At 35.8% G+C, this 144,179-nt stretch overlaps 3 protein-coding genes and 1 pseudogene across 3 annotated transcripts; 2 read left to right on the forward strand and 2 right to left on the reverse strand.

Moving 5' to 3' along the window:
- Positions 1–36,098: 36,098 nt before the first annotated feature.
- On the reverse strand, positions 36,099–78,790 carry LOC131856867 (ADP,ATP carrier protein 1, chloroplastic-like; annotated as a pseudogene).
- A 17,620-nt stretch (positions 78,791–96,410) lies between these two features.
- On the forward strand, positions 96,411–98,619 carry LOC131060633 (G-type lectin S-receptor-like serine/threonine-protein kinase SD2-5). Its single transcript, XM_057993944.2, has 2 exons — positions 96,411–96,534; positions 96,668–98,619. The coding sequence occupies exons 1-2, from the start codon at positions 96,411–96,413 to the stop codon at positions 98,617–98,619; spliced, it is 2,076 nt and encodes a 691-aa protein (XP_057849927.2).
- Positions 98,620–103,801: 5,182 nt separating this feature from the next.
- Positions 103,802–105,760, reverse strand: LOC131060632 (G-type lectin S-receptor-like serine/threonine-protein kinase At2g19130). The gene has a single exon (XM_057993943.2). It carries the CDS (start codon positions 105,758–105,760, stop codon positions 103,802–103,804), a length of 1,959 nt encoding a protein of 652 aa, XP_057849926.2.
- A 26,929-nt stretch (positions 105,761–132,689) lies between these two features.
- Positions 132,690–133,322, forward strand: LOC131060630 (G-type lectin S-receptor-like serine/threonine-protein kinase At2g19130). Its single transcript, XM_057993942.1, has one exon. It carries the CDS (start codon positions 132,690–132,692, stop codon positions 133,320–133,322), a length of 633 nt encoding a protein of 210 aa, XP_057849925.1.
- Positions 133,323–144,179: the final 10,857 nt, after the last annotated feature.

Raw genomic sequence — 144,179 nt, forward strand, 5'->3', positions numbered from 1 at the left:
GTGTTACTTTACCATCTACCACATTAAATGCATGTCGGTTAAGTATTCACTTAACATTGTCTACCGGTAAGGAGTAATTTCCAACTTCTCATCTCTAACCGAGGGAATAATAGCACATGTGTCATTAGATTGCCAAACCCTCAAGGAAACTTTCTTCAATTTGATGAAGAACTTCCTGTTGATGGAGAATGGCTTTGTCCTGCCGATGAAGCATCACTTTGTCCTGCCAGTAAAGCATTGAATGGTTCTACCGGTGGAGGAGTATTCCCAATATTTACATCAGCTTTTCTAATCCATTGTTTTGAGAATTCTTGCTTAACCTCTTCAACTTTTTCTTTACCTTTCAAGTTAGAACTTTTGTTGTCTATCGGTGATCCTTTACTTCTATAGAATTTTGCAATATGCCCAATCTTGTTACATGCATAACAAGTTACATTATTCTTCTTAATAGCTTTCCCATAAACTATGCCGGTTTGTGTTCTGCATTGATTAGATAAATGTCCAAATCTTCCACAAACATAGCATCTCACATTCATTCTGCAATTTTCAGAGTTGTGACCAACTTTGTTGCATTTTGAACATTGACCGGTGGGTGTGTTGATATTCTGATAATTTCTAGATCTACATTCATTTGCTCTATGACCATACTTATTACAGTTAAAGCATTTTCCATTGAATTTATAAGTATTAGGTTGTCTTACTAGTTTGTTGTGATCCTGAGTATTTGTAGTACCAGAGCTTTCACCAACTTCAAAGCCAATTCCAGAAGTGTCACCTTTAGGTTTTTGATTCTTCAGCAAGGTGCCAAGTTCCTCTGAGCTTTTATTGAATTTTTCTTTATGTTGATTTGCAATTTCTAGTTCTCTTTCTAATACTTCTTTCTGCCTCATCAGTTCATTTGAGTCATTCTGAGTGTGCATTAGATCTGTCTTCAATAAATCATTTTCATAGCTAAGTCTTGTGTTCTCATTTACTGCATCACTTAGTCTTCTGGTCAATTCTTCTTCATTCTTCTTCCTATCCTCTATTTCTTTACAATATCTCATAGTCATATCTTGCATCTCATTCTTTGTTGTCATGTTCTCTAGTTTTAACTTGCTTATCTGATCATTAAGTGATTCCTTTTCATCATTCTCATTTTGCATTTTTTCACAAACACTAATACATTTGGGGTCAAATTCCGATGGAGGTTTTCGACGAACAAGGAGCATTGTGTGAAAATTTGAATTTTTTTTTTAAAAATGCTCATGTTCGTCGGAATTCCGATGATAATCCAATGACATTAGGGTTTTTTTGAAAAAGTGCTCGTGTTCGTCAGAATTTCGACGAACGCATGCATTACTTAAAAAAAAAAAGAGACCAAAATCCCACCTCTTTACAAAATCCCACCTATCTCATTCGTCCCGTCTCTATAGCAATCATTGGTGACAAACACGACCATAGCGGGGGAACAGGGGAACGAAGTGCCACGGGCACAAAGTGCCAAGGGCTGGCACATAACCAGCAAGGACGACCGCAAGGGAGCCCAAAATGGGCTGTGTAAATGGAGACGCCCGGGCCTCCGTCAACAGCAATGATAAAGATTTTTGGATGCGAGCGCTTGAGGACTGGTATTTTTGCGGTGATAAATTTTCTTGAACTTGTGCTACAGTTGTATCAACAAAATTCCTTGCTAGTTAGGGTATTAGAACAGATTAATCAAGATAATTTTCAATTCATTTTCATTACATTAATATGGTCGGAAAATAAATCTACATCTTGATACAAGATTGTAATCTCCTCCCCCATCACCCCCATTTCTCCCCATGTAATACAGAGAATCCAGACAGAGGAATTATAGGCACAAATTCAACTACTTCACTGATCACTCATTCGATCCATCCATCTATTAATGATGAAACCGTAACATATTTAATTCCTAGATAATCTTGTTTATTCTTTGCACATTAGAATAATAATAAATTTAATATCAAGTAGGTAGAGTTTTTTACAATTTTAATTATGTAATACTTTATCATTATATATCAGTGAGTCATATGAACTCACACTTCATGATTAGTATGTAATATCTCCAGTTAGAATATTAAGTAATATTTCACTAAATTTCTCACCTCAAAAATTTCTCCACCTTAATGATAGTTAATGTTAAGGATTGAATGAAACAAACTCTTGCTCATGGATCACCTTCTTAGCCTCCTATGGAAGTCATTCTTTGTGTGGTCTACCATGACCATAATCAGGGTCTTAATAAATGCATTAGATACTCTCTATTATCAATAAGAGAGTTATCATAATATAGTCGTGGCGAGTGGTTACAAATTAGATTAGTGGGTCTATAGTTCCCACTTGGTTTGTACTTAGAAACGTTATCATTTCTTAGTTGTATGGAAACTACAAATTCATGCTTCTAGCCAACAAAACACACTAGCTATTATATGATTCGACTAATGAGAAAAGCCTAGTCAATCTTATAGTTTGTGGAATTAGTCATGTCCCTCATATAGAATATCTATATATGGAGTATTCTTGCCTATAGATTACCTATTATTTTGCTTAATAATGTGATTATTTCACATACATCATAAAAGTGCCCTTCTAATATGTTTGTGCATCAATCTTGAAACCATATTTTTATTAACCAACCAATGATAAGAATTATCTTAAACACGCCTCTATATATTTGAATCCCACTAGTTTTGATATTCAACCATAATAACCTTAACAATGCATCGACGACAACAATGCCTAATAAATCATCAATTGTCTTAGGTGAATCTAGCCAAAGCCAACCCATCAAATCCACTAATCTCCCTTGCATCCCAATCATAAAATTTTATGGTTGTTGGAACAAGCTTGGGAGATTTAGCTCTTCCTTTGCAAATCAACATACCCTATTTTGGTTTCCCAAATATTTACTAAATAACTTTGAAGATAAATTGGGAAGAGAATCCATCATATAGATATTTCTTTTCAACATCCTTAGAGGAAATTGTTTTGTCTATCATTTATTATAATAGCTGTAGACACTCAAAATTGTCATGTCTAATTAAATAAATATTTTATTTATTTAATTACCTAAGCCTAATTCTTCTATTAATTAAATAAATCTTTATTTATTTAATTAATTAATTTATCCTCTTCTAGCCTTATTTCTCATTTAAATAAATACATTTATTTATTTAAATTATCCTTTTCCTAAATTAAATAAATATTTTATTTATTTAATTATCCTACTTCTTCTATTAATTAAATAAATCTTTATTTATTTAATTAATTCATTAGCTTTTTCTACACGACACATGTCATTCATCTCTTAATTCCTACACTACCTACCCCTTTCATTATTTTGGTATTTCTTTTACCTACCCTCTAATCTTAGCCGACCTCTCTTTTTACACCTCTCAATCTTATCCCTCTATTTCATATTGTGTCTTCTATTTAAGAAGATGCTTTCTTCATTGTCAAACCCTAATCACTCACGCTAATGACTAATCTTGAAGACTTGGCTACACTACGATCCTACTTGAAACCACATTCCGTTCTTTGTTGAGCTTTTGTGCATATAAAATCTGAGAGCAAATATATCAAGCAAGATCAATGGAGATAGGAAGAATGGAGATCAAAACCCTATTGGACATGTGATGGTATAATCTTTGTGATTTCATGTGATTTGCATTGTCTTAGGTAATCTTCATATGTTATGGTGGATCTTTGTTGATTGTTAGGCTAGGGTTTGGTGGTTGGATTCATTTAGCCTTTCAATATTGTTATTATTATTATCCATTTTCACCATAAACATTTTGGCACGCCCGGTGGGACTCTTGTCCCTTTGCATTTAACATTTTTGTTGCAGATTTTGCGTTTTTGAAGTTGCAGATCGGACACTTTTCGACAACATTTTAGGTATTTCCGCGTCTGCGAGCGTTCGGATCGCGTCTCTGAATTTCAGAAGCATCTGCGGGATCGGGAATCGCGCCTGTGTTTTTGCCAAATTTTATTTTGCAGGTTTCTGGAACCGCGTCTGTGTGTCCGAAACGCGTCTATATTACATCTGATCGCGTCTGTGTCCTGGAAGGGCGTCTGTGAGTTCTGAGCGCGTCTGTGAATCATAGAACCGCGTCTGTGTCATACAGACGCGTCTGTGTCTGGTATAACAGCGTCTGTGTTTTACTATTTCAGAATTTTAAATTTTTCTTTGGTTCAATTTTTCGGATTTCGCGCTTAGGGTTTCAGATCTGGTTTATTTTTGGACTAACCCCTGCAGATCTAGCTAACTAAGTTTGTGCAGCTTGTTTTGGGAGCAAAAACGTTTTTGTTGAAGGCCCCTTTTTCACAAAGTCTTTTTGGGTTTTTCTAAAATTTACCTAACTTGTGTGCTTGCAGGAAGGGGTGATCATTTCAAACAAGCCAAACTACTAACAAATTTTGTTGCAGGGCCTTGGCTAGGGTTTTATAATTTTGTTGTGTGCCTTGTTTTCATAGACTAGCAAACACTTCCATTGGTGCACTAAAATTGAATCATTGTCTTTTGTGTCTTTAGCAATAGGCTCTTTTTGTTTAATCTTTAGAGGGCATGTCTTCCCGTGTGGTCATTAGGACTACTAGTGAGAAGAGAACAACCCAAGTGGTAGCGAGGAAAACCCACCTCATCCGAACCACTATAATCAAATGTATTCATGGTGAAAACTATGAATAACGTGTGCTGATTAGTTTATACCGACACTATGTCTCCCCATAAACCCGTTTGATCAAATTTATTTGATCATTTGTAGGGCGTAACCCCTACCGGCTGGGAGCCTTCTGTATTTACAGAGCTGAAAGTGCCGCATGTATGGCCACACGAGCGGATGCCCTTACTAGCACCATTTTGTTTTAGAGGCCCAAATCCTTCTAGTTGTTGGGGCAGGAGGTCAGACCTCTGGTAGCGACCCACACACATACGGTTCTTAGTAGAGATACAAAGTTTGCCATGGGGAGTTTTCATGGGGACTGATGCTTGGCTGACCCGAGAAGTGAGTGCCGAGGGTGGAGCCAGTGAGGTCAAGCATCTAAGTATCCGCTCTGAATAGCGTAGCCTCGGGGGTAAAACCCTATGTGGGATCAACAACTATTGTCTTGGCCAGCCATAAGAATTGTGCTTGTCTTATGTTAAACATTCAAAACAATCAAGACCAAACAACAAAACATTGTGTCTTTTGTGTCTTCAAGTGTATGCAAAACATTTTACATCAAACAACACACTTTTCTTGGAGTCATTTTGGAGTCTAAACACTTGCAAACATTGAGTCCTCATCAACATTGTGTGCTCTTGTCACGAAAAATAGTCAAACAGTCAGATTTGGTCACAACAAAACAACTTCACAGATTGGCAAAATTGCACGAAATTTACAGAAACGCGTCTGTCTGTTTTAACCGCGTCTGTGTCATCTAAGCACGTCTATGAAGGGCAGAACAGCGTATGTGTTTTTAGAAGCGTCTGTGTCGAACAGAGACACGTTTGTGTCTGGGAATCGCGTCTGTGCAGTATACAGTCGCGTCTGTGTTAGAAATTGCAAGAAAAATTTCACAGTCCGGCAAACACAAGAAATCAGTTTCGGAATACTTGAGCTTCCTAGGTTGTTTCTTCAGGTTTCATCTAGCATTCAACCTGTCCTTGGGTCTCATACAGTCCATCATTGCTTCACATCTCATTTTACATTCATACTTGTCTAAACTTGAGTCAAAAAGGTCACTTGCTTGTCCTCATCATACTTTTCCAACACACTACGTACAACACTTTGCTAAGTGGTCCCTCATCAAGGTTTCTTACCTTTGGGTCTCATTTGGTCTTACTTAGAGTCAAGGTCAACTTACCTCATCAAGAGAAACTATCCTCTCTTTGGAAGTCACACCTACTCTACTACATACATACTTGGTCTTACTCTTTGGACATTGCAAGTACACTTCAGACTCATTTACATTTCATCCAACTCTTGGTCTTCCATACTCTTTCCATTTTTCATCTAGCCTCACACATCTTGGTCAATACCTAGTTCATGGTTGAAACCCGTCTTCACAAATCTAGGAGAGAAACTAAAGAGGCTCAAGAGTCCGCAAACATGAGTTCTTATGAGTATGACAATGATATCTTTTTCAATTCTGATCATACTACATTACCTGACATGGATGTCTATAGAAACATTCCAAATGTTGAGAACATGGACACTATAAACAACAATGCTACACAAAATGACAATGTGGACAACTTTTCAGTACATTCAGCAGATGTGGAAGAATCCATTATGAATCCCCATTTCAATCGATTGGTTGAGGAAATAATGAGGAGAGATCGACAATACTTCTTACACATGATGGCACAAAGTGGAGCTAAAATACCTCATGACTTTGACATGTCTCAACTTATGGAAAATCGACCCTCGCAACAAACTCAATCCAACATGGATCAAAGGAGACCCAATAGTGGGGGAAATAGAGGACCGAATATGATGCCTGAGTCACCATCAGTTTTGCTTCAAAAACCAGAAATCCCACATACACAAGCTCAAACATATGATACTTACTTTCGAAGACCATTATGGAAGCCTTATGCAGATAAATATGCTCAATCACATGCTCCAGCTATGGATCAATCAAAACAAGTGGATACTCAAAGGCATCCTCAAAATTTGGACATAAGGAAACCTCATGTCAAATTTGGGGGCAACACAATGGAAAATGAAATGCCTATTGAATATGGTATATATGCACAAGATAGATATGGGGTTCCTCAACATGAAGCTATGCCAAGTGCTCCCTATATGCCGCATCAATATAGACCTCCATATGGACATGTCTACGATCAGTATCATCCATACATGCAACAAGCTCCTCCTCAAATGGGTGTTTCAAACAAGGGGTATGTTACAAGAAATAGATCTCCTCCCAAGAGCAATTTGGAGCAACAAATAAGAGATTTACAAAAGAAAATGGAGGACATGAGTACACCAAAACCAACATACACTATGAGAGATATATGTCCTTATCCATTTGATAAGAGCATCCCAATGCCTCCATTTCCTGCACACTTTATGACACCAAAATTTGATAAGTATAGAGGAAAAGGAGACCCCAAGGCACACATAAGACAATTTTTCACAGCTTGCATTGAGGTAGCGGCAAAAGAAACATATTTGATGTGGTTGTTCCCGCAGAGCTTAGGAGATCAAGCTATGGAATGGTTTTCTCAATTACCTCCCGGTATTAAGTCATGGGGCGACTTAGCAGAGGCATTCATTCAGCATTTCTCCTACCATATAGAAACAGATATCTCAGTCACTACTCTATGCAATACTAAGCAAAAGGAAGGAGAATCTTTTGCGTCATTTTTACAAAGATGGAGAAATCTAGCTAGCAGATGCTCTTGCGAAATCCCACAGAAACAAATGGTAGAAATGTTCACTCAAAACGTTAACAAGGATATTGGCTATGATCTCAGGAAAGCTTGTTTGTCCACATTCAAGGATGTTATTGAAAAGGGCCTAGCAACAGAAAAGGTCTTAATTGAACAAGGAGTCATTAAGATATTCAAAGAAAACAAAGATGACTTTAGAGGAAAAGACAAGCCAAGATTTTGGAATAAGAACAAGAATACAGTTAATGATGGTGTTGTTGATGCCAATGCAGTAAGACCCAAGTTCATCTTTTCTGGATCAAGTTCTACCAACAATCAAGTGAATACTCAAACAACTTCTAAACCACGAAGGAAGTACACTCCATTGGGAGAACCACTTGAATCAGTATTCAAAAAGCTTGTGGCGAACAAAGTGATTACAGTTCCAGATTTTCCTCCATATGAACCAAAGGTCAAACCAAATTGGTGGAATGATGATGAGTATTGTGAATTTCATAAAAGCAAGGGCCATAAGACAGGAAATTGCCATCGATTGAAGAACATTGTGCAAGATCTCATTGATAGAGGTGACATTGAGATTGAGGGACATTCATCTAATCAAGAACATGAGATGTTTAAGGAACCATTCCCAAAACATGACAAAGGAAAAGGCAAAGTCACAGATGATCAAGCCAATTATACTAGAGCACCTTATAATTATGATTCTACTATCAATCACATCTCAATGGACAATCATATCTCTACTATTACCATCAAGAACAAAAATCCTGAGAATCCTCCTCAGCGACCCAAGATTGTCCTAAAAGGTGTTGGATCTTCTTCCGAATCTACCTCTGAATGTCATGTTACAACCCGTCAAGGTAAAATCACGTTGCCAGGTGCCTCCACTAAGAATACCACTTCTTTGTCAACCAAACCTGAGTACGACCTTGTAGAACAGTTAGGGAAGACACCCACACTCATCTCCATCCTTGAGCTCTTACGCATATCCCCTGCTCATAAGGCTATCCTTGATAAAATCTTGAGAGATACTGCCGTTCCTACTGATCTGAACGTGGACCAGTTTCAAGCCATGGTGGGATACCTTTCCATTCCACATTCCCTTACATTCACAGAAGCCGATGACGCCTCCGTAAGTCAGCCACATAATGCACCTTTACACGTTGAAGCCTTTATACACAAACATCGAATAAAGCGAGTCCTGATAGATGGAGGAGCAGGTCTAAACATTTGTACATTGAGCACCATTAAACAATTGGGATATTCTGACAAAGATGTGAATTCTACAAATCAAATCACCATCAAGGCCTATGATGATGAAGAGCGCTCATCCAAGGGCACAGTCACCTTACCTCTAAGAATTGGGCCAGTCACAAAGGATGTGGTTTGTCAAGTCCTAGATCTAGATCTCACATATAACATATTGCTAGGACGTCCTTGGATTCATGAAATGAGGGCAGTCCCATCAACATATCATCAATGCATTAAGTTTCCTCATAATGAAGTCGAGGTAACAGTCAACGGTGATCCAAATCCGTTCATATATTGCAATAACTTGAGATCACATACTGAGACTATCATTCCTAGTAATCGTGAGGCTACTCCTTCTTCGGCATACATTGATCCTGAGTCATTAAAACCTTCGACATCAAAACAAGGTGAACTTAAAGGCAAATTTCAAGACAAAGGCATGGGAGAATACACTCTAAATCAGACAATGTATTTACGACAAGTCATGAGCTCTCCAAAAGAATATGGAAGGCCACATCCTAACAAGCAAATATCCATCATGATACTTAAATGGGATCCTACTACCTTTCAAAGATGGGGTGAACTAGAAGAGGAAAATTTATACAAAATGCTTTACAAAGACATTGAAGAGGACACACATGATCAGATTAATATACCCTGTGAGAACTATGGCAAAGGCTTCAAGATTCTACAAAGATTCGGGTATGATGGAAAAAGCCCTCTTGGGTTACGCAAAGAAGGCGTCATGGAACCCTTACAACCTAAATTGACTGTAAGAAGGGAACGCTCAAAGGGACTTGGTTTTTTGACTTCCAAAATACACACTAAAAGGACAGAAGAGGCATCGTAAAGCAAAGTTGCCAAAGTTCAACAAGAAGATTACTATTCCACAGATTCCAACGAATGGGAATGGGGTTCAGACAAATCCTTCAGTGACTATGAGCTCACCGAGACATTCAGAGAGCCAGATGAACCCACAGAAGAAGAGGAATTTTACAAAAAATTCAGAGTTGGTCAAGAAACAACTCATAAGGATTTCCCACAGTCTTCGTTTCAAGGTCTTAGGTCGAAATCACATAGGATGAGGACACCTATCCCGGAAAGCGCTACTAGTGATGACAATTTGGATTCGCTTGCGATCGAAACTGATGAGGAGAGTGCCATCGATGACCTCGACGATTGCCTCGATATACCCGAATATAACCACATCTTCACTCTTAGCCCTGCAAACTCTGAAAACATTAAAGACCTTCCCCTTGTTCATCCCCAACTCATTGATTGGGATTATGAAGGATCAGCACAATTTGATACATTTCAAAATGACAAAGCTATTATCGACTATCTTAGCATACGAGATGATCTTCCCCCTGGAGACCACAAAGCAGGATACACCATAGAACTCAACAACATGGCATACTTTGGAGAGGGTGTCGGACCTTCCAGTCGCAAAAATGTGAAAATAAGAATAAAACAAGGGTCTTGTGGTGAAAACCACATTGTGGCGCTATCTGACTCCAAAAAAGTAAAAAGAAAGGACGTATTTGAGGGCGAAAACCTCTCTGAGGCACCCGAAGATGGAAGGCTCGACATTCTCCCAGCATCATATGAGGAAAAGTCATCCATGTTGGTAGAGGAGACTATCAAGACAAACATTGGTACAGAAGAAGTTCCACACAACATATTCCTGGCTCAATCCTTGACAGAGTCCGAAAGGGGAAAATTCATAAGCTTCTTCAAGGAACGACAAGTCAACTTTGCATGGTCATACGCTGATATGCTTGGACTAGATCCGGATTTGGTAATGCACCATTTGACAGTCAAACCGGGGGCAAAGCCAGTGAAACAAAAATTAAGGAAAATGCATCCACAAGTGGCATTACTAGTCAAAGAAGAGCTGGAGAAATTATTGGATGTCAGATTCATATTCCCAATTGATTATCCCGAATGGATCTCTAATTTAGTACCTGTCAGCAAACCAGATCGCAGCATCAGAATATGTACAGATTTCAGAGACATCAACAAAGCTTGCCCAAAGGATGACTTCCCATTACCAAACATTGACTTGATCGTGGATCTCACAGCAGGTCACGAAATGTTATCTTTAATGGACAGATTTTCTGGATATAATCAAATCAGGATTGCACCCAAGGATCAACACAAAACATCATTCACTTGTCTGTGGGGAACTTTCTATTGGAATGTCATGCCCTTTGGGCTAAAAAATGCAGGTGCTACATATCAAAGAGCAATGACCACTATCTTTCATGATCTCATGCACATAACCGTGGAAGATTATGTTGATGATCTCTTACGTAAATCAATAGATAGAGATACACATTTGGACATACTTTCAGTCGTCTTTGATCGGTTGGAAAAATACAAGGTAAGATTAAACCCCAAGAAATGTGTCTTTGGAGTAACCTCCGGGAAGCTCCTAGGATTCATTGTGTCCAAAAGAGGAATCGAAGCCGATCCAGTAAAAGTCAAGGCTATCTTGGACATGCCACCACTTAGAAATATCAATCAACTTCGATCCTTACAAGGGAGAATCCAGTCTATACGAAGATTCATAGCACAACTTGCAGATAAGTGTAATCCTTTCCAGCACCTGCTACATAAAAACATCAAGTTCAAATGGGATGATAACTGTCAACAAGCTTTTCAGATGCTCAAAGATTATCTTTTAAATCTGCCAGTTTTGATGCCACCAGTTCCAGATCAGCCTTTGTTATTATACATATCAGCTACTCCAACAGCACTAGGGGCACTCCTAGCACAACAAATTGCTGACGGCAAGGAAAAAGTAGTATATTATATCAGTCGCACATTGGTGGGATATGAGCTAAACTACACACCGATCGAGCGTGCATGTCTCGTTGTGGTCTTTGCTTCGCAAAAATTATGCCATTATATGCTCACTCATAAGACGAAGTTGATTGCAAGAATTTATCCACTAAAATATCTTCTCAACAAAGCTACACTTACTGGGTGACTGGCCAAATGGGTAATGATCCTGAGTGAATTTGACATTGAGTATGTGGATAGAAAAGCAATAAAAAGACAAGCAATCGCGGATCAATTAGCAGATGCTCCCATGATAGATGATGCTCCTCTAAATTCAGAATTTCCAGATGAATCCATTCTAACAAAATCACATGCAAAGCCATGGCAATTATACTTTGACGGCTCATACACACAGCATGGGGCAGGCGCTGGTATCCTCTTCATAACTCCTCAAGGCGACTCTATACCAAAATCATACGGCTTATCATTTCCTTGCACTAACAATATAGCGGAATATGAGGCATTAACAACTGGATTACGAATTGCAGTTCAATGGAAGATCCAGGAACTTCGTGTTTTTGGGGATTCCCAACTTGTCATCCGTCAAGCAACTGATGATTACCAAACAAAAGATGAAAAATTAATGCCTTACAAACAAATGGTGGATGATTTGAAACAACATTTCACAAAGATAGATTTTGAGCAGATACCAAGAGAGCAGAATCGTGCTGCAGATGCCATGGCTACAATCGCTTCACTAATTGACCTGCCTCAAAATGAAACCTGCTATGAATTTCTGGTAGACAACCTGTTGGTTCCTTCATATGAGATCACTCCTACTGAAATGATATGCGTTGTTGGTCCCGAATCCCATTTATATGGTTCCATATTCACATATCTCCATGACAATATCCTACCTCCTAATCTATCAAACAACCAACGCCGCACTTTCATTCGCCAATCCTCTCGATACATCATTCTAGCTGATATCCTATACCGACGAGGTCTAGATGGCACTCTTCTTAGATGTTTAGAAAGCGATGAAGCTCAGATTGCGTTACGTGAAGTGCATGAGGGGATATGTGGTCCGCATACTAGTGGTCCTACCTTGGCCAAGAAACTCATCAGGATTGGATATTATTGGCCCAATATGGAAAAAGACTCATATCAGTTTGTCAAGAAATGTAAGCAATGTCAAATTCATGGAGACCTCATACATGCACCAGCACAAGAACTACAACCACTTGTGTCTCCTTGGCCCTTTTGTCAGTGGGGACTCGATCTCATAGGCAAGATTCACCCTCCTTCTTCCAATGGTCATAAATTCATTATCACAGCCACAGAGTATTTCACAAAATGGATTGAAGCCGTGCCTCTTACACAAGTCACTGGTAAACAAATTGCTACCTTCATCCTGAACTACATCATTTGCCGATATGGTATTCCCAATTCCATTATCACTGATAACGGGCGTCCCTTCAAAAATCAGGATGTTCGTGAACTCTGTGACTGCTTCCATATTTCCCATCGTTTCTCCACACCATATTACCCCCAAGGTAATGGCCAAGCTGAGGCGTCTAATAAAACAATTCTTAAAATCCTTAAAAAGACAGTCGACGACGCTGGCCGTAACTGGCATATTCAACTCAATCCTGCACTTTGGGCCTACCGCACAAGTGTCCGCACACCTACAGGAGCTACACCCTACTCACTTGTCTACGGCGCTGAAGCCATCTTGCCTATTGAGGTTGAGTTACCTTCTTTATGGGTCTCTTTGCAAAACATCATCAACGATGAAGATTACAGGGTCTCTCGCTTACAAGAACTAGAACTGCTGGATGAACGGAGACAAACTGCTTTTAATCATCTTAAGGCTTACCAACAACGAATGAGTCGCAGCTACAATCACAAAGTCAAGCCTCGCACATTTGAGGTAGGAGACTTAGTCCTCAGAGAAAACCCCAAGAATCAGCAAGACAGAGAGAAGAAGGGCAAGTTTGAACCAAATTGGCTTGGTCCTTACATCATCACAGTGGTATATGGATCTGGGGCATATCAGCTCTCAACTACAGAAGGTGAACCTTTGGAGGATCCTATCAACAGCATGGACCTTCGCCGGTTCTACACATAGCTCATCAGAGTATCCTAATTCAAAAAATACAAAAAAAAATTATAGAACAAAAAAATCGTTACTTGGTGAAAACCTGGCAAACAGGCGCCTTGTGACACAAAAAAATTGAAAAATCGAAAAAAGTAAAGAGAAATAATTTCATCCAATGGTGAAAACCACTTCGGTGGCACCCTGGGCAAGTATCATGGTGAAAACTGGGTCACCAGCGCCATGCGTAGAGACTTTGCTCCTCTCTCCTTCAGGATTCTCTTTCATCCTTCACTTTGCACACACTCACGGCCTATTCCTCCATAATAAACTTACCCATTCCCATCATGGCTTGTTATTGATCTACCTAGGATTGGTTAGCCATCCATAATAAATCAGATCCTATCTGTGGCTAAGGAAATTCCTATGTCTAGTGATGGGTGTGGAACTGAGGACATCACATGTTTCGAGGAGTACAGTTTCTTCCAGCTTCCTTCAAGTCTATCCGTGCACAATCCGCAATAAATCAACATTTGCATCACAGATCCGCAATAAAGTTTCATCTTCTCCGCAATAAAGTATCAGTTTCATGGATTCAATCAGTTTTAGATGAGACACAGCAGCAACAATGGGCTTCAACAAATCAAATCTTTCAACAGACTCAGACAACATATGGTTCAGTGCTATCTATCCTTTTTGTGAAAGTAAACATTGTGACCACAATAAAACATGACTTATACAAGTGACAAGAGACACTAAACTTGAGGACTACAGTGGATGTTGGTGTCGAGTCTTGGTTTTCTTTTGATTTTATCTTTTGGTGACATGTCTTTTAGCTTTTCCAGGATGTCTTTGACTAGAGATTCTATCTCCAGGATGTCTTTGACTAGAAAGGCGAGGATGGGGTATCGTCACCTATTTGTATTTGCTGTCTGTGGATTGTCTCTTAGTAATGCTATGACTTGTCCAAGGATATGAGGACACTGAGAGTCTAGTATGAACTGGGGCATTCCTTGTTTGTGACTGTCTTATCTCCATGCAAACAGGTACAATGACTTTCTGGGTCAAACATATGCCTCGATTGTCATAACCTACTTGCCATAATAAAGCTCAATGATGATAACGCACAAGAAGCTCTTTCACTTTCATATCTTTTGTCTTTCATCCCCCCTTTCTTGATTGACTTCCATCATCCTTCTTGAGTCCGCGTAGCCTGCTATCACACGACTGAGTATAATGACACACCAAAAACATTTGCATTTCATGTAGCTGCACCGGCATTACCACATATAAGCATTTCACACATACATATAGATATCACAATTGCATCACATCCTGCACACAACACTTGTTAGCACAATTATCATTTGCATTATCATATTCATCTGCATGACATACATTCACATTTGCATCATGCATCACATATAAAACATAAAAGAACAAAAATATTGCATTGTGTCATATACATATTTGCATCCATATCATAAGCATCACATAAGAACATCTCATCACATAGGTACACATGCATATAGCTACCGCAAAAATGAATCATCTCTCATATATAATCAAATGTGTCATGATACAATGATGTCAAAAGAATCATATGGCTACAAAATCACCCGCAGGTGTCTACAATACAAAAAAAATGGTACAAATACGGATACAAGGGAGCCCTCTATGGATATGATGAACTCCCTCCCTCAGAGCCGCCTGGCCTCGACAGAATCTGAGCTCTAGATGGACCCGCTCCAGGATCACCCTGCCTGTCTGGTGGTGGTGGAGGACCCATGACCCCACCACTCAATGCCTATCTCCTCCGGCTCCCTCCCGTAGCCGTCGCTGTCAGCGATGGTCTGTGGAAGCTCCTCACCCGCTGATCTGCTGGCATGGCACCATAGTATAGGTCCCTCCAGTAGCCTATCTCCTCTTCGGCTCACAAGACATATGCGTAGCCTGCCCCTACGTCCTCTGCCACCTGTCTCCCCGCCCTCAGAGATGTCTCGGCCTCCGTATAACGCTGGATAGCCTAGTCTCTCTCCCGCTCAGTATCTCTAAGCCTGATCCTGAGTCGATCCCTCTCCCTCTCCAACTCCTGGATTTTGTCTACCTAGCCCTGGCAAATCTCCCTCAGCTCTAGCAGCTCATCCTCCTCTGGATCCCCACCCTCAGCCTCTGCCTGTGGCTCTCCCTCTGCGGGTGCCTGCCCCTGTATCTGCCCCTGTACCTGTCTCAGTGCCTGAACAGGTACCTGTCTCTGTGCATGCCTGGGTACCTGCACCTGTCTTTGTCCCTGTGCCTGTATTGGCACCTGTCCCTGTCTCGGTCCCTGTGCTCTAGGACCCTGTGCTGCTGGTACCTGCAGGGGCAATCCACCGCGACCCCTCACCACCTGGGCTGGTCCCTCCTGTCCCCCCTCCCTCTGAGGTGCTACCCTCCTCTCCCCCACTACTCCCCTCCGCCTCCGTCGGCCTCTGCCTCCATCGCCTCCACCATCCTCATCATCATCTCCTCCAACCTCTCCCTCCAGCAACTCTCCCGGATCTGTCAACTGTGGAAATGGATGCTCTGCCCAGTAAGCTGTATACTCTGCATCCATGCCTGCATCCTCAATCTCCGGCCACATATCCCAGGGTAGGGGCATCATCTCTGCCAGCTATGTAACGGCTTGATCATAGGACAACAGCGGTCCGAACTGCGCTTGATCCCTGACTGTACGGGCATACATACCCGAGCCTCGTGGCATCCTCTGGATCCTGCCAAACTGTCTGCCTACCCTGTCCACAAGCTGTCTCTCCAGTATGTAAGGCATCCGCCCAATCAGATATCTACTCCTGAATGTATACGGCAGCTCCACTGCGTCATCCTCCCACTCCTCACACCCCAGGTACGGCCTCCAGATGACCACATCAATGTTATCTATCACACGCCTCCAGTGCTCTAACCTGCCAATCCGAGGCTGTGAAGTGATCATATCATATAAATGAACAAAACTCCATCCGTGACCCCTACCTCTGAAGTGTATCAGCCGTGTGATAGGTAGATGCTCATATGCCCACACCTGTAGCAGTGTCACTCCGCAACCCAGTCCCACTGATCCATGGTAGACGAACTGATGAAGCTCATAATACAGATGTGCTAGGACACAGGGACCCCATGCATATCTGGTGTGCTCAGTCACCAATATCTCCAGTGCTCCTCCCCAACCAACTGCCAACCCCCGTGTAGCCCTATCTGGACATAGGAACCCACTGATGGCTCCTCCGATCACAGCTAGCAAGGCTAACCCTGTCGCAGTCATGGTATCCCATGCCACATGCCCTGCTCTCATCTCTAGCCCGGGATCCTGGAACACCCGTCTCAGCGCCTCTCTGTCTCCATCTCGATCGTATGGAATCAGCTCTCCATCGATTGGTATATGCAATATCCTGTAGACATCCTCGAGGGTCACTGTCATCTCCCCCATCGGCAAATGAAAAGTGCAAGTCTCGGAGTCCCATCTCTCCGCCAGCGCAGTCAGCAAACCCATGTTTGCCCGAAACTCAGGCACATACAATACGTGTCTCAACCCCATCTCCTCGATAGCAGCTCTGTCCTGAAATGATAACTCTGGTCGCAACCTCTGTGTGGACGGGAATCTCTCTCGTGACTCTAGCATAGGCAGATACTCCTGCAGTCAAACAATCGAATCATGTCAGTTATCGTGGCATTCACTGTTTATCACAAAATTCTACTCGCTATCTAAATGCATATGGCTATCTACCCTAGTGACACTCACTGTTCATCACAAAGTGTTGCTGATTATCCTAGTGGTACTCCCTGTTCATCACAAAGTACTACGTGTGTGACATTCTCTGTTCATCACAAAGTGTTACTCACATTTGCACTCCCTGTTCATCACAAAGTGCTGCTCATACTTTGGGTACTCCCTGTTCATCACAAAGTACTCTATCCTGGTACTCACTGTTCATCACAAAGTGCCTTGATCTATCCTAGTCTTCCTAGAGGACCTGCTTGAGCGTATCCTCTCAGCAGCTTATCCAATCGACAGTGTATGTTCATCACAGAACTGCCGATTTGACCTAGAAGACCAAAACCATGCATTTTCAAACACAAACGCACTTTAAACTCACAAACGTGCCTATTGACTGCACAAGCGCGCCTACAAAACACAGACGCACCTTCTGAACAGAAACGTGCCTACATTATGCACAAACGCGACTTTGGAACCTAAACGCCCCTACAGGGCATAAACGTGTCTGAAATGCACAGACGCGGCTGCATTCAACGCAAATGCGGTCCCAGACGTAAACGCGCCTGGAACTGACACAGACGTGCCTGGCGGACATAGATGCGCCTGGCACCAACACAGACGCGGTTGTACGTTTTTGCATTTTTTTATGCCCTATTCCTAAGTGCATTTATTGCTACCTACTGTGCATTAATGACAAAAAATTAAAAGCGTCAAAGTATGAGGAGGTTTGGTGGTACTTACCGGCTCTCCTGCCTCTGCTGGCCTCTGAAATCGGCGAACGCGGTCGAATCTGTGTACGAAGGCCATCGCTGCTGACTACTGCTGCTCTTTTCTCGCTCTGCACTGTGATCTCGTGAGGGTGTGGATGACAATGAGGATGTCTTTTGCCCGTGGTCTATCTTATAGCCTACCCTAGCCCTTGCCTTCATTTCCTGAGTTAGTATTTCTTCATCCTGTGACCTTGTCACTTTATTCGGTCAGTTCATTCTAGCCTTTCTTTCTTATCGAGAGATTGTCTGCAATCTTTTCAGACATTTTCATCCAATCTCTCGAGGGGGCATATTATTCCCATTCTGGGGCAACTCTGTATCAGTTCATCTTATCTTCTTTGAAACAACGCGACAAGCCGCATTGTCTCAAAGAGGGGCAAAATGTAGACACTCAAAATTGTCATGTCTAATTAAATAAATATTTTATTTATTTAATTACCTAAGCCTAATTCTTCTATTAATTAAATAAATCTTTATTTATTTAATTAATTCATTTATCCTCTTCTAGCCTTATTTCTCATTTAAATAAATACATTTATTTATTTAAATTATCCTTTTCCTAAATTAAATAAATATTTTATTTATTTAATTATCCTACTTCTTCTATTAATTAAATAAATCTTTATTTATTTAATTAATTCATTAGCTTTTTCTACACATGACACATGTCATTCATCTCTTAATTCCTACACTACCTACCCCTTTCATTATTTTGGTATTTCTTTCACCTACCCTCTAATCTTAGCCGACCTCTCTTTTTACACCTCTCAATCTTATCCCTCTATTTCATATTGTGTCTTCTATTTAAGAAGATGCTTTCTTCATTGTCAAACCCTAATCACTCACGCTAATGACTAATCTTGAAGACTTGGCTACACTACGATCCTACTTGCAACCACATTCCGTTCTTTGTTGAGCTTTTGTGCATATAAAATCTGAGAGCAAATAGATCAAGCAAGATCAATGGAGATAGGAAGAATGGAGATCAAAACCCTATTGGACATGTGATGGTATAATCTTTGTGATTTCATGTGATTTGCATTGTCTTAGGTAATCTTCATATGTTATGGTGGATCTTTGTTGATTGTTAGGCTAGGGTTTGGTGGTTGGATTTATTTAGCCTTTCAATATTGTTATTATTGTTATCCATTTTCACCATAAACAATAGCTAATACCCAATTTTTTTATAAGATAACAAGAAAAACCTCCTCTTCACAAACTATGTTTTCCTTAATAATCCAAGAATGAAAAAAGGAACCCACATAAAAATTACTTACTCCCTACCATGAAGGCAAAAGAACATCCAATTTAAAGATAGATGTACCAAAAGGAAAGAAATATCACCTCAAAATCTGTCTTGAACTTATACATTGAATCTATACACACGAGAATCCCCTTAATAACTCTCTCACAACTTTCAATGCTAGAAGAATGAGTGTTTTCACAAGAATTTCATACTATGATATTTATATCAAGATTCACTAGTTTTAGAGTCAAGCTGACCCATTCTCATGAGTAGTTCTTATGAACCCCTCATAAGAATGGATCACTTAGTACTCATTTCATCAAAGTGATGCTCATAGTATTATTGAAAAATTGTATTATTGTTCCAAATTTTGTGGATATTTAGGAGACACAAATAAAATATAAATGTAATCATTCCATATTTTTGTAGGAGATATTGGAATGGGACTAATAAGAAGAGTAGTAAACATGAGTCAGAATGAGCACTTTAGAATAAATCTAAACATTATAAGGAAGAGTAGCTTGGAAAAATAGAAGCATAATTTATTTTCCAATATGCAAGATTATTACTTGGGAAAGAATCTTGAAAGAGGATTGAAAAGATTCCTTGAGCTAACATTGTCTCACTTATCCAAAATTATGAGGAAGGATTCATTAATGAAATGGTCATTAACAAGATGGAGAGAATAATAATTTAGCTTGGCCATGACACAAAGTCTTAGAATAGATGCCAACCTTGGTGAATGGAATGAAAATCCCAAACAATTAATGAGTGGTGAGACAAGTAGAGGCATCTATAAATTTTGTTTTGAATATATATAAAATAAAGAAAAAATGGGACTAAAACCAAGGGAAATGCACATGGAAAGGATATGATGAAAATCAAAATAAATAGTTTGAAGATAATATTAGTTACCTAAAGGATATTCCACTTGATTATTTGGTATATCATAACTATTTTGACAAATTTTGAAACTATTAGAGGTACCTTTTACTTTTGTAGATGAGGCATTCATTAATGTTGATGAGGTAACCTCCATCCTATTTCACTCTTCTTCCTTTGTGTGCCTCTTTTATTCTTCCATTACCTCTTCGCTTACCTAAATTCAATCCAAAACATAGTGTATATAGCATCAAAAAAATTCCATATTTGATTAATATTATCCACAACATATCGAAAAGACAAATACCACACTTACTGTGTCATCAACCAAAAATAATTTACTTACATATTCAAAGAGTTCAATAATGGAGAAACATCCATGCGGTGCTCTACACATGTCCTTGAAGGTTCAAGAAATACTTATCCTCTATTGGTCCAAACTTTAAATCACTTTTCATGCATGAAAATAATTGCAACCATACACAATTTCCCACCCAATAGATTCTGTCAAACTAGTTTACTATCTTAACATAGGGTCAAGGAAAAGCGGGCCAAAATAGGAATCCAAGTGTCTTAAAAGCCTTCAAGACCATAGTGGCGAGGATTGAATTTCTTTCTTTAGTGGTATCTTTCTGTAGATTAATTAGTTGGGGTAAATGTTTCAAATTTTGTGGATATTTAGGAGACACAAATAAAATATAAATGTAATCATTCCATATAAATGTATTAGGACCTTTTCCTAACTAAACAAAAAGATAAAGATTACATCCCTAAATATTGCATTCATAATAGGATAAATTTCTGCAATATTGAGACTATATTCATAATAGATTTATAGTGATGAATAAAGAAATATTTAAGATTATCAAAAAATTGATGTTTTCTTTCTCCCAACCATCATTGGATATTGGGTAATCTTTGAGGCATTATGTCAAATAGTTCATATGCCTTATCTAAGCTTACATATTTTGCATGCATGTGTACCTAGGCAGTTGTACTACAACATCTATACTCACTAATCACATTTGGTTGGAAGTTTCTAAATCCATTTCAAACACATTTTGTGCATATCCTGCAATCTATGCTAACAGTGATTGTCTTTAATGGCTTCATTGTGTGCATAATTGATTGGCTCTTCACTCCTAAGACCTTCAAAAGTCTTTAATGGCTTCATTGAGTCCTTTTGTCTTCCAAATTCACCTGCACCAACTTGAATTCTCCTTCAATGCTTGATTGCCTATTCACTTGGAATTGAATTGATTTTATAACTAAGAGATCACTTGATTTTATATGTCTTGGAAGCATTTTATCCCGATGGCTTTAAATTAAAGTACTTTCTCTTCTATCTAGTATTGGTGGAGTAGATCCTTTTATGATATGTAAGTTGAGAATATTTTATGAAAGGTCCCTAAATGAATACACTTTAAACTGATTTTAATATACCTTGAAGTGTGCAATATGGAAGGTTTGTATTCTTAACCTCCTGCCCATTTCTTAATTTAAAAGATGATATCTTTATTAAATATCTTTATTAACTTGATTTCTCCTTCAATTCTTGATGAATGCTTGATTGCACGTTCACTTGGAATTGAATTGATTTTATAATTAAGAGATCACTTGAATTGTAGGTAAACCCCTTCAAATGACAGTGTAGGCTTCCTTTTATACCTAATATATGTCTTGAAAGAATTTTATTGTGATGGCTTTAAATTAAAGTACTTTCTCTTCTATCTGGTATTGGTGGAGCAGGGGTTGCATTGCATCGTCCTAGGATACATATTTCCGTAGATAGAACACAAGTTAAATGTATCACAGGTCGATGCAAAGCAACCTCTACTCTAGAGATCACCAAAAAATAGAGAAAGAACTTTAATTTAATGCCATCAGGATAAAAGTCTTTAATCAAGATAGATAAAATTTGAGTTTGATTGTCATCATTTACTTTGCCAAATTCTTCACACGTAACTCCTGAATCAATTTCCTACTCTCAAGAATTTTATTATGTCTCAAATATAGGGAAATAGAAGGCTTCAAATAGTAAACTTGAACATGCAACTAAATCCATTGACTAACCAGAAGAACAAAATTAAGAAATGGTTTGATCATTTGAGAGATGTTGTAGACTTGCAACTCACCAACTAAGTTTTTGCGGGTAAGAATTTTTTTTGTTTTGGTTATGGTTGTGGTGTTTATAGGGAGACATTTACAAATTTATATCTATTTTCACTATTTAATGGTTTATGGGTTTGTAATGGTAACTTAATCTTCTTTCATATTTTTGTATATATTCTTTATAATAGCCTATTATATTGATTTGTTCTATTATGCATAATGGTGTGGGTCAGACGGCTTTGCCGTCGGTACATGAAAGCATTGAACGAGTTCTACTTTTAAAAATTACATGAAAATTTTTTAATTTATTTGATTCAGTGTTATTTGCAAAAAATGATTATCAATGATGTTTCCTTTCTCCAAGAATTGTCTAGGACCTTTCTATCAGATAATATGTAACATCAAATGACTAAATCTTTTCATTACAAATGCTTATTTTATTTAATTATTATCTGAGCGTGAATTAAAATTTATATCTGTACGGAAGCATAACATACAAGTTCAAGAGTCATGTGCAAGCAAATTTCCTAAAAGAAAGCAAGAAGGCATTATCTTGAATGACATGGAAACAAACTCATTAGCTGCCTAGAAGAGAGCAATTGGAGAATGGCAGAGGAAAGTGTTTAAGGGTGATAAATAGATAGATAGTATGCAATACAAACAAACAATGTCTGGAGTGTCTGTAGAGACGTCTCTAATTTATGTCTGGAGGGTCTAACTAGTTTTGGAGTTCCTGCAAAACCTATTAGGCCATGATTGGAGGAAATCACTGTGTTCATGCAAGGAGCACCTTTTTTATATTATGAGAATGATACTTTTGCACCTACGGATATTTGGAAGTCAATATCCAAAAATTTCTATAGTGTGGAAGAAGAGTTGGCAGACTCGAAGTATAATTGTCAGCTTTCAGAAGACCAAGAGGTTATGTACACAATCTCCCAATAGAAGAGCAATTTCAAGAATTACCTCTCCCCCCCATGACTATTCAGGAAGCACTTCCTCAAACAGACGACTATTGGCCTCCATGGGATCAAAGAAAAAAATTAAAGCATAGACTCTAGACGATGTGGCAGTGTCCTCCGTGAAGAACTCTACACTATAATTGAAAATTCATGAGGGAAACTGCAAGATAGTGAAGAGAAATACAATCTTGAAAAGTGGGAAGAATGGATCTTGGTTTGGGTGGGACCAAGTCAGGTGGCTCCTCTAGAGGTTGACGAGATAGAAATCATATTAGGATTTGAAAAAGATCACACTCGTGGAACTTCATGTGCGAGTGATTGATTGCGGTGTTTGGGTAATGCATTCCAAATAGATACAATTGCATTCCAAATGGGTAATGTCTTGATGGCATGCAACTGTATCTATTTGGAATGCAACTGTATCTATTTGGAATGCATTACCCAAACACCGCAATCGATCACTCGCACACGAAGTTCCACGAGTGTGATCTTTTTCAAATCCTAATATGATTTCTATCTCGTCAACCTCTAGAGGAGCCACCTGACTTGGCCCCAACCAAACCAAGATCCATTCTTCCCACTTTTCAAGATTGTATTTCTCTTCACTATCTTGCAGTTTCCCTCATGAATTTTCAATTATAGTGTAGAGTTCTTCACGGAGGACACCACCACATCGTCTAGAGTCTATGCTTTAATTTTTTTCTTTGATCCTATGGAGGCCAATAGTCCTTTGTTTGAGGAAGTGCTTCCTGAATAGTCATGGGGGGGAGAGGTAATTCTTGTGGTCGCTCTTCTATTGGGAGATTGTGTACATAACCTCTTGGTCTTCTGAAAGCAGACAATTATACTTCGAGTTCGCCAACTCTTGTTCCACACTATAGAAATTTTTGGATATTGACTTCCAAATATTCGTAGGTGCAAAAGTATCATTCTCATAATAGAAAAAAGGTGCTCCTTGCATGAACACATTGATTTCCTCCAAGCATGGCCCAATAGGTTTCCCAGGAACTCCAAAACCAGTTAGACCCTACGAACATAAATTAGAGACATCACATCAGACACTCCAGACATTGTTTGTTTGTATTGCATACTATCTATCTATTTATCACCCTTAAACACTTTCCTTTGCCATTCTCCAATTGCTCTCTTCTAGGCAGCAGATGAGCTTGTTTCCATGTCATTCAAGATAATGCCTACTTGCTTTCTTTTAGGAAATTTGCATGCAAGAGACTCTTCAACTTGTATGTTATGCTTCCGTATAGATATAAATTTTAATTCACGCTGAGATAATACTTAAATTAAATAAGCAATTGTAAAGAAAACATTTAGTCATTTGATGTTACATATTATCTGACGGAAAGGTCCTAGACAATTCTTGGAGAAAGGAAACATCATTGATAATCATTTTTTGCAAATAACACTGAATCAAATAAATTAAAAATGTTTCATGTAATTTTTAAAAGTAGAACTCGTTCAATGCTTTCATGCACTGAAGGCAAAGCCATTCGACCCACATCATCTCTCGTCGTCAGAATTCCGACGACCACTAATGAAATGCCCGACAGGGATGCTGTGCATTCGACGAAACTTCTCTGTCAGAATTTTATACTTTTGTGTCAGAATTTCGATGACAGCCCGAGATGGCGATGGTATTCGTTCGCAGATTGAGCATGCATGGTGGCCGTCGGAAAGGTTGGGTTAATGTCAAAATTGCGACGACCATGAGGATAGTCGGAACTTCCGACACAAAGTTTTCGACGGCCATTTTTGTTAGTAGTGCGATGAAATGTGGTCGGAAATCCGACGATTGGCCTTCAAAATCTTGACCCAAATATACTAGTGAAAGTTCTCTTCTCTTATTTCTTGCAATAGTAAGATTCGCTTGAATTGCCTAAATGATATCCTGAGCTACCTTTAGATCATCTTCTAGTTTGATATGTTTCAATTTTTCTGTCTCATAGTCTGAGAGAGCTCCTTCAAGTTGCTTCATCAGATTTTCCATCTTTACCAGTGTCAAGATCTTCCTCAAGCTGTTAGGAATCTCAAAATAGAGGACCAAGCTCTGATACCAATTGTTAGGATTCCCACAGATACTGAGAGAGGGGGGTGATTCAGTATCTAACTGGTGAGTAGAATTTCTTATCTTAAAACATGCAGAACATATTATAATAGTGTACTAGTATGCAAGAAATAATGCAATAAATAGAATTAAAAACATCCACATGAAAAGCACACCATAACACAAGGATTTAACGAGGAAACTTGGTGTGGGAAAAACCTCGGTGGGATTTGTAACCCACAATATCCACTTACTGTCCAATAAGAGAATATTACTTACAAGAGGGGCCTGCACATGTAGGAAGGCCAATTGCCTAGAGCTCACTGCTCAATGGGAAGTCTCACTGACTTACAATGTGGATTATACAAATCCAATATCTTGTATTGCTCTACAATAGTATCTATAATGCCTGATCTAGTACCGGTTGCTGCTCTGCTTTTTACATAAACCCTTTAACCTATATTTCGCATAATAGGTTTGACTTAATATTTTTTCCTTTCACTTACATCACTTTCTTAACTTACAAAATGTCTACAATGATCTATCTTATATATAAGAGTCATTTTACAATATGCCAAGTCGGCTTACAAAGGTTTTACAATAATAAACAAAATATAATATAACAAAATCCTGTCGGCCTCTGTGTCGGTATACTTCCTTTCTTTGTGCCAGTGTCGATGGTCTGAGTGCCAGTTTAGAGTCTGATCATTGATGCTAGTGAACTATCTTGCTGGTGTAATGCCTTGCCGATGTCATAGGATTGTAAGGTTGCCATCAATGAAAAAACCTTCAATCACCTACAATGTCTCATTGGAGTGTGCATATGCCAACACAATCTGTAGTTTGGTAATAAATAAAAATTCATTTATTCATAGGTTAAAAACAATTAGTTCATTCAGTCAATCTACACTTGTAGTGAACAACAATTATTCTACTATCTACACTTGCAGTAAAAATTAATCACTTTAATCTCTCAGCCTGTCAAATTGCATTTGGAGTAGGTGGGTGAAGTGAAAGACTAAACTTATTGTCAATACTCAAGATCTGAGAAACTGTTTAGCATGCAAGTGGATACAAAGCCTTCTCATAATTGATAGCAATAGGCCTCTGGCTGAAAACATTTGTTAGAAACGGGCGTCCGCAATGGAAAACATGTTTCACTCGTCGAAACACGCAACGTTGTCCTCCTGTTGTGTTTATGGCAACTTAGTTTCAAATTATAGAATCATTATCATCCATCCATGAAAAGTAAATACTCAATCATTTCAAACTGATATTTGATTCATGTAAATCAATGGACCATGGTTAGATTCCCTTTGTGCTCTTATATTCTTAGCACGAGTCCTTTATAGGAACATGTGAAATAGAGAGAAATAAGCACAATTGACAAGTTGTTTCGAATAATTATATATATGAAAAATGAGAAAATGGGAAGAGAGAAATCTTAAAAATTATGCATACATACAAAAGTGATACAAAAATAATTCTATTGATTGTAGCAATACAATGTGTCACATTTGATATAACCATCTAATACAATTCCACTGAATTGTGGATAAATATTATTTATTCATTTGCAATAATGTTGTATATTTCTACTTATTTATGAGCATTTAATGTGACTAAGAGGTATCTATATATGGTAACGAGTTTCTATGTACCATAAATCACTCCTTAAAATATCAATCATAGAACAACTAGTAGAATATATCCATCCAATTGGCTGCATACACATTATGCAAGGAATTGGAAGAGAAGAGAAATGAAACATGATAATATAAATGCCATAATTAAATATAGGTTTAAGCCATGTAAGAACTATTGTAGCTAACACTTTGTGATAAGAAAATAAGTAATATCAAAATGATAATCATATGACTACATAGATCATGTAAGCATATAACCATATAGGCAACAAATGATAATCAAGTTGAAATTTCCCCTAGTATGGGAAAATCGTAGAGAAAAATATCTCATTAAGAGATAAATTTATAAAACATTTAGAATTATAAGAATATTGAGTCAACTCTAAAGATAGCCATGCAAATACAAATAGATAAGATATATGAAAATATATACATGTAAGTACAAATTTGTATGTGACATGCATGAAATAATGTGTAATGATAATTATTTTCAATATAAGAAATACCAGAAGATAACTTTAAATGGTTGTAAGAAAGTTTAATAGATTGTCCAATGATAAGATAATGAAATCGGATAAAGGCTCATTTGTATAAAGATATATACTTAATATACTGATAATCATGAAGTAAAATTTTTATGAATTTATAAGAATATAGGAATGATAACTAAATATAGATCATAATAACATATAATGGACATTATTAGTTTGTAGTATGAGGAACATAGATCATGAAAGCATATGTCAGTTAATAATCTAAAATTTAAAATATGAAAAATGAAGCATGAGAAAAATAGAGTAAAGAACAAAAGTTAAAAAATAAAAATATGAGAGTAAACTTGTGGACACACAAGATAAGCATAAGTGTTAGAATAAAATACAAAATAAAAAAAATGCTTTCTAATTAGGAGAAGGTAAATTATGAGTCAAAATGGGAGCACAAAAAATAAGAAATAGTTAAAAAATAAAAATAAATAAATTATATGGAAAATGAGCCAAAGAGAAAGTAAAATATTGTGTCTTTGTCCATGTTTGTGTTTGTGTATATGTGTGTGTTTCTATGTATATATGCATGTGTATGAACATATATACATATATACACACACATGTGTATGTGTATGTGTATGTGTATGTGTATGTGTATGTGTATGTGTATGTGTATGTGTACGTGTGTATGTATATGTATATGTATATGTATTTGTATATGTATGTATGTATGTGTGTCTATTTTTAATATGTAAAGAGATCTCTTGGAGAAAAATCTCTATATAAATAAAATAATAAAATATTTATATCATCATCTCATTTATATGGTGCTCAAATGTAAGGATTTGTATGTCTCAAATTTATGTAAATTTGTATGATTTAATAGTACATCCTTAAAATATATTAAGTATTTAAGTGTAGAGAACTAATAAAATACATCTTAAAAGAAAAATTATAATAGATGTTTTAAGTGGAGAAATATTATATAAATCAGCTATGTAATATAATTTATAAAGTTAATTATTGATCAATATAATGAAAAATAGAATATTTATCAATGTATTTTAGGACTCTTAAAATCAATAATATATTTTTGTATTTTAAAATATACTAGTTTTCTTATGAAGAAAATTATTATTTTAATGTACTTGTTAGGATGTTATATTTTATTGCCTTTTTTTTCTTAATGTATCAATACATTTAATAATGAACAAAATCAAATTAAATATATTAAAAATAGATAGTTTAGGTTAGTCTTTTTAGTAAAGTTTTAACTCTTTTTTTTAGCTGCTCGTAATCTCAAACCCTTACATATATTTGTTGAACTATATGTTACACAATTACATGTTGTGTGCACATTAAATTTCATATTCATTGCGATGTAATCTATTGTGCTCCCTCTCTTAATGATTTACAAATGTTAAGGAAAACCTCAGTTTTCCTCTAAACAAAAATATCATCTCCCTCATAGATATCAACAAAAGAAGGTGAAGTATTTTATAAGATCTTTGTGATCAAAACCTTCATAGATATCAATAAAGAAAGTAAAGTGTTTCCAAAGATCTTTTCAATCAAAACCTTCACAAATATCAACAAAAGAAGGTAAAGTATTTCATAAGATTTTTCCATTCAAAGCCTTCACATATATCAATAAAGAGGGTGAAGCATTCCAAAAAAAATTGTGATCAATTTTTTTTTAATGATCTTTGTGTGGTTGCTCATAATATTGAGCTCTTTCCTTGTGCTAAATGCTTCTTTATTGCTTCATTTACTTCTTCGAATGATGGGGATTTGGTTTTAGGAAATTTGTGGGCTTGGGAATCTCTCCCTCTCTATTAAGCCTTGGACAACTTCCTTAAAACCTCTTACTAAACCACTTAATGTGCATCTGATTTGGGTTCGCCTTCCAAATCTTCCACTCCACTTCTGGGAAGAATCTTGCTACGAGGCCATTTGAAACTCTATTGGCCACTTTTTAAAGGTAGATGAGGCCAAATCTTCTATGTTCACTCCACCTTCGCTCACATCTTAGTTGACATTGAAATCTTTTTGCCTCTCCCGAGGGATGTGATCCTCATGGTTGGGGATAGGCCTTGGTCGCAACTGTTAGATTATGAGGGTCTCCCCTTCCAATATTGGAAATGATTCTCTATGAGCCATTTAGCCTCAGACTACCCTATTTTGCATCATAGAGGTGCTACTACATGCAGGTTGAAAGACATTATAGCGGAACATTTAACTATCTTTTCTTCTGATTTAGACTCTATTGAAGATAAAGTGCTAGCTATTGTTGTTGTAGATGATGCGATCGTTCCTGGGGATGCAACTCTAGTTGTCCCCGTTTCATCATTTTAAACTCCTAATGTCATTTATCTGCAATAGCCCGATGTTGTTCTATAGCAACCTCAACCTACTGCTCTACAACAACACTCTGTTGGCACTTCAGATTGTAACCCTGCAGACTCCCTCTCACTCTCTCTATTGATGGTCTAAATGATTGTATTGCCTAGGTGGTGGTTTGCCACAAGCGGATGGGGAATTCTTCCCCCCTCTCCCAAACCCCTCCTTGTCAAGGCTTGGTTACTTTTTCCCCTCCTTCAGTCAAGTTTGGGTTGTTGGTTTGGCAGGTTATTCTTTTTGCTTGTATTTGTTAAGTTTTTATGACAGTATGTTTGTATGTTGTGGAAGTGCTGCCTTGGGTAGTTTCTCTTTGTATTTTGGGGACAACACCCTTGTTTTGCTACTTTTAATTTCAAAAACACTTTAAGTAAATAAAATAACTAGAGAGAAATATATCTAAATATTTTTTAGTGTTTTAGATTGATATATTTAAGAACAAGGATTCCTCATGTCATGACCATATACATAAAACCCCTTAACTAGAATTTGAGAACCATTTACAATCAAATAATTAATATTTAGTAATTAACATATTATTAATCATGTTACCTAATTAAGAAAAAAACAATTGAAAAATTAGCATGATAAAGTATATTGAATTATGTGTTTGAATTTTTTTCCTTTAAATATTTTATAATTGTTTTCATGTGTTGTATTATTTTATTATTATAGAAAAATCATGAAATAAAAGTTGAAGTAAAGGAGTCACGAAAATTAAAATAATTCTTGAGTATATGTTAAAATACAATATCCATGTCTTTTTTTTATCTTTCTACTTACTATTAACATACTTGTGAATCTATTTACTAGTTTTTGATTAAAGGATAAATAGGTTTTGAAGGGACCTAAAATCCTATATACAAAATGCTACGACAGAAAGAAACACAACCAACCAACAACAACAAAAAAAACCAACAAATTGCCGAAAACTAGCAAAAAAAATAGACCACTAAAACATCTAATGCTTATTCTTTTTTTTTTTATCAGTAGTGGGAAATTTTTAAGGTGCCGCACACTATTCTTGTTCAATTTCATGAGCATTCCAGCCCAGTGAAAGTTCCAAGCCTATGAGCATAGCAACCCAATGGGGATTTGAACCTTGGTGGCAATTTCACCAAGCAAGTGTTTTAACTGTTGAACTAATTCTTTAAAATACTAGTGCAACTTCCATTTCCTCATCAAGAAAGCTTTTTTTGCATATTAGAAAAGTTTATTAATTCCTTTTCTATTTCGAGAGATAAGAGGCCCAAGTTCCTCACTAAGGGCAACCTTTTTACCCTTGCCTTTCTTACTACAACCTTCATCTTGCATCTCTATTACGAAGCTATCCACCAATTGATCTTCTTTGAGCTCGTGAAATTTATTGGTTAGAATCCTTAGCCCCTCCGCACTATTCTAAATAGAACATTGACTAATCTTGCAGATAGTATCATGGTTCTTATTGACCTATTGCAACTTCTCTTCAAAACTAGTGACTTTTTCAACATAATCAATCTTCAACTGAAAAATATCATTAGCCATTGCATTCTTTGAGGATTGGATCTTTTTTAACTCACTCAAGGGAAGAGAAATTCTCACATTCCCATTTAAGCATTGTTCATAATATTCATATTCAAGATTCTAAGCCTAACATTAATATGATTGATTTCATGAAAGAACCATTTAGCAAGTTTAAATTCCCTAGAATACCTTCCCGAGATAAACCATTAATATCACTAACTTCCTCCCTATTGGCAGGAAGAAAAGAAAACTCTCCAAGAACACTAGGTTCCACATTCCCCTACATCTTTGGCACATGATCAGGGGTTTGCATATTATTGGCCAAACCATAAATAGAGCCTTTCCCTCTCCTTAGTTCACCAAAATGTGAAGATTCAACCCTATGATCATCCATTTTAGACTTACCTTTGGATATATCAAGTTGGTGAACCTCCCTAGTTTTAACTTTTTTCACTTGATCAACCATAGGGGAATCATTGTCTACAACCTACTCCTTGCTTGTATACAAATCCTTAGTCCAACAAGAACGTGACTGCACCCTCCTCTTAGAAGAGATCTTCTTCTTACCCTTCTTAGCCTTAGGATGGGGGAACAACACCATGCTCACTAAAGAACCCTCCTTAGTCTTGAATCTATTTACTAGTTATATAGATGCTACAAATGATATTTATATGAAAGATAAAATAATTATTTAAATAAAAGTTAAAGCATAATTTTTTTTTCATTTAGATTATTAGAAATTTGGATATAGTTTATGTGATTTATTGCATTACTATTAACAAATAAAATAACTTTTCAATAAAAGTATTTTTTTTAATCAAATAGTTTAAATTAAAGTTAAAATAATCAATATGTAGATATATTTTCTTATATATCTTACATAACAAATTCAATATATAAATATTAAGAATGATATTCCTAAAATTCTTGAGGCTAATGTATTTAAGATATTTAAACTATTTTAACAAATATATTAATTTATATTTTTTAAATTAATATATTCTTATTATTTTAATTTCCTTTCTGTGAAATATAATTTTCGTAATATTAATACTTTTTGTTAATAAATTTTCTCTGTTACATTTTAATAGGCATGCTGAAAATAGATTCATACTTTCATGAAGTAGGTTGTTGTACTTCAAAAATTCTCATTAGAGAATCCACTAATATTTGTAGTGGCAACTTGATAGTCATAGTTAGATATGGCCATAGAAACGTCCCATACATTTTAATGAACTTCCCATACATTTTACTCTTTGTACTGTCAATGAAATTCATGTCAAATTCTTCCAAGATTGTAATATTGTGAACATGGTCATTGAATAAGTTCTTTTTTATCATCAATAAAATGTCCCTTCCCATAGTGGTACAAAATGTTGAATAGTCGAGTAATCTACATTAAAAAATCTTTGTATTCTCACCATTTCTCTAAAATGTCAACTCTACACTCCATCTTTACATAAGCTTAGCCATGTTTGAAGAAAATATGTAAGCCATATATTTAAATATATGTTTGTTATATTTTGAATACACAATAATTAATTGTATATTTAAAAAAAAATTATTTACTAGCTACCTTATCTTAAAAATATATATCTATCTAAAAAAGTCAAGAGGCATCCTTTCCTAGGTGCCCATTCAACTCATATATGAGGCCATTTGATAAGATTATCTTTCAGCTATTTTATGCAAATTATTCTAAATATGGATATGGTAGTAATTATAATCATTTATTTTCATTAATTTCATACATATTTTTATCATTTTGATTTCTTTTTTTCATAATGTATTTTTTTTTTTTAATCCTTACAATTTTTATTAATAAATCTCTTTAAGAAAAAATTTTGTACACAAAAAATTATTATACTAATAAACTTGTTTTATTTTCATTTAACTTTTTGAAAAGAGAACACACAAATATTTAAATAAATAAATTATGTTGTTTTTTATTGAAATTTATTAAAATGAAATTTTTTTTTTTTTTTTTTGATCGGTAATGGGCACTTTTTTAAGGTGCCGAAACATGAGCACACCAACCCAGCGAAAATATCAAACTTGCAAGCCTAGTGGCCCAATGAGGATTTGAAACTTGGTGGTGGTTTCACCAAGCAAGTGTTTTAACCACTATACTACATGGGTCACCCCCCAAAAATATAAATTTTAAAAACTATAAAAGTTAATAAAATAAAATAAAAAGGTACAAAATCAATAAAATTAAAAAAAATATTAAGAAAAACTAATTTGGTGAAGATTATACCTTAAACTTGAAACCTTGGTATCCCTCCTTTTATCTTTTTAAAGAATCCTCTTCCACTCTTCTTTGAATCCATCTTTAATATTGGTCATTACAATACTAGTTTCATCTTGATATAAGGCTATTGGGAATTATTTTGGTAAGCTCTAGGATGTTAGCCAAGAAATCATAGACTCCTTGCATATTGCTTATCCAAATCTACATTGTTTGAATAAATCATTGTGGAAAAATGGATTATGTAAGTATAACTTTTTGGTGTTGCTTCTATTATATATATGGTCTTATGGATTCTCACTACTATAAGAAGGTCTTGTATTCTCCCTAGGTTATAATGAGGAAAGGTTATTAGAATTGGATCGTTTTTTTTTTTTAATATGAGTTGAAGCAATATAAATAATGTTTTGTTTGATGGTGGTTTCCTTTCAACAAGAAAATCACATTATATGGATCCTCAAGGAGTTCTATCGACAATGTAATAATAAAGAAGTAATTATTCAGTTCAATAGTGCTTGGAATTCATATGACGAAAGGAGACATAAATTTTGCCAATTTGATTGCAAACACGAATTGGATTACTCTTCTCAAAAAATACTCCACAAATTTTTCCTCTCTATGTACTTGGTAAAATGGAGTTGAATCTCATCACCTTACTATTTTCCCACAATAATTGAAGGAGACTTCTAAGATTGCTATACTAGATTTAGATAGCCATACATTTTAGAGAATGTTTTAGGCAAAGAGGTAGATTAGGAGATTTCTTTGTACTAGCAAGAGATATGCTAAATTAGAAGGGTGTACCCAGGTCCCTTCTAACTCTATGTGGATCTATTCTCCTATTAATATTGTAGCTAATACAAAGGTACCTATAGTTATAAAGAATTAAAAGGAATGGATGATCCTTTTGATGAAGTTCTCTTTGGTTGATGAATTTTAATCTATTCACTCCCTTGAGCACAAAGGGACAAAGTTGGAAATGAAGGACATTCACTGATAGTGGAAGATTAAACATAAGATGATTATAAGACCTCAAATTTTACAAAAAAATATTTAGGTGATAAAAGGAATCAATTTGATAATGCCATATGAGGTCTGTTAAGTAAGGCATCTTGGGATATATAGTTGTATACTTTAAGAATCTTTTATACATAGATGATTTAATTTTTTTTTTCAGAATTTTTAAAAATACATAAGTACATTATAAGATCTGGTGGGCCTGTTGACAACCAAAATTTATGCTACACTCTCTCTCTCTCTCTCTCTCTCTCTCTCTCTCTCTCTCTCTCTCTCTCTCTCTCTCTCTCTCTCACTCACACACACACACACACACACACACACACAATATTATAAAAATAGTAAAATTAAATTTATAAATAAAACAATTTTATTTTAATTTATAAATTTAAACAAACATAAATTTATAAAATATTAATATTAAGAAAAAAAATAAAAAATAACAATATAGATATTCTAAATTCATTTATCTAAAAAAATTAATAAATATCAATCTCAAAATTATATTAAATTTAAAACACATCAACATTGGATATCTTTTAAATAAATACATTTAAGATATTCATCTTAGCATAAACAATAAGAGTTGCAAGAAGCGAAGTTCCTGCCAAAGGCTGGAAAAATAGTTCTGGTTGTTGTTGCATGATGTGTTTATGTATACATGAAAATAGACATCCTTGTAAGTGAAAGGACTGCTAGCTGAGTCTGGAGTATTGGTGTTGTGTGATTTGTTTGTGTATTTGGCACATAATTTTTAACATTGACCTATGTGACTTTGTATAATAGCAATACCATACTGTATTATTCTGCTTGCTAATGAATAGCAAGCTAACATTAAATAACTCACAACATAATCGTGCATTGTAAAAGTGCCTTTTATATCTAATATTTCACAACATTTAAGACAATGAATGAAATACACCAAAGCATTTTTTTTTCCATGCAATATAGAATACATAAAACTAAACACCTCATTCACAGAAATAAAATATCACTATATTTCTTAATATCTGTAGGTACAAATAATACATATTATTGAGGGCTACAATGATAACAATCCTGACTGGAATCTACACCATATCGAACCTAACAAAATGAATTATTTTGCAACTATATGAAATAGAGGCTCTCATATCCTATCCAATGTCCCTATAGTGAGTAGTCACCATAGTTTTGCCCCACACTCATGAAAAGGAAAGGAGTGTTGATACTAGCCCTACTATTCATCATGGAAGAACGACACCAACATAAGTATAGTAGAGGAGAAAACTCTATCGAAAACAAGAGTAGAAGAAGTAAACAAGGAAGAAAGAAACATATTTATATTTTGAAACTCTTAGATGTCTATTAAGATCAGCTCTAACTTTACCCCTACAATTATGTATACAAGACCAAATAGGATGAAAGATCAAAACATATCTATGTATCTGTACAAAACCCTTTTTGCAATATTGCATTTTAGGCATCGACCTCTCAACTCTTGACCAATGGAGTGAACTAATTGTCCAATGATCTTGTAACTGCTAACCATGACAACACTATGACTAGCAATATGCCACCAAGGTAGGGAGTAGAGTTGGCAAGGGAACCAAAGGTTAAAATAAAAAATTGTTCAATCAGCATACCTCCAGATTTTCCAAGGGGATTGTGCAGACAACATCTATTGTAGTCTTGCCCTTTATCTATAAGCAGAGGATTGATATAGTAATAAAAGTCATCAGATAAGGCACAAAAATTAACGGATTCTAGAGGCCAATATTTCAAATAATTGGTGCTATTGTTATTTTAATACATGCTATTGTATGATTGTATACTTCATTGTAAACCCAGAAAAATGAAAATGCAAATAGTAAGCACACAAAGCTCTGTAATTTGAAGACAACTAATTTAACGTGGTATCCTCATCAAAAGGAATATATTCCATCTCTTTGCAAGGATCAAACAAAATGTGCTTAGCACTCTTGCTGAGAATATTTTGGAGTGCCCCAACATACACTGCTACCAAAAGAGGTGTCAAAGCTACTTTACCCATTATAGGAGCAAGTGGCTCCCCACAGAGTATAAGACCAAAGAAGGCTACTCATGTGGCAAGTAGCACCATTGGTGTAATGGTAGCTACTACTCCCCACACATACTTGCAAAATATAACTCTCCTTAACAACATCATTGAGAAGGTGGTTATTCCTGTACATGTTGAAAAGTCTCCTATGAAGGCAGAGTACTCATTTGGACTTGGAAACTATTGGAAACAAAAAATATCTAAAATCATATTTGCCAAAAAATGTCCCAAAAATCAAGCAGACAATCTTTGCGTAAAAAGTATTTATGAGATAATGGCTTGATGTTGTGGTCCTCAAGTAATCAGAGATAGGGTTCTATTCTACTGTATAAATTAGAAAGCAAAGAGCATGAGAAATTTTATGAAAATAGTTTTTGATGTTTATTTTTCACACAAATTTTCAATGAAGTTTATTTTAGATTTATATGGAAAAACCAAAATGCTAGTACAAGTAGAGTAGTTGGGTTGTGCAAGGCCATGAGTAACTAAGGACCGTAAAGGGTGTGAGCACAAGTGTAAGCATGGTTCAAGGAACTAAAAATTTCAAGGTAGGTAGGTAGGTAGATTAACTTTCTACACTACCTGACATTAGAAAGAATAAAACCCAGAATGCATTGGAAGATAGTATTAGAGGATTAAACAGTGGTTTCTAGTCATTATAGAATATGCAAATGAAAAAGAGAAGAAAAATGCAATAAAATTTAGCATGTTATTAATGAATATATCAGTAATTAGATAATAAGAATAAGGATGAGCTTGTACAACCCCTATACCAATCTAAGTCATTAGCTGTAGTAAAGCTTTAACATGTTGAACTTATAATGGCTTTATCAAGATGTTGTTCAGTGAGGGAAATCAATCGCAACTACATTCAAACTGAGGCAGACATAGCTCGATCCTTATCAAGGCTTTGAATACTCTGCTCTCACATAAGTATTTGTCAGATGTTGTAACTGCAAGTGCCAGATTAGACATGTGTGCAAAATGTGTAATCATAGACTAAACACCTAAATTGTTTGACAAAATCCCTCAGAAATGCAAAAGGGGTTGTGCCATACTGTGGAGTATAGACAAGTCAAGCGATCTGTTTGACAAAATTCACAAAGAGATGTAAACAAATTGTTTGACAAAATCCCTCAGAAATGCAAATGGGGTTGTGCCATACTATTTGACAAAATGTCTCAAAGAGATGTAAATAAATTGTTTACACAATTCTTCAAAGCAATGTGCGAGTGGATGCAGAAGCTTACATGTGGCATGTGAACTATATAACAAGAAGAGAAACCTTGGAGAGGCATCTCTCATGGAATGTAATGATTTCTCGATATGCACAAAATGGATTTTTTAAAAAATCTTTAGCAGCTTTTAAATAAATGCAGTTGGCAGACGTAAAGCTAAAATTAACAATCTTTGCCAATATCCTCTGCTATGCATATGCAGGTTGGAAGAATTGGCATAGTAAATGAAGGGTGCAGGGCATTTCCAGGCTCAAGACATTTTGGAAGAGAAGAAATAAAAATTATTTACCTGTCATCATAGTGAAAATGAGGCCCCAGTTTGAACCATGTGAGCAATCCATCAGGTGCACTCAAATTAAAGGGGAAGTGTGATTGTAATGTGGTTTCTCTTGTTGTATAATTTATTATACCAAAAACATTGTAAATACCAGATCCAGACATTCAACACAATGAATGCACAAGAAAAACCCGACCAACTATTAAAATTCAACAAAAACACAAAAATTAACAAAGAACGATACAAAGAAAATGTTAAATCTTCATTATTTTTGAATGCTTGAAACTTAGATAAAATAAAATGGCAAAAACGTGAGCTGAATTTACCTTGAATTTTAGGTTTTAGTGGGGGAGACAATGTAATATTTGGCATTGTAGAGTGACAGAGAAAAAGACTTGGGTTAGCATATTTGAATGAATTAATGGGCGATGAATGAGTGAGGTACATTACTCCCTATTTATTCGGTGTTCACCACATCGAGATGAGTATGCAAAATATGGAAGCACACTCAAGACATGTGGCTAGGTGAACGGATGCCATCTTGTTCTTGAAAATCCTCGTTATTCCATTGTTGCTAGCCATACTAATAATGACCTGCAAGGCATTGACATAGACATAGTTTTATGTGTGTTCTCTTCCATTGGTATCTGGGAACCCTTCTGGCAACCATCTTCTATGCCAATGAAACACTACCAAATCAATAATTTGCATAAAACATATGCAACTTGTACCTAACAAATATTCAGAAACAAATTTATGCAAATAATTCTGAATGTAAACAAATTAATAACAATTTAAGCATCGTTGCCTCCCCTATAGTTTCCTACAGGAAGGAACTAATATAATGTAATAAATAAAATAAATTCATATATAATAGGAAATGACTATCCACTTCTTAAGATGCACTAATGCATAAATTATGCATAAATCATGGTGTATTAAAATAACTTAATTGATACATCCCAGCATCTTAATACATGATAGAAAAAATATTGCAAATTCTTAAATAAATATATTTAAGATATTTATCTTAACATAAAGAATATAATATAATAAATAAAATAAACCCATATAAAGTGCCTTAATGCATGACCCAAAACTTGAAAACTGTTTTGGATCCTTTTTCAAATTAAGTCTGTTTTATACAAGACTAATTTACCTTTGCACATGGCTCATGCATCTTCCTCAACACTCGAGGAAAGAAGAATAAAATATGCTAGCTTCCACATGGCTAAATAGTTCAATAAATCTCTTACAATACAACTATCTCAAAACATATTAAAATAATAAAGGAAAAGAAATAATTAAATGTATAAAAATTAATCTAGTTTAGGTGAGACAAGGGAAAAGCATGCGTATAGAATATTACATCTAAATATGAATCATTCACCAACAAAAATCTTTCCAAAGGCAGTCCAAAAAATGTCAGTAAACCATAAGACATAAACCCTAAGTTTATATATTGAATTATTTATTAAATTCAAAATAAGACATAATTTATATTGGCGGAAAGATGAAAATTTCCTTAATAAACCCTAAGTTTCGTTTCATCAATTTTAGGTAAAGGAACAAGTCTTAAACCACATCGTCTGGAAAACTACAAAGTACTTCTAAACACATTTTTGTGTTGAATTTTTAGGTTTGGCATGCCCAAGCCAAATCCCAAAGCAATCTTGCTTGGGAAAATTGGAGGGAAAAAATTATGTCATAAAAAAGGGCATCTATTACTAATAGATATCCATTATTAATGATTATATGTTTCCTGACATCATTATTGCGATGTCATGTTTTCCAAAATGGATATCCATTTAAAATAGATATCTAGTTTGAAAGATCTAGAAGAACACATTTTAGTAAAATGGGCATAACTTTTACATTTCTTATCAAAATCTTGATTTTTTATAGGCGTTGGAAAGTTGATTTAGAGTTATATGCAATGGAAAAAGAAATGTTTCTATATTATTGATTAAAAAATAATTATAATTAATTTAAATTCATCCTTCATTTTTGAAACTTAAAAATCTCACAACTTCTACATATGAATTCCCTCTTTCATGAATTTTTGTAACAATCATCTCAAAAAGTACTTAAAACATTAAATGAGTAATTAATAATAAAAATTTAGGCATTCTGTTGGAATCCAAGAACACTGAGAGGGGGGGGGGGTGAATCAGTGTTTTGTCGATATGATTCTTATTAACACAACAACTCAACAGTCGATATGCATAAAAGCAGATGACAATAAGTAATGACGCAACCACAAAGATGAACACCATAACACCACATATTTATACGTGGAAAACCTCAAAGAGGAAAAACCACAGTGGGATTGGAGACCCACAATATCTATCCACTAATCAGATGAATAAATATTACATATAGGGGGCATGCACATGCAGGAAGGCCAACAACCTAGAGCGCACTACTCATCACAAAAGGAACCTCACTGACTACAAAAATCTTCGGACTACAATCTGAAAAGAAGATTGAACTGCAAGAATAACATCTCCTATGCTTGAGTATAGTTCCGGTTAAGCTCAATGTCAGAGGTCTTAAAAACCTCTTACACAAACTCAATTCGATCACCTATGATCGACCAAATCCTCTACATATGATTATAACTTTATTTGCAGATAGATAATCCCATAACCACACTCACATGATCTACAAAGAGATCGTACATCAGGGTATGTGTAGGATCATGGTGTGCCAAAACAGGCCCTTAAGTGGCAATGAAATTTCAGAAAATCAGAGTTATGCAACTTGACATAAAAATTTGAATAAGTTGTGAACATTATTTTTAAAATATGTAACAAGAGAATCTATAGAAATTTGAATTTAGTTTCTAGGCTACTAATTGTTTTTTGAAAAAAAAAAATCCTATTTGATGAAAATTTCAAATTTCAATGCAGTGGTACTAAAATTTTAGGAAAAAGATAAGAAGTAGATGTATGTCTGACCACCCTGATCACAATCAAATCATAAATTTTTTTAATAATATTTATAATATAATTATTAGACTCATGTCCGGATGTGACACATATTTTTTTTATAATTTTTAATAAAGTAAATAATTATTTATGAATTTGTTACTAGAGCTTTTCAGAAATTCAGGAACTCCTACGTATGACCACCTTAACTTGGTCAAAACCTTATGAAATTCAATTTTTTTTAATTTTTCCCTATAGTAGACAAAGCATAGGATGTGATGCATGTTTTGGATTCAAAAAATGTTATGCTGTTTGAAAGTTATGAGTGTTTTTCAATCAGTCTATCAATCAGGACTATTGTTAGAATTAAATTAGAAAATAAATAATAATTATTTATTAAAGTCAAAATAAGACAAGCCTTATATTGTTGGAAAGCTAAGAATGTCCTTATAAAACCATTTTCATTTTATCAATTTTGGCTACAAAAAAGTCGTTAGCCACTAGTGTAAAGTCTGGAAAATCAAAGAATACTGAAAAACACATTTCTTTAGTTGACTTTCTAAGCTTGTCACTTCCAAGCCAAATCCCAAAGCATTCCCAACCCAAAATTTGAAATTTGAAAATTGTACAACAAAAATCAGATATCTGAATTTAATAAGTAAATTCACTAACTAAATTTGCACATAATTAATCTATTTTTATTAATATATTAATATATAATATTTTAATATATTAATTTATAAATAAATTAGTATTTGATATTAGGAAGAGGGAGAGAGAGAGAGAGAGAGAGAGAGAGAGAGAGAGAGAGAGAGTGGCGAAGGGAGAGAGAGGGGGGAGGGAGAGAGAGAGAGAGAGAGAGAGAGCAAGAGAGAGAGAGGGGGGAAGGGAGGGAGAGAGAGAGAGAGAGAAAGAGAGAGAGAGAGAGAGAGAGAGAGAGAGAGAGAGAGAGAGAGAGAGAGAGAGAGAAGGGAGAGAGAGAGAGGGAGATTCGGGGAGAGAGACAGGGGGATAGAGAGATAGGGGGGAAGGGAGAGAGAGATAGAGAGATTAGGGGAGAGGGAGAGAGAGATTATGGGTCCTATCATGTCCTAAGGGGTCATATTGTGTCCTACAACCCCTTAGCATGCCATATAACCCCTTAAGACACTAAATTATGTTGTTATGGGTCATATTGTATTCTAAGAGGTTATATTATGTCATATAACCACTTTAAGACACCATATGACCCCTTAGGATACAATGTGACCCTTTACAACTCTATACGGTGTCGTTATGGGTCATATGACCCCTTATGACACCATATGGTGTCATTAGGGGTCATATGGTGTCCTAAGGGGTCATATTATGTCCTACGACCCCTTAGGACACCATATGACCCATTAAGACATGATATTTGGTTGTTATGGGTCCTATGGTGTCCTAAGGGGTCATATTGTGTCCTACAACCCCTTAGGACACCATATGACCCCTTAAGACACAAAATTGTGTTGTTATGGGTCATATTGTGTCCTAAGGGGTCATGGGACACCATATGACACCTAAGGACAACATACGACCCCTTATAAAACCATATTGGGTCGTTATGGGTCCTATGGTGTCCTAAGGGGTCATATTGTGTCCTACGACCCCTAAGCACACCATATGAACCCTTAAGACACCAAATTGTGTTGTTAGGGGTCATATGGTGTCCTAATGGGTCATGGGACAACATATGACCCCTAAGGACAACATTCGACCCCTTATGACACCATATTGATTTTTTATGAGTCATATGGTGTCCATAGGGGTCATAGTGTGTCCTACGGCCCCTTAGGACACCATACGACTCCTTAAGACACCAAATTGTGTCGTTAGGGGTCATATGGTGTTCTAATGGGTCATGGGACACCATATGACCCCTAAGGACAACATACAACCCCTTATGACACCATATTGGGTCGTTATGGGTCCTATGGTGTCCTAAGGGGTCATATTGTGGCCTACAACCCCTTAGGACACCATATGACCCCTTAAGACACCAAATTGTGTTGTTATGGGTCATATGGTGTCCTAATGGGTCATGGGACACCATATGAGCTGTAAGGACAACATACAACCCTTTATGACACTATATTGGGTCGTTATGAGTCATATGGTGTCCATAAGGGTCATATTGTGTCCTACGACCCCTTAGGACACCATATGACCCCTTAAGACACCAAATTGTGTCATTAGGGGTCATATGGTATCCGAATGCATTATGGGACACCATATGACCCCTTAAGACACCAAATTGTGTCATTAGGGGTCATATGGTGTCCTAATGGGTCATGGGACACCATATGACCCCTAACGACAACATATGACCCCTTATCACACCATATTGGGTCATTATGGGTCCTACGGTGTCCTAAGGGGTCATATTGTGTCCTATGACCCCTTAGGACACCATATGACCCCTTAAGACATGATATTTGGTTGTTATGGGTCCTATGGTGTCCTAAGGGGTCATATTGTGTCCTACAACCCCTTAGGACACCATATGACCCCTTAAGATACCAAATTGTGTTGTTATGGCTCATATTGTGTCATATGACCCCTTTAAGACACCATATGACCCCTTAGGACACAATATGACACTTTACAACTATATATGGTGTCGTTATGGGTCATATGACCCCTTATGACACCATATGGTGTCGTTAGGGGTCCTATGGTGTCCTAAGGGGTCATATTGTGTCTTACAACCCCTTAGGACACCATATGCCCCTTAAGACACCATATTGGGTCGTTATGGGTCCTATGGTGTCCTAAGGGGTCATATTGTGTCCTACGACCCCTTAGGACACCATATGACCCCTTAAGACACCAAATTATGTCGTTATGGGTCATATTGTGTACTAAGGGGTCATGGGACACCATATGGCACCTAAGGAAAACATACGACCCCTTATGACACCATATTGGGTTGTTATGGGTTCTATGGTGTCTTAAGGGGTCATATTGTGTCCTACAACCCCTTAGCATACCATATGACCCCTTAAGACACCAAATTGTGTTGTTAGGGGTCATATGGTGTCCTAATGGGTCATGGGACACCATATGACCCCTAAGGACAACATACGACCCCTTATGACACCATATTGGGTCATTATGGGTCCTATGGTGTCCATAGGGGTCATATTGTGTCCTACGACCCCTTAGGACATCATATGCCCCCTTAAGACACCAAGATTACAAAATTGGCAAATTTGCTCAAGATTGCTCAAAAGTTGTAAGAAGTTGTCAATGGGGGATTCATGTGTCAAAATGATTCATCTCGAGTTTTCAAGATTTTCTATGGTTTTATTAGGGCGGCATTTTTTCAGTTGGCAAAAACATCGTCAGTCTCATTCAATCAAATGTTATCACATGGCCGATTTCTCATTTTGCTCATCGTGATCATGAACCGTCGGTTTCAAAATGTCCAGTTAGGAATTCTTACCCTATGCATGCTCCTATTTTTACCCCCCTCCCACTCGATTGAACACTCGGGGTTATAACCTATTAGCGTCGTCCCTTGAGTTCCCTAAGTGCTAAAAATTATCAAAATTTGATAGGCCCTAACTCAAAATTTGTGGCACTTGCAAACAATCTGTTTAAACCTATGGGGTCATGAGAGGGGTCCCTACAAAATCCTATCTTGTTTTTTCAAGTTTCCCTACGGTTTTATTAGGGTAACATTTTTTCAATTGGCAAAAAAATCGTCAGTCTCATTCAATCAAATGTTGTCATGTGGCCAATTTCTCGTTTTTCTTGTTGGGATCACAAACCATCGGTTCCAAGATGTATAGTTAGGCATTCTTACCCTATGCATGCTCCTATTCCCCCCCCCCCCACTCGTTCGAACGCTCGGGGTCATACCCTACCGACGTCATCCCTTGAGTGCCCTAAGTGCTAAAAATTGTCAAAATTTGACGGGCCCTAACTCAAAATCTATGGCATCTGTGAATGATCCATTTGAACCTACGGGGCCACGAGAGGGATCCTTACAAAAGCCTATGTCAATTTTTCAAGATTCCCTACGGTTTTATTAGGGCAACTTTTTTTTAGTTGGCAAAAAAATCATCAGTCTCATTCAATCAAATGTTGTCATGTGGCCAATTTCTCATTATCAATACAACTACACCAATGTACTCATGTATAGATACATTGACATAGGCATAGATCCCTTAACATAGGTGCAGATCTCTCCTATATAGGCACAGAACTGCCCAGAAAGCCCTGAATTACCTTGTTTCTTGAGTTTTTCACCTGCAAATCAGCTCACAAGGCACTCAAAACATGGTTAAATGGTTAGATTCATGCCGGGTTCACCAATTAATGTAGATAGGAATTTGGAAATCATCAAAGCAATGTAAACACTAAACTAGCTCAATCACAAAACCAGAATGCAATGACAAGAAAACCTACAAACATTCAATAGAGATATGGAAATGAAACATTCAATTCAAATGCAAACCATCGCAAATGCGGATGTCTCCTCCATGATTCTCCATTGTCCTTCTTTCTCCTTCAAATTGCTTTGTTTTGTGGATCTCACCTTCAAGTGCATAAGCATAATGTGAAAGCAAGATTGACAAGACGGTAGCACAAGAATACTAGAAGCATGATTGATTCGGGGATCGATTCGAAAAAGTGATTAATTGGGATTCAAGAAATTAATCCAATTTATAGATAAATTGGATAAAAGACAAGATTATCATGAAATTGATTCGAATGGAAATTCAAATCAAGAATAGCAAAATTATGACAAGTGTATGACAAATTGCTATGCAAGGATTTATGACAATTTATGACAATTTATGACAAATTGCTATGCAAGAATTTATGACAAGATTTTGAAATAGAAATAGACATTAGAAGAAATTAGAAAATTAGGTTAGAAATGATGACTTGGAAATTAGGAAATTGATGAAAATTAGGTAAATTAATTAATAATTTTTCATTCATTAATTAATTTACAAAAAGAGGAGGAATTGATTAACCAATTAAATAAACATTTAATTGTGACAAGAAGACTTAGGATAAATAAATAAATCATTTAAACTATAGAGAAAATGGTGAGAAAATGACAATCAAGATTAAATGAATAAATCATAAAATCCTTGAAGATGAATTCGAAATGCAAGGATGACAATTAGGTCTTGATGTAGGATCGACTTGATCATGATTCTGACTTGATAAAAGACCAATGCTGATAAGTGATTTGATTGATAAATGTGCCAATTGACGAGGAACAATGACAAATTGATCCAAATTGACATGATTGAGAAAGATGACGATCGATGACAAATCGATTGCCAAAATGACAAGATTGAAAAGAGAACAATGATCGATGACAAATCGATCGCAAAAAGACAAGATTGAAAATGACAACAATCGATGACAAATCTATCGCAAGATTGAAAATGACAACAATTGACGAGATTGACAAGGATTGATGGCGAATCGATTGCAAAATGACAAGATTGACAAGAGGACAAAACCCTAATTCTATCATCAATTAGGATTGACGATGTCCAGAATGATGACAAATAAACACGCACATTGATACGACAGGATAAGATCGACCAAAATAATGACTGAAGATTGTTATCGACAAGACCAAATTTGAAAGCGAGATAGATGAAGAATGTAGAAGAAGGACTCGATGCTCGCAAATGATAAAGACCAAGTGTGCAACATAGGAGAAATGTTAATGCGACGCAAAAACCCTAAAATAAGGCAATGTGTCAATGTTAAAGTATGACTCCACAAGCATTGACCAGTTTTAGACGTCTACATAGACAATCCACATTCCATAAATAAACACAAAGTTCAAAAAATGTCAAATGTATCATCATAAACATGTAATCCATCACATATGTATTTTAAATCACCATCCATCACATAGCTAATAAATAGTCCAAATTCCATAAATAAACACAAAGTTCAAAAAATATTAATGGTACATGATTCACCCTTTATTAACTATAATGGCATATACAACATACCTTAACATACATGAGATTGTCATGTTGGATAAACCATTCATAACCTTGAAGATCACCAACAACAATACAACAGAGAGAATAGTTGTTTGGGAGCCTTCATAAAGGGGCTCGTATGCCTTCTTAAGTACAAGTAAATCATGAACAACATCAAAGTCATCTTAATCATCATGATCGACTGCGCCAGTACTAAATGTGTCATGGATCAATGTATTTATACCATCATCTTCAATTGTGTTTTCTGGCACATGATCATCATCTTCCATGGGATCATTATCTTCAACTTTGATATTCACACCTCCATGTTCCTCCACTTCAAAAAATATATTCTCTGGGTTGTGTTGGTCCATATCATGTGCCCTAGGGAGCTCGACCTATATAAAAATGATCAACATAAATAAACCATGATCATGATCTCATCATGAAGTTATTTCTTATGTATATAAATTGTTAAAACAATATAATGAACAACTTACCAATGGATGATAATCATATCCCCCTTCAATGTGACCAAGCTACCTACAATATTTCTTAGTTGTTTTTTATTAGAAGTCTTCTAGTCTGTAAGCCCTTACAAATTTTCTAGGGACAATAACATTTTCCATCACATTTTATTTTCAAGTTAGACCACAATCTAGCAATTGTCTCTTGATTTTGTTCTTTGCTGATATTTTCTGACATGGTCTTTCTTCACACACAAAAAAGTCGGGCTATCGAAACTTTGGTGTGTAACCTTCACAAACTACACAAAAGGATATCGCAAGTACGAAAGTCTTCTTAGAACTATTTATATAGAAGTTGAAATGTTACTTAAACTTATAATCTCTTCAATTATGAAGACTATTTTATTTAGATGGTTTTCTTGGCTAAAAAAGAAGCTTGATTTTGGCAAGTTGATGAAAAATATTTTAGTTTTAAAAAAGAGAAACCTTTTTGTTGTGTCATCTAATAGAATCAACTTAGGAATGATGAATTTACAAAGAAGTCAACATGAAACCAACTTCATATGAAAGAGAATTGAATTGACTATTAGAATCCAAAATATGAAGAAACTTGAGCAGTTACATTAAGAGTTATAATCAATTCTTTTGTTGCAACCCTGTCAACAAGGGTTTTATGACAATTTTGACAAAAACCATTAGAACTTTCTTTATAATCCATGGATGAGCTTCAAACATGTCTTGAATTAAATATAAATCTTCATTCTACAACCTCAAATAGGTTATTAGGGGCCGGATTCAATCCAAATCCTATTAGGAAAAACATCTAAAGCAGCAAATAATCATGACTGTCAAAAACTGTTACTACTTATCAAGTTGCCATTAGTTATTATATTCAAAGTCATACTATATACTCTAGTCGGTTAACACTACCGAATTAGGTAGTCTGTATACACAGAGAAGTTGGTATGCATAGTCTAGTCGGTTATAGAAGAATGCAGTCACAGAACGTAGTATACACCGAGCTGTCTACCGAGTATCTTTTTATGTCTATCGAGCAGTAAAGATGACACACTGAGTTGATATACATCGAGTGAAATGTGTTACTAGATACATTGAACCTAGACATGCATATGAAAATGTGTTACAAGATCGAGGTACATTTAACCGTTATCACATTGGAAATTGCACTAGAAGATTGTGTATGATTTTGAGATCAATCTAACCAATGAAATATTTTGTTTAGTTATTCATTCGAGGAATCTTGTTTGTAAGATTGAAGCAATGAATTGGATCATTGTCTTAAGAGATCTATTTATACAGCATGAGTTAAGGGTTTATGAATGAGTATAAGAAGATTGTTACAGAGACACAGAGGTCATCGAGAAGGTTTTCAGAGAACAGTCGAAGAACAGAGTAAACATAAGGGTTTCCCAAGTTACTATATGGGTTACCAAGGTATGCTATAAGCAAGGTAATCTATTCTGAGCACATAGAATCTGCTATAACATTTTAAATGTAAAGTTGTAGATATTTGTAATGATTTTATTGTAATATTGTGAAGTTGTAAGAGAAACCTTTAACAGGGTAAAAGACTGTAATCAAGTCTATAAATTGTAAAGCCTCTAACCAGGTGCAACATTTAGATTAAATGTTGTAAAATCCTTTAGCAAGGTAGATCTAACAGATCTTGTTACTCCTAACAGGGTAAGCTATCAGAAATAGCTAATATGTAGCTCTAACTGAGCACTCTTTATTATTGCAGTAGTGAAGTTGTGGGTGCCATGCCCACCGCAGTTTTTCTCTCTAACCAAGAGTTTCTGCGTAACCAAAATATATGTGTTATGGAGTGAATCATGTATGATTGTTATCTATTTGTTTTAACTTTACTTTATGTTACTGCACTATTCTATTTATGCATAACAGTAAAGTTATTATTCAAGAAAAGTTTTGGAGTACTGATTCACCCCTCCCCTCTCAGTACATTAGCTTTCCATATTGGGCCTAACAATTGGTATCAGAGTTTGAATCTTGGAAAAGGGTTTAACTACCTAAAGAGAAAGATCTTATCAATGGAAGGCTATAAACAATCTTGGAGGATTGTGTATCTACAAGAAGAGCTAGATCATGCTAATCAAGTGATTGTAGACATGCAAAGGCAAATGCAAAAATCTTTGAAAGTAAGAAGAAGATTATCTGATGATTTGTAGGATTCTCAAGAGTTAGTGGAACAAATTGAGACATCATCTGAGAACAATATATCTGAAGAGACTGAAGAAATGATTGGAGTATTGAAAGAAAAGAACAAAGCACTGGCTGATCAACTAAAAGCAATGAAAAGAGAACATGAACATTTTAGCACACAAATGACTAAAAATCTAGATGCATTAAGGACAACTAAGGATAAAGCAAGAGATCTAGAAAGAGAGAAACAACAACTTGAAGTCTTAGTATCTGATAAAATGATGAAATCATAAGGTTGACTGGGATTCAACAAAATATGACAGATCAACTAGGTTATGCACATCATGAAGCAATTCTGAAGAATAATGAGAATCAAGCATTGAAACTTGAAGTATTAAGGTTGACCGATGAACTTGAAACAGAGAAGAAATCCAAAGAAACACTAAAGAAGAGTTATGAAGCATCAAAGATGTTGGATGAGCAACTGAATATAAGAAGACCCAACAAAGATGCAGGACTTGGCTACAAAGGAAAAGACATAAAGTAAAGTTTATTTCTCGATGGAGCCAAGGGGGTAATTCATCGGGAAAGCATCTCATGATGAGTATGTAGCTTCTTAATCTCATGATGAGTATTTACTAAGATTAAGAAGCTACATACTCATCATGAGATGAGAAATAAACAAGCCTTAAGGAATGAAATATTCTCGATGGAGCCAAGGGGGTAATTCATTAGGAAAGCATATACCAATGAGCCATTACAAATACAATTCAAAACTGAAACCAAAGTAACCTGTATTTAATGTATGCAATTGAGTAGATTGATGGCTCACACGAGGCAAATTAAGAACCAAATGCAGGTTGTGTCTTAGTAAAAAATACACAAGGTGAGAATTATTGCTCACAATTCATCACACATCATGGAGGCTGCAAGTTCATCAGGAAGAATTTGGAGTGCTAAGGGCTCCGAATCCACGTCTAAAAAATCCAAAACAACGGAAGTCCCTCCTGCATGGAAACTGAATCAAGATATCATTGATCAATTGTAGTCCCCAATCCCAAAATCAAGGAGCTCGAAACATGATTTGCCCAGGAAACACTAGCTTGAGGATAGGTTTAAAGGGGTTGGAGATGTGTGGACAAAGGTGAGAGGTTATGAACTCTTCCTGTTTCATTTTCTGAGAAAGGATAGAGAAGTGCCAATTTGTAACCCGTGGATAACCAACTTAGGTAAACTAGTTGTTCTAAATGTTTTCGTAAATATCAGATTGATGGAATTCTTGGTCAAAAATTACAATTTTATGAAGAGATGCATTTAGTTTCCAAATGGTGAAGTGTTTATTAGATTTAGACATGGCACCATAGATGAAGCTTTTTAGCTTAGACCCTAACCCTGATGCACCCTTGTCATTTGAAGAACCAGACGAAGAATTTGTTAAAATGGATACTACTTATAAAGTGTGGAACTTATATTTCCATAGGGTTGAGAAGGGCATTCTAACCAAAGAGGATGGTCCCCCATTCAACATGGACATTTTCAGACACTACTTACTGTATACACCTAAAAATGGTCTGAAGATAGTTAATTAAATACGTAGTTATTTGATTAATTCCCCTTCCCAATTAATTGAATTCACCAGCAATTTAATTAATTTCTCTATTCATCTACTAATAAATAAATCTAAATGATTTATTTATATAGTTCATCTCACATCCCCCTTTGATTAATTAATTCTCAATTAATTAATGTCTCTCCATACTAATCAATTCTTCTAATCCCTAATTAAGATTAACAAACTCAAGTTTGTTGAGATTAATTACCATTTTTCAACTATTTGAATTTCTAAATTCAAATGAGCACATGGCTCCTAACATTAACCACCCAACCTAACCATCCCTTAACTTAACCCATTCAATCTAATCTTGGGTCTAACTAAACCTATCCTATCTTGCACATTCTAACCTCCTTATCCTAACCTCTCATGGTGTGGATATTCTCTCCTTGAGACACATGGCACTTTTACCACATGTCTCCTCCCTTGGACACTTGCCCTCTCATGAGCAAGGCTCCTTGACACTTGTCACCACAGAGATGGCAAGTGTCTCTTCCTCCATCCTCTTCTCCAACTTCCTCAATCTTGGCCCTTGATATCTTCAGATCAAATCTGGAACGTCGATTCTTGCCACCTCAGCTTTGGCCTTGGAATTCTTATAAATATCCCCCATTTTGGAGCAATATGGATCTGATCTCATATCAATTTAGGCATCATTACTATAGGCAATTTGCATTTCAATTATCTAGTAATTAGATTTTGGATTAATCATAGCATGTTAATCTAGGTTCTCAAATCATGCATTTCATATCATCTCCATAGTCAATCATGATCAATTAGCTACTCAACTCTCGAGTTGTCACTTTGGAGGTCATTGCTCTGCTGAGAGCCTATCAATCCAACACCTTCAAGGTCCTCAAGAATAGAGGAAAATGGGACATTTCAAGGAAGGCTTATGGTTTGCATCTTTGATTTAGTTTTGAAATTAAGCTTTTCGATTATACTTTATTGTCTCATTATATGTGTATGTCTATCTTATACCACATTTTTAGCATCACACTTACAGTACACCTATATGTCATGCAGACAGGTTGGAGGTATAGAGGTCCCTGATGTAGCTAATATTGGGCCATTGGTGTTAGCAGCAAATGTACAAATGTATGAGCCAAGACCCTTTGATTATGCTACTTATGTTGTAGAAAAATTACATGAAGTTTTCTTGAACCTCAGAGATAATAGGGAGCCCACTTTCAAGTTTTACTCGTTGTCAATGCATTTGATTTTATTTTATGGAAGATTTAGGGGTATGTGGCCAATGAATTTAAAATTGAACACAATGGACAGAGCAGGTAAAGAACAACTAGTATAGATGTGGACATTAGTTTGGGATTCACGATATGTGAAATCAAATTACATCAAGTTTGAAGATCTAATAGTAAAGCCATTATACCAGATGTATGGTGTCCCATGTGAAGGATCTATTTACACTAAAGTTAAAATATTTCTTAGACCTATTATTTTTTATGAAAGAGGTATTGTCAATCACAACAGGGGTGATTGGTTTGTTCACATGGATTTTATTTGCTTCAGGATTTATGGTTTCAAAGGAACCCCATATCTGTTGCCAAAACGTGTACCAAACATGATTGCTTATCTGGAGATTGTGAGACAGTTAAGTGTTTCAAATGCCAAACATTTTGGAGGTATTCATAAGTAGATTTTTCCTGCCTAGGACTCTTAGTTTTAGGGATTTTACCATTGTATCAACAAAGGCTTATGAAGCCATTGATAGGAAACTGATTGAAGAATACAATTTGTTCAAATATGCTACTAGGGTCAATTATGACCCTGAGGGATATATTCACAATTGCAAGAAAAGTCAAAATCTGGGAGATTATATTCATGTTTACTTGGAAGCAAAGTTCATGTTTAGAAACATGGAGGGGGAAGAGGCCCAGATGACAATTGATGAATTAAACAGGAAATTGGAAGAAAAGAAAAAGAGATTGCAAGAAATGGAAATTGAAGAAGAAGAAGAGAGTGAAGGCGAGTTCGAAGAAGTTGAGGTGGTATCTAGGCATCAAGCACCATACACCGTAGAAGAGCTAGACTTGCAAGAGCAAATTGTTGCCATGTTGAACATCCATAGTGATGCAAGATATGATGAGTATTCTTCCTTTGTGTCTAATGATATTTTTATTAAGTCAAAAGAATTTAAATCATTTTTATATAATTTCAAAGGGAAAAAATTGAGAGACTCTATCCCAAATGTAACCCCTGAAAAAGAATTAGAATTGTTGGGAAAACTAAAGGAAGAAATCAGTTTAGAATTGATCACTATAACCCCTCAAAGGGGAAGAAAACTTCTTAGTGAAGCATGCATCATCATCTTTCTAGGATGGGACATGAGTGCATCATTTATTTTTGATAGAATGTTACATTCTGAGAATAAGTATTTTAAATTAGATATTCAAGGGGTAAATGATGTGTATGTCGGCTCTAGATTTGATCAGAATGAAGAGGCTTTTCTTTTATGGGCTCTTTACCCTCCAAATAAGAGGCCAAAAATCATTGATGTGGATAAAGCCTTTGGTCACATGATGAAATTGAAAGGTGGTGAAGTAGATCCCATTGTTATTGCTGATATGAGTATTCATATTTCAAAATTTAATAAAGCATAATTGGTCAAAGTGATCAAAGAAAGAGATTAGTACAACAGATTATATAAAGAATTACTAAAAAGAGGAGGATAGCTTGTGCCACAAATCCATGATGGGTCTCAGTGGAAAAAAAATGTGAGGAAGTGCAAATGGAAAATAAAAAGTTGAAAAGGCAAATACAGAGTGTGAGGGCTGACACAACCTCTATTTTATTGACTAAGAGATTTGAAAAATTGCAGGGTTTCCTTGAAGATTTCTGGGTTGTTTATCAAAAGAATATGGATAATGCAATATCTCACAACCAGATTTATAATAGACTAGGAACTATGTTGCATGATAAGATAATGGCCAATACAGATGTTGAAGTCATTAAAGGAATACAAAAGCTGTTGAAAAAGCATGAAGACTTTGACAAAGAATTGCAAAATGAATTTAATGAATGTAAGGAAATAGTACAACATGGTTTTCCAGAAATTGAAGATTAGAATGGACAGATTAAGGATAAGGATAAATGGATTGTGGAGTGCCATAGTCTTCCCAGTGCTTCCCTTAACATTGTCCGGTTTGATGTACTTGACATGATAGACACAATCAAGTAGATGGAAAACTTCATCACTTTGAAGATTATGGTCAGAGATATTATCTACGATGTAGATACCTACAAATCAGAGAGATATTTGAAGCACATTTAGAAGTACAATCAGATGCTTGGAGACCAGCCATAGATATCAAAAGATGTTTAAAGATGTGACTTTGTATTTTATAGTTTTAGCTTGTTAGGGCAGTTTTTAGGTAGTTAGTTTCTAGTTAGTTTTTTGTTAATTCTAGTTTAATGAAAGGGTATGCCCTTTCATTTTTCAAACCGAATCCTCATCTATATGTGGAGGATCTTTTAGGAAAGACAAATATCACAAGTTTATAGTTTTTTTTATCAAGACAATCTCTATGCATTTTCTTATGAACTCATTGTCTGGAAGTACCAAGTTGATGGAGGATATGCACTGAAATCAACTGGTTTAAGTATTTTATTTTCAATATAAAGATTCAAGTGTTTCTCATTCATGATGGTATCTATCTTTTCAATGGATTGATCAGTTCCTTGGATAAATATATTTACATAGGTTGTTTCATTGAGCAACCTTATGTTGTTGTAATTAAGATTGATTTTCAGCTTGAATATCAGTTTGAAGAATTGGTTGGCAAACTTTGAATTGTCTTATTGGTCTTTCAAAGTAAAGTTAAATTCAGTAAGACTAATTGGATGTCACATTTTAATTGCAATTCATATGGAAGCCTTTGAGATGATGGTCTTATTACATTAACAAGTTATTAAAACTGTCTCTAAGGTCAAACGTAGGATTTTTCATTTGAAATGATATGAAACCAGTAAGGAATCAAGGCACTGTCTTTTATTGATTTTCTATATTTGAATCAAGTATTTCTGAAGCAAGTTTCATTAAAGAATCATATTTCTAATTCATACAATCAAGCAGATGGAAAACATTCATTTACAAGCAAGCAAACAGATTGATTCTGGTATAGTAAATAGGGTTTACTTATTTTTTAATTTTTATACAATACTTTTAGTCTTTATCTAACATAATCGATAATTGGAAGAATTTTCAATAACTAGGAACTACAGCATTAGGAAAGTAAAGAAAAATAGAGAAATGAGAACATATCGGTAGGATGACAAGCTCAAATTTATGAGACACACACTCTAAAATGAACTTGTTTGCAACCAACTTTACATGATTCAAACACACAACCTGCAAGCCCACATGAATTTCACCCTCTCCAATAGTTTGATACCCTCCAAACTACAAAATCAATCCTTTGATATCACCTGCTAGACAACCCAATTTGCAGAGGCAGAGGAAGAGGTAAAAGAGGCAAAGGACACGTCGAAGCTGATTTGCAGAGGTAGAGGCAAAGGAAGAGGCAAAAGAAACAAAGGAATTGGAAGAGGCAAAGGAATTCAAGAGTTAATTCAATTTGTGGTGTGTGGTTTTCAAATAAACCCACACTTTTCTTTTTTGTAATAATGCCTCTGGTCGTCGAAATTCTGACTAACACGGGCTTTGTCGAAAAACGTTGTCGGCATCATCGTAGACATTTTGATGTTATCGAGCATTTTTTTTTTTAAATCACATTTAATCACAAAAAGCCTTGTCCATCAGAATTTGAGGCCAAATGTATTAATGGAAGCATGTGTTTAAGACCTTCAATTAATGGAAGAGCTTCACTATTAGGGTATTCTTGGGACATCCATTATTGAAAGCTATCAAATTGACTGTCCAATGTGGAAAGTTGATCTAAAGAGATCCTAGTTAAAGCTTCTTCTTCATCATGAGATTCATTAATGGGGTTAATAGGCACATGATTAGGATGGGAAGAATTAGCATGATCCTCATTAAAGAAGTCACCCAAATTAGGATCCATCTCCTAGGTAATTAAACCTTGGGAAGCCTTAATTCTAATGCTTTGTCTAACGGGGATAGGATAGGTAGGACTAACAGTGATAAAAATCATGTACTAGAGGGAAATTTTGAATTTTATATTGTGGAACAAAGCTTACAAAATTAAGTAATGCAAAATTTAAGAAAATAATGATTACACAATTTGAACTTCGTTGGAAGAATGGGATGACACAATTTTCAAAAATGAAAGGAAATTGAAATTTTAAAATTAGGGCCAAGTGAAGACCACTTAATTTAAAATCAATTTTTAAAAAAAATCAGGGCAGACTATAATTAACCTCATAATTTTAAAAATTTTCTTGAAATTTGAAATGTTGAATTTGGGAGGTATTTCCGACTCTAGAGGGATAAAAAATCGATAAAATTAGCCAATCTTCTAGATCTAGGCTAGTAAATATAGTCATAACAGTCTCCCAAAATTTTGGGAGAAAACCCGAGGACTGTGGCGGGAATGCACATGGTTCGGCCAACTTTTTTTGAAATTTTCAGGGATGGATATTACAATGATTTTAAAGCTAACCCCAAAAAATTGGAGAATTTTATGATCTCTCAATGGGTGAAATGAAGGCACAAATGTGAAAATAGGACCCAATTAGGGTTTTGAAGAAAAAGAGGAATTGAAATACAATTTTGAAAAAGGTCAACCTAATAGATAGGGACACCTTGGAAAATGTTTAGAAATCTGAATTGAAATGAAATTGATTTGAAATTCACACAAAATCCAATTAAATTTAAAAATTAGGGTTTTATGACCTAACCACTTAATTTTAAAATTTGAATTTTGGGGAAAAGGGGGGAAATTGAAAATTTGAATTGCAAGATTGAAGACAAATCTGAGAACAATTAGAAATCTGAAAATTAAGATGAAATCCAATTTTTGCACAAGATCAATATGATTTTTGAAAATTAGGGTTTTAAAAAGTAACCTCTTAATTTTTTAAAATTTAATTGCAAATTGAACAAGACAATGAGGAAATCAAATTTGAAAATCAAAACAATTTTCAGATCTAAGATAACTACAAGCAATTTTTACAAATCACAAGTTCAATTTTATTTAAAAATAAGTTTTTAATGATTTAACCACTAAGTTTGCACAAATTTGAAACTTGTAGAAGAAAAATATGTAATTTTGTTCAAAGGAAAGCATGCAAGACATCAAGTTTACCAAAATGTAATGGTGGGAAAATGGTGAATGATAGATCAAGAGGAAAACTACCCTTTCCCTCAAAGAGAGATGAGAGTCTTGCTATTGATTACCATTCAAACACTCTTCACCATGTTACATTAGGAAGAGGAAAGGATAATTCATTAGATTCAATCTCTCCACACAAAGATGGTAGATTGAATTCTGAATTAATTGGGAATGATAAGTTGATCCCCTCTTCCTTGTTTGAAATGGAAAGGAATTGATTGAATTATGTAGTGCAAAAGTGACAAAGAATTGATTATAACTTGAGATCAGAATATGGGATGAAGTTGTGCACCTGGATCTAGTACTAATATGTCAAGATGAATTCGTCCTACGAATTTGAGAAAAAGTTGCCTGGACCGTGGCGGGAATGTACATGGACCTCCGAAAAAATCCGCGAAATGAATAGGGTTTTTTTGCCTCTGCAAATGAAGCTCGAATCAGAAAGTACAACTACGCACCTACAACCTACACATAGAAAAGAGAGGAAAATGGGTTGGGATTGGGGGTTTTCCCTTAGGTCAAACCCCAGTTTTGGAATTAACCAAGTAATGAAAGAAAGTACTTGCAAGTAGATGTAAATAAAAGATTGAATTGTAAATCACCTCAAGGGAGGTTGTAGTAGCAATGTTGATAGAAGTGCTTGTGTGGAATTAAATGTTGAAATCAATCTCCTCTTCAATTGTTAAATCCTTGACTTGAATGCAACACCTAGCCTTGAAGGGAGACTTGAGAATGCTCAATGCTGGAAAAGAATGCTTGAATGCTCTTGAATGCTTGATTTCTTATGCAACTTGACACACTCCAATCATATCCAACTTCAACCTTATGCAAATGAGAGGATGAATTCCCCTTAAATACATGTTAGTGGATTTGATTTTCATCATGGGCCAACATTGGGGGAGTTTCCCGCCCAATGCACAACCAACAATGCAACCCTAGGAAGGGTCCTGCCACAAAATAGGGCAGGGACAAGGGCGCCATGCCCCTATCTTAGGAGGACAAGGGTGCCATGCCCCTATCCAAGTGGGGAGAGTGGCACCATGCCCTTGTCCTACCCGCTTCTCCAGGGCAGAGTGTGGACAGGGTTATGTAGAGGCCAAGGAAGAAGTTGTTTCTGAGGGCTGAGCAATCTTCGGTCTCCAATCAAGCTAGAGGATTCTAACTCGTGTATGTGAGGACCCTAATGAAGATTATTATATGCATATACATACAAGATATAGATGAGTTATCATACAGCATACTGACCCCAAGGAAAGCGACACTACCTCGTGTTTTGTGTTCATTATCCTTGGGTTTATTCCTCAATTGGGGGCTAAATCTTTGTGATAACATGATCCCTCCTTCTTTCTCTCTTGGGTGTATCCTACCTTAAATAAATTGCTCTTGATAAGGCACGTGCGATCTTTTTAACATAGGGGTATACACTCCACTCATATTTTCCTTCTTGTGATACTTAGAATTACTTAGTGAGCCTTGTTTTGCTTTGTAATCTTTGGTATCCTTGCTTTCATGACTCATAGTCAAGGGAACTTTGCTACTTGGATTCATGGTCCTCCTCTTCACGATATTCCCTTTTACTTTTTCAATCGAAGTCGTAAGATCCTAAGTCCACTGGGGGCTTGGTGCATCTTGCCTCCTTGACGTGGTAAAAGTCTTTCAATCTTGATTCCTTGTACTTTACCGATAGTATTGTCATATGCTTATAATCCCACTAAAGTGGGGGAAATTGTGACCCTAGCAATTTTTTACTATATTAGGGTCCTCATGCATGCGAGTTCGAATCCCATAGCCTGATCGAAGACCGAAGATTGCTCAGCCCTCAGAAACATCTTCTTCCTTGGGCTCTGCATCACCCCGTCCACATTCTTCCCTGGAGAAAGGGGTAGGACAAAGGCATGGCTCCCTTGTCCTCCTAGGACATGGGCATGGTGCCCCTGTCCCTTCCCTATTTTGGGGTAGGACCCTTCCTAGGGTTTCATTATTGGTTGTGCATTGGGCAGGAAACTCCCCCGATGTCGGCCCATGACGAAAATCAAATCCACTAACATGTATTTAAGGGGAATTCATCCTCTCATTTGCATAAGGTTGAATTTGGATAAGATTGGAGTGTGTGAAGTTGCATAAGCGATCAATTGTAAAAGCACAAAACTGTGTCATGTTTTAGGCTAACTTATTAGCACAAGTGAACTTAAGTAATTCTAAATAAAAGTTAATTTTAGTCAAACATATGGTCTATATAGATTCATTATAGATAAGTATATATGGACCACAACTTTTCCAATTGGAAGTGTCTACTAAATGTATATTTTATACCACTTTGGGTCTAATTGCCCACAAAAAATAAAAAATAAAAAAACTCGATGTTTCAACAACTCATACTCTTATAAGTAATATTTTTTTTGAAATGTAAAAATACCTTTTTATATATCTATAAGTGAATTTTTCAAAATATATATCTTTTAATATTTTAATTAGTTTTTATATTTTATATTTTATTTTCATTAAAAGTAGGTCATCAACACTAAAATATAAGGTTGATTATCTTGTCAAGGAAAAATACTAAAATTTATTTAAAATTTTGAAAAAAATATGATGCAGTAGAGAAAGGAATCTATGTCAAGGTGATATAATTCTTTTCTAATTTGGATAAATTATTAAGCAAAAAGTTGGTGGGAATTGGAAAGAGTTTTATTTTAGCACACGCAACTTTTCAAATTTATTGAAAAATATATATTTATAAAAAATAGTAAAAAATATATCCATGCACTAGAGTTTCAAGTTATCAATATACACAATAAAATTGATTAAAAAAAAGTAAAATTTACTAAATAAAGTATGGTGGCTTGTGTAAATTCAATTTCAACATTTTATCAGCAACTAAATTATAGTGTTTACTTTATGAAAAACTACATTCAAATAATTCTTTAAAATTTTGTTAAAATAGACAAAAGAATGTAAATTTTATTAGTTTACGTCATTTAAAAATTCAAAACATATATTTCAATTTGTATTGATTTACTTTTAAAATTTGAATCAACATTGACCATTTCCTTAATAAAAGTGTGACACAACTTTGTACATTCAAGCATTCTTTTCCAACATTGAGCATTCTCAAGTCACCCTTCAAGGCTAGGTGTTGCATTCAAGTCAAGGATTCAACCATTGAAGAGGAGATTGATTTCAACATTCAATTCCACACAAGCACTTCTATCAACATTGCTATCACAACCTCCCTTGAGGTGATTTACGATTCAGTCTTTCATTTACATCTACTTGCAAGTACTTTCTTTCATTACTTGGTTAATTCCAAAACTGGGGTTTGACCTAAAGGAAAACCCCCAATCCCAATCGATTTTCCTCTCTTTTCTGTGTATAGGTTGCAGGTGCGCAGCTGTACTTTTAGATTTGGGCTCCATTTGCAAAGGTGGAAAAACCTTTTTTCGTTTCACGGATTTTTTGGAGGATCGTGTACATTCCTGTCAGGGTCCAGGCGATTTTTCCTCAAATTCACAGGGTGACTTCATCTTGACATATTACTACCAGATCCAAGTGCACAGCTTCATCCTATATTCCGATCTCAAGTTATAATCAATTATTTGTCACTTTTGCACTACATAATTCAATCAGTTCCTTTCCATTTCAAACAAGGAAGAGGGGATCAACTTATCATTCCCAATTCATTCAGAATTCAATCTACCATCTTCGTGTGGAGAGATCAAATCTAGTGAATTATCCTCTCTTCTTCCTAATGTAACATGGTGAAAATTATTTGAATGATAATCAATAGCGAGACTCTCATCTCTCTTCAAGGGAAAGGGTAGTTTTCCTCTTGATCTATCATTCACCATTTTCCCACACGCCCCTATCTTGGGAGGACAAGGGTGCCATGCCCCTGTCCAAGGGGGGACAGTGGTGCCACACCCCTTTCCTACCCCTTTCTCCAGGGCAGAGTGTGGATGGGGTGATGCAGAGGCCAAGGAAGAAGTTGTTTCTAAGGGTTGGGCAATCTTCGATCTACGATCAGGCTAGAGGATTTGAACTCGTGTGCGTGAGGACCCTAATGTAGTCCAAAATTGCTAGGGTCACAATTTTATGACACTACAAATACAATATTTGGTGAAAATAAGAGGGCTTTTAATTTAGGATGTGTATTAGGAGGGAGTGCGAAAAAAGGAGTTTAGGGCAATATATTTTGAAAATAGGGGGATTATTTAGTATGCCATGAACACATGTGCTATAACCTAGGTAGACTAAGTGAAGCCCCCATGTATAAAGGTTAAAATTGTGTATGATATTTTCATTTTATTTAGGTAACTAGATTAGATCTAGATTGTATATATTTACTACCTCTATAGGAATGAGTCTAGGGTTATAGACTACAACTAGTAGAAATCCTTTAGGAATAGAACTTTGTTTTGTCTCCTTCAGATTTTTTGCTAACAATAGTAGTCTATGTTTCCTTTATCAATAGACTATCAAGTTTACCATGATCAACATTAATGGTTGTGTTTCTTAAACTATAGTTATTACTTGCTTGAGCTATGGTAACAATTGTGAGAGACCTTATCTCTTCCAGAAAGGGCCTCCTTAGGTTTACATCCTTATTCTCAAAGTTAACAACATTTACATTTTCATCTATGTGCCTATCATTTTCATCATTAGAAAAACTTGTTGGTGGCATCCTTATGTAACACACCTCTGATCATTCACATCAAATTTAGTCCCATATTCTTCAGATGATGCATAATCCTCTTCTATCACATATAATTTGACTAATAACATGTTTATAGTATGGCATTCTTCAAAATGATCATCACTACACTCAGCATATGACATGTTAGGGTCCTAAATTGACTTAGCTACAACACATTGCAAAGAGTAATGTGGTAATTGATAGGAAACACACCATGGGGTATCTTAAAAAGAATTGGAATTTGGCCTCTTCAAAGGATTGGGTGTCTCCTTGCTAAAATATCCTTTCTAATTACTGCTCACTAGTTTTCATTCGTTCAAATTAGTGTTGTAAGGCATATCATGTAGCCTAGGGGATTTGTCATGTCTCTGATAATTTGGTCTATCGTGGGATGGACCCTTCTCATTTTTAGACACCTTATAACTTAGATCTCTCAAGGCACTCATGACTTTATCCAATTTATCCTCCTTGGGTTGTTTGTTTTTATGTCCTTTTGGATTTTTCAATATCTCCACACCATCACTTTTTCCTACATTACTAGAAGCTTTTCTATTATTCTCAATATTTAAAGTATCTTTAAAACCATCTCTAAGTGTTGGTGGATCTTAGATTCTCAATTCATATCCCATCTTGGGGTCAAAAGAATTAATCTAGAAGACCAAACTCATAGGATCAATAGGATTCAAATGATTAGGGATCTTATTAGATATTTTCATTAATTTTGCATTAAAATTTGTAACTTCCTTATTGTATCCCTTCTAAATGTTTGTAATTTATGCATAGAAAATCTAGGGCTAGAGTGGTCACCATACTACTCCTTAAATATGCTTCTAAACTTAGGCTGACAATTTATGGGTGCATCTAGTAAACTTATATACCAGTCTCTTGAATCTTTATTTAATAACTACATGAGAAAATTCATGATCACATCCTCAACTTCAATCTCAAGAGTATCTATGACATTCATAAAATATTTAAGGTGGTCTTCACCTAATAAGGCATTATTGCTAGATAATTTAGGCAAATTATTCCTAACCTCATTTATAATTAGGTTAGGGAAAAGATGTTTGCACCTTTAAAATCCAAATACCTCTATCTCTCTAGTTGCATTGGTCTTCTTGCAAAAGTCTTCACACCATTATGTTCTCCTAGGTTAGGAGCTTCTTGAGAACTTTGGTTTTGTTGCATGTTAGGTTGTCGCTAAACATTTTGATTCACACCATATTGAAAATTTTGAGGTACATTTTTCTTAGGGTTGACGTTTTGAGGTTGAGGTCAAGTTTGATGAAATTTTGTTACTTGATACATACTGCTATTGATGATTTAAATTTTTTTGCACAACATTTTTTCCGACTTAAGGAACTGGATATTGCATTTGTGTCTGATTAACATATGGATTATGTCCATATTTTTGATAGTCAAGTCCTCCTAAAATTATGAGTGGGGGATGAGAATATAGAAGAGGCTATGTAGTTTGTATTAAAATAATTTGAATACTCACAAGGATGGATACAATAGGTATGGATGCAAGAATAGTTTGTTATTGTGGGCATGATGTAGCAAGGCTTATTAAGAGGGTTTGTTGGACAATAGAAATATGATTTAAAACTTTATGTACATTGACTATAGGAATACTTGTGCAAATACATTAGTACATCTAGAATAGGCATGGCTAGTAGCACTGCTTAATGTACCAACTTGTGTTGAAATGTTTGTGGGAAGAGGGACATTAAGGCTTATCAATTTCTTGACTAATTCCTCCTTTTCTCTCAAATCATACATTCTTGCTACATGTGCTCTTAAATCCTCAAATTATTTTATTGTGTTCTCATTAGAGAGGGGTCTAGATCCCAAATATGATGTGGAACGAGTGCTCACTTTAGTGAAATGAACTATGCCAGATGGTTGCTATCCTAAGACCATATGAAGTTATGAGTTAGATGTTCTATGAGTAATTTTAGTGGTATTATCTACAAGAAATAAATAATATATTTATTGGGAGATGCTTGGCTTTTAATTAGCCTTTTCTTGATCTTGACGTCTAGTTTATTCAAAGTCACCATAAAAATATTTCATCTTAAGTGGATCAAGTATATATGGATGTGAACTATAAGGCTCACTATCACTGGTTGCAAGAAATAATTGAGAACTACTAGGAGGGTTGGCATAATATACTTCCTCTCCCTTAGAATCGATTCCAAAAACAAGATTACTATGAGATCAAATAAGAACTTAAGGGCATTTGATCCTTCATTTATATGAAGTGGTGGGGCTTCTTCCATCACCTAAAACGGGTGTATTCATAGTCACCTCTACATTACATGGCATGCGAAAGATTTAATTTTCTACAAACATAGTCAACTCCCTCCTAATCATTTTCATATACAAATTATGTGACTCCAATAAACAAGAAACCCGATTAAATCTCATATATGAGTTGATATACATATTTGTCCATTTACATTTGGCATACCAAAATATGAAGAGGTTCAACGCTTCTCATCAAATGCTCGTTAACACATTGAAAATATATAGCACTCCTAGTATGGCCCTTGAAAGCTTTTTTATTGAGTTATAGCCTTTCCATGCTTTATCAATATATACTAGGAATGATTCCTACCAGTTACCAGTTACCTAATACAGTATCTCCACTTTGGTTTATAAGTAGTAATTGTATGGGAGATGTTGACTGATATTTTTAAGGAAGTTTCTTTAAAGATTTTTGTAGATTATTTTGTCATCTTTATTTTGTCATCTAAGTATTTAATAATTTAGAATTAAATAGATTTTAATAAATGTATTATCATGTTATATTAAATATTAATTGTTTAAATTTAATTAAATTTTGGTTTTATTTGTAAAATAATATACATAATTTAATATTTAAAATTCTACATAACAATAATTTCAATTATGCATGAAAATTAAAATAAACTAATTATATTCACTGATGGTGGTAGCATAGAGATATCCAATCTTGTTCAAAATTTTGTTTCTCTTATTAAAATAATATAGACAAGATAAATGATTTTTTTATCATATTGTTCATTATAACCAATGTAGTGATCTATTCATCATATACCAAGTTCAAGATTAATATACAATATTAGAGAAACATACAAATAAGTGAACAAATGTTGAAAATTGTTTAGTTTCCTATCCATAAGCTTTCATATTATCTTGTAATGGTAGATGTACATGTGTAGTTGAGTGTTGACAATTCAAAGTGTGCATCAATGAAATGAAACTCTAGTATCATATAATTGCATGAAGTGTGGTTTTGATATTATGAATGATTACATAATTATTATATGAATATATGGTTTTCATTTTAATGTGCGATGAAAAATGTGTGTGTGAATACTAAGGACTAAAAAGAAAGCTAATTAATCAAGCAAACACAATACATCATACACCTCAAGATTAGAATGGTAAAACTAAAATGAAGAACAAACTGATGAACAATGCAAACCATAATTCATGCTTTAATTTGATTATTCCATGATTGGATGTGTGCTCATGACGTAGTTTCAGATGCTCGATATTGCTTCATGATGTTGATGCAAAATGATGAATGATGAGTGATAGAAGATGAAGTGTGAGTTGAATGATAATTTTGGCAAAATAACGATTCGGTTGAGTGAAAGTGGATCTGAGAGGATTTGGTCTAAAAATGGAGGGATTAAATAGGAAAGATGAGGAAGGGAAGGGGAGGTGAAGAGGAGACTCTTGTCCTCCAAAAAAAGGACAATTGGCTCAGCTAGATGGAAAAGGAATGACATGTGTCCTCATGGACACATGTCTATTTTGGGCAAAGCCACCCAAAAATAGGAAGAGTGACATGTGTCCTTATGTCCATTTTGGAAAAGGCCACCCAAAATAGGAATTGGTTAGGATGTGCACACATATGTGTGAGGTTAGAAGGGATAGGATAAGGTTAGTTGGAGGGATGACTAGGCTAGGGAATAAGGTTGGAAGGATAGGTTTGGTTAGGATAGAATTGGAAGGAGGTTAGGGAGAAAAGTTAGGAGCCATGTGCTCAAATAGGAATTTGAACCAAATTAATTAATTAAATTAATTAATCCATGGGCTTGGAAAGGGGATATTTAATTAATTAAAGCAATTGATCAAAAGGGATGGACAACAAGGATAATTAATTAATTAGATTAATTAATTAGGAGGAGACAGGTTGGGGAATTAATTAATTGGATTAATTAATTAGAAGAATTGGATTGGGAGATTAATTAATTAGAAGAAAAGGATAGGGAAATTAATTAATTAGATTAATTAATTGGAGAAATAGGATTTAAATTTGATTAAACTGATTAGCCAAATTTAGATGTCTACATTTTGCCCCTCTTTGCGATGGCACTAGAATAGCATCGGTGCGAAGACAATAAGACACTTGTAAGAGCAGAAAAAAGAGGTGCGAGAAAATGCCCTAGGCAGACGAAGGAATGGGTAGGGATGCTCACTCGAGAGGGTGCACAGGGAGAAAAGGAACCGGGCGATGTCTCGAAAGAAACATTGCCCCAGGGACAAGATAGAAGGAAAGAAGTAGAACATGAAGAGGAGTGAAATTCAAATGCAAAATGATGATATGGATGAGATGATCATAGAGCGCGAGCACCCGCAAAATAGACACCATGTAGTGAGAACTTATTTTGATTTAGCAGTGTCTGTGAGTCACCAATATATAAGGAACCAGGGTGGAATTTCACAGCTAATGCATGGACTGACACATACAAATAGACACACAGGTTAATCTAGCACCACACAGAGTTAGAGAGATCCTGCAGGCAACGATACTAGAAGAACCCCAAGCAGAAGATATGCCCCAATGTAACATGAGATTACAGAGACCTTATGAGGGTACAACATGGGACACATCCAAAAGACACGCTAAGCAAAAACCAAAAGAAACAAGATCACAACCTGAGCCTTGTTATTCCCAGCATACCATGATATTAAAGATCATGGCAACCAAGAAGAAACATGACCCAAGGAGCTTAAAAAGATAAACAAAGATCAAAAAGAATCAAAGCTAACACGAGTGTCTCAAATGTCTTTTGCCAAAATTAAAACTGATGGGATGAGGATTTGATGATGTTTGACTTGAGGAAGGATACATCCTGCATAGATAGATGATGGGTGTTGGTGAGAAGGATATATCTCAGAACAACACCAGGATAAAAGATTGATGATGGGATGACAAAAGCTATCTGATATGATCACAATGACAAAGATGCTCAAAGATGATTGTTAAAGAGTAAGCTGATAGGATATGATCTCGAAGGACAGGACCAACGGACGCCTATGTACAGTGACACCTATATACAAGATGTACGAGAGATATGGATGACAGAAGAAGACCTAGGGACACGCATGATGCTACCCCAGTCAAGATGAAAAACCATGACAGATTCATGATGGATTGATTGATAGGATCAAGTATTGCAGCAAGGCTGGGAACAAAACCATGGATGTGAATGGATGATTGACCTCAAATAGCGAAAGGATATGGATAAGATTCAAACATGATGGTGGATGTGAGGAGCAGATAGATTGATTAGATGAATGGGTGAAGGAGGGTTTTCAAAACTGACACATGTAGCTACGTGAATGGAAGAAAAAAAAGCATTTTGTTGTGAAAAAGAAAGCTAAAAGGGTAGGGGGAACGTGCTCCCACCTGAGGGAAGGGACAATGGGAGTGCATTCCCGCTGTGGTGGGAATGTCCCCCCGCCACCAGAAAGGGACAACAAGAGTTCATTCTGACTATGGCAGGAATGTGCTCCTGCCACTGGGAGGGATGACGAGAGTGTGTTCGCTTCATGGCGAGAATGCACTCCTGCCACTAGGAGGGCCAACGAGAGGGCATTCCTCTTGTGACGAGAATGTGCTCCCACCACTAAAAGGGCTGACGAGAGGGAATTCCCATTGTGGTGGGAATGCATTCCCACCATCGAAAGGGGAGGCGATGGGAGGGAATTCCTATCATGGCAGGAATGCGCTTCACTCAAAGGGGATATGAACCAAACATGGAAAAAGGGAAGGAGGACACAGGATCGCTTGGGGAAGACAATTCGATTGGACTGTGGGTACCATGGGATATCGTGCAAAGAAAAGTGGGATGTAATGGCCATGCAAATGAGTTAATTGGATGGATGGCATTGGATTACATGCGGATAGCCTAGAGTTAGATACCAATAACAAGGGGTGCAAGAGGCAATGGAATGATATGATGGGAGAAATGAAAGGATGGGGGATTGGATGATAAGGATACGAAGAGGAAAGCATTGCGGATGTAGACAAGAGATGAAAGGATGAGGGACAAAGGTAGATGATGATTGGGAGGAACCGATTATGGATGAAGGAATGGAGGAATGGGGAGATCTAAGGATAGGTGGATGAATCAGGTTACGAATGAAATGATGGAGGAACTAGGAGATAAGGATTGGTGGAAGTCTGGATATGATAAAATGGCTGACAAAGGGATAGGAAGTTGAGGGAAGTGGATGGAAGATAGGGTGATGGGTAAATAAGGAATATGAAGGAAAAGTGTGACATGGAAGTGGAAGCCAAGAAGTGTCCAAAGCATGTATACATAGTGGCCTTTTGTTTTGTCAAGATCCAAGGGAGGATGACGAAAGTAAAATGGATTGGATATGATGGGTATGGTAGGTAGATGGAATGGAGGAGGAAATGGCTAGATGACCAAAATAACTTGCCTCCAAGTTCAGAGAGAAAAAGGATGAGGGGAATTACGCATGACGTCTGTTTGTCGGGTTTTCATCATGGTACTTGTCCAAGGCACCTGTTTGCCAGTTTTCACCACTAGACGAATTTTTTCTCTTTACTCTTTCTCTTTTTGTTTTTTTGGGGAGGAAATTCTTGGATGGAGATGGATGAGGATAAATGGCTTTGGAAGATAAGATGGATGGGGGAGTCAGGAATCAAGTTTCATATCAAGGTAATAGGAGCCCATTTTCACTAGATGTTGGTACAACTTTATTAGGACTCAACTAATTATGTAAAGGCTTGGATTATAGGGTTTTGATGGGGAATGTAAGGGATATGGAAGTGGCAAGTGTTTGGATGGAAGGAGGGAAAGTGAGTGTTATGGGGGGATGTTGTCAAGACCAACATTGGCACATGTTGTGAAAGATGTGGGATCAGCGGAGGAGAGATGGATGTAGCATGTGAATATGGTGGAGGCATTATGATAAGTAGCTTTGGGACATAGAGACCTCAAATGGATTAAGGAGATGGAGGGGGAGAATGTTTAGCTAGTGGACTAGCAATTTTTGATGCCATTAGAGATTTTTCTTTTGGATGCACTACTTCTTTTTTCTTTGGGATCCACATTGTTTTTTCTTTTTCTTTAGTGGGCCTTTGCAGCCTGTGGGATTCATTGCATTTTTGTATTAGATTTTGCATTGTTAGAACATGTCTTTTTGAGTGGACATGGTCATATTTATATTGTTATGGATGTTTAGTTTTATGCATTTTTGATTTGGCATCCAAATTTCTACTAGTAGCCTTGGATGGAGTGTGCAAAGGTATAGGAGATGGAGGAAATATGGGTGAAGTGATGGAGATAGGATGTTGGATTGAATGTAAGGACATTTTCCTTTGTTGATCCTAACTAGAAATAAAAGGAATAGGATGTTTATGATGGGTGATGGAGATATTGGATTTGTGTATGGAGGTATGAGTAAGAAAAGATGGAGGATGGGATTTGGGGATATAATGGCCCAAAATGGATTTTTCATGTGGGGAATATATGAAGGTAGATTTTAGGATATAGGGACCCAAAATGGATTTAGAGGATGAAGTGGGAAGATGGATGGTTGTTTTAGCTTTATATGATGGAGGAGGGGGGTGGGGATAAAATATTTGGAGGAACGATGGGGAGATGCAATGGGGTGTTTGGAAGCATACTTGTATTTTGCATTAGTTGTACCAACATTTTTGGATGAAGTACCTTGGGATATATAACCATGACCATGAGATCCCAAATGTGCTTTGACATGGATGGGCTCCAAAGTACCTTGCTCATGTAGGCTTAAGCCTTTTTCTTGATAGTTTATTTTTTGGGGCATTTTATTTAAAGTAGGATACTTATTCTCTGGGTAACAAGATGTGAGTCCTTTATCAGATGGAGGAGAATGAGTTGTATATATGAGACTTTCTTCTGCTACGAGTGAACTACCATGGATGAATGTAAGTGAACAAAGGGGATAAGGTGATGTTGGTGGGATGGTTTGGATAGGAGGAAATGGAGGATCAAGAGGTGAAGTATATGGGATGGGAGGATCTTGAGATAGAGGAGATGGAATGGTAGGATCTTCACTTGGAAGAGGGGATGGTAATGGATCTTGAGATGGAGGAGATGGAATGGTAGGATCTTGATTTGGATTAATAATCCTTTGAACATGCTCTGGAACAAGATATTGGCATGAGGGAATTGGTGTGGATGGTGTGACAAGATGTGAGTGGGTGGAATCTTTAGAGGGAATGGATGGAATGATGGAAGATTCAATGAACTGGGTGGATGGACTGGATGGAAGGATAAGAGATTCCTTAGCTGGGGGATATGGAGTGGATGGAAGGATGAGAGGTTGTTCAACTAGGATAGATGGAGTGGATGGAAGGTTCATCAACTAAGATAGATGGAAGGATGAGAGATTCTACATCTGGGATAGATGGAGTGGATGGAAGGATGGGAGGTTCATCAACTGGGGTAGGTGGAAGGATGAGAGATTATACATCTAGGATAGATGGAGTGGATGGAAGGATGAGGAGTTCCTCAAATGCGAGAGGTGGAGTGGATGGAAGGATGGGAGATTCATCAATGGGGAGGGATGGAGTGGATGGGAGATTCATCAACTGGGAGGGATGGAGTGGATGGAAGGACGAGAGGTTTTTTAGCTAGGGTAGGTTGCCTAGATGGAAGTATGAGAGGTTCCTTGGATTGAGTTTGAATGATTGTAGGAATAGATGATGGGGATTGCGATGGAATAATCTCATTGGATGAAAGGATTTTGATGGTGTTAGGAAGTGGGAGAGGAATGATAGATGTGGGAGTTGGAAGGGAAGCTGGTGGATTGAGATAAGAGTAGTGGATGGTGGACTGAGATAGAAGGAAGTGGATGGTGGAAGATTGAGGTGAGATGAAGGATTGTGACTGGTGCCATGTGCTTGTTCATGAATGTTCATCACAACAATGTGTGAAGGTGGTGCCTATAGATAACTGAATCGTGGTTTTGAAACAACAGGTTGTGATGTTACTTGAGATTGATACTGTGGAACACTGACCACTTGTGGCACTGATTAGATAGGGTGTGGGCACATATGATAATGGCATTGTGTAATCCATGCCCCCAATGACACCTTGTGTGACAAATGATGGTGGATTAGGATTAGATGAAGTATTGAGATAGGATGGAAGATTAGAATTTGATGGAGAAGTGAGATAAGATTGCGACTTGACGTGGAGATCTATCACATTAGGTTGATCAACCATAACCTCATCATCATTGACATAGGGTGAAGTGGAAGAAAATAAGGGATGACCATACTCATCATAGTAGGATTGAGACATGACTTGGACATCTATGTCATCAGGTTGATCAACCATACCCTCTTCCTCATCAGCATAGGGTGAAGTGGAAGAAAATGAAGGAAAACCAAATTCATCATAATAAAATTACAACATGATGATTAGTTGATGAGTTGGAGAGATGAAAGATGAGAATGGACGATAGACTAAATCTCAGAATAGGATGAATGACCATCTCAAACTAGGATGGGGACTGGCGTTTGATGAAACTAGAAAGAGGATGAATTTTGATGTTTGATTTTGGATGGCTGATGTTCAGATTGATAACTTAGGAAGAAGGCAATGATGACACAAATTGGGAGATGAGAGGTGATGATGGACGATAGTGACGATGTAAGAACCAAGATGATGATAACTAAGGTGATGACTACCAGCTGAGATGATAAAAGTGACCATGCAAGTTGAGACCCTAGTGGACGATAGTGACGATGTAAGCTAGAACCCAAACTGGAACGCAAAAGCAAAGAGCCAAAAATATTGGTCAAGAGTGAACTAACGAACCAAGGACAACACTCTGCTAGTGCAACAACATCTAAGACTCAGAATATGAAAGGATAGATACTGACTACTAAAAACTCAAGAGAATTCTAACATGATGTGGACAGCCCTTTGGCTGCATGCCAACTTCCAAGACCAAGATCACGAAGATAACTAATAGCTAAAGAATCAATTAATTTCTAAGGTAATGTAGGCAACATAATGACAGTGTAATGACGTCTAAGACTGAGATCATGAAAGATAGGTGTAAACTGCCGATAGATCAAGAAATGTATAAAGTAATGGGAACAACTTAACAACAACACACTGACGTCTTAGACGGAGATCACCAAAGGTAGACTCTAACTGCTGGGGAAACGTAAGATTGAAAATCAATGAAATAGAAATCTGACAACATAATGATCTCTAAACTGACAAATTATGAGAAGATAAGGTAAACTCTCTATAATAGGCCATAAATTTGCCAAAACAAGACATGAATCTGCTAGAACAAGGTGCAAAGATGCTAGGACAAGATTGCGAAGCTTCAAAACTGATTGAAAAAATGATTCAATCAACATAAAAGCACCAAAAACACAAACTCGTTGCTTTAGGCTGACAAACACTATAAAGAGCGAACTCGGTGCTTCAAGGAGAAAACCCACAGGTTTGAAATGCAAACCTACTGGTTGGCAGAGTGACAGTGACTGTGCTAAGTGTATCACTTCTAGCTCAAAATTAACAACATTCCCACTAGAATACGACTCCAAAACCGCTAGCCTAGACCACGAACCCGCTAGAACTAACTTCAAACCTGCTGGTCTGATATTTTGACAAAAGACTTGACACCAAACACAACAAGAATGAAGATCTGACCATAAAACATCTATAAAAATCAATCAAGTACACCCCTATGGATAGTCAAATGCTAGTATGTGTTAAATCTCCTAACCATAAAATACCACATCCAATCAGATAGATAGAAGCCCAATAGCACTGGCTCCACTCTCGGCACACACTTCTTGGGCATGCCAAGCTCTGAATTCCTGGGTAATCACTTCCTAGTGAATTTTCTATCTTGAATTGGGGGTTACATGAGGAGTTTCTTCGATATGCGTATATCACAACACCTAAGTTAATACATAAAAGGATTTTTGGATACTAAGGAACAGTTGGCTAGTAGTGGGGGAACTTTTGTGGTGAATTAGGTAGTCAAACATGAGGTGGCTAGCTCATTTAAGAGATATCACAGCTTGTAGAATATAGATTTTATGCATCTACCACACAAGCACCAGGGGATTTTGACTTGCATCAAGACCACAAAGGTATTTTTATAATGATACTGAGAGAAACCATTGGTATACCACAATGTTACTATTTGATTTATAGCTTTCGCTAAAATCATAAATATTTATATAGCAAACCGAAAGAAAGTACCGCTTGGTTCATTCTCCCATCACCTGACCTTATAGGTTACTCGGGGGTACAAGCCCTCCTACTTAGAAAGTAAAAATCAAGCGTCACTAACACTTTTCTCTTGCACCTATGACCATGAGAGCCAGAGGGAGAGGATAGTGTGTGTTAGCAATAGGACCACTCTACAGATGCACAAACATGCAAGACACAAAAGACATGGGGTTTATTCCTTTACTTGAATTGAAGTGTGCCTAATTACTCAAAAGACATAGTGTGTCCATTTCCTTAGTTGAATTGAAGTGTGCCTAGATTATACAAAAGACACAAATGCAAAAATGAAAGCAATAAAGGAAATATTGTCTTCGCAAAACCCCTCTTTAGCTGGCCTACAATCAAATGTTAATATTTAAAAAGCATGGGGTCTTCTTATGGCTCGATTTGTTGCAAAAATGTTAGCAAAATACCATCAAAAAATACACAAGTTGGTTGATTAGTAATAAAATAGCATTCTGAAAAATTATGTAAATGATAATGAGCGAACCCATAGTTTCACAGTGCAAACCTGTTGTTCAAATAGCGTTGCCACTGGTTTAGGGTGCGTTCTCGTAGTTTCATGTGTTCCCACTGTTTCACATTCCCGCTATTTCAGAGTACAAACTTGCAACAAATTAAGTCATCCGACATACAAGTTAGCAAATTAGTAGGAAAACAACATTTTGGTAAATTATGTAAATGATAATGGGCAAACCCGTCCTTTCACAGTGCAAACCCGCTATTTCAAACTACAACTTAACTTGCAAATTTTGATTAGACAGAACTGTAAATTTTATGAAAATAGCTAAAATACGAACCTATTGGTTTATGTCGTGTTCCCGCAGTTTTAGGATGTGTTCCCGTTGTTTCGTGCGTTCTCACTGCTTCGTGCATTCCCACCACTATGTAGAAAAAATGCCAAAATCATTTACAAAAATCTTAAAACTTAAAATGGATATTTATACCTTTCGTCCAGTTGCAGGAATGCAAACCCATTGTTTTAGGTAGCATTGCCACGACTTCAATTTGCATGTATGCTGCTTCAAAGCACATTCCCGTTATTTTGTGAAACCTCGAGATTGATAAAATAGACTTTCGTAGTGGCAAAAATCCAAGTGTAATTCCACTTTTTTTCTTGAAAGTGCTCAAAATCTGTCAAAAACAAACTCAAACAATAGAAACGTTAAAATTACCTATGAAGTGGGTGCCACCAGGCGTGCCAAAAAATGCGCAATGAAAAATATGTGTGCGAATAATAAGGACTCAAAAGAAAGCTAATTAATCAAGAAAACACAATACATCATACCTCAAGATTAGAATGGTAAAGCTAAAACAAAGAACAAAATGATAAACAATGCAAACCATAATTCCCACTTTAATTTGATTATTCCATGATTGGATGTGTGCTCATGATGTAGCTTCAGATGCTCGATATTTCTCCATAATGATAGGTGCAAATGATAATGGATTGACAAATGAAAATGATAAAGGATGGGTTGAGTGATAATTCCAATAGAGTAACGGTATCATGTCTGAAAAGTGGATCCGAGAGGATTTGGTCTAAAAATGGAGTGTTTAAATAGATAAGATGAGGAAGGGGATGGGAGGTGAAGAGGAGACACTTTTCCTCCAAAAAAGGTCAAGTGGCTCAACTAGATGGAAAATGAATGACATGTGTCCATGAGGACACATGTTTATTTTGGGAAAAGCCACCCAAAAATAGGAAGAGTGACATGTGTCCCTAAGGACACATGTCCATTTTGGAAAAGGCCACCCAAAATAGGATATTTTCCCCAAAATTAGGAATTTTTGGATGTGAACACATGTGTGGGAGGTTAGAAGGGATATGATAAGGTTAGTTGGAGGGATGACTAGGCTAGGGAATAAGGTTGGAAGGATAGGGTTGGTTAGGATAGGATTGGAAGGAGGTTAGGGAGAGAAGTTAGGAGCCATGTGCTCAAATAGGAATTTGAACCAAATTAATTAATGCATGGTCTTGGAAAGGAGATATTTAATTAATTAAAGTAATTAATCAAAAGGGATGGACAACAAGGATAATTAATTAATTAGGGGAAAACGGGTTGGGGAATTAATTAATTAGAAGAATAGGATTGGGAGATTAATTAATTAGAAGAAAGGGATAGGGAAATTAATTAATTAATTGGAGAAATAGGATTTAAATTTGATTAAATTGATTAGCCAAATTTAGGTGTCTACATTTAACACATAGCAAAGTGACCCATGATTGAAATAATTTTTAGTACATGTTTAAATTGCTTTTGTAAAGATATTGCTTAATTTTAGAAAATGGTTGTTCATTCACTAGACAAATGTATATGAAGTTATTCACAATTAAATTTTCTTTTAATTTTGTTTTCAAAAACATTTGGTTGCCCTCAAATGACTTCTTAGGAAAAACTTCTCACATTGGAACATCAAATTTCACTTTTATATTGAGGAAAATATGGTATTAAACAGTATGGACCCATAGATTTTCTAGTTATTTCTTTATAATTATCCTACATGTGAGGGATGCATGTATGATCAAATTCATGTAAGTCAAGGATTTTGTACTTAATGGGCTAGAGTTTCTAATTAATATATACTTGGTGCCCCTTTAAGTTATGAAATTGTGTAAGGAATGATTATGGAATTCATTTTACATATATCTAGGATGGTAAGATATGAACTATCTTTTATTAGATTCACTATTAACCTCCATGACATCATTGATTTTCTCTTTCGAAAGAAAGCTATAAAGCTTGGAAGAAGATCCAAATAATTTTTAAAATGTGATATTATTTTTATTAGAAGTTTTATACTAGTTGTTGGGCTATCTTACTACTAAAGTAATGTCATTCCCTGTTTCTAAATATACTTCTCCCAATATTTAACTACATGCCATTTAAGATATTAGCCAATATATTTAAAGCCCGGTGGAGGAGATTGTAATTTTATTTATTAGTGAAAGATAAAAAAATATTTGTGGCTTTGAAAATGATATATAACTGAATACAAAGACAAAATAAATTAAAAATGATAAGAATTGGATTTATTCACCTTGTAACCCTACACACCTCAGTAAAATCTATATCAAGAGAAAAAAAAGATGAATTTTGGTGAACAAGTAGCAAAATAATGGTTCTTTGGAGATGAATCTCTTTTCAATTACAGTCCATCCTTCCCCAAACATGCATGTTTTGATATTTGTCTTGTGATCATGAGGGGAATGAATCAATATACCAATTTTTTTCAATCAAGTTTTGTGTACTATTGTTTGATGACTCTAAAAATACTTCTAAACATATAATTTATTCCTACATCTTAGACTAGAAAAATCATGTCTAAGGAATAATATTGCAACCTCATAGTTGCTAGAAAAATTGAGAGCTATCTCTTGGTGGAGTGAAGACGTGGGTTAGTAATGTGTCCATCAGTATAAAAGGATGTGTGTATAGATATGGCTAGATATTGCTAAATGTTGTTACTAGAAGAAATATTGTTGAAGGTTATTATGAGAAGAAATATCGTTGAAGGTTGTTACCAAAATAAATATTGTTGAAGGTAGTTGCAAGAAAAAAAAAATTCTTCAGATGATGAATGTAAAGTAGTATTACCATCAATGGTCCTACAAAAAAATAGTACAAGAAAATATTAGATGTATCAAACTATAGGATTTGATGTGGGTTTGATCTTCAACAAGTGGAGTTACTTGTGAAAGTGGTGCATTCAAGGGGATAATTGAACAATGGTTTGAATTGTAAAAGTGGTACAAATGATAAAATGATCCATAAAATTATTCATACCTTGCATGTATTAAGAATATTTAACTCCATAAATTTTATCAATAAGAGATGATCTAGAATGATATAATTCCTTTTATTCTTTCACATTTGTTGTACATACAAAAATTTAATAAAAATGTGACTAATTCTAATTATAAAATACCTATTTTTTATATTATAATAAAAAACATCTGTTAGAGTTATCATGTATTAGCTAATAATTATTTATTTAATTATTAGTCTATTATACTCTACGCTTAAGCTAAACTTTGGCATTTAATAATATTGTAGGTATTTAATAAGTATTCTAATTATTAAATACACATTATCCCTTTAGGGTTTCTTTAGGGTTGCTAGTATTCTCTTATAAAGATTGTATTATATTTTTTCATTAATTCCCTCTCTGAATGATAATCTTCTTCTTCAGAGCCATTATTTTTTTTTGCCTCCATTCTTCTCTTGTGATAGGTATTTTGCTTGCAGGTGTTCTTGGGATCTCTGAAGTTGTATTTCTCAACTTCTTCATGGTATCAGAGCCTACATCTGCTACTACTTGTTCTTGATTTTTTAGAAGATTTTTTGGAAGATTTTTTGGAGGAGAGTTTCAAGCTTTTTCAAAGTTTTTCTTTATTTGGATCTAGGGTGTTTATTTGTTTATGGGCATTTTGGGCTCAAACGAACCTCACCGTTGAGCTCAAAACACCCAAAAACCCTCATTTTCATATGAAATTTGTCCAATTTAAACAACTTTGGCTCTGGCAAAAAAAAAAAAAGTTTTGCCCTTATTTGGCACGCTTTTCAAGAAAAAATAAAAATAAATTTTAAAAAATTTATTTTGGGTAGTTTAACGGCTTGCCCAAGTTGACACAGTCACCATGCAAATCACCATTGTGAAAAACTTTTTAAAAATTTAAAAAAAAAGAAAGAAAAAGAGGAGCACATTTGGTAGGGGGGTCGGTGGCCTCTACAGGTTTGTATGGCCTGCAACAGGTAGTGGACCTAGCCCCACCTGTGCCCCATGCTCCGGCCACTGCCCAGGCCCCGCTCATCGGTCCTCCACCTCCTGCCTTCGGTTGTTGCTGCCGCCGCCTGCTACTCCACCCAAGCCCAGGCCCCGCTCGTGAGGCCCTTGCCATGTTGCTGCTCTCATTGCTAGACTCTGTCGTTGCTAGCCTTGCACCACTACTGGCCACCACCCATCGTCCAACCGCTTATGACCTCTTTTCTGGCTAACCGGATTTTTCTTGGCGACATGCAGTGCCTAGATTTTTTTTCGGCGCATTTTTTCAGGTGACCTATTTTTTTTCGACAGGCAGAAAGTATTCTGGGAATATTCTGCTAACATTAGCACGAGATCATACTAACGTTAGTGATACAGATAGCTTGCATGGCCTCCTATAACCCTCTTTGTGCCCTAAAAGAGGGGTTTTTTTCTTTTGGCCATATCTTGGGAATATGATATCGTTTTTGGGAAAATGAGATATCGTTGGAAAAATGGTTTTGTCTACTTTCTAGATTTGTGGGTTTCATCACCTAGTTTTTCTGCTAGTACATTCTATAGCCATTTGAAGTCAGAGGTGTTGTTTTCAATCCCAAGCTCATATCTTCTCCCCATTTTCTCTGATTTTTACAATTCTAGTGGCATTGGGATGGTGTTTCAGAGCTCTTCACATCCATCCATGCACTTTTTCTAGATTTTACTCCAGGTACATTTTATTCAACTTTTTATGTTTTCACACTCTGGTAAATTTCTCGGACATTTGAGCTCCTGGAAACTTCTCATTTGGGTGGAATGACTTGTTATTGGTTGTTTTTCATGTGTTTCCAACCTTTTGTCTTCTTTGAGCATTGTATGCATCATTTTGTAAGCATTTCTTTTTTTGCAAACGCACTGAGATAAAGTGCCACTATGCCTTGCATGCTTGGGATCTTGCACATCTTGTGCCTTATTTTACTTGCACTCCATTATAAAGTGCCATGGGGGTGTTTGATGTTTACCTTGTTTGCCATCTACCTTTGTCTTGTGAGTGTTCCTTCCATGACATTAGCCTCATGAAGTGTGTCAAGTGAGTGTTCCTTCCAAGGCATGAGCCTTTATATGTGTTTGTACTTTCTATTGCACTCTAGATGTTCCTAGTTCTTCATCATGTAGTTTTTCTTGGCATTCAGTTTCAGTGAACCTGTCACCTCTCCCTTGTCAACATTATGGGGGGATTTCTCATGTTGGTTGTTGGTTCTAATGCTTCCTTGGTTCGTTGGAGTGAGCTATGTATTCAATATTTGTTCCTATGTACTAGGCAGATGCAGTGGTTGGTTACCTCTGCATTTCGATGAGATGGATCATTTACCATATGAACACTCTTTCATTCCTATTTTTGGACGCATCCTTCCATCTTCGATTGATCAACTCTTCAGACTTTGGTGCTTTTTTTCCATCTATATCTTCGAGTTTAGTTGTTTGCCTTTGTTTGCCATGTGATTCAAGTAGTGTTATTTGAGGGCACTCATGTAGATTATAGTCTTCTCTACGTGATCATCTTCTATTTCAGTGGAGGTTCTTCATATCGACAGTTATTCTTTGATAGTTTTTGTAGGTTCTTCATGCTTTAGTGATTCTTTTGCTCCTCTTTTGTTCCTATCTTTTGGAACATTCTTGTTTGGAGGTTTCTTCACTCCTTCACTTGTATTTCATCTCTTTTTGGAGTAGAGTTTTTTCCCATGAGGTTTCTCTATTTCTCCACTTTATAGAGATCTTTTGTACTTGGGTACCTCATTAGGCTTTGTTGCCGGGACCCAAATTTTCCTTCATCATGTAGTTGCATTTTTTGCTTCATGCATTTAGTTTTTTAGCTACTCCCTAAGTTCATCTTAACAGGGGGTGTTAGAGTTATCATGTATTAGCTAATAATTATTTATTTAATTATTAGTCTATTATACTCTATGCTTAAGCTAAATTTAGGCATTAAATAATATTGTAGGTATTTAATAATTATTCTAATTATTAAATACACATTGTCCCTTTAGGGTTTCTTTAGGGTTACACACCTTTAGGGTTGCTAATATCCTTTTATAAGGATTTTATTGTACTTTTTCATTAATTCCCTCTCTGAATGATAATCTTCTTCTTCAGAGCCATTATTGTTTTTTGCCTCCATTCTTCTCTTGTGATGGGTATTTTGCTTGTAGGTGTTCTTGGGATCTTTGAAGTTGTATTATAATAAAATACATAACATTATTTTCTTTAAAATGAAATCCATCATTCACCCACTATCTAATATAATTAATATCCACAAATACATTTTAGTTGACTACATCATTCTACATCATCTCTTATTGATAAAATTTATGGAATTAAATATTCTTAATATATGAAAGGTATGAATATGTTAGGATAATCAGTGGACAACTGAGAGGGGGGGGCTAAATCAGTTGTCAACAGATTATAAAACTTTAAGCACATAAAAAATTCTACTGGAATGCATAAACCAAATACGGAAATAGCAGATGTAACAGTTAAGCATAAACATAAATCACAGAATAATTAACCAACCATCCATAACACATAACACCAAGATTTGTATGTGGAAAACCCGGTAAAGGGAAAAACCATGGTGGGAAGCCTACCCACAGTCAGATAATACTTCTGTAGCATGTGATTACAAAAAGAGGGGCCTACACATGCATGAAGGTACACTGCCTAGAGCACACTGCTCATCACAAAAGGAGCCTCACTGACTACAAAGAAATCCAGACTACAATCTAGAAAGATGAGTGAACTACAAGAATAGCATCTCCTATGCCTGAGTACAGTTCTGGTTAAGCTCAATACCGAAGGTCTTAAACCTCTTACACAAACCCAATTCGATCACCTATCATTGACCAAAACCTCTACATATGATTACAACTTTATTCGCACACAGATAATCCTATAACCCATGACCACCGATGTACAAAGAGATCTTACATCATACTTATAACAACTTGGGACCTAAACAATTAGGTCGGCCACCTAAAAGATAATACAAGACATCCGTTACATTATCCTGTAAAGCAATGATAAACCAAGTTGGCCTAAAACTGAAACAACATTAACCAAACAATAAATCCAACCGATGACGCATCGGGAGCATCAACCAACACGTTACATAAACTGGTCCATAACGTAGCAGAATAACATTGAATGGGTCTGGTGCTAAATGTAACACCACCGATCAACTGGAACACGAACATGATAACCATCAATATCCTGATAACCTTCTAGAAGCCACACCAACACCAGTACTTATCAGATTTGTCAAAAGATCTTCATCAAAGCACTACCGAAAAACCCTTACCAGTGACCAAAAGGCTTACTAGAACAAATGATAGCATCCAGATCATCAAATCTCGAACCAACTGAATGTGATATGTATCAGGAACACATGAATAACCAATCCAAGATAATTCCACAAATCGGACCAAACCGGAGACCAATCTCCTGATCAACATCAAAATCCAACCACTCTATGGGAAGTCGGTAGACAACAAAACAACTAGTGTTGACATCAATGACAAAACATCAATGCAACACATAATCAATTCTTCCAAATTTCCAACAATCTCCCCCTTTGGCATTGATGACAACAATAGATGTGAAAAACATCCAAGTGCCAAGAAAATGCCAAACAAGTCTCCCCCAATGGAAGACATCCAACAATCTCTCCAAGATGATATGACAATGAAGTTTTGAACCAAAAACCAAACTCCCCTTGTGAATGATATCTCTGTAAAGCTCTTTTTTTTACATATATATCTCCCCCTTTGACATCAATGCCATAAATCTGACATAAACATCAAAGAAAACTCATAAAACCTCTGAACCACATAGGTGAATACTCCCCCTGAGTAGTAGTATCAACAAATCAATCTGAAATGAATGATAGCACTGATAAATAAATACCAGACTGATGCCAATCAACATCACTCAAGTCTCTACCGGAGGGGAAAAACTCCCAATCTATTTCCAAGGTACTCAAATGATTCCTTAGGCATGATAACTCAATGATGAGCGAATAGTACCAAACTAGTACTAAGGGGGGGGGTGGGTGAATCAGTACAGGAAACAATACAGTCCAAAACCGGTTTGATAGCAAACGCTTCAAATGACTACCAGACAGTGATATCGGTTTGAAACAGAGTGCAACCGGTAAAGCTAAGAATGTCTAAGTCAAGCATTAACTGGTTACTCACTTAGCTTTTCACTCAACTCGAGACTACACTACCATTTCACCCTTATGCATAAACAGGTAATCTATCATCAGACCACAATAATAGCTAGTTCAACATGTTTTATTGACAGGCATAAAACACAGAACCATCATATGCTTGACAGATAATAGTAAAGCATCACAAGATAAAATCATCACACATGACACACATATTTTTCATGTGGAAACCCAACTAGGAAAAACCACAGTGGGGATGAATACCCACAAGCTGTTTTTGAACTCTTTAGAAGTCCGCTCTATTAGAAGCCTTGTCCGGTTAGAGACATTACAATAGGTTCTACTAGGAACCGATCCTGTTAGGGATCACCTGGTTAAGGGATGGCTACAATACCCGGTTAAGGGTTAAACCATGTTAAAGGTTACCTTGTTAGAGGATTTCAAGAACTCAATAGCTAAAGGATTCCAAACTTAGTAGCTTTGAATTACCCTATTAAAGGATTTTTAGCAAGCCGGTTAAGGCTACCCTGTTAAGGGATTTTCCAGCTATTGAGGTGGTTAGAGATCAATAGGTATTACAATGATCTAGTAACAACACTCAATGCCAATGCAGATCCGCTTAAGCTCCTCTTCACCTTCTGCACTTACACTCTGCAGGTATCACTTCTCTCCTGTTGGTCTGGCAAGAATCACGTATCCCTTCTCTTGGATACACACACACAACTTTTGCCAACAACCTCAGAAAGAGACACAACATCGACCTTATAGGAAAATAGATAGGTCGGTAGCATAAACCCTAAACCCTAAACCCTAAACCTATTAGGTTAAGGAATTCAAACAATTCAATCCTGACCGTTGAGCACACTGCATTAAATGCAGCAGATCTTGATCCAAACTCAAGACATTCTCCATCGTCCATTTCCACCGATTTTATGGCGGTTGGTAACCCATCACATGTTATCACCGTTTTACAGACTTCACACATTCCTGAGGTAGATAGGAACAATCTCCCTCATGCAAGATCCTTCACACACATAGGCTTACGTGGCAACACGATCTGTTCTTCTTTACAATGCTAACCCATCACACAATATCATCGATTGAGCCACACAGGCTTGAAGCACATCAACCGGAAACCCTAAAGTTGAGACTACCAACTGGTAGTCATACAATACTTCCATATGCCGATTCCCATAACTATATGCTGGTTCATCATGAACAAGCACACCGCTTCACTTTGGCACAAATGTCAGTTCACAGTGTTATACCGGTTCTCACATATGTCGGTTCACACCTCTTCAACATATTGACATCAATGAAAACATACAATGTCATTATGTCCTCATACCGGTTCACATAATGCCAACAATCTCCCCCTTTGGCATTGATGGCAATATACAAAGATATCTCTCCACTTCACATCTTCTCCCCCAATTTCTGCAGATATCTTCTCCACTTCACATCTTCTCCCCCTTTGACAACAGTGCCAAAGTGGAGGCACAAGCTTCCCTGTTCCATTATGTTGCTCCCCCTGAGGAGTAGCATCCTTCAACACATTAATCCAAAATAAATTTGTCTATGCAATACCTGACTGATGTGGAGCATATGTTTTTATTTCACCTTCTGAAGGGGCAGTACCCCTAATTCACCTCTTAAGTATGTAAATGTAGTCTTTGGGAGAGGCTTGGTGAATATGTCTGCTAACTACTCCTTACTGGAAACATGCTCCAGTGCAATCTCTTTGTTCTAAACCTTTTCCCTCAAGAAATGATACTTAAGCTCAAAGTGCTTGGTTCTAGAATGTAAAACCGGATTCTTGGAGATATTAATTGCACTAGTATTGTCACAAAATATACTTATCGGTTCAGATACAAGAACTTTGAAGCCATTCAATACATGCTTCATCCAAATTGTCTGAGTGCAGTTCATGAAAGCTGCAACATACTCCGCTTCCGCTGTAGACTGAGAGATACAACTCTTCTTTTTACTCATCCATGAGACCAGTCTACCACCAAGGAAGAATGCACCACCAGTTGTGCTCTTCCGGTCATCTACATTACCATCCCAATCAGCATCTATGAACACTTTCAGGTTAAATTCATTATTGTATGGATACCATATCCCATAGTCAATAGTTCCTTTCAAATACCTAAGAATCCGCTTGACTGCAAACACGTGGGATTCTCTTGGACTTTTCTAGAATCTTGCAGTAATGCCAACTGCATGTGCAATATCCGGTCTGCTATGCACTACATAATGTAACTTACCAATCATTGATCGGTATTCCTTCTCATCAACCAATGCAGAATCATCCTCTTTGGATAGTTTACAACCGGTCACCATCAGTGTACCAACCGGTTTTCTATCTTCCATGCCAAAGGTCTTCAACACCTATTTGACATACTCAGACTGAGTGATAAAGATTACATCCTTCATCTGCTAGATCTGCAGTCCAATGAAGAACTTAATCTCCCCTATGAGTGACATCTCAAACTCTTTCTTCATCTCATCTACAAATTCATGACTCATCTTGTCATCTCCACCAAAGATAATGTCATCAACAAATACCTCACAGATCAGGATCTGATCTCCTTCAGACTTCAAGTAGATATTGCCATCTTCACTTGTTCTCTCAAATCCAATCTTCACAAGATGGGAATGCAGGTTTTCATACCATGCTCTAGGTGTCTGCTTTAGCCCATATAAGGCTTTATGTAGCCTACATATCATGTCATTGTCTTCAGATAGGGAAAACCCATCTAGTTGCTCTATATACACCTCCTCTTCAAGTACACCATTTAGGAATGCAGATTTTACATCGATTTGATATACTTTGAAGCCTTTAAAAGCTGCATATGCAAGAAGCATACGAACTCCTTCCAATCTGGCTATAGGAGCAAAGGTTTCTCCATAGTCTTCTCCTTCTTCTTGGGCATATCCTTTGCACACCAATCTAGCTTTGTTCCTAATCACTGTGCCATCCTCATTCAGTTTATTTCTGAAGACCCATTTGGTACCAATGACATTTTTGTGCTTCGGTCTGGGTACCAAGGACCATGTACCATTTTTCTCTATCTGGTCAAGTTCCTCTTCTATTGCCTTGATCCAGTCTTCATCCTTATATGCCTCTTTGAATGTTTTAGGCTCGAATTCAAAGATCATACATGAGTTTTCTCTGACTTTTCTTCTTGTAAGGATTCCTGCATCCTTATCTCCTATGATCTGCTTAGGATCATGATTCAACTTGACATACCGAGGAATGGTCTTGATAGATTCCTCTTCCTTTTCTTCTTCATCCTCATCTCCATCAGTATCAGCATCTACATCTGTCGGTGTAGGAACACTGTTGCTGGTACTCGGTTGATTGACAACCGGTTCCTAGAAGGTTGCAACCGGTTCGTTTATTGCTTTCTCACTACCGGTTTCCTCAGTTTTTTTAGAGGTTTCATCAACTCTTACATTGGTGCTTTCCATAATTCTCTGAGTCCTATTGTTGAAGCACTTGAGAGCTTTGCTCTTGGTGGAATATCCTAGGAATATTCCCTCGTCACATTTTGCATCAAATTTTCTCTGGTGTTCACTCTTCTTGATGTAACATTTGCTACCAAAGACTCTAAAGTAGCTAACCACAAGTTTCTTACCAGTCTAATACTCATAAGGAGTTTTATCCTTACCTTTCTTGATGAGTACCTGGTTCATTGTGTAGATTGCAGTGCTCACGGCTTCTCTCCAAAAGGTGTGAGCTACCTTTCCTTGAATCAACACGGTTCTAGCTGCTTCAACCATAGTTTGGTTATTCCTCTCTGCTAGGCCATTCTGCTGTGGAGTCTGGGGGGTAGACAAATGCCTCTTGATGCCATGTTCTTCACAGTACTTGTTGAATTCACCGGAGTTGGTTCCCCTCGATCAGTTCCCAGGCACTTGATCCTTTTACCGCTTTCCTTCTCCACTAATGCTCTGAAAGCTTTAAACTTTACAAAGGCTTCATACTTGTCTTTCAAGAATGTGACCCACATCATTCTTGAGCAGTCATCAGTGAGAATCATGAAGTACCTATCACCTTGCACACTCCTAGTTTTCATAGGACCACACAAATCAGTATGCACAAGATCAAGCAAGTTGTCAGCAATGAAAGATTTACCTTTAAAGGTTGAGGAAGACATTTTCCCCAATTGACACTCTTTGCATAAGGTATTATCTAGTTTTCTTAGCACTGGCAACCCTCTAACTGCCTTGATCTTACTGGCCTTTACAATGATATCAAAGTTTACATGGCAAAGTCTCCTATGCCATATCCAGCTATCATCAAATTTAGCCATAAGACATGTACTTATATTTGCATTCAAATGAAATAGGTTACCTTTGGTCTACATGTCGGTGGCCACCAATTCACCATTCTTTCCTTTGATTCTGCAAACTCCATTCTTGAATTCCAGAGTGAGGCCACTGTCATTCAGCTGGGCAACACTCAGAAGGTTGTGTCTAAGACCATCAACCCAATACACATTGTCAGCACTACTCTTTCCATTCAGAGAGATGGACCCTCTGTCTTTGACCATGCATGGTGCATCATTGCCAAAGTGAACCACACCACCATCATACTCCTCTAAGGATAGAAACTTGCTCCGGTCACTAGTCATATGGTGAGAACAGCCACTGTCAATGATCCACTCATTGGAATTATCAAATAGGGAGACAAGAGCCTTCTTGTCTGACACATCTTCCTTGACAGCAACAAACACAATATCTTCATTTTCTTCATCTCCTAATTCTTCATCTGTGACACCTTCATCAACTGCCACAAAATAGTTTCTTTGGTTTCCTCCTTTGAATTTCTCGAACCTTTCTGGTTTGTCCTTGTTGTCGCCATTAGGACAATTTACAGCAATATGTCCTATCCGGTTGCAAGAAAAGCATTTCAAAGGTAGCTTACCTTTGTATTTTTTGGTTCCTTTAGGAAGTTTCCTGGCAAGGAGAGCTTCAAATGCCATCAAAATCTCCTCATCATCCATTTCTCTGCTCTGTCTTGGTTCACCACTAGTGCTAGCTTCTTTTCCTTTGCTGGATGGTATAGCAGAAGCTTTAAAAGTTGATTCAATCTTTTGAACACTGCCATCAAAACTATTTAGCTCATAGGCTGTCAACTTTGCTATGATGGAGTCTAAGGATACCTTATTCTTGTCTATTGATCTCAGCTCCTGAATAGCAGCAACCCTTATTGCATAGACCGACAATAGGGATCTCAGGACTTTTCTTACCACAGTGGAGTCTTCTATTTTACCACCTACACTCTTGATATCTCCAACAACAGTTTTGATTCTTATTCCATACTATTGAATGGTCTCACCTTCAACCATCCGCATATCTTCAAACTTCCCTCTCAGGCTTTCTTCCTTAGCCTGTTTTACATGCTCATCGCTGCCATAGATATTTTCAAGAGTATCCCATACCTCTTTGGGATTTACCTTGTCCTAAACATCAATAAACTCAATGCCAGATAAACTACTAATTAGGGCTTCCATGACTTGCCCATTTTCCTGTATCTCTCTCTTTTGGTCATTGGTGAGAGTACCAGTAGGGGCAACATAGACATTCTCAACATAGCTCCAGTGTTGAGCACCCATGCTTCTGATGTATATCTTCATCCTGTCTTTCCATATACTTAAATTTTCCCTGTTAAACTTTGGACCTTCCCTCTTCATCATTTGACTGGGATCTTTACCTCAAGCGGTTAAGCTTATAACATAGAGGACTTGGAGGACGCTCTGATACCAATTGATAACTCAATGATGAGCGAATAGTACCAAACCGGTACTAAGAGGGGGGGGTGAATCAGTACAGGCAAAAATACAGTCCAAAATCAGTTTGACAGCAAACACTTCAAATGACTAGCAGACAGTGATACCGATTTGAAACAAAGTGCAACCGATAAAGCTAAGAATGTTTGAGTCAAGCATTAACTAGTCACTCACTTATCTTTTCACTTAACTCGAGACTACACTACCATTTCACCCTTATGCATAAATAGGTAATCTATCATCAAACCACAATAACAGCTAGTTCAACATGTTTTATTGACAGGCATAAAACACATAACCATCATATGCTTGACAGACAATAGCAAAGCATCACAAGATAAAAGCATCACACATGACACACATATTTTTCACGTGGAAACCCAACTAGGAAAAACCATGGTGGGGATGAATACCCACAAGCTATTTTTGAACTCTTTAGAAGTCTGCTCTGTTAGAAGCCTTGTCCGGTTAGAGAGATTACAATAGGTTCTACTAGGAACCGATCCTATTAGGGATCACCCGGTTAAGGGATGGCTACAATACCCGATTAAGGGTTAAACCATGTTAAAGGTTACCTTGTTAGAGGATTTCAAGAACTCAATAGCTAAAGGATTCCAAACTCAGTAGCTATGAATTACCCTGTTAAAGGATTTTCAGCAAGCCGGTTAAGGCTACCCTGTTAAGGGATTTTCCAGCTGTTGAGGTGGTTAGAGATCAACAAGTATTACAATGATCTGGTAACAGCACTCAATGCCAATGCAGATCTGCTTAAGCTCCTCTTCACCTTCTACACTTACAATCTGCAGGTATCACTTCTCTCCTTTTGGTCTGGCAAGAATCACGTATCCCTTCTCTTGGATACACACACACAACTTTTGCCAACAACCTCAGAAAGAGACACAACATCGACCTTATAGGAAAACAGATAGGTCGGTAGCATAAACCCTAAACCCTAAACCCTAAACCTATTAGGTTAAGGAATTCAAACAATTCAATCCTGACCGTTGAGCACACTGCATTAAATGCAGCAGATCTTGATCCAAACTCAAGACATTCTCCATCATCCATTTCCACTGATTTTATGGTGGCTGATAACCCATCACATGTTATCACCGTTTTACAGACTTCGCAAATTCCCAAGGTAGATAGGAACAATCTCCCTCATGCAAGATCCTTCACACACACAGGCTTATGTGGCAACACGATATGTTCTTCTTTACAATGCTAACTCATCACACAATATCATTGGTTGAGCCACACAGGCTTGAAGCACATCAATCGGAAACCCTAAAGTTGAGACTACCAACTAGTAGTCATAAAATACTTCCATATGCCAGTTCCCATAACTATATGACGGTTCATCATGAACAAGCACACCGCTTCACTTTGGCACAAATGTCGGTTCATAGTGTTATACTGGTTCTCACATATGCCAGTTCACACCTCTTCAAAATATTGACATCAATGACAACATACAATGTCATTATGTCCTCATACTGGTTCGCATAATGCCAACAAGGCAAAGGTTTAGTGAAGATATTTGCAATCTACTCTTTAGTGTTCACATAAATTAGTCTGACTTCATTTGCTTCCACCTTCTCCTTCAGAAAATTACACTTGATATAAATATGTTTAGACTTAGAATGAAATATCGGATTCTTTGATATATCAATAGTAGCAAAGTTATCACAGTGAATAACTATCGGTTCATTGCAATCAACCTTTATATCCTTCAACATTTTCTTTATCCATAAAACTTGTGTACAGTTAGTAGCAACAACAACATACTCAGCTTCAATAGTAGATAAAGAAGTACATGATTGTTTCTTGTTGATCCATGAAACAAGTTTCTTTCCAAGAAAGAAAGCTCCACCGGATGTGCTCTTCCAATCATCAACATCTCCAGCCCTGTCAACATTTGTATATGCACATAGGGTAAAATCATCATTTTTAGGATACCACAAACCATACTCAGTTGTTCCTTGCAAATACCTGAAAATCCTTTTTACCGCGCTCTCATGATTCTCTCTAGGATCACTCTGATATTTTGATACAATACAAACATCATTCATTATATTTGGTCTAGTCTAAGTCAGATATAACAAACCTCCAATCATATATTTATACCTTATAGGATTTACCAGAGCTGATACATCTTTCTTTTTCAATTTCTCACTTGTAACCATAGGGGTACCAACGGGTTTAGAATTTTCCATACCAAATTTCTTCAACAACTCTCTAGCATACTTAGTTTGACAAATGAAAATGCCTTTATCATTTTGAGTAACCTGCAAACTGAAGAAAAAATTAATCTCCCCAATAATAGACATCTCAAATTCATTCTTCATATTTCTAGAGAATTCCATGAATAGCTTATCCTCACCTCCAAAAATGATATCATCAACAAATACTTCAATAATCAATATGTCATCATCAATGATCTTATAATATAAGTTACTGTCAGCATTACCTTCAGTGAAACCAAGCTTCAAAAGATATTTGTCCAATCTAGCATACCAATCTCTAAGGGCTTGTTTCAATCCATATAACGCTTTCCTTAACTTGGAAACCATGTTTTTATCATTTGAAAGTGAAAATCCATCAGGTTGCTCAATATAAACTTCCTCTTCAAGATCTCTATTAAAAAATGCACATTTAACATCCATCTGATAAACCTTGTATTTCTTATGGGTAACATAAGCAAGGAATTATCTCATAGCTTCAATCCTAGCTATCAGAGCAAAAGTCTCATCATAATCAATTCCTTCCTTCTAAGAATATTTTTTACATACCAATCTAGCCTTATTTCTCACAACTTGTCCATCCTCATTCAATTTATTCCTAAAAACCCATTTAGTTTCAATAACATTCTTATTTTTAGGTCGGGGAACTAAAGTCCATGTGTTGTTCTTTTCAATCTAATCTAATTCCTCCTCCATAGCTTTCATCCAGCATTCATCTTTACATGCTTCAATAACTGATGTTGATTCAACTTGAGAAATTAAACATACCTCATCAGTTGCCAACCTTCTTCTTGTCATTACTCTATTGTTCTTGTCTCCAATGATCTAATCTTCTGAATGATTTAACCTTACATACTGAGAAGTCTTCTGACTTTCTGTTTCCCTGCTCTAATCTTCAGTTAGTGTTGAATTTTTTGATACTGCCGGAGTAACTAGTTCAACATTTTGTTCTGGTACAGGTGCTACCAGTTTAGCTATGATCATCTCCACTTCCATTTCTCTCTCATAAGTTCTGATTTAACCTTTGTACAGCTCATCCACCTTGACATTAGCACTTTCCACAATTCTTTGCAATCTCTTGTTATAACATCTATATGCTTTGCTTTCATTAGAATAACCAAGAAATATCCCTTCATCACATCTAGGATCAAACTTTCTAATGGAATCATCTCTTTTGATATAACATTTACTACCAAAGATTCTGAAATACTTAACTGAAGGTGCATGACAAAACCATAACTCATAAGGTGTCTTACATGTGTCTCCTTTGATATGAACTCTATTGAATGTGTATATCGTCATGCTCACATCTTCACTCCAATATATATTAGGCAAATTAGCTTCCATCATCATAGTCCTACCCGCATCCAAGATAGTTATGTTCTTTCTTTCCACAACACCATTCTGCTGGGGTGTTTGGGATGCAGACAACTGTCTCCTTATTCCATGCTTCTCACAATAACTATTAAATTCATTGGATGTGAATTCACCACCCTGATCTGACCTTAAGCATTTAATCTTCAATCTTATCTTTGTCTCAACTTTATCTTTAAAGATCTTAAACTTTTCAAAAGCTTCAGATTTCTACCTTAGAAAAGTAACCCACATCATTCTAGAATAGTCATCAATGATTAGCATAAATATCTATCACCCTGAAAACTTTTAACTCTAGCATGATCACATAAATCAGTATGAATAAGATCAAGAACATCATTAGATTTGTCTTATATACTCTTGAAAGAAGTTCTGACCTGCTTTCCCAATTGACATTCTTTACATACCGGATTATAAGGCTTCACAATCTTAGGTATATCTCTAACAACCTTAGTTGAACTGTTCTTTAAAATGCAATCAAAATTCACATGACATGCAACCTCTTATGTCATAGCCAACTCTCATCAATTTGTGCAATCAAACATGTTTTCTCACTGGAGTTCAAATGAAAGATGTTACCTTTAGTCTGTGTACTAGTTGCAATCTCCAAACTAGATCTGTTAATAATTTTGCATTTTCCATCCTTGAACTGTAATTGAAATCCCTTATCCACCAATTGTCCTACACTCAAAATATTATTCCTTAAACCTTCAACATAATAAACATTATCAGTGTTATGCTTACCATCCAATGATATAGTTCATCTTCCTCTGATCATGCATTCTTTTTTCATCTCCAAATCTAACCAGTTCACCATCAAATTCTCGCAAAGATAAAAAATTCCTTTTATCTCTAGTCATATTATGTGAACAACCACTGTCTATCACCCATTCATCCTTGTCTTCAATTTTAGCAGCAAGGGCATTTTCCTTATTTTGAATAACAGGTACCAGAGCATCTTCCTTAATAGCCAAAAATACCCATTCCTTACCACTGCCGGATCCACTAGCCGAATCTCGTGTCAGTTCATCATTAGAATCAGTCAGACCTTCCTCATCCACATAATAACATGATTTTTATTTGTTTCTCTTGTACTTATGCTTGTTTAGATAATCATGGTTAGGCCTAAAAGATCTTCTAGCTCTCTCTTCAAATATTGAATTCCTCTCGGGACATCTAGATGCAAAATGACCTATCTTATTACATGCAAAACATTTAAAAGGTTATTTTTCTTCATACTTACTTCCAGTGGGACCTTTAGGTACTCTTCTAGCAAATAGGGCTTCAAGTTGCTCAAACTCTTCATCTTCTTTCTTCATTTCATCTAGTTCCTTCACATATAAAGCTTTCCAATCACTCTTGCCAGTTGATGATGTAGGTGCATGAAAAGAAGATTCGGTCTTTGCAGCTCCTTGAGGACCAAATTCTTTAAGCTCAAAAGCAGATAATTTTCCAACCGAAGTATCCCTGTTAACAAAAGTGTTAGCCATTGTTCTCAACTCATTAATTGCAGTAGCCTTCATCTTGTAAGCCGGTGGCAAAGCTCTCAAAAATTTAAAATTTATCTCATCTTCACTCAGAGATCCACCACAACACTAAATTCCCATAACAATTTTATTAACTCTTTCCATGAATGCAGTAATCCTTTCATCTTCTTCCATCTTCAGGTTCTCATACCTCACTCGGTAACCATCAATTTTAGCAATTTTAATAGTAGGGTCACCTTCATTCAAAGATTCCAACTTATCCCATATATCCTTCGCATTTGATTGATCAGTTAATCCCATAATTTGTTGATCAGAAAGTGTGCTCAAGAGTGCTTCTCTAGCTCTACAATCATTTTCAATATCCTTATCCAAGCTTTTCGGAGGAGGATTGCTAGATGTTGAATTATGAGGAGTATAGCCTTTCTCCATGATCTCCCAAATCTCTTTCCCAATATATCTCAAATGAATCTCCATCTGAATCTTCCATACTTTGTAATTTTTTGAATCAAGCTTAAGGGTTTCTCTCCAAAAAATAGATGCAGTTGAATTATTAGTTGCCATAGGATCTTCCTCTATCGGTTAAGCTTATGCAAAGAGGACCAAGCTTTGATACCAATTTTTAGTATAATAGATGGACAACTAAGAGGGGAGGGTGTGAATCAGTTGTCAATAGATTATAAAACTTTTAGCTCACAAAACCCTCTATCGGAATGCATAAACCAAATACCGAAATAGTAGATGTAGCAGTTAAGCATTAGCATAAATCACATAACAATTAACCAACCATCCATAACACATTACACCAAGATTTGTACGTGGAAAACCCAATAAAGGGAAAAACCACGGTGGGAAGCCTACCCACAATCAAATAATACTTCTATAGAAAGTATTTGATTACAATAAGAGGGGCCTGCACATGCAGGAAGGCACATTGCCTAGAGCACACTGCTCATCACAAAAGGAGCCTTAATGACAACAAATAAATCCAGACTACAATCTGGAAAGATGAGTGAACTGCAAGAATAGCATCTCATATGCCTGAGTATAGTTCCGGTTAATCTCAAAACTGGAGATCTTAAACCACTTACACAAACCCAATTCGATCACCTATGATCGACCAAAACCTTTGCATATGATTACAACTTTATTCGCACACAAATAATCCTATAACCCATGACCACTGATCTACAAAGAGATCTTACATCATATTTATACCAACCCAAGACCTAAACAATTAGGTTGACCACCTAAAAGATAATACAATAGATCCGTTACATAATCCTGCAAATCGATGATAAACCAAGTCGGCCTAAGACCGAAACAACATTAACCAAACAATAAATCCAATTGGTGACGCATCGGGAGCATCAACCAACACGTTACATAAACCGGTCCATACCCTAGTAGAATAACATTGAATGGGTCTAGTGCTAAATGTAACACCGCCGATCAATTGGAACATGAACATGATAACTATTAGCATCCTGATAACCTTCTAGAAGCTGCACCAACACCACTTATCAGATTCATCAAAAGATCTTCATCTAAGCACTGTCAGTAAAACCCTTACCGGTGACCAAAAGGCTTACTAGAACAAATGATAGCATCCATACCATCAAATATCGAACCAATTGAATGTGATACGCATAAGGAACACATTCAAATAACCAATCCAAGCCAATTCCACAAGCCAGACCAAACTGGAGACCAATCTTCTGATCAATATCAAAATCCAACCACTCTATCGGAAGCCAGTAGACAGTAAAACAACTAGTGTTGACATCAATGACAAAACATCAATGCAATACATAATCAATTCCTCCAAATTGCCAATAGAATAAATGTATTGGTGGATAAAATACATAACATTATTTTCTTTCAAATGAAATCTATCATTCACCCACTATCTAATATAATTAATATCCACCAATACATTTTTAGTTGCCCACATCACTCTAGATCATCTCTTATTGATAAAATTTATGGAATTAAATATTCTTAATATATGCAAGATATGAATAAATGTATTGGTGGACATTAATTATATTAGATAGTGGGTGAATGATGGATTACATTTGAAAGAAATTAATGAAATGTATTTTATTATAATATAAAAAGAGGTATTTTATAATTAGAATTAGTCGCGTTTTTATTTAATTTTTGCATGTACAACAAATGTGAAAGAATCAAATATTCAATTATAATTTTACACTAGATTTAATTCAAAAAATGTGATCAAAATTGATCTTTAATTATATTTTGTGTATTATTTGGATATCATTCATTTCAATTATAAAACACAAAATGATAATTTCTCACTTCATCTATATCCAAAAAATATATTTTAAAAATATTTATCTTATTTTTATTACCAAAATCTTTAACTCCTAAATTAAAAATATAGAAAGACAATGAGACAATAATATAGTATTCGCCATTGAAATAGAGCCAATAAAAAATGAATTAGAAGAGGAGCAACTAATTATACAATCATTTTGAAGTTTCCTATGTACATCATAACATTCCAACATGATAGTGACCGAGGATTATGGGAACTCCGCATTGTAAACAAAGCCGGTGGACTACATCCTGTAAACATAGAGTTGTACATTACATCCAAAACCTTCATCATCGATTATATCCATTAATGATGGGAACGTGGGATGTCCGCAGCTCATCGTCGATCATCGATTGCATCCATGTTCAAAACTTCTGTTTCTCCGATACAAGCAAAACAAACCAGCTTGTTTCTGCCGTGTTCTTCAATGTAATCTGTGCGCTGAATTATTCATCATATACCAAGTTCAAAATTGAAAGACTCAGTTAGAGGAGCCTAAATTAGTGAATGAATGATGGAAATCGTTTGCATTCTTATCCATCTACTTTTATATCTCCTTTCTTTTGCAGGGGCGGGTGGGTCGTTCAATATTCGTGGCAGTGAACTGTACGTCAATGGAACTCGCAATGAAGTTGGGCTCAATGAATCTCTGGTATCTGACAATGGCAAGTTTAAGGTTGCTTTTTGGAATCGTGATGGATCAAACGACCATTATTTGACAATGTTGTTTAACTTCAATGTTATGGACGCCGACACCATAACGTGGGCTTTGCCGAATGCATGCCATAAACGATCCTGCAAGCTGATCCTCCATCGTAAAAGAGGGTTGGTCCTTCATGGAAGCAACTGGGCCAGCGGAGCCAACGGAAAGCGTGCACATGTGGCTAGAATCACAGACGATGGCAATTTAATTGTGCTTGACAGAAATGGAGATCACCTTTGGGAGTCCTTTGATCATCCTACACACACTCTTCTTGCAGGACAAAAGATGAAAGTAAACCAAAGCCTCTTTGGATGGCGTACGCCAGACTATAATACGAGTTTAATGAATCTTCGGATGGAGAGACACCTTGGCATTGCTCTGTATTCAACTAGTGCATATAATTATAATGAATATTCTTCGGGTATAAATGACTATGCTTCGAGTTTGAGTTTGGGTATGGGTTTTGCTTTCTTTTCAGTCAAACCATCTATGTGCGATGAATGCTTGTACGCTCAACTCGATCATGGTGGAAGGTTCAATCTTGTTCTCGATGGTCCTCAACCTCGGATCCTTGCATACTGGAACTCCCTTTATTATGCGAATACATCTTTTGTCCATAAGGTGTCTTTGGACATTTTTGGAATTCCTGGTACGTACAGCTGGGATGGGAACAGCTGGCACTCGTCTTGGGATAACACCTTTACTCTCTATCTCCAAGACTATGTGGATCCACCCTTGCCAGATCCTCTCAAGCAAAGAAGAAAACCCAAATGGGCTGATTTCTTATTAATCTTGTTTCCTGTGGGAATTATTATTATACTGGGTGTTGGGTTGTTGAAGATATTTAAAAAGCAAGGGAAGTCCATGTCCTCACCCTTTTCTGAATATACTAGTGGTCCTACAAGGTTCAGCTACAGGACTCTGAAAAGAGCAACTAGAAACTTCTCGGAAAAGCTCGGTGCAGGCGGCTCTAGTTGTGTTTATAAAGGAAAGCTGAGAAACAATACTCTTGTGGCTGTGAAGATGTTGGACAGATCAAAGAAGGGTGAAAAGGAATTTGAAGCAGAAGTGATGACGATTGGTTCTATTCACCATGTAAACCTTGTAAGCCTCATTGGCTTCTGTAGCGAGGGAAACCATCGAAGACTATTAGTATATGAGTACATGGAGAATGGGTCTCTAGACAAGCACCTCTTCAGCACTACATATGTCCTTCCATGGCCTCTACGCTTCAACATTGCTCTTGGCATCGCAAGAGGAATGAATTACTGTCATGACTACTGTCGATCGTGTATTGTGCACTGTGATTTGAAGCCCCAAAATGTCCTTCTCGATGCCCACTTGGTTCCTAAAATATCAGACTTTGGGCTGGCAAAGCTCATGTCGAGGGAACAAAACTGCACTCTTACAGTTTTAAGAGGAACGAGGGGCTATCTGGCACCAGAATGGATTGCTGATGTTCCCATCACTGTGAAAGCAGATGTGTATAGCTATGGCCAAATGTTGTTGGAGCTCGTTAGTGGAAGAAAAAACTTCATTCCCACTGCAAGCCCTAGAAAACAATATTATCCTAGCTGGTCCTTCAAGGAGATGCTGCAAGGAAATATTGAGAGTGTGTCAGATCCTAGGCTTGGCAATAAGGTTGATCTTGATCAAGTGGAATTGCTGGTGAAGGTGGCATTTCGGTGCATTGAAGGAAACAGTTTCTCTAGACCTTCCATGGAAGAAGTGGTACGAATGATAGAAGGGTCCATGAATGTATCGATGCCCTCAAATGTCAAGGTAAATCTTTTATCAGAGAGTGATGATTCCGAGTGATACTTTCCCACCTTTGTTGCTTAGAGACATGGTTTGAAGAATTATTTCTAGTAGGAAAACATGTTGAAAATTTGTAATTATACAATGTAGGTTCAGTGTATTCAGCACGTAAGATGTATATATTCATATTAAGTGTTGCTTTAAAAAAAAATATAAACTGTATTTATACAGAAAATATTGTTTTTGTACTCTCCAATTTTTCTACATGATATCAGAGCTGTTATGATCTTGGGCTTGCATAGTATATATTCATAGTAATTTTTTTTTGGTTTATTTGTTCCACTTAAAAGTCAAAGTCAGGGTTTGCAAAAGTGGAGTGGTCTGAATAGTTAAAGGTGGGTGATTGATGTAGAGGGGACTTACATTTCAATACAATGCAATGCTTTGGGAGATGATTTTTGAAAAGTATTTCAATTTTGTTTAATGACATGAACGGAAGTCCAACTTTCATTTTTTACAGGCATTCAATTTGTTTGTAATGTGAGAAAGAAGAGGCAATAATATCATCTAAGTGGAGTGAGAAATCTCGAGGATCCAAACAATTGTAGGAGTGTGGAAAGTATTAAGACATTGCAAATTCATTGTCAAGCATTCAAAATGTTTACTCATTGGGAGATGAAAGTTACTAATTATTGAATATAGTTGTGAAGAAATATTCTTGGTGTGATGTCATTTGAAGGCATTGAATTCTATTTAAGACTCAATATCTATTTATTGCCTTTGATTGTGTGGACAACAACAATTCTAATCATTACAAACCTTTTATATACTTGTATGTCAATCATACCAAAGCAGAGATAAAAACTAATATCTTAGTTGTAGTTTAAAGACAAAAGGAGTTTCTATCAATGAGAAAGGAGATCATATATTTTAAAGGGAGGCCACAGTCAATAGAAATAAGGATTCGCTAAAAAATTGAGAAAATTCAGTTGTCAATTTGAAAATTTGCAGCTTTGGTAAAAGTGAATATATTTTTGAGACCACCATATAGCAATTGAAGGAGTTGGCAGAGTTAGAAAATAATCCTGGTCATATTAGATAAATTTGCGCAAGTTTGGAAAGGTTGATCAGGCTGTTGCAACCCTCAAGTTTGTACAATTGTAGCTATTATAAGTGTTGAATAAATAATCAAGGAGATCATTGTTATTAAGTGTGGAGAAGGTTGTAACTCATAAGAGGTTGTTCGCATCAAAGTAAAGGAAGGAATGATTTGGCACTTAAGATAAAGTCAGGGATTTGAAAGGAAAGTATAATCAATGCCAAGGGTATAGATTGCAAAATTCAAGAATATTGATTGTATTTGAGTTCAACATTGGCATTAAAACTATTGTTATAGTTTGTGTGAAGACATTAGGGATCAATTAAAAATAAGAAAAAAAATTGTTGCTAGTTTATAGATATTTATAATAGATAAAAGAAAATCATAGTCCTAAAGTAATTAAGTTGTTCATAATGATTAATCACTAAGTTTATTGTAAAATCACTAAAGATAAAGTAGTAGTCAAATATTAAAAGGAATGGTCACAATAATTTTGAGCTCTATAAGACAAGTAAGTTACAATAAAGGAGATCAAGGAGTAAAGGCACACAAAGCAAGCAAAGGAAGATGATCTAAATCATTGAAAGAGAATCATTGTCAAGTATTTAAACAAAGTGAGTTTTCAATAATTCATTTCAAAGGGTTCAATGAAGAATTAGAAAAGGAAAACGTGTCACAAAATGAAGAAATATCAAAACAAAGAGAAGAAAATATTTCTTTCAATCAATTTCTTGAAGCATATGTATAGGAAAATAAGAGTCTAAAGACTATGCTATGTCTCATGTGATACTAGTGATTGGATTTTTTAATTTAATAAACTATTTTATATTGGTGAAGAGTGTGAAGCTAAAGGTAAGGATGTGTTTAAATCTAAAAAAATTGCAACTTATGATGTTAATGAAAAAGGTTGGATTGAAAAGAATGGTGGTTTGCAGATCATGAAAAGAATGGTTTATGATGGAAAAGGTTTGAGAAATTATGTGAATGCAATAAGAAAGCCTTGGATATGGTAAGAAAGATAGAATTGATGTTTCAAGTATTATAGGTTCATGCAAATCAATTCAAATAATGTAGTGTTTGCATTGTCATAGAGAAGGATATAAAGTAGAGAAATGTTGGGATCTTCACCCTTGTTCAATTTGTGGGTTGAAGAATCACTCTTAAAAGTCATGTTGGAATAGATAGAGGAATGGACAATCTTTGAAAGATTCTATGCACATTGCTTAAGGATGGATTGATGGATCTAGTTGGGAAAAGGTTACAAGAATATTCTAAATGTTGTGCGAGTATTTGGAAAAAGGTTACAAAAATATTCTAAATGTTGTGCAAGCATAAATACTCTCATGTCAAAAAATATAACAAACATACAAGGAATAAGTAATATTAATTACAAAGATTATTGTTGAATTTAAGAAGTTATGGTGTCGGTTGCAAAGATCATAGTTTTGATCATAGAGATCATTGTTGAAATTTTATAACTTTAGTTGTATTGTTGGTTGTGGATATTTTTACTAAAGCTATTAAAGATTTGATCACAAAGATCCTTATTGAGATTGATCACAAAGATCGCTAATTGTTTTTTTTAAATCACAAATATTTTTGGAATGTGTCGCCCTCTTTATTGATGCATGTGAAGGTTTTGTATTCAAAGATCTTATGAAATACTTCACCTTCTTTTGTTGATATCTATGAAGGTTTTGATCTTCTTTGGAAACACTTCGCTTTCTTTATTGATATCTATGAAGGTTTTGATTGCAAAGATCTTATGAAATACTTCACCTTCTTCTATTGATATCTGTGAGGGAGATCATATCTGTGTTTGGAGGAAAACTAAGAATTTATTTAACATTTATAATTGATTAAGAGAGGGGGCACAATAGATTACATCACAATGAATATGAATTTAAGTGTGCATACATGTAATTGTGTAACATAAAGTTCAACAAATATATGTAAGGGTTTAAGATTAAGGGGAGCTAAAAAAAGAGTTAAAACTTTATTACAAAGACTAACCTAAATTATCTATTTTTAATATATTTATTTTGATTTGGTTCATTATTTAATGTATTGGTACATTAAGAAAAAAATGTTAATAAAAATACCATCCTAACAAGTACATTAAAATAGTAATTTTATTCATAAAAAAATTATTATATATTTTAAAATACAAATATATATATTGAGAGTCCCAAAATACACTGATAAATATTCTATTTTTCATTATATTGCTCAATAATTAACTTTATTAATTATATTATATAAATGATTTATATAATGATTTTCCACTTTAAGCATCGATTATAATTATGCTTTTAAGATGTATTTTATTTGTTGTATATACTTAAACACTTCAATTTCTTAGGATGTACTATTAAATCATAGAAATTTACATAAATTTGAGACTAATCATTACATTTGAGTACCATTAATGAAATGTTGATATAAATATTTAATTATTTCATTTATATATTGAGTTTTCTCCAAGATATCTCTTTACATATTAAAAACAAACACACGCACACATATGTATACATATATACATATATATGTGTGTATATATGTTATCACTCACTCACTCACTCTCTCTCTCTCTCTCTCTCTCTCACACACACACACATATACACAAATGCAAACACACACACAATATTTTACTTTTTCTTTGACTTGTTTTCCTTACAATTTGGTTTTTTACTATTCCTTATTTTTTGTGCTCCCATTTTGCCACATAATTTACCTCTAAGAGATTTTTTTATTTTTTTTATTTTCTATTTTATTCTTAGCACTTATTCTTATCTTGTGTGTCACAAGTTTACTCTCATATTCTTATTTTTTAACTTTTATACTTTCTTTAATTTTTCTCATGCTTCATTTTCATATTTTAGATTATTAATTGACATATACTTTCATGATCTATGTTCCTCATAGTATAGACTAATAATGTCCATTGTATGTCATTATGACCTATATTTAATTATCATTCATATATACTTATGAATTCATCTAAATTTTACTTCATGATTATCACTATGTTAAGTATATGTCTTTATAGATATGAGTCTTTATCTCATTTCAATATCTTATCATTAGACAATCTATTAAACTTTCTTATAATCATTTAAAGTTATCTTATGATATTTCTTATATTAGAGATAACTATCATTACACATTATTTCATGCCTATCATATACTTTAAATTTGTATCTACATGTATATATTTACGTATATCTTACCTATTTATACTTGTATGATTATCTTTATATTTGATTGAATATTCTTATAATTCTAGATGTTTTTTAAATTTATCTCTTAGTGACATATCTTCCTCTATGATTTTCCTATACTAGGGAAAATTTCGACTTGATTATCATTTGTTGCCTATGTTGTTATATGCTTGCATGTTCTTATCTTGTGATACATCTTTACATGATCTATACACTCATATCATTATCATTTAATGTTATGTATATTTTTGTCACACAGTGTTAACTACAACACTTTTTACATGGCTTAAACCTTTATTTGATTATGTCATTTATATTATCATGTTTCATTTCCCCTCTCTTCCAATTCCTTGCATAATATATATGCAATCAATTGGGTGGATATATTCTACTAGTAGTTTTATGGTTGATATTTTAAGGAGTGACTTATAGTATATAGAAACTCATTACCATATCTAGATACCTCTTAGCCACATTAAATGTTCATAAATGAGTAGAAATATACAACATTATTACAATTGAGTAAATAGCATTTTTTCTACAATCGAGTGGGGTGTATCTTCGGGGCACAATCCCGACAGCAAGATTTGATCCCTGGTGGGCTCATTTAGATCCCTTCAACTTCAGAGTAGACCGAGGGCCCATCAACAAAATATCAATTTGAAATGATTGAGTATTTACTTTTCATGGATGAATGATAATGATCATATAATCTGAAATAACCGTTAATATTAGGTTCACACATACCTTAATAACCAATTACATTCCAAGAAGATACGCCTTTTGGGGATTGGGGTGAATTTCTCGACGACATTAATGGCCGATGTGGAGAAGTGATTGTAAATAAAATAACAAAGATAAAAACTTTGAGTCGATAAAATTGAAAAATTTTATTGAACGAAATGGCAGTCGGAATTGGAGATCAGGAGCTGGGATCACTGGTGAATAGAAGATTCACCTGAAACAAAAGATTCTTTGGACGCGGAGGCATTTCTACGTGCATAGATCCTTGTATCATTTGCACCACTTGTGCCATGGAAGGCCTGATATTACAGTCGCCCTGAATGCACCAGAAAGCCACTTTGAAGAGCAGCTCCACTTGATTAACATCAACAGAACTGCCCAGGTTTGCATCCGCTACACCCGCTGCGTTGCCTTCCCTTAATTGATTGAAAGACCAGCAAGGATAGTACTGTCTTTCAGGGCTGAGTTCCGTTATCAAGTTCCTTCTCCCGCTAATGAGCTCAAACAACATCTGACCATAGCTATAGACATCTGCTTTCACAGTAATGGGCACGTCTCGCAGCCATTCTGGAGCACAATATCCTCTGGTACCTCTGAAAATGGTAAGAGTGCCGCTCTGATCTCTGCCCATGACCTTCGCCAGACCAAAGTCTGATATTTTGGGTTCCATCTGGGAATCGAGAAGGATATTGTGGGGCTTCAAATCACAGTGCACAATTCGGGCTCTGCATTGGTCGTGACAGTATGCCAGGCCTTTGGCGACCCCAAGAGCAATTTTGAAGCGTGCATGCCATGGAAGAATAGATCTTCTGTCGAAAAGGTGTTTGTCGAGAGACCCATTCTCCATGTACTCGTACACTAACAGTCTCCGGTCTTTTCCCTCTGTGCAGAAGCCTATGAGGCGAACCAGGTTTAGGTGATGAATGGAGCCAATGGACATTACCTCATTTTCAAATCCCTGTTCGCAGTGGCCTGAGCAGTCCAGTTTCTTCACAGCAACAAGATTGTTGTCTTCCAGAATGCCTTTGTAAACGGAGCCGAAGCCGCCGCGTCCGAGTTCCTCTTTGAAATTATCTGTGGCCATTTTCAGAAACTTGTAATCAAACCTGGTAGGAGCAGCAGATCCAACATTTCTTAAGCCCTTCAATCTTGTTCTGCATTTCCTCCACACGGACCATAAAACTATAATCACTGCACAAAAACCCACAATACAGATTATGGTGGGAATGAGAAATCGTTGTGATGCCCCTTTGCTCTTGCCCGGTGGGGGAGCTGCAGAGTGAGGAACAGGGGAAGGGGCAGGGGCAGGGGATTTTCTCTCAGGAGAAATAATTAATGTTTGATTCCAGGAATAAACCCACGAATCATTGTTCCAGATCTCAAGCTTAAGATCTCCTAAAATATCAAAATGTATCCTGGCGGGCGCGGAGGCATCTGCTGTATTGAGAATGTCACGAAATGCGACAATGCGATGATCGACGCCATGGGCAACAAGAAGATTGCACCTCCTGTTCTCTAGGAACTCACCATACAAATCTCCAGGCAGCCCATCTGTTCTTATTGCATATTTAGGAGATGTATTATAATAGAAAAACATTCCTTGTCCCTTCACTACTCGAATTGAATAAGAGCCACGCTCAGGTTCCGTCTCAGAACTCCAGGAATGGAGCTTTTGCCCAGGTTTCAGTTTTTGGCCTGGAACAAGAATATTTGTTGGGTGCTCAAACGACTCCCAAATTGTACTTCCATTTGTTCCCAACACAATCAAGTTGCCTGTGCCTGTAAGCTTTGCGATATTGACCCCTGTTATATTTGCAGAGCTCCTCCAGGTTGTTCCATGGATAACCAAACCGCTGTTAAGACAGAGCTCCAGGCTGCATAAGTATTTAGCGCATGGATTGTGCGCTGTCCATATTACAGCCCTCTCATCCAAAGGAATGGCAGCGTACCAGATGCTCAAATAGTATTTTCCCAATCCTGAAGGGCGCCAGAAACCCATCTTAAAGACTCCATTTTTAGAGGTCAAGGTTTGGTTGAGACCCAGTTCATCTCTAACTCCGATGAGATCAACTCCCTCCATTGCCTCCATTCTCAGAAACAAAAGTGTATAGATGAGAAATTGAAGCTGCATTTCCATGGTCTACAGGCTCCAAAAACCCGCATGGAGATTTTTTATTTCATCATATAACTGCAAATCTCAGAAATTGAATGGAAGGGTAATTCAATCGTTTTGGAATTCTTATATAAGATGGACAAGGAAATGCTTTTCTTGGACGGCTGTTCGACTCTGATAATATAATAAGCAATTCTTTTTATGGTATAGTTTTGATGGGAGAACATTGTTCATAGCGCTCTATAAATATTATCGATGAATCATTGAAATCCTCAGATCAGCACAGATATATGCGCCTGAATTAAACGTTTCTTCCGTCGTGTCGTTATACGAAGGTTTATTAAAAATGGGTTTTTTCAGTCATATATGCCGGATGATTGTTCTCTATATTAGGATGCTTTTTGCAAGCATTGCAGCTATTGTCTTTCTTGTCGTCATTTCTCTAGTTATACACGTCTTAAAAATTTGCAAATATGGAAATGGCATTCTATAATCCCTAAGATTTAGATTTTAGATTAGAAATAATATTAGAAGAATTATAAGCTAATATTTGATATGGTGTCAAAAGCATTATTGATTGAAGGACGAATAAAACTATAATAAGTTTGTTTTAAATAATGTGTGGATTTATTTTTTTATTGAGTATTAATTAAATATTAATATGATTATAATAAATAATTATTTATATATGTTTTTTTACAACTTTAACAATGTAGTAGAGTTTGAAGCATTATAAAAAGATTAAAAGCTATGTATTTCAAAGAAAATAGACTTTATTGATATTGAAGGTAATTCCATGATCTCTATCAATATTGTTAAGTCAAAAAAGGTGTTGAATTTGAGATTGTAGAAAATGTTGGATAAGATATGTAGTTTGCTAAACCAATTTATATACTTCTTTGCAAGACATTTGTATTGGAAATCCAACATGATATTCAATATTTTAGTCAATCAAGAATTAGTTAAACTTCTAGTGCATCGAGATCTTATTTTGGACTAGTGAATGGGACAAATTGGATAGGATCATCAACATTGATCATACTTTGTGGTGTCATAGGGAACCTTAGGATTTTTGAAATGCTTGGAATGATCTCTTTATCACATCGATGTTTAGGTGCCTCACGAATCTATGGTTATATATGGAGGGTTAGATGGCTTTGGCATTCATATATGCTCACAAGTGACCATTGAAGCCTTGCCATGTGACTACACCTAAGAAGATGTATCTTCCCAAATAAAAGGAAATCTAGGGATGAAAGTGGTCATAACCAAGGTGATTGGGGGTTGAAGGTTATCAAGAAGAAATATCAATGGGTTCTACATTATTGGATAATTCCTCATTGCTTACTTCATGGATAGTAAGATGTATGTGAAGCTCTATTTTCCTTAAAAGTAAGTTAGAAAACCTTAAAATCTCCTCATGTAGAAATATGAGTGATTAAACTTACAATCAAGGTGGCAATGGTAGTCCAAACACCTTTGTAGGTTATAGTGGCCATGCTAGGCAACAAGTAACCCATGAACACACACAATGTGATTCTTGCAAAACCTATCTATTAGAGTTATCATGTATTAGCTAATAATTATTTATTTAAGTATTAGTCTATTATCCTCTACACTTAAGCTAAACTTGGGCATTTAATAATATTGTAGGTATTATCCCTTTAGGGTTTCTTTAAGGTTGCACACCTTTTAGGGTTGCACAATCTCCTTTTATAAGGATTGTATTGTATTTCTTTTTTTATTCCCTCTCTGAATGATAATCTTTTTCTTCAGAGCCATTATTGTTTTTTTGTCTCCATTCTTCTCTTGTGACATGAATTTTGCTTGCAGGTGTTCTTGGGATCTCTGAAGTTGTATTCCTCAACTTCTTCATGGTATCAGAGCTCAGGTCTGTTGCTGCCTATTCTTGTTTGTTTGAAGATTTTCTGAAGCTTTAAGGGTTTCAAGTTTTTCAGAGCCTTTTATTTGGATCTTGGGTGCTTCTTTAATTTTAGGCATTTTGGGCTCAAACAGACCTCATCGTTGAGCTCAAAACAACCCAAAACCCCCATTTTTATATAAAATTTGTCCAACTTGGATAACTTTGGCCTCTGAATTTTTTTGGGGGGGGGGGTTTGCACTTTTTTAGGCACAAATTTTGAGAAATTTGAAATATATATATATATATATATATATATATATATATATATATATATATATATATATATATATATATATATATATATATATATATATATATATATATATATATTTAGGCAGTTTAAAGGCGTGCCCAGGCCTACGCTATCCCAGCAACTACTGCGGTGTTCAAATTGTTTTTTTTTTAATCTGTAAAAAAAAGTGGCAAGCGTACCCTTACTGCAGTCTGTACGGACTGCAGTCATCAAGCCTGCGGTCATACAACCTGCAACAGGCCAATGGTTGTTGTTGGCTACACAGACTCCTGCCCCACCCACCACCGACCCTCGATACCTCTCGGCCATCGGCGGGTACCAACCCAACTTGCAGCCCCACCTCGTCCGACCCCTATGCAGTGCACCATTTTCCAACGGTTCCCCATGCTTTTTCTCTATCACTAGTCTGTTTTCACTGGCATCCCCTCTCCGTCGCTTTGAACATCCCACCACTGGACAGTCGGCCAGTTTTTCAGCATTAGCGGATTTTTTTAACCAGCAAACAGGGAATATTCCAAGAATATTATGCTGACATCAGCAGTACAGACTACACAATGGCCCCATTAAACCCTCTTTGTGCCCTAAAAGAGGGTTTTTTTTTCTTTTGGCCATAACTTGGGCATACAATATCGTTTTTTGGCAAACGAGATATCATTGGAAAGATGGTTTTGTCTACTTTATAGATTTGTGGGTTTCATCACCTGGTTTTTGTACTAGTACATTCTAGAGTTATTTGAAGTCAGAGGTGTTATTTTCAATCTCGAGCTCGTATCTTTTTACCATTTTCTCTATTTTTCACGATTCCAGTGGCATTGGGATGGTGTATCAGAGATCTTCACAATCATCCATGCACTTTTTCCATATTTTACTCCAAGTACATTTGATTTAGTTTTTTGTGTTTTCACACTTTGGTGAATTACTTGGACATATGAGCTCATGGAAACTTCTAGTTTGTGTGGGATGACTCATCTTTGGCCATTATTTCTGTATTTCCAGCCTTTTATCTTCTTTAAGTATCAAGCATACATCATTTTGTAAGTATTTTTCCTTTTTGCAAACACACTGAGATAAAGTGCCACTATGCTTTGAATGCTTGGGATCTTGCACATCTTGTGCCTTATTGTACGAGCACTCCATTATAAAGTGCCATGGGGAGGTTTGATGTTTGCCTTTGTTTACCATCTACCTTCATCCTGTGAGTTTTCCTTCCACAACATTAGCCTCATGATGTGTGTCAAGTGAGTGTTCCTTCCATGACACTAGTCTTTATATGTGTTTGTACTTTATGTTGCACTCTCGATGTTCCTGGTTCTTCGTCATGCAATTTTTCTTGGCATTCAGTTTCAGTGTACCTATCACCTCTCCCTTGTTAGCATTATGGGGGGTTTTCTCCTATTGGTTGTTGGTTCTAATGCTTCCTTTGTTCATTGGAGTGAGGTATGTATCCAGTACTTGTTCCTATGTACTAGGAGGATGCAGTGGTTGGTTACCTATGCATTTCGGTGAGATGGATCAATTACCATATGAACACTCTTTCATTCCTATTTTTGGGGGCAAACTTCCATCTTTGATTGATCAGCTCTTCAGACTTTGGTGTTTTTGCCATCTGTATCTTCGAGTTCAGTTGTTTGCCTTTGTTTGTCATCTGATTTGAGTAGTGTTATTTGAAGGCACTCATGCAGATTACAGTCTTCTCTACCTAGTCGTCTTCTATTTCAGTGGAGGTTCTTCAGATCGACAGTTATTCTTCAATAGTGTTTGCAACTTCATGCTTCGGTGGTGTTCTTCATGTTCATCCTTTGTTCCTTTTTCCTCAGACATTCTCTTGCAGTTTGGAGGCTTCTTTAGTCCTTCACTTGTATTTCTCTCTTTAGGAGAGGATTTTTTCCCATGAGGTTTTCTCCTTTTCTCCAGTTGTGAGAGATCTTTTGTACTTGGGTACCTCATCAGGCCTAGTTGTCGAGACCCATTGTTACTTTCATGCATTTTGTTTACATGCATTTTTAATCCTTAGTTGTTTTTAGCTACTCCCTAAGTTCATCTTAAGAGGGGGTGTTAGTGTTATCATGTATTAGCTAATAATTATTTATTTAATTATTAGTCTATTATCCTCTACACTTAAGATAAACTTAGGCATTTAATAATATTATTGGTATTTAATAATTATTCTAATTATTAAATACACATTAGACCTTTAGGGTTTCTTTAGGGTTGCACAATCTCCTTTATAAGGATTGTATTGTATTTCTTTTTGCATTCTCTCTGAATGATAATCTTTTTCTTCAGAGCCATTATTTTTTTTTGTCTCCATTCTTCGCTTGTGACAGGTATTTTGCTTGGAGGTGTTCTTGGGATCTCTGAAGTTGTATTTCTCAACTTCTTCATATTAACAATTTCTTGACCACCAATTTTTATAGTTTATCTTGTTGGTTTTCACCTAAAATGCTCCCATTCTTCACTTTTGTGGTTGCAGCCAACTATAAAATCAAACCACGTAGTACTAGATAATAATTGGGAAGTCACAATGCTCTTTTGTTGTATGTCATCTTTATATTGTATAGTATGAATGCAATGGAGATGAATATGCCCTTGTGCATTAGCAGGTCCTCAGCTACAACTCCATTGCTTTACACAAACTTGTAACAACACAAGCACAATCACATATACATTTCAAATTTTATACCAACACAAGATGTATTACATTCAAAAGATATGGGATATTTAAACACTTCAGAAAGTTATAAGTATTATAAAATAAATTGCAAGTTGATTTCATTTTTTAAATAACTGACATGATTTTGCTCAATTCCACACCAAAATAAAAAATTGATACTATTTCAAGATTGGAAAAAAAAAAATTAGAAAAGCTTAAAAGTTAGAAAACTTTGAAAGTAAGAAAATTTCTCACTAGGCCTAAATCTATTCACTATTTTCCTTAAAGGTATGTTTTATAAAACATTAAAATCTCCTCATGTAGCTCGATGTCTTGAGATTGTGTATCTAGGAAAATCACTTTAGCATTCATTGTAGTGCAGAGAGACTGGACATAGAAAAATACACTTTCATCATTTTGTTGCTCCTTGAATCAATCAACTTTGACTTGTATGCTTCCTTCAATGTCTCTATTTGTCTTTTTTAACACCTTCCCTATCTTTCTTAAACTATTATAGGCCCTATTTACCTTTGTTTCACCTCTTTCAATCTTTATCGAAACTTGGAAGGGGCTTAAGAACTTCATTGAAGGTTCCACCAATTCTAGGAACCTCTAACAACTTTTTCTTATCTTCCCTCATCAATATTTTATTATGTTGGGGTGGAAGACAAGAAAATGAACCTTATTGAAGGTTCTAGTGGTTTTATGCTCTCACATATTTTATTTTTTTATTGATTTTTTGCATGGGCTTCACTACTTACCTTATTAGAGGTTTACTCAAAATCACTTGAACCAACAAACATTCTTATGGTTTCACTAATTCATGCAACCTTCAATGTCCCCTCTTCTTTTCCTTTTACCTTATCTTCTTTCCTAATCCTACTTTTACTTTTTCTTTTTGGATGGAGAGGATTAAATTGAAGCCTATTAAGGGTTCCCATGGTTTCAAGAAATTTGGGAACCTCTAACCTCATGTCTTTATGTTCTTTCACCTCCCTAGCCCAAGCCATTTTAACTTTAATAGAGAATCAAACCTAGAATTAGAAACATCATTAGAGGTTCCACCTATTTTGGGATTTGAAGAGACTCCCAATGCATTAGCCTTATTCATTTCATTTTTCTTCCTTTCATCATGAGTTAGAGGTAGGTGGAAAACTAGGATCTTTATCAAATGTTTGAATAGTTCTAAGATCACTAAAAATTGTGATACAACACTTAACTAATTATTCACCTTCTTAACATTTTTTCTCCCACAATTAGAAATTTAACCTTATTAGGAACGAATCAAGGTTTTCCATGGTTTTTAGAAACATGGTAACTCTAGACAATACTTGGCACTTGCTACACCCTTAATCAGGTAGAGTATACATATGGTTATGAGTAGTTGGCTTATGGCTACCTTAACCCCTAATTAAGTCATATTATCATTATTACATTGCTATTTAGTTAGTTAGGTTATTCTTGGCCCTATATAGTCATACGTAGGTTGGCGTGGGTGATATCCTAAGCATAAGTAGGGTATATATAGGTGGTATCAAGTCTTATTTTATCATGATATTATGAAGTGTGTTCTCATTAGAGATATTTGGAGGCTTTCCCCCTCGAAGTGTCTTATTGATTCATTCTATTATAAATCATTCTTAACATATTTCATATTATCTTCCTCATTTATTTAAGTTATTTCATTACAAGTGGTATCCGAGCATGATCTCAACACCATAAGGCAAGGATGTTTTCATCAATTTCAAAGCTCATTTTGGAAATCACATATCTTTCAAATTGGAGAGAATTTTTTTCTAATTTTTTAATGGGTGTTTGAAGACCATACTGGACAACCTTTAGTTCAAGTTTTTGGTCAATTAGAACAGAATTGAATGAGTTATTGCAAAATTAGGGTTCTTGCCCAATTTTTTTTTTAAACTACATAGCTGTCAAGTTCGAATGAATTTATTCCCAATTTTTAAAGGGTTTTTGAGAAAAGATTTTTTAGAGTCTACAATCCAAGTTTCATACAAATCTGAGTAGAAATAAGTTACTTATTACAATATTAGGTTTTCTAACAATTTCACTCTCAAGGGTACAAATCCACCAATATTGTGGAGATTTTTTTGGGAAGTATTATTTTGACTCTAGAATGTTATAGTAAAAGTTTTTGATCATTTATATTTCGTTTGTGTGATTTATTGCAATTTAATTATTATTTTCTATCATGATGGGGCCTTCTACAAGAGGCAAAATGAATTTTGGCACATTGGAAAAATCTCCTAATAAGGATGAAGGAACAATTGAGGATATTATTCCTAATGATGAAATAAGAAAGGTTAAGAAATAAATCTCATTAGTGAAGAGGGATATATATCAATTGCAAGAAGATGTAGAACTTGGTAGTAGATTTATCTGACATAAAGAGCATGTTAACTGCTTATATGAATGGATTAAGAAAGAATGTCTCAAGTAACCAAGGTGAATCATACAAGTCAATGAGTCTCAATTAAAATCTGAATACACATTTAGGATTTAGGAATTGGATACCAAAATTGGATATGTGCAAGTTTGATGGCAATGAGCCACTAACATGAATAAATCAAATGGATAATTTTTGTTATGTGCACCAAATACCAAGTGGACCTAGAGCTAGAGTAATTCATTTGGTATAAATGTATATGTAATTAACAATATAAAAAGGGTCTCATTGTCTCATGGACAATTATTAAAATAAGTTGTAATCATAGTATAGAAATAGTGTGACCAACAACATTTGTAGCCAACTAGCTAAACTTCAACAAACAAGATCTGTAAATGATTACATTCAAAATTTTCAAAATCTATCTATGACTGTAAATGAATTACAAAAGAGAACTTGAATGAATTATTTTTGGGAGGTCTCAAAGATCAGTTTCAAAATCTATCTTTGAGAGTGGATACAAAATTACAAAATCTTTATTCAACTACTGGTAACCTACTCATTGGTTATGTTGGTTGTTTCCCTGGCCAGCTATAACTTCTCTCTAAAACCATGTCTCTTTTTTAATTTATTTTTCATCGTTTCTCCCGATTAGAAAAATCCTTTAGTGGCTTATTTTATCTTCAAAATGAAAATCCATAGTCTCATAAACATTTCTTTAACCTCAACAACCCCTAGATGTTCTACTTTGATATCAAATGGAGAATTATTTAAAACCAGTCTCAAACAAAAAGAGATAACAAACATTTATGAACAACATTAATGCAGTAGAAACTCGCTCTTGTCTAATACATGAAAAAAAATAACAAAGATAATGCAGAGACTCTCTGCATTCATGGATTGCAATGAATAAACATTCTCATATATTCATATCAAAACTACAAACAAACAAAAAAATTACATCAATGACCTTCAATGGCCTTTGAATCCAAAACAAACATTCTCACATTCCCTTGCATTCTCCATTCCACCCATGGACTCAACAAGAACCCCACACTATCTCAACTTTCTCAGCCACTGCTAAAATCTATTGGCCACTTACTTACTGTGCAACCCCCTTTCTTCTTATTTCTATCTTTCACTACTCTTCCACTTAGATCACTGCAACCCCATCTCCCTTTGTTTTTAGCATGGTCTCCCTACCTTCTTATCCATGCTTCCCCTCTTCTCTTTCTCCCTTCCATTATTTAGAATCTGCACCGAAATTTAAAACACTTCCTCAACGTGGCAATTGATGCCTTTTCAATTCAATGTTTTGCCTCTCCTTCATTAAGGATATTTTGTTTCCTTATGACACCTTTAATTTTTCATGCCCAATTCAGTCTCTTTCACTTTCTTCTAGACCATTATTCTTCTCTATAGTCATCACACATGTGTCTCCCTCAACATATCTTGCATATCCAGTCTTCAATTGACGCTCTCATTTTGGCACGGTAGACAAGATGCTCCTACATCAAACATCCACCACTTTTATTATTCTAAACATTGACAAAAATAGAGTATCTTTTATAAAAGAAGTTCTCAATACAATAGTAGCAAAGAAATAAAAATGATCGACTTGTTTCTATTCCAGCATAGGAAACTTGGCGAATCATTCACTAAAAATACTATCGAAAAATAGATACTGCACTATAGTGAACCAAGTGAAAGCTAGTCATTGCATCAATTGCCAATAATATCTCCTTGAATGACCCCTGATGATAATATTTAGATTACTAGGGCTATCTACAATAACCAAATTCTTTCTTCCATTGATGAGCTCTAGCAACATCCAGTCATAACTATACACATCTACTTTCATAGTAATGGGCAGATCACTTATCCATTTTGGTGCCAAATAGCCTCTCATTCCTCTTAAAATTGTGAGAGTGTAACTTTGTTCCCTCATTATGAGCTTTGCCATCCCAAAGTATGAAATTTTTGAGAACCAAGTGGGCATTGAGAAGGACATTCTAGGGCTTCAAATCATAGTGCACAATACGAGATCTATAATAGCCATGCAAACAATTCATTCCTTTGGTGATCCCAAGAGAAATGTTGAAGTGTGTAGGCCTTGGAAGGACAAATTAGTGATGAAGAGGCTCTTGTCTATAGACTCATTCTCCATGTACTCATACACCAATAGTTTGTGATTATTTCCTATGCCTTAGAAGTCAATGAGGCATACCAGGTTTACATGGTGAATAGAACCAATAGTCATCACCTCTGCTTCAAACTCCTTTTTGTTGGAACTATAATTTCTCATAATTGCATGGACAAAACTATATTGTTTGCATGAATTAGAACTAGGTGTTCTAAATTTAGATTTTGCATGAGTTTGTAATAATTGCATAATATGTGTCGTGATCTTCTAAAATTTGTATAAGACCTTTATATATAGAGAGAAAATTTGTAATGAATTATTATCTCTGATTTCTATGACCAACTAATCTTTGATCACACGATCAATAAGGTTTTTGTAATTCATTGAATGAATAGAAAAATTATTGTGTATTTACTTTTACAACAATTATTTGTGTTTTTAGATTTCTTCATTTTGTATCAGAGCTCAATCGATCAGTTTTGTTGGGTTAAATAGATGAAGATGGAGAATGTTTATAGAGGAATTGATTAAGATTGTGGGAAAGTAAATATCAAATCTATTATTGAATCTACAGTCAAAGAGAGAGGAGCCATCACAACAATTAAAAGTGTCTTAAAATCACTATTGTTAGAAGGTTGTACAACAATTATATTAGTAGTTGTTGCTCATTACAAGAGAAAGTGTCATCTGAAAAGGTGAGTTTCAATTTTTTTAAGTGGATTCCTATTTTTGTTTTGTCTAAAATCACTACCAAAATAAAATTATCCAAAGTTTGATTGAAGGTAAATTTAAGGAGAAACACCATAGTAAAAAATGTTGTGAGTGGTTAGAAAGGTTAATAGAATTGGCATTGAAGGAGGAATCGAGGATGAAGCCAACTCCAAGAAAAAGGTGAAGCCAATGAAGTTTAAAAGAGATCACATGAATAAGAAGGTGTAGATCCATGCTACAAGAAAGACATGCAAATAGTAGCAAGAAAAAAAATCCCCCATTTACATAAGGGAAGCCACCAAAGTTGAAGGCTCAGGCTATAAAGCACCCAAAAGTGTATGCCCCATCATGCATGCTCATGCGCATATCCTCCATAACGAAAGTTTAGGGGGATTTACTTACTCTAGTTTAATACCGTTTTACTTGGTCTTTTTGTTTTTTATTCCATAAAGTCTGGTTTTTGGCCGTTTCCTATTTTTGATTTATGATTTTTTTGGGTTTTTTTATTTTTATCGTATTGCAGAGCTTGAAGAAGCAAACAGTGCATGAAAAGAAACTCGAATGCACAGTGCATGAAAAGAAACTCCAATGCACAGTGCATGAAAAGAAACTCCAATGCAGAATGCACAGTGCATGAAAAGGAACTCGAATGCACAGTGCATGAAAAGAAACTCGAATGCACTTTCACACAGTTTATTTTCACACAGTTTATACTCACATAGTTTTAAATTGTGATTATTTTTTATTTTTTAAAAGTTTTTTAACTGTATGATCGCAGGGTTTGAGGAAACAATCTGCAGTTCCATTTTTTTACACGCTGTGCATGAAATATATTTCAACTTTAGTTCATATGTTTGCATATTTTTTTTAAGATGCATGCAGTTGATTTGTAAAAATCCATAAACCCATCACATTTATAAAAGACAAGCAAAGCCTCCCTTGGGATGACACAACCGGAATTGACCTTAACAGTTGAGCCATTTAATCCCTCTCCAGCAAAGCAAGCAGGAGCGAGAGCTAAGTTCTCGCCCTTGAAAGAAATCAAGATAGATAGCTACGACTGAACCCTCTCAAAAAAATTCATAACTAGACATCTTTTATAAATTCTCTGCATAGTACAAAGGCAAAAATTCGTCTGCAATATTCCAGAAGATTTACAAGTTTCTATTCATTTTGTGTCAATCAAAAGTGCTTCATTTATAGGTTGGAGACAAGCTAATGTTAAAAGTTGTGCATTTCTCTGAGCATTAAATTTTTTATGAGTATTTTATCAAACAAATCTTTTAAAAAATTGTTTCTTCTATGCTAAATTATTATTAATTTATGTATAACTTTGCTTATATATTCATAACTGTAAGATCTAAGATTTCTTATTTCTTATTTCTGATTGTAAATAAAAGAATTTGTTTTATGTCTTTTCATATTTTTTTGTTTTTGTCTTGTCATTGTTGTTTTATCCAATCTAAAACCTATAGAAAAAAATCACAAATGACGTGGCTACCAATGTACAAAAAATAAACTTTTTATGTATATATCAAAACCAATGCAATCAATGTTTGGATTTCACCTCTTTGTAGGTATTTTGGATAAAAAAATGTCTTCATCAAATCTCTAGGTAGAAGACTAGATCTCTTCTCTTGTGTTGATGTATTTTTTGAAGCTGTCGCATTGCATGAAGACCTTTCTAATGTTTTCCAACTTCTGTTTGTCTAAAGAAGTACTTAAACTTCCCAACCTCTTGTTGCAAAACCAAAGCGATCTTTACACACAACCTCTCAATATTGTAGACAATTTTAAGGGCGTTTCAAATCAATATAGAGAGGGTAAAACGGAATAATTCAACATTCCATCATAATCAATTGAAAGGAAACAACTGAAATAAAATAGGATTAAAGGAAATGTCCAGAAGAATTGTTGAGATCGAGGACACATAAACTGGTCGAATAAAACAATTGGGAAGGAAAAAGCTCTGAGAGTCAATTGTAATTTAGATAAAAGGGTGACACATTTCTTGATAAATCCAGTTGTAGAGGAGTAAACCCTATCAAATTATAGTTGGTTAGACCCTTGGTTTGCAGTTTGCTCAAAGAAAACAATTGGGAATGAATAAGCCCTGTTTAGTAATTCTTCAAACTAAACACTAAAATTAGGATGTGACTAAAGTATTATTGTTTAAAAAAAAATACATGTAAAATATTGTAGCAGAAACCAAAACTAGATAAATAATTAAAAGGGCCTCTAGTGAACAAAGGACAATGTAAATACTTAAAAAAAATATAAAAAGATCACTGCTGTAATAGTCAATAGAGTTTGAAATTTTAGATGTCCTATTTTTCTCACACAACCAAGTTGAAATTTCATACGCCACTCCACAGGACGATTGTCTAATTAGGAGAATCTAAGTATAATACACAGTTTTTCAGTTTTTCTTAATAATATCTACAATCATTTCAACCCCATAAAAAAATTAAGATTCTAAAGTGTGTAGGTTTTCTTATTTATTGTGACCTTTGAATTATATATTTAAATATACTATATTATAAACATTGATTCAAATGTATCTATTATGTATGTTTTTGAGCATTTGATTTAATATATGAAATACGAGCACCATTAGATTGTATTAACAAAACCAGTGCTTTTTTTAGATATCCTTGTTCATGCATTTTTTTTACAAGATATGGAACTACTAATGAACTTAATTTTTTTCAAAATGGTCAGAAAAAATAAATGGGAATCACTCCTCAAACTACATGTGCAAGACATTCCCAACCAAGGAAATCACTTCTCAAGTGAAGACCTTAAATGGACACCTATTGGAGACAATAATACTAAGATAGACTTATGTGTTGCAATCCCTCTTGAAAGACTCCCTCATTTTATCAAAGGAGAAGGTTTGTTGGATGGTGCAAAAACACAATTTATATGCAAAATGCATAGAGAGGACAAATCAACAAACCCTACTAACCACACTACCAAAATATACTCAAGATTTGTCTAGATTTGATATACCTATTAACTATGTTATTTTTTATATTTTATTTTTGTTGTACCACTTAATATATATATATTGTGTGTGTGTGTATAAACAGATATTGGTGTGCTTTTGGCTCCGAAGACAACAAAGGTAAACCCGCAAATGAGCAAAGGATATGAAATTTTACCCAAAAAAGGGGTTGTCAAGTCCACCTTCATGCTAAGGTCATGTATGGTAGACCACAAGTTGCAATAATTAGATATAATGAGTGGAGCAATTATGATGCTAATGGTGAATTTTGTCATGGGAGGAATGACCCTTCTGGTGACCCAAGAAGCAATTTTGCACCAAGGTTGTCAAATGAATGCAAATCATATATTGAATCTTTATTACTAATGGGGGTGGGGATTGACACAATATGTGAACAACAATACTTGGATCAAAGTTTGATCAAGTTGATGAATAAGAGAGATACATTTTTATTGAGAAAAGATGTGTTGAATGCTTGGAAAAGAGTACGTTCTATTCGATCCCAAAAGAACGAAGATGATGCAAAAAGTGTCAGCTTGTGGCATGCACAAGAGAAAGATAATTTTTTCTACTACAAAAGACCAGACAACATAGAAAATGTTCCTTTTATCATAGGTATTCAAACATCATGGATGCAAGAAATGATGGTGAAACATTCTCACAACTCAATTATTGCAATGGATTCAACATTCACAACAAATAAATATGGGGTAAGTAATGTTAACTATATTTGTATATTTTAATTGTATCATTTATTTGATTTAATTAAATATCTTAATTTATCAATGGTGTACTTATGTGTAGTATCAGTTATATACCTTGTTGATTTTTGATGAACAAGAGGTTGGTGTACCTATTGCATGGGCCATATCCTCAAGAAATAAAGTTGACGATCTAAATGAGTGGCTAGCAGAAGTTTACAAACGAGGGAAAAAGTGTAAAGAAGATTGGCATGTCAATGCATTCATGACAGATGATACCAGTGCTGAGATTGAAGCCATCAGGTTTTGATTACCCTTACTTTCTATATATAAAGTAAATTCAACTTGTGATAATTGATTGATGTTTAGTTTATAATATTATATTTTTTATAATTGATAACTCGGTAATTTCAATTTAACATTTTATTTTATTACAATGTAATTTATCAATTTCTATAATTCAACTTGTAGATTATCTTTTGGTTGTCAAGTACTTCTATGTATCTGGCATGTGCATAGAGCATGGCTAAAAAATGTGTACAGGTAAGTTAATATTTTAAAAAATTATGTAGAAAATTACACATTTTAACCCTCAAATTGATATTATTTTTTATAATCTAGGTATGTCAATAGTAAGGATGTTGGAGAAAAAATGTTTGATAGATTAGGTGATATAATGCATGCAATGAGTGATAATGAAGATAGCATTGCTCAATTGATTAAAGAATTCATTGAGGAATTCAAAGAAGAGAAGAAATTCATTGATTACTTTCAAAAAACTTGGTGTCATGATGAGGGTCGTATTGGTAAGTTTGTAAAATTATTTATTTTTCTTTCTATATAATTGTATTATTTTTGTCATTTTTTGTATTTACTAAGACATCATTAAATTTGTTTGTATAGCAATGTGGGCAAAAAGCTTTCGAAATTTCTCTCATGCAAATCAGGAAACCAATGCTTCCATAGAGTCTTACCACTGCCACATCAAGAGTCATTATCTAAATGATCGTGCTAAGAAATGCACAAGGAGAATGGATTGTCTTATCCATACACTTCGTCATAGGGTAGAGCCATTTTATAAAAACAAAAGATATTTGCAGCTATCTGGATTTTTAACTAACTTCAAAAAAGAAAGATATTATATGACTGCAAGAGAGAAGTCAAAAACAATACCAAATACAGATTGTCATCCATATGATCTCCTCCCTAACACATACAATATAAAAAGTCAATCCATTCCAATGAATGGTATCTTGTAAGAAAATTTGGACCAAATTTGCATGTATGTGATTGTCAGTGGGCACAAAGGGGGAATACATGCAAACATGTGTTGAAGATTTCATATCTCCTAAAGAGAAAGAAAATGAATGAGCATGAACAAGTTGTTGGTAAGTCTCATTTAACATTGAAGTATTTTATGTATATTTTTTTAATAATTACTATAGTTTTTCTTAAAACTAACTAAAATATTCTTAATGAATTACAGATGTTGCTCCATTTGTTAATGATGATGATAATGTCACGGGGAATTGTAGTCATGAGAATAATAACATTGGTAATGTTGATGTCGTCTTTATAATAAAATATTGATTGAATTTCATGGTTCTTAAAATTAATTAATTCTTATTCTAATTATAGATTGTTTCATTCCTTTTGCAAATCAAGATATGACTGTTGTTGCCACTAGTGAAGACCAAAAAATGGGTAATTTTTGTTGCCACTGGTGAAGACCTAAAAACAAGTAATTTCAATATCACCATTTATAGAAATTATTTTTTTTGACTTTTTTTGATATTATAATTTTTATGTCTATTATAGATGTTGGGAAATCATCTGATACCTCCAATGATAAGTTCCAAAATTCAGTTAATTATATACATTCACTACTCCAAGATTTACCAAGCAAAGATGATGAAAAACTTATTTTTAGTCTATGTGTGGAGAGATTTAAAAATGATCTCCAAGCATCTCTTGGTTCATCTTCCAAATTTACATCTATCCATGGCTCAGAGAATATGCCTATGAAAAGATTATCAACATGGTTTAGTCCAATCAAAATGCACAAACATCATTCTATTCATCAAAAAAGAAACACAATTCGTCAAGGCTTAAATGAAAGAGTTGAGGGGCATGAAAAATTCCAGTTTCCCTGTACAAGTGGTAGAAAAAAAAGGATAAAAAGGTCTTCAATCGTTCAGGCATAGCAATAGTCAATGAAACTATTAATATCAAGCAACAACATTGTGAGTACATACTTTCAAAATTATTTTAGTACTTTTACATAGAAATATTTTTTTCTTTTATTTTAAATGTTATTAATATGTCATTATAGCTTTGGATGAAGAAAAAATTGCTCGACGCCAGTTGCCCTTCTCTATTGATCTAAATCAAACAACAACAGATGAAGTACAGAATATAGATGGTAATTTTGGTAACTATTAAAAGTGTTCCTTAATTAAATGGAATATTTATTAGTTCCTATTTTTAACCACTTTTTTTATATATATTTGATCAAATAAATAATAGGTGCAATTTGTGAAACTCAACCATCAACACTTAGTGTTATCCCCACTCAGACATTTCAACAAACTATTCTAGGTAATTAAGAACACTAAAGTTATTTAGATTAACTATACATATTTTACTCTTACACTTGACTCTTTATCTATGTCAATTTATCAAATGCATGTATGGTTGCAGCTTTACATGATCAACAAAGCATTGGAGAACATAGGTTGCAATTTTGTATTGATCTTAACCAGACACCAACAATAATGGATGCAATGCAAATTGGAGATGGTAAAAAAAATATGAAGTAATTTTTTTTTAAAAATGAATTTTTGAATTTTGGATTGATTTAATAATTCAATTTTGTAATTTACAGGTTCTGACAAGATTCTAATGGAGGATCATGATCAACACCATTGTAGATAACATGATGGAATTTCTTGCACTTACATATTTTGGTAGTTTGTTAAGTATCTAATGTTAGATTTAATGTTTGGGGATAAAAGGTATTGTTTTAATGTGTGAGTTCAATTACCTTCCCCTTTCACAATGGGATCATGGAGGGAGTTACTTGCATATACTTTTGAGTTACATATTATTTGTAAAAATTTGGTTCAATTGTCAATTACACGTTTATATCTATGATACTTTTGAGTTACATATTATGCATAAAAAATTGGTTCAATTGATCAATTATACATAACATAATTTATACATACTATAAATGATGTGATATTTGATAAGTATGCAATCAAATTTATGTTATTAACAACCATATTTAGTCCACTAGAAATCTATATAATATTAAGGAATATTATATTTAATTTTATTAGCTTTATAGAAAAATGGGTAATCTCTATTTTGATAAATTTTATTTTTTCACATATCTTTATATTTAATATTTAAAATTATATCATTTGCTTATATTCTATTAAAATATAAATGAATTAAATTATATTTTATTTATATTAATTTTTTAAGTTTATATTTTAAAATCTTAAATTTTTACTTTTTTAACTATATTTATAGATATTATATATTTTGTATTGATTATAAAGTGATCAAAAAAAGATTACAATGAAGAAATCCAGAGTATCAAAAAGGGGACAAGGCCCCAACGGAAATACAGCTCATAAGAGCAAAACGAAAGGAGTATCTAGAGTTAATAACAGTAAGCAAAAAAAGGTGCCCAATAAACCACTAATGGAGGTGTCCATCAGTGATATCGACCCAGGTGGTCCAGCCCTGTTCTCCTTCCATCCATGCAACTTTTTTCTTATTTGGAATTTCCGGAAGCATGGCTAAGATGTCTTTCTTGGAGTTTCTGTTTCTCTTGATTTCTTTGCTCACTTTATCCAAAGTCTTCTCAAACACTTGAAGGTTATCCAGGTTTCTCCTCCATTCATGTCCATTCTTGAGTTCGAAAGCAAAAAAGGTGGCATGTCCGTCCTGAAGAAATCTACGAAGTTTCTTATGATCCATCATCATAGTGGTGTGCACCTGCAAGGAAATTTTTAAAGATGTGAGTTTAAGAAAAAACTCAGTAAGAACCCGGGGAGTGTCCTGGAATTTCTCTTCATTTCTGCATTTCCAGATCTGCCATAATATGTTAGAAGATAAAATATTCCAAAAAATATTAGAATCAGCTTTGAGACCTTTAATATAACCAGTAACAATTTCAATAATGGAAACATGAGTAGGGTAGTATATGCCAAAAAGATTCCAAATATTTCTAGCAAAAGAACAATCAAAGAAGATATGTTTGCTGGTTTCTGGAAGATTACAAATTTTGCAAAGATTATTATCATGGTTATTTCTCTGAATAGGAAGTCTGTCAAGAATAAAGAGCCATTTAAAGCATTTAATTTTGGGTTCCACCCAACCTTTCCAAAGAATAACGAAAAACTTCTTCCAAGAAGAAACATCCAGCGAGGAGTACCAGATTTTGTTAATATGGCCACGGATGGAATCATCATATGCAAGAATTTTGTAAATGTTATTAGCTTTAATCTTGGATAGGATGGTCCCATCCAGCCATTTGCATTGTAAGTACCTTTGAGAATCAACATGGCAGGTAGAAGGGAGATTTTGCGTTGCTTTAAGAATCATGTTATAAGTTTTTTTCTGAGAGTTTGGGAGACTAAAAGTATTTTTCAGTTCCTCCCAGCTAATTAAATTATCATGTTCAAAAATGTCAATAAAGCTAATGATACCTTTGTTGGCCCAATGTTTGGCAGAACAGCCCTGTAGAAGAGCAAGGGGTTTCCCTGAAAGTTTAAGATTCCACCAGATGGACCTTTCACCATAAATTTGAGTATCATCATGAAAGCCCTTGTTAACAATAAATGGTCTAACAATATTCCAGGCTTTCCAGATAGATTTAAAAACTTCCGACCCTTGAACTGAAATGGGGAAGTTACCAATGACTAAATCATTAAAGGGCATGTTATTCCAGAATTTAGCCTTAGTAGGAAAGCCTCTCTCAATATTATTCCTAACAAGAATCTTCCATGGGGCATCTCCATTCATGGAGTGAAAGATCCATTTGGCAGCCAGGGATATACCCTGGATCCTAAGGTCTTTCAGTCCCAGCCCTCCAGTAAGTTTATCAGTACAACACCATTTCCACTGGACAGAGTACATTTTTTTTTTTCCTTGACCATCAGACCATAAAAAATCTCTAACAGCCTTCTGAATCTCAAAAAATTGGTAATTACTAAACATCCACGCAGAGGAGTAATAAATGTTGTAAGAGGATAAGATTTTTTGGCAGACCTGAAGTCTACCAGCAAAGGAAATAGCACGGTTATGCCACATATTCAATTTTTTAGTGTTTTTACCTTTGACCCAAAGCCACATGTCTTTCAATGAGGGATTTATGGCAAAGGGGATGCCAAGATATTTCACAATCTTTTGGGGACCTCCCCATTGGAATTCATAATTTTTAAACCATAAATTATGTGTAAAATATATATTTTTTAAATAGACTAAGTTTTACACTTAATTTATTGTACTGTATTGTATATTTTTTAAGTGTTTTTATTAATTTTATATTTTATATTGTAAATATAAAATTAACATAGAAATTTATGATTTTAATTTTGTAATAAAATTTGCATTTTATATTTTATTCATTTTTAATTTTATATTTTTTACTTAATATAATAATTAACTATAAAAAATAATATTATCTCTTATATTTGATATTTACTTACATTTTTAAATTATATTTTCTTTGATCTTTAATTTTTTGGTTAAATTTTTTAGCTAATACTTCATATTTCTTTTAAAATAGAAGTTACCAAAAAAATTGCTTTATACTTTACAATTAATTAATTAAGAAAATGCTTTTTCATAAAAAGAATAAATTTCGTGTAAGTTTTTTTAAGTGGCAAGTTTGAAACAAATTTAAGAGTAAAAGTTTCATCTTTTAAATTTCCTTTCTGAAGCGGCAAATTTTACATTTTATACATGCATTTATCCACCAAAAGCGGCTATACATGAGGACCAAAAAAATAATTAACCTGCAGTTATCCCCCATAAGAAGCTATTTACGAGGGCAAAAATAAATTATTAACCTGCAGTTATCCATGGCATATCACGGCCATCATGTATGATGAGTGCAATTTTGGGGGCTGCGTAGACGTTGCCGAAGGCAAGGCAAAGGGTGAAGTAGATCTAAAGTCATCGAAAGAGCTGTGGATAGCAAATAAAGAAAATCAAGAAAACTTTGCTTCTCCGATACAAGCAAGACAAACCAACTTGTTTGTACCGTGTTGTTCGATGTAATCAGTGCGGTGAAACTATTCATCATATAACTGGTTCAAAATGAAAAGACTCAATCAGAGGAATATGCAAGACTCAACAAATATTCTTCTTCCAGGACAAAGGATCAGAGTAAACCAAAGCCTCATTGGATGGCCTTTTCAATTCAATCATCCGGGTGAATTTGGCGCCTTTATTCTTCCGATGGAGAGAGAATTCAGCCTTACTCTTCTGGTAGACAGAGGATTTGGAATGGAAGATGTTTACTTTTCAATCAAAACATCGGCCTTACGCTCAACTTGATCAGGGCGGAAGGTTCAATCTTGTTCTTGATAGCCCTCACCCTCGGATCCTTGCCTACTGAAACTCCCTCTATCATGCGAATATATCTGTTGTACATAAGTTGTATTTGAGTAATTATGTATTTCTTGGTATGTACAGCTGGGACGGGAACAACTGGCTCCCTTCTTGGGATTCCACCTTTTTTCTCTCTCTCCAAGGCTCTGTGGATCCACCATTGCCAGATCTTCTCAAACACAGAACAAAATACAAATCGATGGAACTTTTATCAATCATGTTTCCTGTGGGAATTTTTATATTGAGTATTGGGTTGTGGAAGATATTCAAGAATCGACGAAAGGCCATTTCGTCGACCTTCTCTGAATCGACAAGTGATCCTACAAGATTGAGCTACAGGACTCTAAAAAGAGCAACTGGAAATTTCTCGGACAAGCTCAGTGGAAGATGTTCTGGTTGTGTTTATAAAGGAAAGCTGAGAAACAATACTCTTGTGGCTGTGAAGATGCTGGACAGATCTGTAAGGGCAAGTTAATGTAAATCCGTTTTATGCGCAAATTGCTGAGTCTGTTAGTCGAGTCGTGACTGGGTCAGAGTCGACTAACTCTCATCATTCCTATAAAAGCTCTGTCTCCCCATGTGGCTCGACCTCTGTTCAACCCTTGCATGTCCAATTTACTGCTGGGAATGCAAACTGGTTGATGTGGCGAGTATGTGTCGACAGTCGAGCTTGTTAAGCCGAGACATGTTCTCACGTGGAGTGCATGGCCGACGAATGGAATATGACTCATAATTTTGTAACGGTATTTAAGCAGCTAGTGGCAAGTTTAATTGATGTGAGTTCGTAGACTAAGTCGTTGTCCCAGGTAGACACGTCTTGTTGGCTTTGTATCTAAACAAACATTGCATTGCTCGGAGGAGTGTGGGAAAATGTGGTCATAAGCTGAAACAGAGCTGTGAAAGATTGGTTCTACTTGTAGTCTTGTTCTGCTAATAATTTGAAACGGGTTTTGTTGCCAGATCTTGGTGTGGCATCTTTTTCCCCCTCTCCATTGTCTAAATCTAACGTGTCCATTCTTGTGTGTATGTCACTTTTATTAAAGAATTTTAGTTTCGACTTGTTTTGAATAATTTAACATAGGCGTAGTCTGTGAGTCGAATTCTCCTGGGACTCCTCGAGCTAGGTGAGTCGACTTCACGGTGCCGCACAAGGCGACTGAGTTTAAACCTTGTGCCAGTTGGTATCAGAGCCACAAATTGTCTATTTCTGATTGTGTGGTAACACAATGTCGGATAGAGATCCTGGAGGGGATTCTGATCCAGAACGAAGAACCGAGCAGGATTTTGCATCTAGTGCACGCGTACTGGACATGGTGAAAATCGCGACCAACCCAGGACGCGTGATTGGCTGCAGGATTTGGACGCTCGTGTTTCTGCAACTGGAGCCTTGGAGATGGATGATCGCATTAATTCCCTTGAGGCTGAATACAATGAGCTCTTGGTGGAAGTTCATGCGACGAAACAATCTCTCGACGCCCTTCATGAAGAATGCAAGTTCCTACGTGATACTTACTCATGGAGGGGCTCAATCTGATAATAAGAATCCAAATTTGATTGAATTTTATGATGGTAAGTGTGATGATAAAGTGCTAGAGAATTTCTTCTGGGACGTCGAGGAACTTCTCACCAACCTGTCGGGATTATCTGATGATGCTCAAGTAAAGAAGGTCGTTTCCTTCCTCACGGGAAGTGCTAAATTATGGTGGAGATCAAGGTTGATGGATAAGCGAGTTGGACGCCCTGTAGACGACATTGGTACCTGGGAGGAACTCAAACAGGCACTGCGTGAGCAGTTCCGACCTGGAAACTCTGAGTGGGTGGTTCAAGCTCAGTTTGACGAACTTAAGCACACCGGCAAAGTTCGCGACTATGTAAAAGCATTTCAGACACTGGTTTTGGAAGCTCCAAAAGGTATGATTGATTTTGAAAAATTGTATCTATTTATGCGTGGATTGCAGCGAGGGGCTCAAGCAGATCTATGCCGCCAAAACGTGCACTCTCCCTCAGGCCATAGCTGCGGCCGAACGCCTTCTTGATTTTAAAGGAGACGCAGCCAAGGGGTATGGCGGAGGTAAGTCTGATGTCAGCGACAAAGGGAGACCATTCAGAAGGGAAATGAAACAATGCGGAGGGCCTCCTTATGTCAAACGTTCTGACTCTAAGGGTAATAAGAAGGGAGAGAAGAATCATAACGAGCGCCTGTTTGAAGCAGAAAAAAAACGGGACAAAAGCTATTTTATATGTGGACACCCAGATCATTGGGTCCGTGAATGTCCAGAACGACAAAGGTTAAACACGGTTTTGTCAAATGAAAAGCCTGTAGTAGAGTCGGGAGCAATTCAACTCCTTACCACGATTTGTGGGGGATTCAATCCAGCTACTCAAGACACCTCAACTCAACATGAATTATGCTTTGTTGAGGTCTTCTTCGGTCAAACCAAGCTCCTTGCGATGGTAGACTCTGGAGCAACACACTGTTATATAGCAGCAGGTAAGGCACGTAGGCTTAAGCTGGTCATGGCTGAAGGAGAAAAGTCTTTCAAGAGTGTAAATGGTCTTGTTGAGAAATGTTTGGGTGATATCCGAGGAGTCAATATTCGAGTCGGGTCATGGTGTGGTACCATTAATCTGGTAGCCATTGACATGACAGACTTTGATCTAATTTTGAGGCAAGATTTCATACGTCAATCTTGTGCAGTAATTGTGCAGTAATTGTGCAGTAATAGCTCCCCACCTAGGTTGTGTGATTTTCTTAGATCCCATGTGGCCAAGTATGCTGCAGCTGCTAAGGGTAGATTTGGATAAGCGGGTGGTTTCTGCCATGAGTTTGCGTCGGGCAATCCGTAAGGATTCCAGTACTATTTATCTGGCTGTACTCCTAGGAAACTGGGATGAAGAAGTGGAAGTTCAATCCACAAATCCAGAGATAGTAAGAGATGTCATGAACCAGTACTCAGATGTTATGCCTGATCAGCTGCCAGCAAAACTCATTCCAAGGAGGTATATTGACCATCGGATAGAACTTGAGCCAAGTGTACGTCCTTCTGCTAAAACGCCTTATCGTCTATCCGCCCCTGAAATGAAAGAATTGAAGAAGCAACTTAAGGAGCTCACTGAAGCTGGTTTCCTCCGTCCTTCATGGTCACCATATGCTGCTCCTGTCCTGTTCCAACGAAAGAAGGATGGAACCTTACGACTCTGTGTGGATTACAGAGCTCTTAATAAGCTCACAGTGAAAAACAAGTACCCACTTCCTCTGATAGCTGACAGCTTTGATCGGCTTTCAGAGGCAAGATATTTCACTAAGTTAGACCTACGGCAAGGGAACTATCAGATACGTATTGCTCCCGGGGATGAAGAGAAGACTGCTATCATTACACGATATGGTTCTTATGAATATCTTGTTATGTCATTTGGCTTAACTAATGCTCCAGCAACTTTTTGCACTCTCATGAATGATGTCTTCCGACCCTTGCTAGATACCTGTGTTGTTGTCTACCCGGATGACATCCTGGTCTTCAGTAGAACGGTGGAAGGGCATCGGGCTCACCTGGCTAAAGTATTTGAGCTACTACGGCAACACAATTTATTTGTCAAAAAAGAAAAATGTTCTTTTGTACAGACTGAAGTCCAGTTTTTGGGACACATTGTTGGACATGGTATGTTGAAACTAGATCTAGAGAAATTGCGAGCTATAGAAGATTGGGAACCACTCAGGTCAGTTCATGAGGTGCGTAAGTTTTTAGGATTGACAAACTATTATAGGAAATTTATTTTCAGTTATTCTAAGATTGTTGCTCCTTTAACTGATCTTTTAAAGAAGGACCGAGGCTGGAAATGGGGTCCCAAACAACAAAAGGCATTTGAACAGTTAAAGGGAAAACTCATTAAGCAACCAGTCTTGGCATTGCCTAAGTATGGTGAACCATTTGAAGTACAAACAGATGCCTCAGACTTTGCTTTGGGTGGAGTCCTCATGCAGGATGGTCAACCTGTAGCTTATGAATCTAGAAAATTAAATGACCGAGAAAGGAACTACTTGGTACATGAGAAGGAAATGACGGCTATTGTACACTGTCTAAGAGCTTGGAGATATTATCTTCTTGGGGTGTCGTTTGTGATAAAAACAGATAATGTAAGTTCAACTTATTTCAAGTCACAATCCAAATTGACACCTAAGCAAGCTCGTTGGCAAGAATTCCTAGCGGAGTTTGATTTCGAACTCCTATATAATCCTGGACATCACAATATTGTGGCTGATGCTTTAAGTCGAAAGGCTCAATTAGTCGCGTTGATGGAGCATCCTGAGTATGGAACCAGTCGGGTTGGAGTTACAAATCATGTTCTGGAGAGAATCAGAGAAGGGCTTGAAAATGACACTCAAGCTTGACAAATCATCCTGCAGTTAAAAAGTGGTCTAACACGCAAATTTCATTTGCATAATGATTTGTTGTATTTCTCTGAAAACAGATTCTATATCCCAAAGTGGGGTGACTTAAGGAAGGAGCTTCTGTTTGAATGCATGACTCGTTGTGGGCGGGTCATCTAGGGCAGACAAGAACACTTGCACTACTGGAAAGAGCTTAGTATTGGTCGAGTATTAGGAGTGTTGTGGAGACCTATGTTCGAACTTGTCTAATCTGCCAACAAGACAAGGCTGTCACACAACTACCAGGGGGTCTTCTACAACCACTCCCGATACCTGTTAAACCTTGGGCAAGCATAAGCATGGATTTTATTACTCAGTTGCCCATGGTGGATGCGTTTTCCAGTATTATGGTGGTGGTTGACCGTTTCTCCAAGTATGCGGTATTTGTTTCTTGCAAATTCCCCTGCCCAGCTGAACTTGTGGCTGAATATTTCTTTCGGCATGTGGTGAAATACTGGGGTATACCACTTAGCATTGTTTCTGACCGTGATCCTCGGTTTACATCAAATTTTTGGACTGAGTTGTTTAAGTTAATGGGTACAAAGCTTTTAATGTCCACTGCCTATCATCCTCAAACAGATGGGTGGACTGAACGCATCAATGGTGTTCTGGAGGACTATTTATGCCATTTTATTTGGTCGGATCAGACCAATTGGCCACAATTATTGGATATGTCTCAATTCAGCTATAATCTACAGAAGTCTGGAACAAGCCAGTATTCACCCTTCGAACTGGCTACTGGACAGCAGCCGCTAACTCCTCATTCGGTATTGAGTGGATATCTGGGCCCAAGCTTTGAAGCAGTGGATTATGTAAAGAAATTCAATGATCAAATTGAATTGGCAAGGAACAATTTGATAAAGGCTGTTGAACGTATGAAAAAGTATGCTGATATGCACCGCAGACCAGCAGAGTTCAATGTTGGGAATCCAGTTATGCTGAGAATGGATCTAAGACAGTTTAAGCCATTGAAAGGAGTGAGTGCTTCCCTAATTCGGAGATGGGAAGGTCCCTTTGAGGTGACTCAGAAAGTTTGGTAAAGCGGCTTATAAGCTGAAGTTTCCCCTACACATGAAAGTGCATCCTGTTTTCCATGTCAGCCAGTTACGGCCATATCATCCTGACGAGGATGATCTCTTGCGCAATATTCCTAACCGTGGACCTGCTAATGTCTTAGATCATCCTGAGGAAAAGGTTAAAGAACTCTTGGCAATGAAAACCAGAGGATACGGGAAGAAGGCTTACAAGGAATTTCTTATCCATTGGGAAGGTAAGCCAAAGGAAGAGGCAACTTGGGAAAGAGCCGAATCCTTGTGGCGAGAAGAAGACAAAATCATACAGTTTCTTGAGGGGAACTCTACTCAGTCCCACTGAGTTTTCAAATTATGCCCCAGTGCTAAGATGACTCAATGCGGAATTAAAGTCTGAGCACCCACGCCGGGGGCGTCGCCTGAATTTGGTGGGGGAGAATGTAAGGGCAGGTTAATGTAAATCCGTTTTATGCGCAAATTGTTGTCTGTTAGTCAAGTTGTGACTGGGTCAGAGTCGACTAACTCTCATCATTCCTATAAAAGCTTTGTCTCCCCATGTGGCTCGACCTCTGTTCAACCCTTGCATGTCCAATTTACTGTTGGGAATGCAAACTGATTGGTGTGGCGAGTATGTGTCGACAGTCGAGCTTGTTAAGCCGAGACATGTTCTCACGTGGAGTGCATGGCCGACGAATGGAATATGACTCATGATTTTGTAACGGTATTTAAGCAACTAGTGGCAAGTTTAATTGATGTGAGTCCGTAGACTAAGTCGTTGTCCCAGGTAGACACGTCTTGTTGGCTTTGTATTTAAACAAACATTGCATTGTTCGGAGGAGTGTGGGAAAATGTGGTGATAAGCTGAAACAGAGCTATGAAAGATTGGTTCTACTTGTAGTCTTGTTCTGCTAATAATTTGAAAGGGATTTTGTTGCCAGATCTTGGTGTGGCATCTTTTTCCCCTCTCCATTGTCTAAATCTAACGTGTCCATTCTTGCGTGTATGTCGCTTTGATTAAAGAATTTTAGTTTCGATTTGTTCTGGATAATTTAACATAGGCGTAGTCCATGAGTCGAATTCTCCTGGGACTCCTCAAGCTGGGTGAGTCGACTTCACGGTGCCGCACAAGGCGATTGAGTTTAAACCTTGTGACAAGATCAAACAAGGGCAAAAATGAGTTTGAAACAGAGGTGAAGACAATTGGTTCTATTCACCATGTAAACTTGGTACGCCTCATTGGCTTCTGCAGCGAGGGAAACTACCGCAGACTGTTGGTGTACGAGCACATGGAGAATGGGTCTTTAGACAAGCACCTCTTCAACAATACATTTGTCCTTCCATGGCTTGCACGCTTCAACATCGCTCTTGGCATCACAAGAGGAATGAATTACTGTCATGACTATTGTCAATCGTGTATTGTGCACTGTGATTTGAAGCCCCAGAATGTCCTTCTCGATGCCCACTTTGCTCCCAAAATATCAAACTTTGGCCTAGCAAAGCTCATGTCGAGGGAACAAAGCTGCACTCTTACAGTTTTAAGAGGAACGAGGGGCTATCTGGCACCAGAATGGTTTGTTGATGTTCCCATCACTGTGAAAGCAGATGTGTATAGCTATGGCCAATTGTTGTCGGAGCTCGTCAGTGGAAGAAAAAACTTCATTCCCACAGGAAGCCCCAGAAAGCAATATTATCCTCGTTGATCCTTGAAGGAGATTCTGCAAGGAAATATTGAGAGTGTGTCAAATCCTAGGCTTGGCCGTAAGGTTGACCTTGATCAAGTGGAATTGTTGGTGAAGGTGGCATTGAAGGGAACAGTTTCTCTAGACCTACCATGGAAGAAGTGGTACGAATGATAGAAGGGTCCATGAATGTATCGATACCCTCAAATGACAAGGTAAATCTTTTATCAGAGAGCGATGAATTTGAGTGATACTTTCATACCTTTGTTGCTTAGAGACAAGGTTTGAAAAATTATTTCTAATAGAAAAATATGTTGAAAAATTGTAATTATAAAATGTAGGTTCAGTCTGTTCAGCATGTAAAATGTATATATATGCATAGTAATTGTTGTTAAAAAAAATATAAACTGTATTTATACAGAAAATATTATTTTTTTGTACTCTCCAATTTTTCTACATGATATCAGAGCTGATATGATCTTGGGCTTGCATAGTAATAGAACAATCAATTTTAATCTCTCCAATTTCAATAATGAGAATGCTGCATATTTATTCTTTCAAATTAATTGGAGTGCAAATTTACATTCGCTAGAAATCTCACAACGACAACCTTTGGACTTTTTGGACAATTCTTTATTTAAGAGCAATTTTTTTAATCGTCTTGTTGTGTTCGTCTACATGCATAAGTCTCCAAAATAGTTGAAGTGGTTGTGCGGTGTCATTCCAAACAATTTTTTTGGGTTTATTTGTTCCACTAAAAAGTCAGGATTTGCGCTGTGATTCAAAGCCCCACAATATCCTTCTCGATTCCGAGATGGAACCCAAAAATATCAGACTTTGGACTAGAGAAGCTCATGGCCAGAGATCAGAGTGGCACCCTTACCATTTTAAGAGGCACAAGAGGGTATTGTGCTCTAGAATGACTGTGCGATGTGCCCATTACTTTGAAAGCAGATGTGTACATAGCTATGATCAGATGTTGTTTAAGCTCATTAGCGGGAGAAGGAACTTGATAACAGAACTCAACTTGGAAAGATAGAACCATTCAAACCTTCGATACAGTTCATAGTTTTGGGCCTACCTCTAACTCGTGATGAAAGGAAGACAAATGAAATGAATAAGGCTAATGCATTTGGAGTTTCTTCAAACCCCAAAATAGGAGGAACCTCTAATGAGGTTCCTAGCTCTAGGTTTGATTCTCTATTAAAGTTAAAATGGTTTGCGCTAGGGAGGTGAAAGAACATAAAGACATGAGGTTAGAGGTTCTCATATTTCTTGAAATTATGAGAACCCCTAGTAGGTTTCGATGTACTCTCCATCTAAAAAGGAAAAGTAAAAGTAAGATTATGAAAGAATATAAGGTAAAAGGAAAAGAAGAGCATACATTAAAGGTTGCATGTGTTTGTGAAATCATGAGAATATTTGTTTGTTCTTGATTTTGAGTAAACCTCTAATAAGGTAAGTAGTGAAGCCCACAAGGAGCATCAATAAAAAAAGAAAATATGTGAGAGCTTCTAGTGGTTCATATAACTATTAGAACCTTCAACAAGGTTCATGTTCTTGGCTTCCATCCCAACAAAGAAGAAAATATTGATGAGGGAAGATAAGAAATAGTTGTCAAAGGTTCCTTAGGTTCCTAGAATTGGGGGAACGTTCAATGAAGTTCTTAAGTCCCCTCCAAGTTTCAATAGAACCTAAAAGAGGTGAAACAAAGTAGATAGGGCCAATAATAGTTTGAGAAAGACAAGGAAAGTGTTAAAAAATACAAATAGAGACATAGAAGGAAGAATACAAGTCAAAGTTGATTGATTCAAGGAGCAAAAAAGTAATGAAAGCATCATTTTCTATGTCCAATCTCTCTATAGTACAATGAATGCTACAACGATTTTCCTAGCTACACAATCTACATAATCTCAAGACATGGGGCTACATGAGGGGATTTTAAGGTTTTCTAGAACTTACCTTTGAGGAAAATAGTGAAGAAATTCAGGTTTAGTGAGAAATTTTCTTACTTTCAAGGTTTTCTAGCTTATTTTTAAGCTTTTCTAACTTACTTTTAAGCTTTTCTATTTTAATTTCTTTTCTTTTCTTAGTCTTCAAGTAGTATTTGTTTTTATTTTAATGTGTGGAATCGACCAAAGTCATGTTAGTTATTTAAAAAATGAAATAAGCTTGCAATTTATTTTATAATACTCATAACTTTCCGAAGTGTTTAAATATCCCATATCTTTTGAATGTAATACATCTTGTGCTGGTATCAAATTTTAAAATATATGTGTGATTGTGCTTGTGTTGTTAGGAGTCTGTGTAAAGCAATGGAGTTGCAGCAAGAGGACTTGCTAATGCACAAGGGCGTAGTCATCTTTGTTGCACTCATACTATACAAAATAAAGATGACATACAATAGAAGAGTAGTGTAGCTTCCCAATGATTTTCTAGTACTATGTGGTTTGATTTTATAGTTGGTTGCAGCTAGAAAAGTGAAGAATGAGAGCAATTTAGGTGCAAGCCAACAAGAGCAACTAGAAAAATTGGTGGTCAAGCAATTATCAATAGGTTCTACAAGACTCACACTATGTGTATTCGTGGGTTACTTTTTCCTTGGCATGGCCACTATAGTCTATAGAGGTGTATGCACTACCATTGCCACCTTGATCCTAAGTTTAATCACTCATATTTCTACATGAGATGATTTAAAGGTTTTCTAACATACTTTTAAGGAAAGCAGAGCTTCACATACATCTTACTATCCATGAAGTAGGCAATGAGGAATTAGACAATAATGTAGAAACCATTGATATTTCTTCTTGATAACCTTCAACCCCCAATCACCTCTATTATCACCACTTCCATCTCTAGATTGGTGATCTTAAATAGTCTTTTTATTTGGGAAGATACATCTTCTTAGGTGTAGTCACATGGCAATCTTGAATTCAACACCTTTTTTGACTTAACAATATTAATAGAGATCATGAAATTGCCTTCAATATCAATAATCTATTTTCTTTGAAATGCATAACTTTTAATCTTCTAATAATGCTTCAAACTCTACTACATTATTAAAGTTGTGAAAGAACATATATAAAAAATCATTTATTATAATCATATTAATATTAAATTGATACTCAACACACTGTTCAAAATAAACTTATTATAGTTTTATTCGTTCTTCAATCAATCAATAATGCTTTTGACACCGTATCAATTATTAGCTAATAATTCTTCTAATATTATTTCTAATCTAAAACCTAAATCTTAGGGAATATAGAGACTTTGATCACAAGAATGCCATTTTCACAAGTGAAATTTTTTAATATCAGGCCTTCTTCCATGGCACAAGTGGTGCAAATGATAAAAGGATCTATGCACGTAGAAATGTCTCCACGTCCAAAGAAACTTTCGTTTCAGGTGAATTTTCTATTCACCAGTGATCCCAATTCTTGATCTCCAATTTATACTGCCATTTCGTTCAATAAAATTTTGCAATTTCATCGACTTACAGTTTATCTCTTTGTTAGTTTATTAACGATCACCTTCTCTACATCGGCCATTAAGGTTGTCAAGAAAATTAACGTGCCTAGAATTGATCTTGTTCCATAAACCATTTCACCACAATTCCCAAAAAGCGTACCTTCTTACAATGTAATGGCTAAATTTATATGAGAATTGGCACGGACACACAAATTGAAACATTGAATTTTACACTCATTATGGTATGTGTAAAGAGCAGTCGGGTGTTTCAAATCTAAGTTATCAGAAACAAGAAACGTAACGGCAACAGTAACATGATGAGTAACGAAATATTTAGAGGTTGCGGATATATATATAGAGATACTCTAAATTTACATTGAGATTTTGGATGCAAATCATAAGCTTTGGAGGCGATAAGTAGAGATGGCAAGTTGGAGATGCATGATTTTTATTTGTTGAATGATATACTATCTGAGATGCCCCTAAAAATACAAACTATGGGTGGTCAATCTACAGTTTAGTAATAAATAAAAATTCATTTATTCGTAGGTTAAAAACAATTAGTTTATTCAATCAATCTGCACTTGCAGTGAACAACAATTATTCTACTATCTACACTTGCAGTAAAAATTAATCACTTTAATCTCTCAGTCTGTCAATTTGCATTTGGAGTAGGTGGGTGAAGTGAAAGATTAAACTTATTGTCAATACTCAAGATCCAAGAAACCGTTTAGCATGCAAGTGGATAAAAAGCCTTCTCATAAATGATAGCAACAGGCCTCTTGCTGAAAACATTTGTTAGAAACGGGCGTCCGCAACAGAAAACGCGTTTTGCTCGTTGAAACGCGCAATGTTGTCCTCCCTTCGTGTTTCTGGCAACTTAGTTTCAAATTATAGAATCATTATCATCCATCCATGAAAAGTAAATACTCAATCATTTCAAACTGATATTTGATTCATGTAAATCAATGGACCATGGTTAGATTCCCTTTGTGCTCTTATATTCTTTGTATGAGTCCTTTATAGGAACATGTGAAATAGAGAGAAATAAGCACAATTGACAAGTTGTTTCGAATAATTATATATATGAAAAATAAGAAAATGGGAAGAGAGAAATCTTAAAAATTATACATACATACAAAAGTGATACAAAAATAATTCTATTGATTGTAGCAATACTATGTGTCACATTTAATATAACCATCTAATACAATTCCACTCAATTGTGGATAAATATTATTTATTCATTTGCAATAATGTTGTATATTTCTACTTATTTATGAGCATTTAATGTGACTAAGAGGTATCTATATATGGTAACGAGTTTCTATGTACCATAAGTCACTCCTTAAAATATCAATCATAGAACTACTAGTAGAATATATCCATCCAATTGACTGCATACATATTATGCAAGGAATTGGAAGAGAAGAGAAATGAAACATGATAATATAAATGCCATAATTAAATATAGGTTTAAGCCATGTAAGAAGTATTGTAGCTAACACTTTGTGACAAGAAAATAAGTAATATTAAAATGATAATCATATGACTACATAGATCATGCAAGCATATAACCATATAGGCAACAAAGGATAATCGAGTTGAAATTTCCCCTTGTATAGGAAAATCGTAGAGGAAGATATGTCATTAAGATAAATTTATGAAACATCTAGAATTATAAGAATATTCAGTCAACTCTAAAGATAGCCATGCAAATACAAATAGATAAGATATATGAAAATATATACATGTAAGTACAAATTTGTATGTGACATGCATGGAATAATGTGTAATGATAATTATTTTCAATATAAGAAATACCAAAAGATAACTTTAAATGGTTGTAAGAAAGTTTAATAGATTGTCCAATGATAAGATAATGAAATCGGATAAAGACTCATTTGTATAAAGATATATACTTAATATACTGATAATCATGAAGTAATTTTTTTATGAATTCATAAGAATATAGGAATGATAACTAAATATAGATCATAATAACATATAATGGACATTATTAGTTTGTAGTATGAGGAACATAGATCATGAAAGCATATGTCAATTAATAATCTAAAATATGAAAAATGAAGCATGAGAAAAATAAAAGAAAGAACAAAAGTTAAAAAACAAAAATGAGAGTAAACTTGTGGACACACAAGATAAGCATACGTGTTAGAATAAAATAAAAATTAAAAAAAAATGCTTTCTAATTAGGAGAAGGTAAATTATGAGTCAAAATGGGAGCACAAAAAATAAGAAATAGTTAAAAAATAAAAATAAACAAATTATATGGAAAATGAGCCAAAGAGAAAGTAAAATATTGTGTCTTTGTCTGTGTCTGTGTTTGTGTATATGTGTGTATTTCTATGTATATATATGCATGTGTATGAACATATATACATATATACACACACGTGTATGTGTATGTGTATGTGTATGTGTATGTGTATGTGTATGTGTATGTGTATGTGTATGTGTATGTGTATGTGTATGTGTGCGTGTGTATGTATATGTATATGTATATGTATATGTATATGTATATGTATATGTATTTGTATATGTATGTATGTGTGTCTATTTTTAATATGTAAAGAGATCTCTTGGAGAAAACTCATTATATAAATAAAATAATAAAATATTTATATCATCATCTCATTTATATGGTGCTCAAATGTAAGGATTTGTATGTCTCAAATTTATGTAAATTTGTATGATTTAATAGTACGTCCTTAAAATATATTAAGTATTTAAGTGTAGAGAACTAATAAAATACATCTTAAAAGAAAAATTATAATAGATGTTTTAAGTGGAGAAATATTATATAAATTACCTATGTAATATAAATTATAAAGTTAATTATTGATCAATATAATGAAAAATAGAATATTTATCAATGTATTTTAGGACTCTTAAAATCAATAATATATTTTTGTATTTTAAAATATACTAGTTTTCTTATGAAGAAAATTATTATTTTAATGTACTTCTTAGGATGTTATATTTTATTGCCTTTTTTTTTCTTAATGTATCAATACATTAAATAATGAACAAAATCAAATTAAATATATTAAAAAAATAGATAGTTTAGGTTAGCCTTTTTAGTAAAGTTTTAACTCTTTTTTTTAGCTCCTCTTAATCTTAAACCCCTTACATATATTTGTTGAACTATATGTTACACAATTACATGTTGTGTGCACGTTTAATTTCATATTCATTGCGATGTAATCTATTGTGCTCCCTCTCTTAATGATTTACAAATGTTAAGGAAAACCTCAGTTTTCCTCCAAACAAAAATATCATCTCCCTCATAGATATCAACAAAAGAAGGTGAAGTATTTTATAAGATCTTTGTGATCAAAACCTTCATAGATATCAATAAAGAAAGTAAAGTGTTACCAAAGATCTTTTCAATCAAAACCTTCACAAATATCAACAAAAGAAGGTGAAGTATTTCATAAGATTTTTCCATTCAAAGCCTTCACATATATCAATAAAGAGGGTGAAGCATTCCAAAACTTTTTGTGATCATTTTTTTTTTTAATGATCTTTGCGATCAATTTCAATAAGGATCTATGCAAACAAATCTTTCACAGCTTTAGTAACAATCTCCACAACCAACACTACAACGAATGTTATGGAATTTCAACAATGATCTCTATGTTCAATACTATGATCTTTGCAACCAACACTATAGCTTCTTAGGTTCAACAATAATCTTTATAATTAATGTAACGTCATAAATTGTACGCACTTGCTAAAGCAGTACAATTTAACACCTAGTTTAGCACCTGCCTTGGCGCAGTTGCACTTTGCATGGCATTTCCCCTTTAGCACTTAATTAATCGAATTAATTAGGTCTAAAGGTTCTATTTCACCATTTTCCACATCACAAAGTCGGGCCCTTTCATTAAAGCGTGCCCCTTTCATTTTATTCCTCCAATACATCACTTAATCAAAAACCCTAATTAGGCCTTATTCTGAGCTTGGGGGCTTGATTTCGGGGGTCAAAACATCTCGAAATCACCTATAACTTCGAGATTCTCTCTAAAATCATCATATCTGACGGCCCTGAAAATTTGGTGAAAAGTTGTCGAGACCGTGGCGCCCGGAGTGCACACGGTCCCGGACATTTTTCCCGAAATTTTAGGAGCGCGATCCAATCATAAAATAAAGCTTAACCCCAAGAAATTGGCGGGATATTCAATCTCTAGGTCGGCCAAAAGACGAAATTGCGACCTAGGGTTTCATACATAAGAGCTCTCTTTCTTCATTTGAAAGGATCCGATTTTTGGTTTTCAGGAACTTCATATGCAGCGAAAGAGCAGATCTTTGAAGACTTCAACATCTTACAACATCCCTCTATCAAGCATTTATCAATTCCATTCATCCATTTAGGGCTTGGAAGACATTGAAGAACAATAGGAGATTACCGACTGAAGATTGGCTTGTACTCCTCCCTTGAGGGTTGGATATCATTGCAGGTTTCGGGATTCAGACGACGCCGCGGGATACAGATCCGGAGAGAGAAGGTCGAGATAGCACTCTGTATCAAATTGCAGAGCAGAAGACTGGGACAGGGGCGCTGGGCGCCCTAGTCCTGCCAGGACAGGGGCGCTGGGCGCCCTGGTCCCTGGGACAGAGGCGCTGGGCGCCCTGGTCCTCCGGACAGACAGCTTTCCGACAGTGTTCCAGAGTGCAGAACAACAGTTTCCGGTGCAGTTTTTAGGACAGTGGCGCCCGCGCCCCCGTCCCGAACATTTTCAGTCCGATTTTGACTCCGGGTACACATCTGCATTCTTATTTCATCCTTGTATTTACAGTTGTTCATTGTTTAATCTCAATTTTGCAATCTTGTTATTATCTCATACTTGCATTTTGGGATTAGGGTTTGAACTTGCATTACTTGATCTTACAATTCCAACAAGGGAATAGAAATCCTAATAGATATCCCGTGGCTCTCTCTTTCACAAAAAGAAGTAGCCAATTGTGCGATATCTCTAGGCTCTTTTGTATTCCGTAATGTGTGTCAAAAGGTAGGATTAGGGCATGATTAACCTAGTCTCGCTTTTTCCCCCACACATTTTGGTGAACCCGATGTGAATCTATCATTGCTTCCTCTTGCATTGCATTTGTTAGATCTAGATCTAGATTTAGTGTGTTTTCATTTCATTTTCATTAAAAAAAAAAAAGAAAAAAAGAAAAAAAAAAGTGTGTTTCTTTGCATTGGGTGTTTAAGTTTTGTGTAATCTTTTCAAAATGTCGGATTTTTATTTGCAAAATGTTCATGCTTTCGATGATTATTATGAGTATAGCCAAGACGAATTAGATGAAGCTTTAGATGAGTTTTTAAACCCTAAAGATGCCAAACCTTCATTTTACCAAAAACTCATAAACCTTGTTACTATGCCATTTCGTTGTGATGAGAAAGATAAGTTGAATGAGTCCTCTCAAGGGTACATTCCTATCAACTCTTCCACTAAATCTAGTAACATGGTTGTTTTCAACAATCCCCTCTATGAGGAGATGTCTCCTTTTGAATCAAAAGATAAACCTTTCAATAGATATGATCATGCTTTGTTGGATGATGCTCTTGATGACTTTGTGGCTTTATCGAAATCTTTAAACAAGAACAAAACTTCTAAATTAGTTAACATGATAAACTTGAATGAGCATAAAAAGCCTCTCTTTGAAGTCCAAGGAGCTTATCCTTCTCCCACCTTTCAAGTTTCTAAGTCACCTCTCCTTACTGTCCAAGGAGGGTATGATCATGATTCCTTTCGTACTCCGAATAAACCAATCATCACTGTGCAAGGAAGAAAACCTATAAGTCCTTATAATTATGCCAAGAAAATAACTAGAGAGAGTTAACATGCGGTTGCCCATACTTATCATACCAGAAATAATAGGCAGCCTAGTCCTCCTCCTGTTACCCCAGTTTCCCTTCCGAATCCTCAACCAATTCTTCTTCAAGCTCCACGTATTTCACAAGTTCTTGGAAAGGAATATGATCTCATAGAACAACTTAAAGCTACCCCTGCTAAGATATCCCTTTGGGATTTGATTCAAACTTCTTCCGCTCATCATGGAATGTTACAAGATGCCTTGAAAGATTTGAATGCTCCTCCACCGAATACATCTAGTAATATAGCATCTTTGGTTAACTCTGTGATGAATCCTAAAGCTCAAATTGTGTTTACCCAAGATGAGTTGCCTACTAGTGAAATTTAACAACAATATGATCCCTTGATGATTGTGGTTATCATGAAAGACACAGCTATAAGGCGAACACTAGTAGATAATGGCTCTGGTCTTAATGTGTGTAGCATTAATCTTTTGCATAAGATGAATGTGGATACATCCTTAATTGAACCGGACTCCCGTCCTATTCGAGGCTTTGATAATATGGCTAAAACTTCATTAGGTACTATCACCTTACCCATCACAGTGGGGCCTGTTACTTTGCCTACACCTATCCATGTTATGTTGGGAAATCTAACGTACAACTTGCTACTGGGGAGACCTTGAATTCACAGTATGCAAGCTATCCCTTCTACATTGCATAGACAAGTTAAATTTATTTATAACAATAAGACATATACCTTGATAGGTGATACTAATTTTCAAGCTTGTTTGCAAACATCCACTTCTAAGGGGGGTTCTTCTAAGCCGTCCTCATCTAGTGATGAATCTTTAAATAAGATACCTATCGGTGAATCCTCGCTCTCCGATGATCAAAATTCTTTGGATGAGTCTGGAGCTCTTGGAGAAGATTCTTCTCGACTTGAAACTACACATAAGAAGGATTTTGATCCTGGGAAGATCCTCGAAGACGACGATTGGGGATCCCTTGATTTTAATCCTACCTTTGTGGGTGAATATAAGGTTCCTTCTAGAGAAATTAAAGTTGAAAAGAAGGAAGAAGCTGAAAATCATAAAGTTGAAAAGAAAGAAGAAACTAAAAATCAATCAACCTTACCTGAATCTATGAGTAATAATTTTGTGGCCGCCTCTCAAACTTCTTCTCCTCACATCTCTAATTATGAAGAGTTTGATTCTTTGTCTTATGAAAAACCACCTTCTCTTCCTAAAATGGTTGATCGTTATGGTCGTGGTTTTTGCATTTTTGCTAAGCATGGGTATCATGGAAAAGGTTGTGGTGCTCATGAACAAGGGATAAGAGTTCCTCTAGAGACTAATTTTCATAATTATGCCTTTGGACTTGGCTTTAATCCCTGCAAACGTACTAAAGCTTCTAAAAGACCATGCATTAGTGTTAATGCTATCTCTACATCTTTATCAATACAACATCCTGAGTATATTGATGGGGATCCTTCGTGTGCCTGTGCTTTGGATGTCTTCCCTACCGACGATGCTTTAGCTGAGTTCTTGGGAGCCTATGACACT

This window comes from Cryptomeria japonica, chromosome 7, assembly GCF_030272615.1.
Source record: "Cryptomeria japonica chromosome 7, Sugi_1.0, whole genome shotgun sequence".
Lineage (NCBI taxonomy): Eukaryota > Viridiplantae > Streptophyta > Pinopsida > Cupressales > Cupressaceae > Cryptomeria > Cryptomeria japonica.

Excerpts from the sequence above, each read along its gene's own strand:
- LOC131060633 (XM_057993944.2), top strand. The coding sequence starts at position 96,411 with ATGGGAACGTGGGATGTCCGCAGCTCATCGTCGATCATCGATTGCATC. Across the intron at positions 96,535-96,667 it reads CGTGTTCTTCAATGTAATCT|GGGCGGGTGGGTCGTTCAAT; the intron begins GTGCGCTGAATT and ends TTTCTTTTGCAG.
- LOC131060630 (XM_057993942.1), top strand. The coding sequence starts at position 132,690 with ATGAGTCGAATTCTCCTGGGACTCCTCAAGCTGGGTGAGTCGACTTCA.
- LOC131060632 (XM_057993943.2), bottom strand. The coding sequence starts at position 105,760 with ATGGAAATGCAGCTTCAATTTCTCATCTATACACTTTTGTTTCTGAGA.